General features: G+C 40.7%; 4 protein-coding genes and 1 pseudogene across 13 annotated transcripts; 2 read left to right on the plus strand and 3 right to left on the minus strand.

Annotated features, from left to right (window-relative positions):
• The first annotated feature begins 525 nt into the window (after window positions 1-525).
• GABRR1 (gamma-aminobutyric acid type A receptor subunit rho1) lies at window positions 526-35,818 on the plus strand. The gene is made up of 9 exons (XM_082406051.1): window positions 526-3,974; window positions 19,936-20,042; window positions 21,507-21,574; window positions 22,641-22,864; window positions 26,849-26,931; window positions 29,240-29,380; window positions 31,358-31,510; window positions 34,082-34,278; window positions 35,432-35,818. The coding sequence occupies exons 1-9, from the start codon at window positions 3,853-3,855 to the stop codon at window positions 35,723-35,725; spliced, it is 1,389 nt and encodes a 462-aa protein (XP_082262177.1). The 5' UTR covers window positions 526-3,852; the 3' UTR covers window positions 35,726-35,818.
• Window positions 35,819-39,319: 3,501 nt separating this feature from the next.
• Window positions 39,320-61,144, minus strand: PM20D2 (peptidase M20 domain containing 2). The gene is made up of 7 exons (XM_082405990.1): window positions 60,552-61,144; window positions 58,308-58,456; window positions 55,158-55,300; window positions 53,664-53,818; window positions 46,622-46,757; window positions 45,467-45,574; window positions 39,320-45,231 (listed from the first exon to the last, which is right to left on the minus strand). The coding sequence occupies exons 1-7, from the start codon at window positions 61,005-61,007 to the stop codon at window positions 45,077-45,079; spliced, it is 1,302 nt and encodes a 433-aa protein (XP_082262116.1). The 5' UTR covers window positions 61,008-61,144; the 3' UTR covers window positions 39,320-45,076.
• A 56-nt stretch (window positions 61,145-61,200) lies between these two features.
• SRSF12 (serine and arginine rich splicing factor 12) lies at window positions 61,201-102,962 on the plus strand. Of its 9 annotated transcripts, none has more exons than XM_082406018.1 (6): window positions 61,201-61,292; window positions 62,607-62,712; window positions 94,522-94,626; window positions 95,942-96,045; window positions 96,221-96,362; window positions 102,159-102,962. In XM_082406018.1, the coding sequence occupies exons 2-6, from the start codon at window positions 62,651-62,653 to the stop codon at window positions 102,526-102,528; spliced, it is 783 nt and encodes a 260-aa protein (XP_082262144.1). In that variant the 5' UTR covers window positions 61,201-61,292; window positions 62,607-62,650; the 3' UTR covers window positions 102,529-102,962. The 9 variants fall into 9 exon arrangements, with proteins under 9 accessions (XP_082262144.1, XP_082262142.1, XP_082262143.1 ...); XM_082406016.1 differs by lacking the exons at window positions 61,201-61,292; window positions 62,607-62,712 and adding exons at window positions 86,240-86,441; window positions 88,073-88,105; XM_082406017.1 differs by lacking the exons at window positions 61,201-61,292; window positions 62,607-62,712 and adding an exon at window positions 86,240-86,441.
• On the minus strand, window positions 68,958-86,139 carry LOC309635130 (high mobility group protein B3 pseudogene; annotated as a pseudogene). The gene has a single exon. The product of its transcript is annotated as a high mobility group protein B3 pseudogene (transcript).
• A 13,116-nt stretch (window positions 102,963-116,078) lies between the features above and the next one.
• Window positions 116,079-119,982, minus strand: PNRC1 (proline rich nuclear receptor coactivator 1). Its single transcript, XM_082406014.1, has 2 exons — window positions 119,281-119,982; window positions 116,079-117,161 (listed from the first exon to the last, which is right to left on the minus strand). Exons 1-2 carry the CDS (start codon window positions 119,821-119,823, stop codon window positions 116,718-116,720), a joined length of 987 nt encoding a protein of 328 aa, XP_082262140.1. The 5' UTR covers window positions 119,824-119,982; the 3' UTR covers window positions 116,079-116,717.
• Window positions 119,983-144,179: the final 24,197 nt, after the last annotated feature.

Raw genomic sequence — 144,179 nt, forward strand, 5'->3', positions numbered from 1 at the left:
GACAAATATCATATGATATCACTTACATGTGGAATCTAAAAAAATGGTAAATGAACTTATTTACAAAACAGAAATTAGACTAACAGACTTAGAAAACAAACTTATGGTTACCAAAGTGGAAAGGCAAGGTGGGGAGGGATAAATTAGGAGTTTGGGATTAACATATACACACTACTACACATAAAATAGATAATCCACAAGGACCTACTGTATAGCACAGGGAACTCTTACTCAATACTCTGTAATAACTTATATGGGAAAAGAATATGAAAAAGAATAGATATATGTATATGTTTAACTAAGTCACTTTGCTGTACACCTGAAACTAACACAACATTGTAAATCAAATATACTCCAATATAAAAAATAAAGAAAAAATACAAAAAAAGAACATGTTTACCACTCTCCACATCAAAACAAAACAAAACAAAAACAAAGATAATCCAAACCACATCCCTAGAGGATCAGAAAATCCCTGGAGGGTCCACTGGACAAGGCTTAGCCTTCTGTTGAAAGGACCCCCAGTAATCTCTTTGCCCACTTCAAAGTTTGACAGCTTTTCCTGACAGTCTTCCTTCCCCTGTGATCATACATAATTTCAAAGAAAGATTATTCTTGATCCACAAGATTATTCTTGATTACTGAACTAGGTGCGTCAAGAGTGTTAATTCACCAAAGAGGCCTCCTTCAGCCTGCTTTGCAAAAATCTAGAGTCATAGAGTATTGAATGATTCCAAATTAACTTCAGCCTGGAAATTATAAGGAATCTTGGATTGAACTTTTAAAAGCAACTTTTATTTGCTGTAATAGGGGAGCAAAACTTGCCACCACAAAATGTCTCTCTTTGGCATGTGGATTATTTTGAGCTGAAAACCATCAAGGCCTGAAGGACTCAGGAAGAACTCTTGACCTTCCCCCTAACTGCCTAAAAGAATGAAGATAGAGGACCTGTTCCGGGAAGGGAGCCATCACCATAGATCACTGTAGTATGAATTAGGTGTATGGACAGGAAGGGTCCTAGCAAAATCTGTTAAAATTCCTCTCTGTGTCCCATTGTCTCTATAGGACCCAGCAAACATTTGTTTACCAACATTTGCTTTGTCATCTCCAAGTGAATTGCCTTCCTCCCCTTTGAGGTCCCAAATGAGCTCCCTGCAACATCCTCTTTCATCTTTAGCTGAAGATGGTATTTAAGGTGAGGGTTTAAGTCATTTTGGTGAGTAACTCAGTTTTCCTGGGTCTCTCCCATGTATACATGTTATTAAACTTTTGTTTGATTTTTTCCTGTTAATCTGTCTCATGCCAATTTAATTCTTAAACACTTCTATGTTCTTCTGGCTGGTTTAAGGTAGGTACCTGCAGTACCTATACATTTGGGTGAATTTCTCTTTCCCTGAGGTTTCAAAAACTACTCCAAAGGCCTGCCTGGAAGTGACCTTCCTTGCTACCTGTGATGCTGGATCCTATAAACTAGTCCCAGGCCAGTTTTCTTGGGAGGACTTTGTAGCCATTGGCTTCATAAGTACAGCCAAACTTTGTTCTTTAAAATGGCTTGTCACCCCTAGTTAACGGAACATCATTCTCAACTACACCATTCCAGGCAAGGCCTTGATTGTATAATTGATTCTTCCAATTATATTCTGGTAAAAAGGAAGACATAGTCTTTTTTTTAAAAAATGTTTTTTTGTTTTTTAATTTTGAATTAAAAAATTTTAATACAATTTTAAAGGTTATATTCCATTTACAGTTATTACAAAATATCGGCTATATTCGCCATGTTATACAATACATCCTTGAGCCTATCTTATACCCAATAGTTTGTACCTCCCAGTCCCCCCCATTTTGCCCCTCTCCCCGCCACCGGTAACCTCTTGTTTGTTCTCTATATCTGTGAAGGGAAGATACACGTGTGTGTGTGTGAGTGTGTTTGCACATATATATATATATATATATATGTATATATACTTTTTTTTTTTGGCCGTGCTGTGTGGCTTGCAGGATCTCAGTTTCCTGACCAGGGACTGAACCTGGGGAACAGCAGTGAAAGCCCGTAATTCTAACCACTAGGCCACCAGGGAGCTCCCCGGGAAGACATATTGTTAATGAACCTATGCCACTATATTGCCATGGGAAGTAAGGAAATTGTGTAAGACTTTCTGAATTCAGAGGAGGGGAGTTGTGTCAGTGAGACTCATATATCATTTTTAAGTGTCTCATTTTGGTTTACAACAGCAGAATTTACAAAATTATTGTGAATAATAATATTATTATTGTATTGTAATAATACAATATTATATTATTGTATTATTGTACAATACAATATTGTATTGTATTGTATTGTACTATTGTAATTATTGTGAATTACAGATAGCATAAGAAGAAGAAGAAAGGGCTTCCTTACATATCCAGGAAGTAGAACATTAAAACAAATCAACAATATTCCAAATAACTTCAATAACATTTCCCCCATCAATTCGTTCCATTCTGTGTAATGAATTCTTGTTCTGTTAGATCTTGGTTTAGCAGTTTGATGAAAACTTTTTGCTTTTCAACTATAAAGAATCCTAGAAATCCTGACTCCATCTACCAATATGCTCTGAAAGTTGCTGTCCTTTTCCACGAGGCTCTGTGACTATCCTTCCTGGTTGAAGACACAAACTCTGGCTTGTAGATTATAGCAGAGTCTTTGATCAAGCATCAAAGGAAAAGAAAAACTATCTACAGTGTTAAAAAAACAAAATTCAAATAAGTAACTTTTGAAGCTCTTATTGACTTTTCAATTCATGAACCAGGCAACATTCAGTCTAGCAGATAGAAAGGAGCTCCAAGAAGTTGTACAAAATAAAAGACTGTTACAGGCAGAAGGGAGTGGGAACACTAGGTAAAAAAGCGGGTTGGTTATTGCAAGATTACTTTCCTTTAGGGGACAGCAGGCGTCAACCAGGCAGATTAGCTAACTAGCGCTTATCAAGTGACACCTCATTGACTGGTTTAAGATTCCATTTCTGGGAGAGCTAAAACTAATGAAGTTGTCTCCTTTTGGTGATGTGGAGCTTAGCGTAAGCAACTCCATTTTGGACCTCTTGTCTTGTTTTTAACAATAGATAACTCAGACTTAATCGCTATTGTTAATTTATTACTGATATTTTCCAAACGTGAAAAGTCTGATGAAGGCTCACAATATGAATAGTACAACTGACAAGAGAATTTCACTCTTACTGTGCAAAAAACAAAGACCAAAAAAAGCGCCTCCTTCCCCCTAGCCCTCCCAACCTCAGCCAGATAGATAACGGCACAGGTGCAGAGCCCTGAGTTTCCACAGATTCAACCACAGGAAGGAGTGAGGGTGGGGAACCATCCAAATCCAGCCCTCAGCTAAAGCAAATAATAATAATGGCGAAAAGCTTAAAATAGATCCAGGGAGGAGCTCATTTTCGGGGCATAAGAAGTAGTGCAGCACCTCAGGCATTTCTTGTTTTGGAAATTGCTTTGGTTTGTTTTTACTTCCTTCTATTCTGTTGGAACAGAAAATACAGACCTTTTACGAACGTATTCACGTCTGATGATGAACTCATTTAGGCCAGCCAAAATAATTGTCCGACAGGGACACAGGACTTCAACCTCAGTTCAGAAAATCCCTGACATCTGACGTAGGAGGATTTATAGGTTTAGTGGAAATTGCTTTTTCTCCTGCCCTCCAGATTACAGACTGTGGGTTGATTTTTTTTTTTTTTTTTGCATGAGTAAACATCTTTCTAATAATGAACAGAACAATAATGTGTTAAGAGAGAAAAAGAACATCCTTTTCCTTTTTTGCTGTTTCTTGAGAGAACTGTTTGGATTTGGAAACGCATGTTGGCTCTCCAGAACATGAAAGTTGGCCTTTTCCTTTTGTGGTGGCCATGGGCTTGGGCTACTGAAAGCACAGTGCGCTGGAGAAAAAGAGACGTACAGGAGATGTCGAAGAAAGGCAGGTGAGTGGACTTCTCCTGATCGAGGATTTAGGGGAAAAGGGTATGTAAAGCAAGCTTCTGGTTTTGTTGTGGAATCGTTTACAATATATGGTGTTTCCCGTGGATGCCTTTTGCCTTTTTACTCCTTTTCCCTTTGTTTTCCTGCTTCCGCCTACTCCCCCTATTAGGAAGTTAGAATTATGTTTTCTTTTTAAATGATGCTAGATTTGATACAGTGCTATCATCGCATATTCTTCAATCTCTTAGGAATTGTCCTGGGTAAAAGTAGATACTGGATAAAAGAATATATGCACATTAAAAAAAATAAGGGCAATTATTTGATGTTTGCATCCTAGGTTGGAGCAAATCTGGGAATTCTCAAATAACCCATGGGACCTCTAATTAGTGAGAATGATTCTGTGAGTTCTAATTATTTCTGCTAGATGTGTAAGTCCCTTTTAAAATCTTTTAAAAGAGAAGAAAGCAGCTGTCTTCAAGCTGTACGGCTAGGAGGATCATTAGGTGTCCCCACCAGTAGTAAATCGGGAGGATGCAGGGATGGACCTGCCTGAGGACCAGCCGCTGCTGGTTACCAACACGGTACACGCCACCCTGGCCATACCAGCCTGCGGAGGGAGCTTAGAGAGAGCCAGACCGATCCTTCAGCATCGGTCTCACCTGGGCAGCTCTGTGACAGAGCTGGTAATGGAATACCTGCATACCTGCTTGTCCGATATGCATCAATAAAATAGGACATTTGGAGATCCCCCTAATCCAACTCTCTCTCTTTTACTGAGGAAGAGATGGAGGCAGGAAGGGCACTGATTCTTGGTTCTTTATCAGCCTGAGTCCAAATTGAGCTTCAGCTTTCTTCATCTCTGAATGTAATTACGATTAGAGGTCATAAAAAAGCAATTAGTATGGAAGGAAGTCCAGCTTTCTGGAGTTTGGGGCTAGTGGTTGGGCTGGGCGTCTGGTTCCTTAGCGCCCAGCTCTGTGTTTGAGAGAGCCCTCCACACATGGGATCCGGAACAGCCAGCTCTGGCTCACAGCGCTTGTTTCGAGCTGTTTTAGCAACATCACAAAGCTAGGAGCTGAAATATCCAGTGGTCATGGTGAGCCCTGGACACAGACAGAGACTGCTGTGCACGAGCCATATGTCCTGTTACAGTCAAGAGTCAGAAGCTGCTGGGCAAACGGTGGAATCAGTGGAGCGGTGCTGCCATGGAGATGATCTGAACCAAATGTGCTCTCGAGGATTAAAAACGACGACAGCAACAAATCCTATGGGTTGTCGCCAAAAACTTCTCAGCCTCTCTCCCAAGTCCGAGCTGGAGGAGCGACCTATTAGTAAATACCATTGAGGAAGAGAAGTCTAGAGACTGAAATAGATTTTCTTTTAAAAATTACTTAAGGGCTTCCCTGGTGGCGCAGTGGTTAAGAATCCGCCTGCCAATGCAGGGGACACGGGTTCGAGCCCTGGTCCGGGAAGATCCCACATGCCGCGGAGCAGCTGGGCCCGTGAGCCACAACTACTGAGCCTGCGCGTCTGGAGCCCGTGCTCCGCAACAAGAGAGGCCGCGATAGTGAGAGGCCCGCGCACTGCGATGAAGAGTGGCCCCCACTTGCCACAACTGGAGAGAGCCCTCGCACAGAAACGAAGACCCAACACAGCCATAAATAAATAAATAAATAAATAATTAAAAAAAAAAATTACTTAAAAGAACTTTCACTTTTTTAAAATTATGAAAGCCGTATATGACCATTATTTTAAAAACCATAAGAACAAAAATTTTTTCAACACACAGAAATCACCCATAATCCCCAAACCTAGAAGTAACCTTGTTAACATTTTTGTGTATTTTCTTCCAGTCTTTTTTTCTCTAAGCATGTATTGAATATTTACTAGTCTGGGGTTATTCTATGCATATAGTTTTGTAACCTCATTGTATTTAATACAATGATTTTGTTTGCTTATTTACTTATTTGAAGTCTATAGAATTATCATTTGAATGGCCACACTATAATGCATAATAGTATATAATTACCACCATTTAAGCATCTTCCTCTATTTGTGGACATTTAATTGCTTCCCCTTTGTTATTATAAATATTCTGTATGAATATCTTTGTACATAAGGGTAGTTGTCCACATACACGATTATTTAATTAAGATAGACTCCTGGAAGTGTACTGGGTCAAATGGCAGAAGAACATTGAAAGCTCCAATATAACTGGCAGAATTGCTTTCCAGAATGGTGAACCCAGCCAGGTTTTTGTTTTTACGTAGCCTCAACTTTTAAAGGCTCGCTTAATTTCAGCCAGACTCTAAACTCATAAGCTGCTGGTAATTTGTATCCAGGCTTCGTTTCATGGGTCATAATAACAACATAGGAAGCAAGGTGAACTCATGCACACGATGGGGGTGAGGCAAGTAAGGAGGCTACGATGCAAAATGTAAGGAGGCCCTTGCACGACCTGAGAGGAAGTGCCTCCTTACATTTTGTGCCTTACTTGACTGACTCTCGGTAAAGATCAGAATGCCAGGGCAATGTTTCTAGAATGAATCAATACTTATGGTCTCTCCCTCCTCCCTGGAAGAATGAAGATCTAGGGACTTCCCTGGCGGTCCAGTGGTTAAGACTCCGTGCTCCCAATGTAGGGGGGCACAGGTTTGATCCCTGGTTGGGGAACTAAGATCCTGCAGGCCACACTGTGTGGCCAGAAAAAAAAAAAAAGAATAAAGATCTAGCCTGTCTATACCACAGGCCCCTGGACAAATGCTGGCTCAAGCTCTAGGAGGGTAAACTGATCCCATCAGAAACAAAGTACCATTATCATATTGCTTTGTCTTGCTAAAGAATTCAAATTTACTCTGAAGGTAGAGAGGATCTAATAGTTTCAGCTGATTTCCATTTTGGAGAGATGACACTGGTGGCAGGATGGCAGGAGGATGGGAAGGGTGCTACGGGGGGACAGAGAAAGGCATCCAGAGTGTCTGCTTTAGACCAGATGAGAGACGGTGAGAGCCGGAACTAGGATAATGTGAGTAGGATGAAATGAACAGATGGGGAAGATGGACGAGAGCTTTAAGGAGGTAGAATTGTCAGAATTAGATTGGGTGAAAGTCTAGCAGGTATTTGGATGGTATAACTGGGTAGAGGGCGGTACCAGGGAAGGAAGAGCAGGAAGAGAAGCACGTTTGGGGGAAAAGATGATGAGTTCAGCACGAGCATGTGGACCTGGATGTGCCTGCAAGATACCAGGAGATGGTTGTCCAGTTGACAGGAAAGTCCTACAGGTCCGCATCTCGGGAGGGAATTCGGGCCTGGAGATGTAGTTGTAAAGAGAGTCCTCCTAGGTAGTGGTGGATGAGGTGACCCAAAGACAGTGTGTAGCATAAAATAAGAGCAGGACAAAGGACAGAGCCTTGGGGACGAACAACATTTAAGGGGAGGATGGAGGAAGAGGACTCGGTGAAGGAAGCTGAAAATGAGGGACCAGAGAAATAGATGTAGCACTGGAATAGAGAGGTATCAAGGAGGCGAAGGGAGCATCTTTGGGACAGTTATCAGTTGCTCGTTACAGGGCAGGCACTGCCCTGGGCAATGGGTGCCTCGTCAATGACTGAATCAGATGGAGGCTCTGCCCGCAAGAGGCTTACAGACCAGAGAAGTGTTCCAGTGCTGTGTCAAAGGTTTCCAGAAGGAGGGAGCGATCAACAGGGTCAGATCCCACCAGAGTCAAAAATCAGTTAGGTAGAGGGCCAAGATGTGAGCGGGCCAAGAGATACGGTGCGAAGAGCCATTAACAACCTCAGCGAGAAGAGACGGGTGGTGGTGTGTTGAGAAGAGAAAACGGAGTGAGTGTGGTTCACTCTTAACAAGAAACCTGGCTGTGAACTGGGAGACTGAGACTAGAGAAGGTGAGAGGGAGAGACAGGCAAGAGCTTCCAGGCGAGGGGAGACGAGCGGGTTCAGGTGATGAAGGGCAGAGGCCAGGAGGGAGGCAGTGATCACGCACAAGGCACTGCTGTCACATCCTGTCCTGACAAAGCACAAGCCTCTGGCTTATGGACAGCGTCTCTCTGATTGCCCTAAACACCGTGGAATGTGATTTTCTCTTAAGTTACTAGTGTTCTCTCTTCATCACATCCCTTCATTCTCCAGAGAGTTTGCTGGAACTTTGAGTCTCCACTTTGTGCTTCTCTCTCATCTGGTATGAGCTGCCCCTCATACTGATGGCTTCCTGAGCCTCTGCTGGGCTGCTCCCATGCTCATGACACCCGTCTCTTCCCACTTCCTCTGGCTCAAGTCCTTTCCTCCTCTAATATTTAGCACAGATGTCACCTTCTCTGAGCAGCCTTCCTTGGCCCTCCCCTACCCCTGCCTCTCAAGTCTCAGGTAACTTTCTTCCCAAATTCCACGGCCCCTGATGGGTCCTATCTCAGAGGACTAATCATTCAGCATTATCACTTTTCTTCATCTGTCTCAGCTTCTAGACTGTGAGCCCCTTGCGGGCTGTCTGCTCAGGCAGCCATAACAAAACACCACAGCCTGGGTGGCTTAAACAACAGACATTCATTTTCTCATAGTCCTGCAGGCTAGAAGGCCATGATCAAGATGCTGGCAAATTCAATTTCTGGTAGGGACTCTCTTCCTGCCTTGTAGATGCCTCCTTCTCACATGGCATTTTCTCTGTGCTCGCCAATGGGGAGTGGGGTAGGCGGGAGGTTCCAGGTGTCTCTTCCTCTCCTTATGAGGACACCAGTCCTACTGGGTCTGGGGCCCACCCTCATGATCTCATTTAACCTCAAGTACCTCCCTAAAGGCCCTATCTCCAAATACAGTCACACGAAGGGCTAGGGGACTCTATGAATTGGGGAGGGGCACAATTCAGTTCAGAACAAGGGCTCAACCAGCACATTTATTCTTTTCTCCCCAGGTTCAAGTACAATATCTGGTAGATAGTAGATGCTCAAGAAATGTTGGGCATGAATAAATGAGTGACTCCTAACCCTTGCTATTCCTGTACTTCACTCACTCATTCCCTCAGTCATTCATTCATTCAACAAATAGGTATTGACCACACTGCCCCAGGCGCTGGAGGCAATGGTGAGGAAAGTGGACCTCACTCCTTCCCGTGACGTGCTGACAGTTTAGTGGGGGTGACAGACCTTAATCCAATAATTTTTACGGAACGTCAGAATATCAAAGACTTTAGAAATCCCTTCCTTTTAAAGATGAGGCGAGAAAGACCCAGAAAGGTATGGAACTCATGCCACCCCACGTACCCTCAGAGTTCCACGTCCCCTGTTTCTCTACTTCCTGTGCCCTCCTCTGACCACCATAAAATGAGAACAGGAAGTTCTATTCATGGATGTGAAAGTCGGGTTGAACCATATGAGAATGTTTTGATACTTCAAAAACAGTGGAATATCAGCCATTCCACGTGGTTCTAGCTAACATTTTCTTGTTTAATCCTTACAGCGATCCCTTAAGGTTAGTATTATTCCCCCATTTTATGGGAAACTGGGAAACAGAAAGATCGAGTAACCCACCCAAGGTTAACAGCTAATTGGTGGCCACCCTGGGATTCAAACTGAAGTCTGAATGGTGCCAAATCAGTGGCCCTTCCAATACCACGAGCAGCCTCGTTAAAGAAATCTAACTTCCAACAGGTGATTGTAACTTGTGATTTCTGTGACATTGGGATCTGTGACCCCCTGTTCTAGGCCTGGTCTCCTCCCCATTCCTCGGGTGAGAGGGCAGGAGGTCACTAGGCTGAGAAGTCACCCAGCAACTTCTCATTCCCAAATGCATCGCAGGCTCCTTGATGTACATACGCTTTGTTTTGTTTTGTTTAACGGCTGGTGTATTTAATTAGTGATGGGAATTCCACTCATAAGACATTTATTGTGAGTCTAAAATGTTCAAAGCCATATAGGTACGTTGTGAATAGGATATGATCACTAAACAAAGGTTGCTCATAAAGCAGGTGGTGTTGGTATTAGGGACAGATATTGATCTGCAAGTTAGAAAGTAGAATGTTCTATAACGTATGGGAAAAATACAGCCTGAGAATTCTGATAAAGAGAATAGGTGGGGAAAATTCAGAGCTTTAAACTAAAAAAAAAAAAGTAACGCAGTGTCTTCGAATGGGAAGGCATAGAGAATTTATGTTCAGACATACGTACAAGGAAAAAGGGATGCTCTAGGTCGAGATTTTACCTGAAAAGCAGGTGGACAAACATGCTCCTGCTGTGCCCTCTTGTGTCCCTGGGAGGGCCATAGCAGGCCAGGTCTGCGAGTTGAGGACCCATCAGGTCGGTGGGAACCTGGGTCTGTCATGGTGGCAAGAAGAAGGCTTGATCAGAGGAACCCAAGATAACACAGAGGCCACATCCAAGCTGGGCTGGTCCCACCCACACCAGACACAGCCTTCTGGGTCCAGGTGACTCAGGTCTCCCACGGGTATGCAGACTTCAGGTGTCAAGGAATAGTCACACTCTGGATTAGTGAGGGTTCTCCAGAGAAGTAGAACCAATAGGATATATGTAATACCTATTTATCTCTCTCTCTCTACCTTACCCCCACATATGTGTATTGTGTAACATATATAGTGTAATATGTGTGTGTATGTGTGTGTGTGTGTGTGTGTGTGTGTGTGTGTGTGTATATGGATGAGTTCCATACCTTTCACCTTCTCCTAAGGTCTTCAGTTGATTAGATGAGACCTACCCACATTATGAAGGGTAGTCTGCTTTATTTAAAGGCTACTGATTTAAATGTTAATCACATCTTAAGAATAGCTTCATAGCAACATCTAGGCTGGCATTTAACTAAAAACTGGTACCATAGCCTAACCAAGTTGACACCTAAAATTACCTATCACACCTTCTAAGAGGCAGTGTTTTGAAACAGAGATTATTGGTTACCCCAAAATCCACTTAGTGAGGAATCAAAGGAAATAAACTATTTATACTTGAGGGAAAATACACAATACTGACTCATGATGTGGACGAATGCACAGCCTCTATAGCAATTCCAGAAATGCAATGTAAATAACATTATGATAACATAAATAAATACAATAAATAAAAATTAAATGCACACACGCACACCCCATGCTGGCGGGTCCGGGGGAACACAAAACCGTCTTTGTGGGGCTCTGACAGTGGACTGACCCTTTCCACATCGCCGTCTGCCAATAGGACTAGAGCTGTAAAGTACCTCTAATGTCTGAGGGATGATGCTTCTGGAATAGACTTGAAAGGTCTCAAAGCTGCCCTGTGGCCCAATCCCTTATTTCATGGCAGAGGGAACAGACTTGGAGAGAGGAGGAACGTGACATGTTCTCTCATCAGTCAGAAAAGCCGGGGCTCCCGGCAGTGTGCCAGCCCCCTAACTGCCCAGTGCCCTCCCTGCCGTGACAGGTCACTGCCTCAAAGACCTGTGCAGAAGAGCAGGGCGTGCAAACGTCACAGAAGCATCACTTGGTTGGAAAACCAAGACACTAGCCCATGTTCAACCTTAGCTCAGTGGCAGAGGGAGCGCAGCTGGTCTGGCGTGGGTCTCCTCTCCCTTCTGCTGTCCAACCAGCTCGGCCACGCTGAGCAAGTCCCGTCTCATGGCCTTTGTCCCTGCTGTGCCTCTGCCTGGACCACTCTTTTCCAGAATCAGCAGGTCGTTCTCTCACCTCCCTCAGGCCTCTGCTAGGTTGTCACCCTCTCAGGGATGTGTTTCCTGGCCACCAAAATAAAACAACCCCCACAGTGGCCCATTCCCTAACCCCTAACCCTGCTTACCATCATAGCCCCGAATTTTGTTCCCATAAGGTAAGATGGAGCCCACACGGTTCCACGGATGTGTGTCCGTGAGGATTTCCTTCAAAGTTTTGGCTTGGGCACGAACAGTTACGGGCAACCCCAAGAATCCATCACCAAAGCTCCCAAGCCAGAGGGACCCTGGTGGGAAGTCAGGCTCAAACTGTAAGAGTGCCTGGCTTTGGGACCTGCCACTGCCACATTCTCACACCGTGACTTTGGACAAGTCGCTGGATATCTTCAAGTCTGCCCCTTCTGTAGAGTGGAGTCAATTATGTCTATCACTTCAGGGTTATTGTAAGGATCGTGTGGGCCAATGCATGTCAAAGAACTTTAACGGTAAAGCTCGAAAACCCATAAAGATGCTGGGCCTCATTTATGCCATCCTGTGGTGGATGCAGATCAGAAACGCCAGTGCAGACCCTCATCCACCAGGAGCCCCGCAGAGCTCGTCTTTGCTTTGAGGACAGTCATACTCTACACATCACCCAGTGATGTTCCCTGATTTGCCAACATGGAGGCCCTGCCCAGGGAAAGGAGACCACTTTAGGGTGTCCTGCCCTGTCTGAACTCACACTGAACTCGCATGCTATTGACATGATGGGACCCAATCATGTTCCTAAGTCGTCTTTGTAATCAAAGTTCTAGAACATGGCCAGGAATCAATCTGGAGCTTAACCTCAGCAGTTTCCACGATACCCTTTTTTTCTTCTTTGTGAATCTCAAGAAAGCGTCCTTCCATCTCCAGTTTTCTGGCTTCTCTCCTATTTTCCAGGTTTTCTCTGCTGCAGGATCCTTAAGTTTCTTGAGCTGTAATTCATCTGGGTCTGCAGGCTTGAGTTCCATTAAAAAAGCTAGAGCAGTTGTTCTCTATGTTGGCTGAGGAGGTCTGAAAGCTGTTGATGGCTGGGTCCCACCCTTGGTCTGGGGTGTGGCCTGGGAGTTTTTAAGTCTCTCAAGTGAACCCAATGTGTGATCAAGGCTGAGAAACACTGAGTGAGATTATCTCAGGGTATCATTTTCACCACGCTGGTCAGCAACTAATTCTTTTCACTCTTCCCTTCCTAATTTGAAGACCATTCTCTTTGATGGAGAATATCAAAGTAAAATTGGATTCTGTTAGCAGAATTACTGCCTTATTGTAATTGTTCACATTGTTCCAGCTTCCCCAAGCAGTACTTCCTTCTACTGACTGTCCTGGTTCAGAATCCAACTTTAAAGAATTCTGCTTGTCTTTAGCGCCTTTTTTGAGCCTTGCCTCATTTACACCTTGGTCTTCTTGGCACATTGCTTATGGACCCATTCATCTCTTTGGAATACACCTGTGGGTTTGTGTTTCTCTTTCCATATTTTGTACATATCTTAGTAAAGTCTGAGCTCTGCAAACCGTTAGGAGCTGGGGCCACAGAGATGTATGAGATAGAGTCCCTCCGACATAGAGTGCACAGGGAAGTGGGTGGGATGATCAGAAAGCCCCCGCTGTGCAGGATGGAGCACATTCTAATGAAGGTATTGACTTCAGTGGGAAGGAGGGAAGCCCAGGAATTCTTCCCGGAGGAGGTGATATTGATCTGTGTGTGCAAGGCATCATCTGGGTAAGAAAGGGTACGAAGACTAGTGGAAAGGACCTTCCAGATAGATGGGACAGCAGGAGCAAAGGCATGGGGGGTATAACTGGCAGCTGCAAGAAGAGGGGGGCAGAATGGGAGCTGGGGCAGGAGAGGTGGGCAGGAGGCTTATTATGGGCCTTGTATGCCTAAGTTCTATAGATTTCACTTTGAGGGTGAAGGATTTTAAGAGGGGAAGTGGCATGATTGTGATTTCCATACCATGCTGTCGGTGTGATGGTTGGATTAGAGTAGGGTGAGACCAGAGACGAGGAAGTCTGCTGCCTCCCATGGGAGAGATGACGGGCAGAGGGAGTGGGAATGGAGAGGCCAGGATGCTGAGAGAGACTGTGAGGAGGAGGTTCAGCCAGGACTGGCTGAGTGCCTGGGACGGGCAAGGCTGGCCTGTCCAGGAGGGCAGCCCTGTGGACAGATACACCTCCCAGCAGTGCAGCTAGGGCTGCACAGGCCCCACTGCTCTCCATGGCCCTGGATGGGGGTGTGAAGGAGGATGACATCCAGGTGATTTGGACCACATTCAGGATTTCTCTCCTTGGCTATTCATATGCCAAGAAAGCAAGAACATTTCATTAGCAAGTTCTTTCTTTCTTCTTTTTTTTGTGTCTGGATTTTTAAAAATTGAAGTGTAGTTGAGGTACAATATTAAATAAGTTACAGGTGTACAATATAGTGGTTCACAATTTTTAAAGGTTATACCCAATTTATAGTTATTGTAAAATATTGGCTATAGTCCCTGTGTTATACAATACATCCTTGTAGCTTATTTATTTTATACGTAGTAGTTTGTACATCTTAATCCCCTACCCCTATCTTGCCCCTCCTCCCTTCCCTCTCCTCCCTGGTAACCACTAATTTGTTCTCTATATCTGTGAGTCTGTTTCTTTTTTGTTATATTTACTAGTTTGTTTTATTTTTTAGATTCCACATATAAGCGATATACAGTATTTTTCTTTCTCTGTCTGACTTATTTTACTAAGTATAATGCCCTCCAAGTCCATCCATGTCACTGCAAATGGCATTATTTCATTCTTTTTTTATGGCTGAGTAATAATATTCTGTTGTATATATAGACCACATCTTCTTTATCCATTCATCTGTTGATAGACACTTAGGTTGCTTCCATATCTTGGCAATTGTAAATAATGCTGCTATGAACAATGGGGTGCATGTATCTTTTTGAATTAATTTTTTTTGTTTTTTTGGATATATGCCCAGGGGTGGAATTGCTGGGTCATATGGTTCATTAGCTAGTTCTTGCTTCCTTGTCAAACTTAAGTTCTCTACCTTCTCAAAGGTGAAATAATCAGCAAAGTGAAGTATAAGTTATCAAGTGCTCTGCTATTGGCTGAATGAGACTTCCGGCAGATCCCTTGCTTCTCACAGTCTCCCATCCTTGTTTTATCTAACCTCTGGGAGGTGTTTTGAGAAAACATCATCCACATACAAACTGATGAGGAACTACAGCAAGGAAACATCAAGAAGAAGAACCATAGGTCAGAACTTTTCCTTCTCTCCAAGAGGATAGAAAAAAAGATATCAATAGATGTTCAAAAAACGTACACCTGCTGTTCATTCTAAAAAGCTGTCTCAAATGTCATCCTGTATCATCGTAACTTGGGACATGTCAATTCCTCCTTCATAACTTTCCAGGGACTCATTCAGTAAATGCACTCGTTTAATCAGTGAGTGGCCACCAGTTTTCTGCAAGGTCCATGCTGGCTTCTCTTTGAGGGGAAAGGTAAGCTTGGGTGTTCCACATCTAACCCAAATTCCAGGCAATGGGAGCCGGGTCTTCCATCGAGACACTGTAGCCAAATTTGCCTCTCACCCTCGGAACCAGAGCCTCTGGATTTGACTTCTGGCTCCTTCACTTTTACAAGTTATTCAAACCCTCTGTGTCTTAGTTTCCTCGTGTATAAAATGGGGACAGTGGCAAAGCATACCTCACAGGGTTGTTCTGAACACTAACCCAAGTTAATACATGTGATATAGTTAGCATGATAACTGGCAGAGCGTTCAGGCAGTGTTAGTTATTCCCATTATTTGATGTGTGTCACACTTCATTTCAAGGTTAATAATCATACCTTGGCTGGTAAAAAGATGCTGATGACATGAAAAATATTTCAAGATGTATTGTAACTTGAGTTAGAAGCAAGTTACAATATTTCTCTCTCTCTCTCAGGAGTGTAAGGATATACTCAGGATGGCACAGGTTATTTCTCAGTGGTTTTCATCCTCTCCTTTACGCTTAAATCTATTTTTCAAAAAGTTTTAACATGGGCATGTAAACAGAAAAAAAGTTATTTTAAAATATTAAACAACAACACTAAAAAAAAGACTTTAAGGGAGTTCCCTGGAGGTCAAGTGGTTAGGACTTGGGACTTTCACTGCCGTGGCCCGGGGTTCAATCCCTGGTCTGGGAACTAAGATCCTGCAAGCCGTGTGGTGAGGCCAAAAAAAAAAAGACTTTAAGCATCCTATTTCTCAGTTTTTTCTGAGCTAGAATCTAAGCTTCATGACGGCAAAGGCAGTGACATCTCAGAATTTGACAAACCTCCCTTTAGTCAGTGCCCAGTTCTGTTTCAGGCTGGGCCAAAGCCACAGTAAGACCAGGGCCAAACCTGATTTTCATTCCTACCCCCTCTTTTGGTCCCTCCTGGCTCTCTTTTCTGGTGCCCGTCCAAGGGGGCTGATCCCTTCCTTCATTCACGAACATGTGTTGGGAGTCCACGGGGGCCCAGCACTGTGCAAAGTGCTGAAGACGAAGAGGACGCTGCCCTCGGTGGCCTGTGGTCTCATCCTGCCCCTCCTGACCATCTGCCCGTAGCCCAACAGGCCGCCCTGCCTCTAATCTTAGCCCTTCCCCGCCCCCTGGGACCTGCTCCCGCACACCTGCCCCTGCTCCACTTTGCCACGGATGACATAATCCCCATGCATCAGCCCTGACGTGTCCCTGGGCATCAGTCCGGTCCTGACAGAAAACAGCACCGCACTCAAAAGGGCTTAACCAATAATTGAATAAAGGGACGGCTCGCAGAGCTGTGCGAAGGGTTCAGGGAAGCAGCCGGGCAGGTGGATGCCCCCCAAGCACTGGGAACAGGAGGAAGCCATAGGCCTGAAGGGTAAATTGTGTTGTCGGGGCTTATCGACGATACTGCGATTGCCTGTAATCACAGAGCAACACAGACATTGCTAGTCCCTGGCAGCAAAGCAGAGAGGGAAGGAGGAATAAACACCCTGTGTTTCATCTCCTGCCGGTGCCCATTTGGCTGCATCCCTAAGCCCGGCGGCAAGGATGCCCAAGAGATACAGTCCACCTGGCAACGTGTTCCTCTCTGTACTGACAGCTTCACGGTAGATCCAGGTTAAGAATGCCATCAATTTCAGCGGGGGAGATAGTTTAGGTCAGACCTTTTCAAATCAGGCCTTCTGAGTAATTAATCCTCCAGTTCCTGTTCCTGTGGGTCCTGCGAAAATGCTCATCAAAAAGCTAAATTAATGCATTGCAGCTTCATAGTTGTTTTTTTTTTTCTTTCACATTTTATCCTGGTTAGATTTGAAGCAAATCTGGAGGGTGAGGGATTCTTTGTTGATTTGAGTACCTAGACTCTCTAGAACACCTTTAATTTATTATTATTTTTTTAATATATATATATTTTTATTAATTAATTAATTAATTATTTTTTGGCTGTGTTGGGTCTTCGGTTCTGTGCAAGGGCTTTCTCTAGTTGCGGCAAGTGGGGGCCACTCTTCATCGCGGTGCGCGGGCCTCTCACTATCGCGGCCTCTCTTGTTGCGGAGCACAGGCTCCAGACGTGCAGGCTCAGTAGTTGTGGCTCTCAGGCTCTAGAGCGTAGGCTCACTAGTTGTGGCTCACGGGCCTAGTTGCTCTGCGGCATGTGGGATCTTCCTAGACCAGGGCTCGAACCTGTGTCCCCTGCAATGGCAGGCAGATTCTCAACCACTGCGCCACCAGGGAAGCCCCAGAACACCTTTATTTTTAATTTTCATGGTAAGCCTCAAAGACAGAGACCAGGAGCACACAAAGATGCCCTCAGGTAAGGCAGACACTGGCCAGAGGTGCACACACACCATCCTGAGGGAGTCTCTTCCCCGCACCTCGGCTGCAGTGATTTTCAGCAGCACCCCAACCACTGGCCAAGGGGCAGGAAGCAGAGGGTGGGACAAGAGGAAGGGGGAGCTGAAAAGGAGGAGAGGGGAGGGGGCTCCCGGCTCCAGTGGGAGAGAGAGAGGAGGTGGGCGGCAATGGGGACCCCAGCTTCCTCCATTCCATCCACCAGCAGTGTAGCTCCGTCCTGATTCACTAGTTCCAGTTCTTCCCCTGGGCCGCTGCCTTTGCTGCCAGCACAATGATTTCCTTCCTTTAGGAGGAATCTTCCTTGTTGGCTCAGAAACGACAATGGCTCCTCCCATTTGCGTTCCACCTTAGAGTTTGAGAAGCACATGCACACGCGTGATCTCATTGGCCCCTCACACCCCTGGTCAGGTCACAGAGCTTCACCTTTAATCAGGCGAGAAAACCGAGTCTCAGGGAAATAAGATGCCCATAGGCACAGAGCAGGCAGGTCAGTGGAGGGCAGAGCTCTGTTTTTCTGTCTCCCAGACATATTTCCCCCCCACCCCAAAGGATAAGGAATTTCTTCAGGAAAGCAGATAGCAAAGGACTTTAAAGGTGGACGGAGCCAGTTATAACGAAGGAAACTGCGTGTTGAGGATGAATGCATCAGGGCCGTGGTTCTCAAAGTACTGTCTGCTGACCACCGGTAGCAGCAGCAACTGGGAACTCATCAGAGATGCAAATTCTTAGACCTCAGCCCAGACCTACTAAATCAGAAGCTATGGGGCAAAGAGAGGTCCAGGAACCTAGGTTTGAACCAGCCCTCTAGGAGATGCTGATGCAGGCCAAAGTGTGGGAAATGTGCATCGAAAGGAAGAAGTGTGTGTGTGTGTGTTACCCGGGAGAGCACACACACTGGTGTTGGGACAAGGAGGAACTAGGAGAGCAGTTCACTGTTTCTGTGGGTTTTAGAGATGGTGATGATGGGTAAAGGAAGGCCGTGCACTGATTGTAACAGCAAAAGACTGGCAGCAACTCACGCGTCCACCAATAGAGGACTGAGCGCGTGAGCGATGGTGCAATGGAACACTGTGCAGTGCGAAACAGAATACGAGGCTTAGGATACTTTGCTATGGGAAAAAAATCCAAGTCATGTATAAAGAAAGAAAGAAAGAAAAAGTATAAGAGTTTATATAATACGTAAACTTTGTGCATAAAAATAGGAGACCCTTTGTGACAACGTGGATGACAAATACTGTGTGATCTCACTTCTACATGGGATCCGAAAAAACGAACTTGTAGACACAAGAGAATAGACAGGTGGTTGCCACAGGTGGGGATGGGAGGTGGGTGAAATGGGTGAAGGGGATCAAAAGGTACAAGCTTCCAGTTGCAAGATAAATAAGTCCTGAGGATGTAATGTACCGCATGGTGACGTAGTCAGCAATACTGTATTGTATATTTGAAAGCTGCTAAGAGAGTAGCTCAAAGTTTCTCATCACAAGGAAAAAACAAATCTGTGACTATGCAAGGTGATGATGTTCACTAGATTTATTGCAGTGATAATTTTACCGCAAAATATGCATGTCTCAAATCATCATGTTGTACGCCTAAAACTAAGACAATGTTATGTGTTAATTATATTTCAGTGAAACTGGAAAAAAGTAGGAGATCTAAGAATATATATTTGTATTTACTTGTACCTACAAGATACTCTGGACAGATAGACCAGAAACCAGTAAGAGAGGTACCAGAGGATGGGGGAATGGGATGGGTGGAGGCACAGGTAAAAGGCCAACTTTTCACTGTATTTCCTTTTTAAAAAATTGTCAAACCCTGCAAATATAATGCCTATTTAGAAAAAGTGAAAATAAATTAAAATGGCCCTAGATGCGATTCAGAAGCAGAAGCACAAGAAACTGCCTCCCAGGGAGCCAGGATGATTGGCATTTGACCCAAGGGCAAGTCCATGCTCCCTCCACACAATGGGCCAGCAGAGGCCAAGGGAGCTGGGCTCAGCCCACACCCGCCGCCTCTCCCCTCCAGCTCCAACCTGCCCAAAATGGCTGAGGAGCTTTGGGTGAGTTAGACTTATTAGTAAGCCCAGGACCAGCAGTTCTCAGCCTTGGTTACACATTAAAATCATCTGGGAAGCTTTTAAAAACACCAATGTCCCGGCCCCATTCCCAGACCACCCAAATCAGCACCTCTAAGATGGGGCCTGGATGTTGGTATTTTTAAAGCTCCTCGTTCACACTCCTAAACCCCTGTCTTGGACCTTCTGGGTCAGTTCATTTATCCAGAAAGCTGGAGAAAGGAAGAGAGGATTTCCAGCAGCTTTAAAGAAGAAATAACACATCCCATTAAACTTGTCAAGATCAAGCCTGAATGCAAATGGGTTTTATCTGGCTTAATTAGGTTATGTGATCAACCTGTTTTCTCCCCCCTGCAGCCCAATTCTTAAACGCAGCCCTGATATTACCAAATCGCCACTGACAAAGTCAGAACAGCTCCTGAGGATAGATGACCACGATTTCAGCATGAGGCCTGGCTTTGGAGGTATGAAACATGCAGTCTGGGGGCTTGTCTTCTTTCTACAGGTCCTTCTGTCTGTCTGTGGGCAGAAATCAAGCCAAGGGTCCACTCAGCGTTGCTCCCCACAGTCAGGTCTGCCTTGGTTGTGCTTGGTGGACAAGGCCCCTGAGCGCCCAGCATCATCTCAGAACCTCCCCTGGCCGGCCTGCCCTGGGCTCTGCTGAACGCATTCTTGGGAGGCGGCTGCTGGTTGGTGGCCAGGCCAGCCCAGCCGAGCTGTCCTCGGGCCACTGCTGACAAGGATGGCTCAGCATCGGGGAGCCCAGCAGCTGGCTGTGAGGACGGCAACGGGAAGACAGGGCAGCTGCAGCCCAAAGCTGCCTCCTGAAAATGCTCCGAAAGAACGATCTTGGACTAAATTTGTTCTCGTCTGGGAGCTGGCAGACAGAACTCTGCGTCCACATCCAAGGGCAGAGTGTGGTCTGCTGGGTTTAATGAAATGAAAACAGTTAGAGAAAATAATGATTTAGTGCTGAGGGATGCCAAAGCCCTCTGAAGCTTAGCCTGCAGCTGCCAGATTTCAGCTTTCTTAGTGTCAAATAGGGTTTTCATCCTTACGGGTTTTTTCCCTGGAAAAAAAAAGTATTTATTTCAGAAATCATTCTCATGCCTTTTATTTCTTCCAGTCACCTTTGCCTAAAGAATAAACAGGTTCTAGAAGGGAGTCTCTGTCCAGTCCATAATCAACTGCTGTTGGATCCAAACCCACCTTTTTACTCTGTGATGATCTAAGTCTGTTCCATGCCTGCCCTACACGACTGAAAGCAGGGAGGAAAAGAGGCAGCAATTTACTTCCCTTATAATATTTTCTTTCTCTTTCTGAATATTGTGTTTATGGCCTAGAAACACCCCCCCCCCAAATCTAATGTTTTCATATCCATCCCAGCGTATCACGTCCCCCATGGAAGCTACTCCATCATGCAGCAAAGACGCAGATCTGTGGGCTCGGCTAATGTTTTGAATATGACTTTGGGCACTGATTTACCAAGCAATGTCTTTCTTACGGCCAGAGACGTTGGCTTCCGAGATGAAAGAGGGTACAAAACCAGGAGGTAAATATAAAAAAATAAAATGTGTGACCTCACGCTGAGGAGTAACTCCTTAGATGGGACCTGACTTTGATCTAGGTCTTCCTCGTCCCCTTAGATGAGCATGTGGAACCAAAGACAGATGCTTTATATTAACCTAATTGTTTCAGAATCACCTGGAAGATTCAGACCAAAAACATTTTTTTTCACCTTAGTTGGAATATTCGAGGGAGCCAGCCCATGACTCCACCCTTTTATCTCTGGTTATCCTGGCATGTGGGACACCAAACCTTCAAATCTGACAAGACGCGGAGGTTCCAGGGGAAATGCTCCTTACGCCTGTCTCATTCACAAAGTTCAAGTGAAAAGAATAAATGCTCTTGCTGTGCCCTGTCCCCAGGCCCGGCCATTCCTGTTGGCGTGGATGTGCAGGTGGAGAGTTTGGACAGCATCTCAGAGGTCGACATGGTAAGTGCTTCTCTAACCAGAGCTGCAGACAGGGAGATTCCCACAGGGCCTATGCTGGGCCAGGAGCTCCACACACCAGAATGCACCAGGCTCATAACTCCCCAGGTGGTGGGAATTCCCACACTCGTTTTAAAGAAGTTCAGGGAGGTTGAGACACTTGCTCAAAGCTACGCAATAGGTATGAAACAGAGCCAGATGACAAATGTGATCTTCCCTGCCCCAGTGTCCAGGGTCTTGCCACTGGGATTGTTCTCCGGGCAAAGGCTCTCCAACATAAACAGCAGGGTCCAAGGAGCCAGATATATGCTACTGCTGTGGCTTCTGTGTCTGGCTGTGAAAATGCAGAAAAAGCAAGTTTCCTTTGTTTTTCCCTTTTAGTGGGCTTAGATAAAAAATAGAACATTCCACAACTCCTTGACTTACAGGACTTTTTAGGGCCTTATCTTAGTTTGGGTTCCCCGAGAAGCAGACCTGAGACAAGCATTCCAGCACAAGCAGTTTATTGCAGGCGATCCCAGGAAACACAAGAAGAGGCTGGGGACAGGGGAAGGGAAGGAAGCAGAAAGGGCCATGCCATCCAACCAGGTCTATGTGAGACTCGGTCCCTCGGGGCTACTCCGAGTCAGCAAAGAACTCACCTCAGGGTTGTCCCAGCTGAGGGGCCGGGAGCTGGGTTACTTATCCGTCTCCCAACCCTTCCCCCAACCCCACTCCCTGGCTGAGGGCTGCTTCCAGAGGCTTGAACTGTCTGGCACTTAGGGCTGGCCCTGTGCGTGGGCTGGGAGCCCTCAGGCTGAGGGTCTCATTGCCGGCGGTAGCAGCCTTCGCCGAGCGGAGGCGAGTGTCACAGGATGGAGTGGGGCTCAGGTCCCCCCTCTGTAGAGCCTCTTGCTGAGTCCCCCCGTCCCAAGCAGGGTTCGAGAGCCTCCTGCGGCAGCAAACCCCAGGGACCAGAAGCAAGGCCTTCCCGGGCTCAGTTCCCTCCCCAGCCTGGGGTACAGGGGGTCCTGCCATCGCCCAGCTGTTCAGTGTGGGGGGGGTCGCCCTCTCTGCCCTCGGCCTCCAGGACTTCACGATGACCCTCTACCTGCGGCACTACTGGAAGGACGAGCGGCTGTCCTTCCCGAGCACCAAAAACCTCAGCATGACGTTTGACGGCCGGCTGGTGAAGAAGATCTGGGTCCCCGACATGTTTTTCGTGCACTCCAAGCGCTCCTTCATCCACGACACCACCACGGACAACGTGATGCTGAGGGTCCAGCCCGACGGCAAAGTGCTCTACAGCCTCAGGTGAGCCCTTCCTCGCCTCCTTCTGGGCCTCTTTCCCTCGGAGTCCTCTTACTCCTGAAGCTGGGAGGAAGGGAAAACTTTTGTCAACCAAGAACCACTGGTCCCACCACAGCAGTTTTGCTTTTACCTTTTTTTTTTTTGGCCAAGCCACGTGGCTTGTGGGATTTTAGTTCCCGACCAGGGAGAGAACGGGTGGCCCCTGCAGTCGAAGCGGAGTCCTAACCATGGACCGCCAGGGTATTCTGCTTTTTGGCTTTGAACAGCTTAGCTTCTAACTTTCCAGGAGCTGCCGACTTTTCAACATCAAGAAAACCAAACTCTACACATGAGTAAACATTTATTTATCTATCTATCTATCTATCTATCTATCTTTGGCTGCGTTGGGTCTTCGTTGCTGTGCATGGGCTCTCTAGCTGTGGTGAAGGGGGGCTACTCTTCATTGGGCTCAGTAGTTGTAGCACGCAGGCTCAGTAATCGTGGCGCACGGGCTTAGTTGCTTCGCGGCATGTGGGATCTTCCCGGCGCAGGGCGCGAACCCGTGTCCCCTGCATTAGCAGGCGGATTCTTAACCACTGCGCCAACAGGGAAGCCCTCGAGTAAATATTTTAAAGAATTGTTTCGTCTTGCAAATACACTTGGGGAAATTTCTCAGGCTGATGCTTATGATTTATGCCCTATTCAAGTTCAATTTCAAACGTTTAATGAAAGTTTTATTTCTCTAGTACGGGTCAGAGAAGTAGCTAACGTATTCTTCTCAAAGACCTGCCTCCTTCAACTTCTCCGATTCCCAATTTCCAATTTGGAATTTTGGTTTAGAAAAAAATTTGTTTACCTTGCCTGGCCAGCACAGGCTTGTTTTTTGTCCCTTCTCCCTGGTGTTCTCCTTGAGAAACTATGGGGACCCAGGGCCGCTTGATGATTTAAAATGGTATTTTGAGCATCACTTTGAAAACATAAAGAATAAAAATCTTCTCTTCTCACAAGCTTAGATACCTTAGAAATGTTTCTTTTATTTATTTATTTATTAAAGTATAGCTGATTTACAATATTACATTAGTTTCAGGTGTACAACATAGTGATTCAATATTTTGATAGCCTATACTCCATTTACAGTTATTAGAAAATATTGGCTCTATTCCCTGTGCTGTGCAGTAGCCTTAGAAATGTTTAATTGCTCATCAAGCGCTGACCTGGGGAAGCTTTCCTTAAGCACAGACATGCAGTGGGGCTTTCCCTGTACGCCCACTTAAGAAACTTGTGGTGCCCGCCTCCCCCTGGGAGGGCGTGTGGAGGTGAGCTGCAGGCCTTCACAGAGAAGCGACTCAGCTACTGGCTGAGATTTACTGCTTCTGTGCTGTGCTGATGGTGCATTTCAGTTTCACAGGCTTGGTTTTGGTAAAGCTGAGTCCACACACCAGTGTGTACCTAGGGGGTGTCTGCGTGGATACAGTGTATCTTTAGAGTCAGAGATGGCAGTGTCGAAGCTGAATTTCCACCCCCATCTCCCAAAGGAATATTTAAAATAATCCTTCATTACTCATGCTGGCTTGGAATCTAAGCAGTTAGATACCAGACTCAGAGCAGGGTTATGGGGTATCCCTCTGCAGGGCCTGAAATACCTCCTCTCACAGGAGTACCCAGGTGGCTCAAGGGTGTGCAACCCCTTCCCCAAGCCATGTTGGGTTGATTCTCCCGGGAGTCCTCACATTTGAGGCAGCTGCCAAGGCATCTTCAGCTCAACAACCACCAACAAAATAACACGATCTGACATCACCACCAGGGATTCAGAGGACCAGACCCAAACACTAGGTAGCTTGAAAAAAACCAATTCCATGGCTCTTGAATTCCCAGTCAACTTCAAGATATGAGAGTCAGTGATTGTGAGAGGAAGAGATGTTTTGGGGGAGAGCTGGGGGCACTCCATGAGCGGGCCTGCAATGGGACCACGGGGACCACTTGGAGAGCTTGGAGCATGTGTGCCTACAGTTGGGGGACACTGCAGTTAGTGGGCGAGAGAAGAGCTATCTAACCACCTAGGGGCAGAGCCAGGTGGGTTCAGTCTGCACTCCCAGGGTTGTTGGGAGTAGTTCAGTGTGTGTGGGATGGACAGTGGGTGAGCCGAGAGCTGGTATGGGAGATGCGGCTGAAGGATGCAGGTGTCCAGGGGTGGGAATGAAGGACACAGGAAAGAAAGTCTCCGCTTCAACTGCGTAGCAGGCCCAGAGAGCTTGAAGCCACCTCACCAGAGAACCGTCCTGCCCTCCCCCCGCCCTCACTTCCACCCATGTAGGTAGGAGGTGACCAGAGATGGGCAGACACTGACCACTGAAATGCCAGCTCTGCCTTAGCTGGGAAGGGGGAGCAGAAGTCTCAATGTGAATGAAATTTGAAGTGTTGGTTAATATCTCGGACCAAAATTCTTTTAATTTCAGAAGTGAGATGTGTTTTGTTACTTCTGAGGGTTTGGACTGCCTGTCACATGAGAGTAAGCAGGAGAATCACAGGACCTGGCAAGTTTTCCTCCAAGACAAGGGACGATCCTCCCACTGGAACAATTGAAAGGGACTTGGGGGAAGCATAATAATAAACACGGGTGAGATCCCACCACACACTGTGCTTGTTCCGTGTGTGGGCTACAAGTGGAAAAGCATCAAGTCAGGGGGCCAAGAACCAGTCTGATGATGTCTGTGGTTCTAAAAACATCTGTTCCTTTACCTACTGATACAGAGAGAAGAACTATTTAATCCTTCTGTTCACAGCAAAAGCTGCCTGCATTTGACATTTCATGTCCCCAAAGTGTGCCACAAGTGTCTCCAAGCTTAGTTCCTAGTTTCTTTCTTGCTGGTGATGCCATCAAGTGTGGTTATGCTGGTGAAGTGCCCAGAGAAATGGGAGGCTGGCTACCCACTAGGTGTCCAAGTCAGGGGCCAGCCTGACAACCCCCCAAAAATATCCTGTGTATCAGTATTTCTAGGGGAGATAAGATGACCCAGCTGTTAACAATACAGAAACCCTCCCAGAACACAACCATTCCAACACTCAAATGGAACGAGGAAAATAAGGTGAATATATGGATAATTAATTTCTTCAAGAAAGCTCTTTTCCTTGAAATTTCCATTTACAAGTGAATTTTTTTCCTTTTTGGCCGTGAATTATCCAGATAATTTTTACAACTTATACATAACCAATTTTCTGTGGTTGAAGGAAAAATAGTATGTTCACTAGCCAATGACTGTTAATCATATCCTGCCATGGGATTCCACACTGGGTGGGAGATCTTTCTTCCATGACTAACAATCTGTATTTGCTTCTTCTTTGATGCAGAATCTTACTTTCCTGTGTAAACTCTGAAACAAAACCATTAGATGCCAACAAGTGCTTGCATGTTGATACCGTAAGATCTTCCAGTGTTTCTCCATTACTGTGATCTCCATGGAATTACCCATTAAAAACACCTGCGTCCACTAGTAGACGTTATTATCAATATAGAAATACCAACATTGTAAAAAAAAAAGTGCCGAATTCAGCAACTGGCATAAGTACTTCATGAATATTATTTCTAAGACATTGGACACAAATATTGACTATCGATAAAGTCAATAAAAGAAGAATTTGAATGATCTGAAACAGGAGAGCAATATATGCTCCTATGGTTTAAGAAACCATATCAGATGAGTTGTGATTTCACATTGTTTTATGGAATGAGACCGTTGCTTCGCTACAATGCTTGCATGTGATGGGAGTTTAGTGCAGTCATTGTTTGCCCCACACCGACCCTGGGGTTAAACATAAGCACCCAAGAGTACTCCAGTGTGGGTATCACACATAAGATGCCTGGTTCTCTAAATCCTGGCACACTGCTTATGACTTACAAGAAGGAGGCAGTTATATTGGGAGGAAGCGGAGGGCTTTCTGCTTCTTTTATCATTTTGTGCTTGTACTTTGCAGCCTCTGCACACTTGGATTTTGTCTTTTTGTTTCTAGGGTTACGGTGACCGCCATGTGCAACATGGACTTCAGCCGGTTTCCCCTGGACACGCAAACATGCTCGCTCGAAATTGAGAGCTGTGAGTAGGCTTGTCCCCAGATATCCACACACACATCCTAAGTTACTCTAAATACCTCTGACTCTCAGGAGCAGGATGTGTTCCTAATCTGTGACGATGCTTCTAAAATGACTTTTTAGATAGAAGCGAAGTCTCGGGTAAGTTTGAAAATCAGGAACATATTTGGGACTAAAACCTTCTATTCCCCTAACTGACCCTTTTAATGCCCATGGCAATGGCTTTGAACTTTGGTGCTGTGGACCCTGGACGTTTCCCAGTTCGCCAGGGCAAGAGCTTGGGGAGGGACAGCAGAGGGCTCAGCAAATGTGGGTCTCCTTTCAAGCCCCCCAGCCCAGCACTCACACACGCAGCCCACCAGAAAGTTCCTTTTGGATCTGTTTTATTGCTCTTCTGAATAAGATTTCCACTGAGGAAAGAATTTCCTGGCAAAAACAAGTTTGGCAGCAATTGCCCCAGGGGACAGCCATTGTGAGTGCAGGTGGTGATTGAGATGCTCAGGTACAACTAAGGGACCTCGGGAAACTTTCACACACACACACACACACACACACACACACGCTCTGGAAAGTTAAACACCAGCCCCAGGAAGAGCAAGGCTGCGGCAGCATCCAGGACTAGCCGCTGGCATCTCTAGCTCTCTGCGAACCTGCCCCCGTGCTCCAATCTCTGCCAAAACATTTCCACTGATGGGCGCAGTCTGGACCCTTCCATGACTCCCACTCCTATACTCCTCCCGAACCAACACACACCCACTGGCACGTCTCAGCCTGTATCAAAGTCCCGTAAGGAGTCATGTTGGCCCAGGGCACCTTGGTAAGCCTCCCCGGGCGGTGGTGGTGTAGCAGGGCTCCCCTGGCCCCAGTCATCCAGGGCCGAGGCGCGCAGGGATGTGGACCCCCATGTAGCAGGGGCCGCATGGACAGCTCCGCAGGGCGCTCAGTGTGGGATCAGGGGGAATAAACCCCAGGACCACGGGGGTGACTGCCTCCTGCACCGTGGCTTTCCGCCTGCTCTGTCCTTGAATCCTCCCAAGCTCCCTGTGAGAAGGTTACTGTGATCTCCATTACACAGAGGAGGGGCGTAACAGAGCGAAGGACTAATCGTCGGCTCCAGAACCTTGCTTTCCCCACAATACCCAGGCAGCGGCATCTGTCAGGGTTCCACCAGAGAAGCAGAACTGTAGGAGATACACAGGGAGAGAGTTAGTACGGGGGACCAGGGCTTAGGGCTCCGCGAGCACCTGCAAGGCAGGCCGTGGGGAAGGTCAGGCTGGGGACTCTCTCGGACTGGAGCCCACCCTGTTGCCCACAGGTGGAATGTCTTTTTCCTCGGGGAAACCTCAGGTCCACTCTTAAGGCCTTTCAACTGATTGGATCAGGCCCACCCAGATTAATCTGGATCCTCGCCTTTACTTCACACGAACTGGTTGTAGATGTCACAACTACAAAAAGCATCTTCCCAGCAGCACCTGGATTAGCGTCGGATTGAATCACTGGGTTCTTACTATAGCCTGGCCAAGGGGACACGTGAAAGCAGCCATCACACAGGTCAAGCGTTAGAGGCAGAATAAAAGAGGAATAAAATAGAGCCTCAGGGAGCCCCAGAAAGAACTGTTTACACACGAGCAGACTGGACCGGCAACCCCTGAGGGTTTTATCCCAGTTCTGCCCAGGCAGCAGGTAGGTCTGCCTGGCTGGGGTAGGTGGTGTGCTCAGCTAAGTGGGCAAGGTGGGGAAGTGTAGCGCCAGAGGGGAAGCAATCCTCGGGGGAATCGCTTTGATTCTACCCTGGGCAGGAGCAACTGGAAGCCTGCAGAGAAGGGACTTGTTCTGCTGCATCTCTTTATGTGTCCTTTCTTGCTAGAATGCAGCCCTTATTACCTGAGAGAGTGTTTACAGGAACTTGCCATCAATAATGCATCGTCACCCTTTGAAAAAAGAAAGGTCTAAATCACCCATGGTTTAGAAAGCTGAACCATATGAAATGTTGCCGCTATTTAACCTGCAAAAAAAATTTTTTTAAAAGAGCAAATTGTAGTTTCTGGTCTACAAATATAGCAATTTCATCTGGTTTAAGGCTGAATTGAGGGGTGAGCACTTTTGCAGCAATGATGAGCATTTAGGCCTGAGAGCTTTTCCCTGATGACTTCTGGAAGGCTGAGGAGAATTAGATTTGTCTTTTTGGATTTACTTTTGCTTCATTTACACTGCGGTTCGTTTATTCAGACGATCTTATCCCAATCCCCACAGAGCCTCACAGACAGGCTTGTGGTCTTTCCTGGCATCTGACGCTCTCTCTGTCTTTTCAGATGCCTACACGGAAGACGACCTCATGCTGTACTGGAAGAAAGGCAATGACTCTTTAAAGACAGATGAGCGGATCTCACTCTCCCAGTTCCTCATCCAGGAGTTCCACACCACCACCAAACTGGCCTTCTACAGCAGCACAGGTGGGGGCGGGGCTAAGAGAGGGGGCGGGGCTAAGAGGGGGCGGGCATCCTTCATCTCAGGAAGCCTGTGAATTTGTTGTCAAGTGAGCAGAGCCTGTGCCACTTGGATTTGAAACCAAGGATCTGGACTTCTAGATCAGGTCTAGAGGGTGGTGAGCATTGGGTGGGGGTGATTTTTTGATACCTCCAAAGCATCAGAAGTGATAACCTAGAAAATGCTGGTAAGGGCTCCAACATAAGGGCTCCGTGGGAAGGTCTATTTGAGACGACAGCATCGCCAGTTTAGCAGCGGGAATCTCACCCTGATATAACTCCCAGAGCGCCCTCTCCTACAGGCAAGAAATAGTCCAATTTCAGGTTTATTGTTTTCCGTTCACGTTCTCTTGGCTTCAGCCCCTTTGAGTGCTTCTCTCTTAACCAATCCCCTCCTACCATACTGCTTGCACGGGCCCTCTTATGACCCTCTTGTGAGCCACAGTGCAGGAACTACTGGTCATTGGTCATTCTCTGTGGGCAGTGTTGTTGCTTTCTGAACAAGGGCCTGGGCAAGCTTGCCAACCCTCCCCTGCACCGACGTTGCCTGAGGGCAGGCGCTGTGGTCTTCCTCTTGGCAGCTGAGGTTACAGCTGAGCTTCACTCTCTCCAACCCTTGCCTCTTTCTTGACAAATTACCTTTCAGGCTGATTTTGCTCTAATCTTTATGCAGTTTCTCTTGCTAAAACATCGCATGGTTGACTACCCAGAGAAGTGCCACCGTTTGAGTCTCTCTGATCTGTAACAGAGGGCACTGCTCCCTTCCAACACGTGGCGATCCCGCGTCTCTTATCTTTTGCATACATCACCCACCAGTCTTGGTCCTTTGGGGGATCCCCCATTCCTTTGACTCTTAGCATTTTGACCTTCCTCCTTGCGTGAGTCCATTTCAGGCTGCTATAACAAAGTACCATAGACTAGGTAGCTTCCAAACAACAGAAATTTATTTCGCACAGTTCTGGAGGCTGGGAAGTCCAAAATCAAGGTCCCGGCAGATTCAGTGTCTGATGAGAGCCCGCTCTCTAGTTCAGAGACTCACTGTGTCCTCACATGGGGGAGGAGGCGAGGGAGCTCTCCGAGACACATGTTATAAGGGCACCAATCCCATTCATGATGTAATCACCTCCCAAAGGCCCCACCTCCAAATACCATCACATAGAGGATTAGGTTTCAACACATGACTTTGAGAAGGACACAGGCATTCAGTCTGTGAGCACCTCCACAGTCACTTCTTAGAGCTGTTATAATTATAACCGTTGCACAAAAATTGTCCTGGATGCCAAGTTTTCTAGTTCATGTTGCCAAGTCCCCATTTTATTTTCAGCCCTCATCATGTCAAGTTTATCCTGCATTTTCCTCTCCTTCCACCATTCTCCTGTTCCTTTCAACTCCTCCCTGTAAGTTTTCCTTGTAGAGAACAACAGGGTGGAGCTAAAGCATAGCCTAAATGCATCGTTGTACTTAGCGTGGTATTTTAACTTCAAACATATTTTCCCCCATAAGAAATCCAATGGGCGTTGTTAAATCCATACATCTCAAGCTTTAATGTGTATAGGAATCACGTGGGGAGGAGTGTTAAAAGGAGGTCTGAGTCAGTAGGATCTGGGGCGGGGCCCGAGAGTCTGCATTTCCAACAAGCAACCAAGTGATGGCGGTACTGCCAGGCCCTGTGCCGTAGTTTGAGTAACAAGAGTCTTCAATGGCCTGGTTCCCTTTACGTACAGAATGAGGGCCAAAATTCCTTGAGATGGACTCACTCACCCATGCGGTATGAGTTATCGTATAATCACCCTGTTCCATGGTTTTTCTCACTTCCCCTTTATAAAGGTAGGGTAAGTTTCCAGGGAAGCGTCTAAGGCATTTATGATTCTCTGAATAAAGTTTGTCCTATGAAGGAGCTGAGTGGCTCTGCTGTGTGTTCTCTTTTCTTCCTGTGTCCCCCAGGCTGGTACAACCGTCTCTACATTAACTTCACGTTGCGTCGCCACATCTTCTTCTTCTTGCTGCAAACCTACTTTCCCGCCACCTTGATGGTCATGCTGTCCTGGGTGTCCTTCTGGATCGACCGCAGAGCTGTGCCCGCCAGAGTCCCTTTAGGTAAGAAACCTCTCAAGTGCACATTCCAGATATCTGAAAACACAAGTAATTCCTTCCAGATAAAACCATTCTTTCCAAATTGGCCCTGAACCCCTGTTGGTATTATAACTTGGAAAAACTTTGTTATTCATTCACAGGTAAAATGCCACTATTAAGAATCTACGTAGCAGGAATTCCCTGGTGGTCCAATGGCTAGGACTCTGCACTTTCATGGCTGAGGGCCTGGCTTCCATCCCTGGTCTGGGAACTAAGATCCCAAAAGCATTGAGGCCAAAAAAGAAAAGAGAAAAAATCTATGCAGCAAAGCTGTTTCTAGGTCCCCATAGGTTCCCATGTAAACAACTCATCTTTAATCTTGTTAGAGCTGAGTTCTGGGGTGGCTGGTCCTGGTCTGTGGTGCTTCCTCTGCCCACCTGCCTAAGAAAGTCACATTCTGTTATGGGGTTTCTCCAAAGGTGGCCCAAGGGATCTTTGTGACAATCTCTGGGGGAAATTGTTTAAAATGAAGAATCCGGGGTCCCATCTACATGTATAGGATCAGAAGCTCTGAGAGAGGACCAGGAATTTGCATTTTGAACAAGCTCCCCCAGTAATTTTTTTTTTCTGTAAATGTTTTATATCTTGATTTGTATGGTAGTTATAGAAATATATAAATTCATTGAGCTCAATATTTAGGATTTGTGCACTTTATTGTAAGCAAATTATTCTTCAATTTATCTCTCCTTTTTTAAAAATTTATTTTATTTATTTTCTTTTGGCTGCGTTGGGTCTTCATTGCTGCGTGCGGCGTTCTCTAGTTGCGGCGAGCGGGGGCTACTCTTTGTTGTGGTGCGCGGGTTTCCCATCGCGGTGGCTTCTCTTGTTGCGGAGCTTGGGCTCTAGGCGCTCAGGCTTCAGTAGTTGTGGCATGTGGGCTCAGTAGTTGTGGCTCGCGGGCTCCAGAGCGCAGGCTCAGTAGTTGTGGCACACGGGCTTAGTTGCTCCACGGCATGTGGGATCTTCCCAGACCAGGGCTCGAACCCGTGTCCCCTGCATTGGCAGGTGGATTCTTAAACACTGTGCCACCAGGGATGTCCCGCATTCTTCAATTTAAAGTCAGAAAACTAACCAGATTTAAGGAAGTCTCGCTTTTTAAAATTGCTTGTCCAAATTTTTTTTTTATTATTATTTTTCCACTTTCTTGCACATCTATTACCTTTTCCTGTCTTGACTGGTTTCCTCTACTTACTCATTGATCTGTTGATCAAGTCTTCGTGATCTTTTGCCTTGGTTCACAAAGATAAAAACACCTTATCATTGGTGTCTGTCACTGCTTTCAGTCCATAAGGTAACACAGTAACAGCTAATACTAATTGTGAAGTATTGGGCTGTTTTACATACATTATCCCACTTAATTCGCATAAAAAAAGCTCACGAACTAGCTATTATTATCATTGTTTTACTGCCCACCCCCCCTACCCCGCCCCCGTGATTCCTATACATACTCAAGTCTGAGAATCCCTACTCTACAAGCCTTCCATCAACAGCTATTTGCTATCAACTCTCTTCCCCGCTTTAAATATCGCACCCACTCCACACACGGCACTATTGCTAATACGTCCAGGAGCTTCAAAGGAGAGATGACCCACCAGGTTTTAGTGAAATAGGATTGGCGCTGGCCCTTAAGATGACCCCAATCCGCTGTGATTTGGTGTTTGCCAAGCAAATGTTCTGAGCTTAATTTGAAATCTTGGGGAAATTTCCACTGACAGATGCCCTGGCCTTTAACGGTTGTTCTGTAGCTTGAACAGTTACTGTGCTCAATAAATAAACATTCTAGTTTAAAAAATTTGTTTCCCATAAATGAGGTTAACATCATTCTTGGTAAAATTGACTGAGTCCTCAAGTCAACAGGGCAGAATGCGCAGCCAGGTGCAGCATGGTGGGATGGGGCTCTGCCAGAGGTGCCCTGACAGCTGGTAATATAGGCCCAGGACTGCAAGATTCTACACCAGCAACAAGGGCACAAAGATTAAAACAAAACTTGTGTACCTTTTTTCCCTTTTCTGGAGAAGGAGTTACAAGAAATATACATACTTGCTCGTATATGCAATCTTTGTTTTTTTATTCATTTATTTTTATTTTATTTATTTATTTTTTGGCCGTGCCCTGCGACTTGCGGGATCTCAGTTCCCCGACCAGGGATTGAATCCGGGTCAGGGCAGTGATAGCCCGGAATCCTTACCATTAGGCCACCAGGGAACGCCCCTGCAATCTTTGCTTTGTGCAATTGAATGGAAAGACCCTGCCAACCTGTCAGGGGCTCTCTGCCGAAGAACAGAGTGATGCAAAGGCTGTGATGAAGATGCAGGGATACAGAGCCGGGAAAGGGTGAGCATGGGGGTTGGAGGAACAGGAGAAGCTTCGTAAAAGCTAAAACTGAGAAGGTGAGCAGGTGTTTGCTAGACAGAGGGGGCAGGGATGGAGACATTCTAGGCTAGAGGAGCAGCTGGGAGAAAGAACAGAGGCACGAAGCCATCCGGTGGGTTTGGTGAAAGACACACCCATGCTTCTTTCTCACGGTGTCTGCAGGGATCACCACGGTGCTGACCATGTCCACCATCATCACGGGTGTGAACGCCTCCATGCCCCGCGTGTCCTACATCAAGGCTGTGGACATCTACCTCTGGGTCAGCTTCGTGTTCGTGTTCCTCTCGGTGCTGGAGTACGCGGCCGTCAACTACCTGACCACCGTGCAGGAGCGAAAAGAGCGGAAGCTGCAGGAGAAGGTGACTTTACCATGAGCCGGAGTGTCTGCCCTGGAACGGGGGCCTGGACTAGCTCTGCACCCTGGGCAGGTCCAACCTCCTCTGTCAAATGGGACGATGACACCCCCTCCTCCACCTACTTCATGGGTTGGTGTGAAGAGCAAACAAAAACGGTGTGAAATTTACTCCGGGCTACTTCTTTCATTCATTCAAATATTTATTTGGCACCTACCATATACCAGGAGCTGCTAAGCCAAGTTAGCTAAGACGTGGTCCCTTTAATCTTGGTGGTGTTGGTAGTTTAGTGATAAAAATAAATGGCAGTTCAACACGGTGGAACAAATGATTTATGAACATAGAGGTATCATAAACGAAGCTTCCAGGAATTTCTTTTTCCAAGGCATTCTTTTTAATAGTGGTATAATAATAAATGGCTTGGATGTAACATGATTTATTCCCCTATTAATGGGCAGTATATTGTTTCCATTTTTTGCCACTATAATAAATGCTTCAATACATTATATATATAAATATATATACATATATATTTATATATATATACACATACATATATATATATTATACATATATATTTATATATATATAAAAGCTTCCAGGGAAACATATCCTCCATTCTAGGAAATTTTCCTCCACATGTGACCTCATACATCTCCCATCACTTCCCAGATCATCTTCCCTCCTACCTGGTTTCCCTTTCATCCTCCTGTCTGCAATTCAATGGTTATCTCCTCCAGAAAACTCTAGCTACATAGGAGGAACTATCCCCACAATGCCACACCTTTCAAATTCCCCCCCCCCCCCACCGCCGCTCTCTCTCTCTCTCTCTCTCACACACACACACACACACACACACACGCACGCAATAATTGTAAACATTTTTATCAGGGCTCATATCAGTTTATGATCTCATGGAGAACATGCCGACTATCTGATCATGAACCTTCTTGTGGGTCTCTGATATGACGTGATGTTTCCTAACAGTTGATGGGTTACCTGCTGTTTTAGAATGTTTACTGTGCCACCACCATTATTCCCCCAACCCCATAACAGAAACTAGAAAAAGGCAATGCTCTCCACTAGGCAGCTTCTTTGGAAGGGCTTCTGAGAGAGGATGCTGAGCTCGCATCCCAACGTGCGTTTGCTGTGTCCGCAGCTTCCCTGCACCTGCGGGTTGCCTCAGCCACGCGCAGTCCTGCTGGACGGCAGCTACAGTGACGGGGAGGTGAACGACCTGGGCAACTACACGGCCGACAACGGAGACAAGCCAGACAGGATGATGGTGCAGCTGACGCTGGCCTCGGAGAGGAGCTCCCCGCAGAGGAAAAGCCAGAGGAGCAGCTACGTGAGCATGAAGATTGACACTCATGCCATTGATAAATACTCCAGAATCATTTTTCCAGCTGCATACATCTTATTCAATTTAATATACTGGTCGATTTTCTCATAAATGCCTGTAATTCTATAAATTTCACATTCTTCTATATATACTACAGAAATACCTGAATGATGAAAAATAATTTAAGGTTATGATGAAAAGAAAGTTCACAGTACCCACCCTTCTCCATCTTTCCAAAACTACACTGACAAGACACTTACTGGTTTAATTTGCACTTACCACCTATTGTGTACACAGCATTATACTCAGTGCTGCAGGTATAGACACCCATAGCAACTGATGATAGTTGTTACTGAGATCCCCTAGAAAAGCACGCTGCCAGTGAGGTGGGCACACTGTGGTTCAACCTCTTTTAGACCCTAAATGCTTATTCATATGAACCATGTCCCTTACGTGTCATTCTATTCTCTGGACCAAGTGGAACTGGGAAGCACCTAAAGTTCATTTACATGGAACATACATGCACCTAAACCCCACTTTGATCAAAATTCATACTTCAGTTTATAGCCTCTTATTTTATATGCATCTCCTCCTGTTGATTTCAATACAAGGCAATAATAATATTTCTTTTATTTACATCTTGTGGTTCCTGAGGTTTTACCTCTTCACCAGAAAAGCTCTTTTGATTGGGTGCAATGGCTTCTGATTTGGGTAGGAAATTTCCATGGTAGGGAAACTTTGAAGAAGAGGGTATATGCATGCATTTTGTCAGTCTTGTCATAGAGGTAACTAGCCTAGAAAACTTGTGTGTTTAAGTGGTCCCTGTTTAATAGTTACTGCTTCATGGATCTCCACCTTGGAGCATGTCCAAGTTCAAAGTGAAGTCAGTAATGTGATATCTTCACTGAGGAACTTGGGAATAGACTGATTTTTTTCTGCATAAACTTTTCAAGGAAATGCATAATTTGGGACTACCTGTAACTCTTTAGGATGAGAAATACATGGTTTCTGAATTTTAAAAAAAGAAATGGGAGCACATCACTGGACATCTCCATTTATACTCAGTGAATACCAGCATTTTCTGTGAACCAGAAAACAATGGCCACTGATGTAAGAGCATGGGATAAAGGAGAGTGTTCTAATCTGATGTATTATTTAAAAAACGAATAGCTATTCATACCATATATCTACAGGATCAACCCCTACCAAACTTATCCTGACAGCATTTGTTTGAAACTCAACTAAATTCTGTACACAGTAATGCCATTTTTATACCAAAGTTAATTTGACTGATCCCTATACTAAATAATATCATGTTATTTCTTAATGAGGGCTATACTTTATTCTAATCTTTAAAAAAACCCAAATTTGCAGAAAGCCTAATTACAAGGCAATCTCCCATTTCTTCCAATAAAAGCTCATCAAAAAAAAACCCCAAAGTTTTTAAAGCAAACTCTAGTAGAAAAACGTAAAGGAATATAGATGAAATAGTTGAACGTCAACTTTTTTTTAAAATTAATTAATTAAATTTATTTTTGGCTGTGTTGGGTCTTCGTTTCTGTGTGAGGGCTGTCTCTAGTTGCGGCAAGCGGGGGCCACTCTTCATCGTGGTGCGTGGGCCTCTCACTATTGCGGCCTCTCTTGTTGCGGAGCACAGGTTCCAGACACGCAGGCTCAGTAGTTGTGGCTCACGGGCCTAGTCGCTCCGTGGCATGTGGGATCTTCCCAGACCAGGGCTCGAACCCGTGTCCCCTGCATTGGCAGGCAGATTCTCAACCACTGTGCCACCAGGGAAGCCCCTGAACGTCAACTTTTAATATTAAAAATATTTTTAGAACATTACCTTTTTCATGCTTATTTTATGAAACAATTTCAATCAAACTTCACAAACATCTTTGCCACTTGCTTTGTCCTCATGAGCAAGGCCACTCTAAACCATCTGGCAGGTTTCTGGGGCACGTAATCTGAACTTCCATCTATCCCATTTGGGAAACTCCACCATTCGAATCAACATATAGGATGCTGTATTAGTCTGCTCAGGCCACCAGAGCAAAGTACCGTTGACTGGGTGGCTTAAACAACAGAAATTTATTTTCTTTCAGTTCTGGAGGCTGGAAGTCTGAGATCAAGGTGTCAGCAGGTTTGGTTTCTCCTGAGGCCTCTTACCTTGGCTGGCAGATGGCCGCCTTCTTGCTGTGTCTTCACATGGCTTTTTTCTCTGAATACATGCATCCCTGGTGTCTCTTCCTTTTCTTTTAGGGACAGTAGTCATGCTGGATTAGAGCCCAGCCCTTATGATCTCATTTAACCTAAATTACCTCTTTAAAGGCCCTATCTTTAAATAAGTCACACTGGGAGGTGAGGGCTTCAACATACGAATTTGGGGAGGACACAATTCAGCCCATAACAGATGCCCATGGGAATTATTCAGCTGCATAATAGTATATCCAGTGCATCTTACAAGTATTTATTCTTGATCTTTGCAACATAATCACATATTGTTTTTTAAACATCTTTAAAAGGCTGGTTTACATTGATATCTATACTAGTGATTATGAAGAATAAGTTATTAAATTCATGTTGTTTCTTTGCTATCTTTTCTAGCAATTCTCTCAGGTGACCTCTACAAGCATTTAAAAGTAGCATCGACTGAGGTGATTTCCATGGTAATGTTTTCCCAAGACAGTACTTTGCTCTCAAAGCTATGTAACTGAGAGAGAACTCTGTAATTTGACTTTGTAAAGACCCAAATACAAAGCATTACTCTCTTTTCTGATAACTTTGGAGAAAACCTTGCCTTATATGTGGGCATCTATAGTACTTAAAAAACTTTTGCTGGCATGACTGGAGAGTAGGAAGATTTGGTTAATAATATTGTCTGGTTAATATGCAGGTACCATATGGCCATATTGGATAATTAATTTTTAAAGAGTTAAAATACTGTAAAATACACTTGACTAAAACTATATCAAAAATAATTTATTCTCTGTTGGGTAGTTCAAAAGGCACTCCAGGAGTCTGAGGGTTTCTTATTATTGTTGTGATACAATGTGGACATCACAAAGATGTGCAGAGTGTTAGCACTGGGGCTAGTCAGACCAGCTTTTATTTCACAGCAATATTCTCTTCCTGTGTTTTATGTTCCTGACCAATATTCTTTAGTTTTTTCATAATTCATATTGCATAGAGAAGTGTGATGCCAGGTTTTAGAGAGAATAAAAAATGGAAACAACCTAAGTGTCCATTGACAGATGAATGGATAAAGATGTGGTATATGTATTACACAATGGAATACTACTCAGCCATAAAAAATAACAAAGTCTTGCCATTTGCAACAACATGGGTGGGCCTAGAGGGAATTATGCTAAGCGAAATAAGTCAGACAGGGAAAGACAAATACCATATGATCTCACATATATGTGGAATCTAAAAACAAAAAAAACCAAAAACACACAAAAAATGAACAAGCAAAATAAAACGGAACCAAACTGATAAGATACAGAGATCAGATTAGTGGTTACCAGAGGGGAAGGGGTTGGGAGGGTGGGAGAAATGGGTGAAGGGGCTCAAGCATATGGTGATGGATGGTAACTAGACTTGTGGTGGTGATCACTTTACAGTGTATACTGATGTCGAATTATAATGCTGTACACCTGAAACTTAAAGAAAAAAAAAAAGGTTTGTTAATAACAATGAAACCTCACATTTGTAAAACCCAGTTTTATTAAAAAAGGAAAAAGTACTTTCACATTTGCTGTTTCATTTGAAGCTGAATGAGGAAATTTTAAAGGCAGAGAAAGACTGACTGGCATGTATTGATTAAATGGCTAACAGGTAAAAGACTCCTAACCCAGTTCTCGTTCACCTTATTACAGATAATGGATGAATACTGAACAAGTAAACAAAATGTCACGCACAATACATAAACGTTAGTATGAGGAAATATTTTTTTTTACCAGTGGCATCTTTTTATTTATTCATTCATTCAGCAAGTAATTCTGAGCACCTACTATGTAGCATGTAAAGTTCAAGACCAGTGCTTCTCAAACCATCTGTGGTGAAGGACCAGTTTGTTAATTATTTTATATTTCCAATCCAGTGGAGAATTCCACTTGGGCTTCAGTTGCTGCATTTGAGTTATTACTTCAATACTTTGTATTGAAGTTGAAAAAAAATTTGAAAGAAAATTTTTTAAAGAAAATTCAATACTGTAATTATGTACCTACTTCTTACCATGTAAAACTTGCATTGGCATTTTTCAGCATCTGAGACTAGTAAAACATTTATTTTTAAACAAAAGAACTTAATTGTTCTTTTAAAATTCTCATATAAATAATACGACGTTCAAAGTTTAAAAGCAAATCAACATCTGTAATACTGATGCATAAGAGAATATAATACATCACATTGTATTTGGGTAACTGTTCTTTATCTTCATATATTTTTAAAACTCCCTAATTATGTTGAAAAAAACCCCAAGACCATTGCTATTTGATAAACGTATTTATTAACATTTTAGATTTTTTCATACATACTTTAATATGTATGTATTAACATATTTTAAAAATGACTATGATCTGATGGTAGTAGAGACTGATTGCTTACTTGAAAAAATTATTTCATACATGTCAAAATGCACTATCCTCAACTATTTAATTGGTTTGTAAAATGCCTGAAGTATGTAAAAAAAATAAAGATGTAGTTTTTCATACCTTACAGTCTTATAATGAGTTGCTAGCTGGCACAAAGACAATTAATTCATTTTACAATGAAAATTTACTTTGATAGTTTGAAGGCTAGTGCTATGTAGGACATTTTCCAGAAGACCAGAGATACTTCAGATAAAAAGAAATGTATAAAACACAGCTATCAGAAATGGTTTTTTAAAAAGAATATATTATAAAATAAGACAATCACTTTTTAAGAAAAGACTTTTCATATCGATTTCTTCTATTCAAACAGACTGACATGACTCAGGTATTTTTAAGTGTTTTAGAAACACTTCCTCAAAAATTTCCAAGACAGCAGCCTTCAGATGCTCCCTCAATCCCAGTGTTGCTCAGATGAAGCAAATCTTATGAGAACTTACCACCAACCACAAGTTTTTTTGGGGCATGGACCGTATCTTACTCTTTGTCTTATCCCCAGTGCTTAGAAGTAGGCTCTCCTCGACAAATGTTCACTGAACTCCATTGCTGAAATTATAACAGCAAAAATATCAACACAACTCATCAATAAATAAACAGTCCTTTGGAGGATTGTGGGAAATCAAAACACTTTCAGTTTATACAAGTATCCATAAACACATGAAAATGTTCTAGTTTATCCTAAATGCCCCAGCCCTTATGAGTACTACAGGAAGAAGTAATTAAAAGGGAAAATTTTCCTGAGTAGTTCATAAACTGTGGGTAGTTTTTAAAACTGAATAGCAGTCTGAGAATTTTAAGAGGCAAGCTAAATATTAGATATACTCAGTCTTATTATATAGTATATAGCAACTTAGTAATTAGTAGTACCACATAATTGTTTTATACAGGTCCCACATTCAGTCAGGCCTGCTTTTAAAATTAAGTCACAAAAGAGAAAACATTTTCAATCTGTAATTAAATTTAAACCATTAATTTGAATTATACTTTTAAGGTCTATTAATTTAACAAAGATAGCCAAAAGTTGCTATTTGAGGAAAAGGCCTTCCATTCAGGCTGTGAACAGTGAAAGTTATTAAAAAAAAAAAAAAAAAGCATGCAATAAAAGCATTTTCCATAAAAACAAAGATACCTCAAGCAGGTCCACCTATATCTCTAGTTTAGGTCAGAAACTAATTCAATATATTAAAAATTATATTATTTTAAACTTTACATGAACTCAGCTTCTTGGCCTGTTTTTTTCCAGATGAGTCAGGTTTTAGTGTACTTGAAGGAAATTAAGCATATTGAGAAGACAATGGCTTCAAAGAACATACAATCTAGTGGAGGAATAACGCACAGTCACTGAATCCAAGTGACAGTAAAGTGTCATCATTCAAATTAATTCTGGGAGAAAAACTTAGCTGCCCCCTTCCTCAAAATCAAGACACAAAATTCTGAAAAAGTCCTATTCATGTGTCAACCTCCTAAAAATAAATTTTTGTCTTTTAAATATAAAGAGCTATATATAACCCTTTTTATCTAAAAGTGACACTGTTCTCCTGTAATCGAGTGCTTCCCCATTTATCTTCCAAAATCTTTGGAGACTTAATCCAAAATATGAGGACTAATCAATAATGATAATTTAAGCTAAGTATAAAAGTTTATGAAAATTTAGCACATTCCAAACATGCCATTGAAGTATGAGGATAAAGAAAGAACTTAGTTCCAAAAGGAAAAACTACCATTACAAATGAAGTAGTCTCCCGAATTCAAATGGCATAGTGAAGATTAGCTACCGTTGTTCCTCTGGACAGATTTTTGACTCAGCAGTTATTTATGTTATTTATTTACACTCTTTAGTGTAATATGGCTCAGTTAATTCACTGATATATAAAAAGTAAAAAGGGATTTAAAAAGTCTGAATTATATTAAATAACTTAAAGTAAAATAATGTAAAATGTCAAGGTGAGATCTGGGGGAAAAAATATATACTTCTAGATAGACTCTGGAGCATCTCAACCTCTTTTCTGACATGATAAATCCAGGATATATTCCAATGGGTAATCCCATATGTTGACCAAGTTTTTTAAATGTTGAAAGGGAAACAAAATCTTACAGAAACTCAGAAGGGACACAAATCTTAGCGGTATGTCAACATTACCTCCTCCGACTGGGTTGTGGCGGATAGCGCTGGTACAGGCTGTACCTCTCCCCTGCACATCAGCAGCAACTCGACACCTTGCTCTCTCATGCAGGATGCTTATCAGAACACAAGTGAATTGGCAACAACAGAATTCTAACCTGACATTTTCTCTAATTCGTTTTTAAAAAGTAAATTCATCACAAATACTTCGTATGAGTGACAGTTAACTTGTGACAGTTCACGAAAGACAGGAGAATATCAGTGGGTCAGGACACCAGTTAACAATCACTGTTCTAGAATTTTAGCGAGGCTTTAGAAAATAAAACCACATTCCTTAGAGTGCAGGATTTATATAAGGAATTTGAAGCTTGTAGTTGAGAAATGTATTAAATTGATAATTAGGAAACTAATTCTGTTTTTATAAACCAGAGGTCTTGGACATATCCAATTCTCAGCGTGAAGCCTTTGTTGATCCCTCTTCTGTTTGCAAAATACATACCAACCATGCCTCTTTGAGGTTATAAATAATCAAAGAGTGTCATGGAGGATCATGTTCTAAAAGCTGATGTGAAGGGTTAGAAGAGCGGCTTGCACAGAGGACAGCCTTAAGGCAGCAGGGTAGCTGTATCCAAGAACAAAGTAAATGCGAAAAGCAAGCAAACTTCGAAAGAGCCAGAACCCTCAATGAGGAGAAACCACTGATGCATTATGATGGTCAACACAGAGCACTGCTGTCTACGTCCCTTTCTTAATGTTTTCAATTCAGAGGCTTCAAGTTTTCTTCTAGGAGAAGATCTGATTATATGATGTAGTCAAAGAGAAACAGTTTTTATTTTACTGTTACATAGGATGGGCTGGCAAACTTTATCTTACAAAGGGCCAGATTGTAAATATTTTAGGTTTTGCAGGTCACACGATCTGGTCGCTGATGCTTTATGTTTTTCTACAACCCTTTCAAAATGTACAGACCATTTCCAGCATGCTAGCCATACAGAATCAGGCTGCTTGCCAAATCAGGCCGCAGTCTGCAGACCTCTGATATGGAAGAAAAGCAATTCTCAACTACTAACTCTCCACCCAAATTCCCTTCTCCTTGTTTCAACTTTAAATAATTTCAGATAGAATAGGAATTAGAGGTTTAAAGGACTGTAAGGATGAGGGATCTAATCTAACTTTCCAAATGAGGAGCCTAAGGCAGAGAGCACCCAAGTGACTTGCTTACAGCAGAGAGGCCAAATGCTCACTTTTCCCTCCTTCCCCTTCCATCTCTGCAATGCTTACACTCAAACTTGAGGACTCCCTTTAAAATAAAGTCTACTGGACCTTTACTATACTCACAGCTTAAAATATTTGTTTGGGCTTCCCTGGTGGCGCAGCGGTTGAGAGTCTGCCTGCCAATGCAGGGGACACAGGTTCGAGCCCTGATCTGGGAAGATCCCACATGCCGCGGAGCAACTGGGCCCGTGAGCCACAATAACTGAGCCTGCGCGTCTGGAGCCTGTGCTCCACAACAAGAGAGGCCGCGATAGTGAGAGGCCCGTGCACCGCGATGAAGAGTGGCCCCCGCTCGCCGCAACTAGAGAAAGCCCTCGTACAAAAACGAAGACCCAACACAGCCATAAATTAAAAGGAAAAAAAAAAAAAATCATTGGCCTTTAAAAAAAAAAAAAAAAATTTGTTTTACCTGATACTTGTTTCACATTCTTTTATCATGTTCGAGAAAGTCACACCAGGAAAAACTTACAATACTTTTTAGTTTATATTGAGCTAGCATGGGGCTTAAGGAGGCTTAGAAGTCTGTCCCCTAAATTTAATAAACTACTGAGTTTACTCAAGCTGGACAGGCTAGCTTCTGAGAAGAAACCTGAATAGGGCTGCTAGGTAGAGGGGATCAGTTATATGGCATTAACATTCAAGATAAGCAGACATCACTCCTCTAGTTAAATTCCTCTGGAACACGTGGGGCTACCAAGCAAACACCTTACAGGAAGAGTCTAATCCTATCCATTTACCATTTTTTCTATTACTGAAATATGGAATGAGGAATAGCACTTTAATGCCACCTCTCAGAGTAAATTATATATAAAAAAGAACATTTTCATTTTCCTTCAAATGGTAAAACTAAAGCTTATTCTTTGTACCTGAGTTTCTAGTTGTTTCCCCATAGCATTTCTGATAAAAAGCGTACTTTTATTGTCAGTGAAGAAATTCTCTAAACCAAAACAGATATAGTCAGATATTCCAGATGAACCTTCCCTAAATTTAGAACTTGAATTTTAAAACAACTTTATAGAACAATGTTACCACCCTATATCAAAAAAAATCTTTCATGTGGCAATTCTGGATATAAGGCTTGAAATCTCTTGGATCTTTCAAATACACTCACACAACATACGGATTTATAAAATGTTATCACTGATAAACCATGTGTCATCCAGGTTGTTTATGAAATGCCATTACATACCAGCCCTGAAATGTCACAATTCCATCATATACAGAGTTGTGAAATTTTCACTCTAGATATGAGGCAATGTGTTTTCTCCACATCATGTCCTCACTTTTCAGGTAAGAGGAATTTGACTCCCTTAAGAATGAAAAACAAGCCATGCCCTCCTCCCTCATTAAAAAAGATTAAAGAAGAAAATCATCACTTCTTCTTCATGATCCGTGAGTGGCTCCTAAATCTTCCTTTTATTCTACTGTATTTAAAAACTCTTCTTCTTGAAGTTTCAATTTAAAGTCCTCTCTGATTCTTTCTAGCAGCTCTGGTTTAAAAATAACATCCAATGCAGTCATTGCCAGAGCTTTGGCCGTTCGCAAAGTGTAGAACTGAGCTTCTTGTGATCCTAAAAGGTAGATAAAATGAATAAAGATAACCTCATATGTATTACAAATTACTTTATTAGTTTTCTGGTTAGCTCTCAATATCTAAATTGCCTCTCCAACTGCCCACCACAATATAGTATTTCCTGAGGTGTTGTTAGGTAAAGAAGTAATAATAGGCTAAACTAAACAGTTAGAAAGGCAACTACTACTACAAAAAGAGTAAATGCCAAGACATTCACTTGTAATAACACTTACCTGCAGCTTCAGTATATTGTTCTGTATGATTCAAGGCATTAGATCCAATGTAAAAATATGGATGAATCCCAGGAACCACAAAAGTAACATTTCCAAAATCAGTAGATCCTTGGAAAGGTAAGACAAACCATGAATTTCTAATTGCTAGTCCAATGGACACTAAAGCACATTTATCTTAATCTCTATAGCACCTGACATGATTTACTACTCCTTCCTTTCCAGAAATTCTCTGCTCTTTTGGTTTCCATGACTCCACTCTCCTAACTGTCTGGCTTTCTCTGTCTCCCTCTCTAGTCACTTTCCTTCACCTGTCACCTGAGTACTGGTGATCCCTAGGGTTTCATCTCTGGGCGACTCCTCCTCCTGTGTACCTGGGCAACCTCATCAACATTGAAACCTATGGTTTCAATCACCTCTCATGTATTGACAACCCCTAAGTCTCCACCCAAACAACTTTTGGAACAGGCTACCGGACAGCTTTCCTTAGAAGTCCTGTGAACACCTCAAATTTAACAAACTAATAATTAATACCAACCCACCATACTCCAGCCTGCTCTTTCTCTTGAACTCTTATCTCACTGAATGACATCAACACCCTGTTTTTATCTCCAAGTCCCTCTGAGTCTATTTCATCAACATTTATTATTATATTTTAAAAGAGGCTTTTCTAACATGCAAACGTATTAGTAATAATGCTCTTAAAAGGAAAAAAACCTAAAATAACCTGATATGCTTATGATTATTTAAATTCTAACAATTGTTTGTTACTCCTCAGAAACTGAAAATGCCCCCATATAACTAAGTCCTTAGTAACCTGCTTACTGATGACTGGAAATGAATTAAAATTCTATTTCCCCTTTAAGTAGCTTACTTAAAAATTAGAACTAAGCAAATTTAAACACTAGAAATATTGAGAATATAAAGCAAAGAGTATGTTGGCTATTTCTAAAAACAAATCTGTTCACTTGACATTCTACATTCACTGAAGAGTGCATCAGTGTCTTTCCCCTACCCATTAAGTTTGTGAAAAATCTCATTAAAAATCACGAGCAATACCTCCCCCAACCTCCAAAGCTGTTAAACAATACCATTTAACCATGGATGGTACTTCCCTTCCTCAAATAGCATATGATATGTTTGAAAGAACTTAATCACCTGAAGGGACATTCAACATTGCATCTTCTGAAATGAAGTCTATTCCCAGCTTTTTTCCATTTTCAATGTAAGCTTTCCACAGGCTCTTATTGGGAAGAACATTGTAATAATCATGTGCTCCACCTTTAATTTCTACCTAATAAAAAAATTATAAAACAAATTTTGAATTAAGAAACTCAAATTCACTATCTAATTTTCAAACTAGCAATAGTTCTCTAACAGAAAGAGGCTTAAGAGGAGGCACCTCCCCTTCAGGATATAAACTCTCTCAAATCTTTTACCTTAAAAAAGTATGTTTTTCTATAACGGGAGTTCCTAGGACCCTATCTCCTTTACATTATATATGCACCAAAGCACACGAGGTCACCTAGTCAGTGAGTCTCAACTTCAGTCCCTAAACAGGGTGTGGGAGAGGCCAGGAGTCTCCATTTTAGACAGCACGCCCAAGTAATTTTGATGAATGTGGTCCCAAAACCACATACTTAAGAAACACTGCTGTAGGCTATAGCCTCTAAAAGAAAGAAATCAAGATTTACCGATTTTCAATATACAAACTGACACTGACACTGACACCACTGCCTGGTCTGAAAGGTATAACATACCCTGAGCAAGACAGAAGATTCACAATGCGGAAGGGTTGACTATGGTCCTCATTTATTAATTTCAGTGCATGAAGATACAGAAGCAGTTTATATGTGCCCAGTTAAGAGGATTTACAGATTTAGATTTGACTAAATCAAAAATGGGCAATACTCCCACAAACTAAAGATAATCCCAATAGCATTAGCAAAAACCAATTATAAAATGGCAAAGGTAATATTCTACTTTTAGCAACATCTAAGTTAGAAACAATGACAACCTAAGTAGATACTACAAGTCAGCCAAAACATAAAAAATTATTAAAAGACTATTTAAAATATAGGAGAAGAGGAGATAAGCAATCTATCTGATAAGATGTTTAAGGTAACAATCATAAAGATGCTCAGAGAACTCAGAAGAATGGATGAACAGAGTGAGGAGTCAGAAGTTTTTAACAAAGAGTTAGAAAATATAAAAAAGAACCAGAGCTAAAGAATACAATAACTGAAATAATAAATACACTAGAAGGAATCAATAGTAGATAGACGATACAGACGAATGGACCAGCAAACTGGAAGACAGAGTAGTGAAAATCACTCAAGCTGAACAGAAAAAAGAAAAATGAATTTTTAAAAATGAAGACAGTTTAAGAGTCCTCTGGGACAACATCAAGAGTACTAACATTCGTATTATCAGGATCCCAGAAGGAGAAGAGAGAGAAAAAGGAGCAGAGAACATATTTGAAGACATAATAACTGAAAACTTCCCTAACCTGGGAAAGGAAACAGACATCTAGTCCAGGAAACACAGAGAATCCCAAATAGGATCAACCCAAAGAGGATCATGCTGTCCTTAAATGGCAAAAATTAAAGATAAAGAGAGAGGGGCTTCCCTGGTGGCACAGTGGTTAAGAATCCGCCTGCCAAGGCAGGGGACATGGGTTCGAACCCTGGTCTGGGAAGATCCCACATGCCGCAGAGCAACTCAGCCCATGCGCCACAACTACTGAGCCTGTGCTCTAGAGCCCATGAGCCACAACTACTGAGCCCACATGCCACAAATACTGAGCCCATGCACCACAACTACTGAAGTCCGCGTGTCTAGAGCCCGTGCTCCGCAACGACAGAAGCCACCGCAATGAGAAGCCCACACACCATGGCCAAGAGTGGCTCCCGCTCACCGCAACTGGAGAAGGCCCGCACGCAGCAACGAAGAATTAAATAAATAAATTAAAACAAACAAACAAACAAAAACCTCTCCACAAAGGAGGTGTAGAGGGAACATACCTCAATAACAAAAGTCAAAAAGAAATATAGATCAATGAACAGGATAGAGAGCCCAGAGATAAACCCACGCACCTAATTATGGTCACCTAATCTATGAGAAAGGAAGCAAAAATATACAATGGAGAAAAGACAGTCTTTCAATAAATGGTGCTGGGAAAACTGGACAGCTACATGTAAAAGACTGAAATTAGAACACTCCGTAACACCATACACAAAAATAAACTCAAAATGGATTAAAGACCTAAATGTAAGGCCAGACACTCTTAGAGGAAACATAGGCAGAACACTCTTTGACATAAATTGCAGCAAAGTCTTTTTTGACCCACCTCCTACAGTAACGAAAATAAAACCAAAAATAAACAAACGGGACCTAATTAAACTTAAAAGCTTTTGCAAAGCAAAGGAAACCACAAACAAAATGAAAACCATAAACACTCAGACTGGGAGAAAATATTTGCAAATGAAGTAACCGACAAGAGATTAATCTCCAAAATATACAAACAGTTCATGCAGCTCAATATCAAAAAAAAAAAAAACAATCAAAAAATGGGTGGAAGACCTAAATAGACATTTCTCCAAAGAAGACATATAGATGGCCAAGAAATACATGAAAACATGCTCAACATCACTAATTATTAGAGAAATACATATCAAAACTACAGTGAGGTATCACCTCACACCAGTCAGAATGGCCATCATCAAAAAATCTACAAACAATAAATGCTGGAGAGGGTGTGGAGAGAAGGGAACCCTCTTACACTGTTGGTGGGAATGTAAACTGGTACAGCCACTGTGGAGAACAGTATGGAGGTCCCTCAAAATACTAAAAACAGAACTACCATATGACCCAGCAACCCCACTCCTGGGCATATGCCTAGAGAAAACTGTAACTCAAAAAGACAGCTGCACCCCTATGTTCACTGCAGCACAATTTAGAGCAGCCAGGATGTGGAAGCCACCTAAATGTCCATCAACAGAGGAATGGATAAAGAAGATGTGACACATATATACAATGGAATATTACTCAGCCATAAAAAGAAATGAAATTGTGCCATTTGCAGAGACATAGATGGCCCTAGAGACTGTCATACAGAGTGAAGTAAGTCAGAAAGAGAAAAACAAATATCATGTAATATTGCTTATATGTGGAATCTAGAAAAATGATACAGATGAACTTATTTGCAAAGCAGAAATAGAGACACACAAGTAGAGAACAAATGTATGGATACCAAGGGGGGAAGGGGGAGGTGGGATGAACTGGGAGATTGGGATTGACTTACATACACTACTATGCATAAAATAGATAACTAATGAGAACCTACTGTATAGCACAAGGAACTCTACTCAATGCTCTGTTGTGACCTAAGTGGGAAGGAACTCTAAAAAAGAGGGGATATATGTATACGTATAACTGATTCACTTTGCTGTACAGCAGAAACTAACATAACATTGTAAAGCAACTATACTCCAATAAAAATTAGTAATTAAAAAGAAGTCATATATGACAAGCCCACAGCCAACATCATAATCAACAGTAAAAAGCTGAAAGCATTTCCTCTAAGATCAGGAACAAGACAGGGATGCCCACTCCACCCACTTCTATTCAACTTAGTATTGGAAGTCCTAGCCACAGCAATCAGACAAAAAATAGAAATAAAAGGCATCCAAATTGGAAAGGAAGAAGTAAAACTGTCAACTGTTTGCAGATGACATGATGCTATACATAGAAAACCCTAAAGATGCCACCAAAAAACTACTAGAACTCATCAATGAATATCGTAAAGTTGCAGGATACAAAATTAATATAGAGAAATCTGTTGCATTTCTATACACTAGCAATGAACTATCAGAAGAGAAATTAAGAAAACAATCCCATTCATGATCTCATCAAAAAGAATAAGATAACCTAGGAATAAATCTAATTAATGAAGTAAAAGACCTGTACCTGGAAAACTATAAGACACCGATGAAAGCAAATGAAGATGAGACAAACAGATGAAAAGATATACCATGTTCAAGGTTTGGAAGAATTAATATTGTTAAAATGACCATACTACCCAAGGCAATTTACAGATTCACTGCAATCCCTATAAAAATACCAATGGCATTTTTCACAGAACTAGAACAAATAATTCTAAAACTTGTAAAGAAACACAAAAGACCCTGAATAGCCAAAACAGTCTTAAGAAAGAAAAACAAAAGGAGGTCTCATGCGCCCTGATTTCAAACTATACTACAAAGCTACGGTAATCAAAACAGTATGGTACTGGCACAAAAACAGATACATAGAGCAATGGAACAGAACAGACAGCCCAGAAATAAACCCATGCACCATCGGTCAATTAATCTACAAAAAAGGAAGCAAGAATATACAATGAAGAAAAGACAGTCTTTCCATAAGTGGTGTTTGGAAAACTGAACAGCCACACGCAAAAGAATTAAACTGGACTACTTTCTCACACCATATACAAAAATAAACTCAAAATGGATTAAAGATTTAAATGTAAGACCCCAAACCATAAAACTCCTAGAAGAAAACATAGGCAGTACGCTCTTTGACATCAGACTTAGCAATTTGTTTTTTGGATATGCCTCTTCAGGCAAGGGGAAAAAAAGTAAAAATAAATGAATGGGACTACATCAAACTAAAAGGCTTTTGAACAGTGAAGGTTACCATCAACAAAATAAGAAGGCCACCACTGAATGGGAGAAGATATTTGCAAACAACAGATCCAACAGGGGTTAATATCCAATATATACAAAGAACTCATACAACTCAATAGCAAAAAACCAAACAGCTTCATTAAAAAATGGGCAGAGAACCTGAATAGACATTTTTCTACAGAAGACATACAGACGGGAACAGGCACATGAGAAGATGCTCGACATCACTAATCATTAGGGAAATGCAAGTCAAAACCACAATGAAATAGCACCTCACATCTGTCAGAATGGCTATTATCGAAAAAGACAACGAATACATGTTGGTGAGGATGTGGAGAGAAGGGAACCCTTGTGCACTACTGGTGGGAATCTACATTGGTACAACCACAATGGAAAACAGTATGGGGATTCCTCAAAAAATTAAAAATAGAACTATCATACTCTCCAGCAATTCCACTTCTGGGTATGTGAAGAAAATAAAAACGCTAATTCGAAAAGATATATGCACCCCTATGTTCACTGCAGCACTATCTACAATAGCCAAGATATGGAAGCAGTCTAAGTGTCCATCAACAGATGGAATGTAAAAACAATAGCTAAAGGTATACATATATACAATGGAATATTAAGCAGCTGTATTAATCAGCTGTATAAAAAGAATGAAACATTGCCATTTGCGACAACATGGATGGACCTAGAGGGTATTATGTTAAGTGAAATAAGTCAGACAAAGAAAGACAAATACTGTATGATTTCACTTACATGTGGAATCTAAAAAACAAAACAAATGGACAACTATAACTAAACAGAAACAGGGTCATAAGGAGAACAAACAGGTTGTTGCCAGAGGGAAGGGGGTTTGGGAGAAAAGAGTAGTAGGTGAGGGAGATTACAAACATTCAGTACAAAATAAATGAGCCATAGGTATGAAATGTACAGTGTGGGGAATACAGTCAATAATTCTGTAATATCTTTGTATGGTGACAGATGACAACTAGACTTATCATGGTGGTCATTTTGAAATGAACAGAACTATCAAATCATTATGTTGTATACCAGGAGCTAACATAGTGTTGTAGGTCAATTATACTTCAAAAACAAGCAAACTCATAGAAAAAGAGATCAGATTTATGGCTTCCAGAGTCGGGTGCTGGCGGGAGGGGGAATTAGGCAAAAGTAGGCAAAAGGTACAAGCTGCCAGTTATAAGGTAAATAAGTACTAGGGATATAAGTACAACATGATAAAGATAATTAACACTGCTGTACATTATCCATGAAAGTTAGGGTAAATCCTAAGAGTTCTCATCATAAAGGAAAAAAATTTCTTTTCCATTTCTTTAATGTTGTACCTATGTGACATGATGGCTGTTCACCAAACTTATTGTGATAATCCATTTCATGATGTATGTAAGTCAGATCATTATGTTGTATACCTTAAACCTATACAGTGCTGTATGTCAATTTTATCTCAATAAAACTGAGGGAAAAAAGACTTATAGAATCAAATCTAATAACAATGAATCTTATTATAAGGGAATATTATACCTTGGGATATTAGCTAGTGATAATAGTTCATGTATTTATGTTATAAATATTTTAAATATCTATATTTATAATTATAAATAAATAAGGGATGAATGCTTAATTTTTTACTCTTTGGACACTTAACATATACTGTCTTAGAATCACTCTTACTATCTGAATAAATCATACATCTCCAATCTACTGAGGGCAGAAAAAAATAAGGTATGAAGTGTTGGCCCTAACTCTTCACAAACATTATGCCATTATAATTCTCATAAGAACCCTAAGATAGATTATATCATTATCTCCATTTTTCAAGAGAAAATGGAGGCCCAGAGATATTAAATAACATTTCCAAAAGTTACAGAATCAGTGAGGCTGAGAGGCACAAATCCAGATCTTATCTCTCTCCAACCAGACTACAGGCTTGCCCCAGGGCAAGATTTATGCATTCTGGAGCTTCTCATCCCACTGTACGCCCTACATGATTGGTACATACATGCTGCCGACTTTAGGAGTCAAATAAACAAAACCTCTTGACTACTGTGTCTATTTTAACTTTCATTCCAGCAAGCCATAAGTATATATATCACTACTATACATACCTGTCACTTCACCAAAAATAGGTTTGGCTGATTTTGCCATAAAGTTCCCTTTACAGGAACTATATACAGCAATTCCAAAAGCATAACTGCCAATAAGGAAAAATATAACTTGCAAAAAGGCAGGGAGTCTAGCTCAGCAATATCAGTTATTCTAAGTCCTGTGTAATAAGACGACTACAGTCTTCCCTATGCAGACACTGAGCAAAATAAATAAGAATGAAAGATTTTCACATCAACTATTCAGTCAACTGGTTTCGCATATTCAAGGCATTGATTGCCAAATAAAAGGGAGGCAAATTAGGTTCTAAATGTAACAATATAAACAACCCCAGCCCACATATATACTTCTGATTATAACTTAGATTAACTCTTAAAAGTTCTTACTGTGCACCCAGTAGCCAAAGCTGCAGCTCTGAAGCAATCTTCTGCCTTTTTGGTCAAAACTGGAAGTTCTTTCATTGAGGGTGCACGGAAGTAATAGATTAGTTCAGAATAAGAGGGAATGATATTGGGTATTACACCACCATTTTTTATTATACCTATAAAAAGAACCAAATTACTGGAATTGAGCTTGGAGCTTGGAGATCATTTCTTTAAGCTTAAATACACCCATAAAGTTTTTCAGCCAATATATACATAAAGAAAAATAATTTAAACTTATTAGCATCACCAACCAAAGATTTTGATGTTATACAACAAGTTTCTATGCACAGTGTGATACTTTCTCACTAATAGGAAAAAAAATAACTGTCTATATGTACTTTAGTCTGAGGAATTTATACGATGTTAAGAAATTATGATTCCTGACTATAGAGAAACTGTTAGAAATTTTTACAACTATCTTAAGCCTTCTGGGAGACTTTTATTTCAGTGCGTTTTATTACAGTTGTACATTTTGATAAACTTTGACATAAGGAAAAAAACCAATGGTATGAGCTTCTATAATTACCCTCATACCTCAGGAATCCCATTTTAAATAGCATTTGGCTCTGGGAAAATAATTTTCATGCCAACAAGAAACCAATGCAAGTCAAAGATGACAAAGTATACTACCAACTGTCAAAACAAATGCATTTATTTGGAACTAGACTGAGAAGGAAGATGTATCCATTCAAAATAATAATGAAAATAAGTATGCAAAACCTATTTTATATGACCTGTTTTAAAAAGAAATATTTTTTACATATTCCTGTTTATTCTTTTTAAAGAAACTAAGGTAGAAAATTGGTAAAAGTGCAGTTACAAACTAATTTCAGACTATAGCAAAATCAGGCAAAGAACAGATCTTAAAGTATAATAATTTCTTAAATCATAAGGAATTAAACTAAAAAATAAATCTGTACCTTCAAGACAGTACTTTATTACTGTATATATATTAAGGTGATACACATAATTTAAAAAGATGTTACTTAGGATTAACAGCACTTGAGTACATAAAACCAGTAACCACCACTTTTTTTTTAAATGAGAAAATGATGAAATTTTGTTATTAAGAGACAGTGAAGATAACTGAAAAAATCCAATTCTAACTTTCAAATACCCACAGAATATTGAGACAGTGAGGATAACTGAAAAATCAAGTTCTAACTTTCAAATATCCACAGAAAGAACATAGATCCTTACATAAAAACATTATTTCTAATACTCAAAATGACCATTCTATTTATGTACAAATAATCTTAACTATCTTCTTACCCACATATAAATGAACATCTAGTATCCTGTCCCAGGAATTTCTGAAAATGTTAAAAATTTTTGAAATATTCATAAAGTACATAAAATGTTCCCAAATGTTTTTTTAAATCAAATATTAAGGAATTATACTGCACTGAAATATATTAAGCGCCACCTATTACCCAAAGCATTTGACATTCGTACCATGAACTCTCCAGGTCGGTTTCATTTGTTGTCTTAACACAGACAGATTGTTGTAGGCGAGGACAGCAGCATCTAATGCATTTAGTCCTTCCCAGGGATAAGCAGCAGCATGAGATGCTTTTCCATAGTACTTCACAATCACACTAGGAAATAAAACATCATTCGGAATTACTTTTTTCAATATCATCAAAGTAAGAAAATCCAAGTAATTAGAACTACTCGACTATTATTCAAAATTAATTCACACTGATGAATTAATTTGTAGCAATAATGTAGCAATTTACATACCTTAGTTCTAGTTTATTATTATGTAATACAGTGACTAACACAAAGAAGGCATTCCAAAAAACCAGAGAAAAAGAACTTTGCTCAATGGAGCTCCTGTACAAATTAGATCTGTACACAATTCAATTTAAACAAACAATGCAATACTGTATTAAGTGCTGGAATTACAAGAGATGGCTCCTGTCTCCTTCTACACTGTACTGTGAGAGTTCTATATCAAAGGTCTGCAAAAACTCAAATAATTCTTTCTGTCTTAAGGGTGGGGAAAGGTCAAGGAAAGACAGAAAGGAGGTGACATTTGAAATGGGTTAAGACAACCTCTAAAAATCAGATTATATTCACAGTATTATAAAATATTCTAGTGTTAAGTCAGTTGTTCCTGACCAATATTTTATTAATGTTCCAGAATACCTGTATCACTAATACCTTAAAAGATTTTTAAGAATTAATTAATTAATTAATTTTATTTTTGGCTGGGTTGGGTCTTTGTTGCTGCACGCGTGCTTCTCTAGTTGCGGCGAGCGGGGGCTACTCTTTGTTGCAGTGCGCGGGCTTCTCATTGTGGTGGCTTCTCGTTGCAGAGCATGGGCTCTAGGCGTGCGGGCTTCAGTAGTTGTGGCACTCAGGCTCAGTAGTTGTGGCGCACGGGCTTAGTTGCTCTGTGGCATGTGGGATCTTCCCAGACCAGGGCTCGAACCCGTGTCCCCTGCATTGGCAGGAGGATTCTTAACCACTGCACCACCAGGGACATCCCCCTTAAAATTTTATAAATTGTTTTTCCACTTCCCAATAGTTCTCGTACCAGTCTACTCAGATACAATAAAAAACAATAAGGTTTAGAGAAAGGATTGTATATTAAATAGTTATTTATAAAGATGACTTGCCTCCATTTGTTTTTTTAACTCTTTGAATACATGACTCATGGCCTTGTCTGATAACCCCCCCAAAAAAATAATAATAATGGTGACTTGTTTGGATAACACTTTTTAAGCCTGATTAATAGTACCCACATTTAAATTATTAAAAAGTCACTCTAGACTTATTTTTTTTTTAATGAGCTAGATTCAGGAGGCTCATGGCATTTCTTTACTGATTCCAAACATTCTATTAAAAAAACAAAAACAAGTAAAAGCATCCAAATATATATTTTAAATTTTAGGATACTTGTTATTTCCTCAATCTATATCTTATCACCATCTCCCAGAAACTGGAATTTTAACAAAACTGGTGATAAATATTAAAAAATGGAAAAAGATGTCCTTTATGAAAATGGCTCTAGCACCATTTCTTCTAGGGTTCAAATCTATGTACAATTAAAGCACAATAAACTACAGGAAAAGAAATGTTAATGCCTGTTTTATATCAGCATTAGTATTTTAGGCTTAAAAAGCACACTTAAAAAAAACTGACATGGAATGATATTCAAGACACATTGTTTAATTTTAAAAAGCAAGAGCCAGATCAACAATATATTTAGCAGACTATTTCAGAGGGGGGAAAAAATCCTCCTTTAAAATTTAATTTATACATGTACCTATTTTATGTCTATAAATATACCCCCAAAGTCCTGGAAGAATATATATCTCTAGAAAAGGGACTGTATGTGAAAAAGGTGATTAATAGGGACATAGTGCTTTATCTTATTTATTGTTACAGATTTTTAGCATGAATAGATTAGTAATTTTTTAAATTAAATTTTTGTTCTTGCTCTCTTTTCCATCTTAAAAGTTGGCCAGTGAAAAACCTAAGAAGCCAGATACTAAGAAAAGGCCTGAGGCCCAATGGACTGACTTCAGAATCAAGGCCAAGAAGCGTACCTAACCCTAAATCCTAGAAGGCTAATGGACTGGGAAGCCTGCCTGCAGCCACTGGTCCCTTCCAGCCAGAGACATTGGCAGAGATTTCTAACCTCTAAGGTTTTCCAGAGGTGTACTACTGTACAGCATCCCTGAAACGGAAGTTGAAAGACTCTTCCTACTGTCACAATACCAATTATTCCTGGTGATAAGACCAAAAATACCAGGACAGTTAAAATACTCATCCTCTGAAAACAAGGGATGCAGAGAAATGCAGGATAACTGAACACACAATCTAGAAGCACTGCTGGGGTGGTTCTGCGATTACTCCCTGGCTACTGCAGAGGAGAACATGGGGTTTTCCTGAAGCAGCTGAGCCATGGCTCCTTGGGACCAGACCCCTAACTGGACCATTAACTATTATGGTTGAAATTTCTGATGTAAAAAATTTAAACCACTTAAATGATGCATGCTCCTAGGTACCAAAAAAAAGTGAGCTTTTCAACATAGAGAAAGATAAAAAAGAAAAAAAAAAGTTTCAGCACCAGACAAATCAGAAAAGGATATATTGGCAAATTCCAATCAAATCCACAGCTAGTCAGTTTCTGTATTTTTTCGTCAGGAACATAATTTATCCTTTTTGCAAAGAACTCAAAATAAGTAAACTAGAGAAGTGTGTTTTCTTCCCAAGTCTAACAAAGCTGTCTCTTGCAGATCTATTCAGCTGCAAATGCAACTCCATATCAAAGGACAGACATTGTCCAGAAACCAGATTCCTCTCAATTCAAAATAGAACATAAGTGTCAACATATTGTTTGCTATTCTTACGCTTTTTAGGCAGTATTTTAACAGTTCAATTATGAACACCATATTAAATCTCAATTAGAAGGGGCCTACCAAATGTCGTTCAATGGAAATCAAATATCACACCATTATCTTTCAATTTACTGTTTTTTTTCAATTTACTTTTTAAATGCAGAAGTACGGAGTTTTAGCCTCCGGTTAAGTCACTAAAGTATTCTAATAGCCTGTTTTCCACTACGAAGTTTATTTCAACTTGATTACTCACTCATGTTCAGCCATATCAGGTAGATAAGCAGCATTCTCTTGAGATGGATGGGCCATAAAAACAACATCAAGATTTTTAAAAGCCCCTGCTTCGATTAAATCAACTTTGCCACCACCATCTTCTTCTGCAGGGGTTCCCAGAACAATTACCTAGAAAGAAATACCTGTGTCAGAGCAACAAAAAATCCTAGCAGGCGATATCACTCAGGTTCCCTTGCATATGTATTCACAATCTAAATCAAACTATGAAGAGAGGTTTTGTTCTCTGACTCAAGTAAGGCAGTGGGCATAAATCTACCGTGCTAAATTCACCACAAACTTGCAATTGACATTATTATACCAATTTGGCTCAAAGTATGCACTAAAGTCTCTATAGGAAACTTTCCCCAATCTTATAACACAATTTTATAGAACTAATGTCAAAGATGAAAAGAGATAAGTACTATATACTAAGTTCCTCAAAATTATTTAGGACTTACTTCTTAAAGCTTATTTTTGACTGTCTTTTAGTATATATGTATATAATTATTCATAAGCATTTTACTAGTAAGGAACTTTCTAGTTACTTATTAGTTATCCTCACAACAACCCTGTGAGGTAGGTGAGCGATCTGTATCATCATTTTAGGAAGGGTGGTTTTGAGGCATGGAGTGAAATGTCTTGCCCCAGATCACAGAGCAAGGCTTAAAGCTGAGCTGGGATTAGATACCCTGACCTTCAGGCCTGAACTCTGTTTCTTTACCAAACTACCTCTTTAAAAGGTCTTAACGCATTAATCCTTTATGAAAAGCATTGAATAAATCTTAATACCACGGTTAGAAACGGCCAACTATTACACAAACTTACTAATTCGATTCCACCAGCTCAACCAGGCAGATTTATTGGTCACCAAACACCTAATTAAACAAAAGAGAACTTTACAGAATAAACATTTTACTTTGATATTTAAACTTAACTTCTTCAAACAATTTTTAAAAGCAAAGAAAAATTATCTATAAACAACTAATATACTTTCAAGGTCACGTATAAGAACACAATGAAACAAGTTGGAAAAGTTCTTGGCTTGAAAAGAGAATCAACATAAATTCCATTTTCAGATAAGACAGATAACCTTACTAAAACTGAGTATTACCATTCAAAATCAGAAGTGTGTGTATTTCCCAAAGTCTTGCTTTATTCAGAAGTTATAAAGCACCCAAACTCTTAAATTAAGTTGCTTTTTACTCTTAACCCTTGACTCATTAAATCTGATGACTTTTCAGGTTAAATCTTGCTGACTTCTCTGAACCTTTCATAAACCTGGTTAAAGCTAAATCTCTCCAGTGCTTCATGCAATGGCAAAGGACACCTCCTCCCCCAAACAAAACAAAAACCTAGCCAGATGAAAAACAAGGCCCAGAGGCAGAAAAGAGAAGGCGGCTAAAGAGAAAAAGCCACAAAAGATGGAACTGTAAGGATAAAAGAGAAAGGTACTGACACTGGAAAAAATGGGCTAAAGAATATTAAAATATAACATCAGTCTTCCCCTTAACCTGAGCAGTGGTGATTGAATCTTAGCCCACAGAAAGAATATACCATCTGGAAAAACAGAGTAACACAAGGTTAAACTTGCCCTGTGGCTAACATAAATATTTCCCCGTTTAAAGGATCGAGCTATTTCTTAAAATCGCGAAATAAACTTTAAGACTTAAGGATCATGTAGTTAATGTTCACTCTCTTCCCATTTTTTGTATACTTCTAGAGGTTTTGTAGTTCTAACGACTGAACATTTCCTATCCAAATTCCAATGATTCGAATCACAACAGCTCCTAGGACTGCCACAAACAAAAGATTTTTTGGAGGCTAACGAATAGGGTCTGCAGGTTTCCCTATAATAACTACCTCCTCCCAGAGATTGCACAACCTTGTCAGCAAATTGCGATTGCCCCTGTTACCAAAAATAAGCCATCACGAAATGGTTCTACGTTCCTTCCTAAGGGAGAGAGTCCACTCAACTGTTTACAACTACGCAGGAGTGAAAAAGCAAAAATCTGCAAAATGTCGCTAGGTCGGCAACTCATGAACTACTGACTTTGATCCAGGGGTTCTGCCTACTAGCAAAAGCCAGGACGTCGAGTGCTGTCCCCTACACCTGCCCCGGAGTGGGAAGGGACGGAAGCGCACAGGAAGCGCCGGCTCCCGCCCTTCTCAGGTCGGTCCCGGCCTGGGCTGGCGATGGGAGTCCCAAGCCCGGGCCCCACCTCACCTTCACCGGCAGAGGCAGCCTGGGGAGGCTCTCCAGGGCCCCCTTGACGCCCAGCGCGGCCGCCGCCCCGACCTCGGCGATCAGGTTGTGGCCGCAGGCGTGCCCGATGCCTGGCAGCGCGTCGTACTCGCAGAGGAAGCCCAGGTGCAGCGGGCGCGGCGCCGCCCAGCCCCCCGGCGGCCCCCACTCGGCACGGAAGGCCGTGACCAGCTGGTAGTGCGGCTGCACCACCCACGAGGCGGCCGGGCGCTCGCTCTCGAAGAAGCGCGTCAGCACGCCGTGGGCATGGTGCTCCTCGTAGGACAGCTCGGGCTCGCTCCAGATCTCGCGGCTCAGGGCCCCCAGGCGCTCGGCCGCCTCGTCGATGCACTCCGCCGCGCGCAGCTTCAGCAGCTCCACCTCGAAGACGGCGGCGCAGGCGCCCCCCTCCACCGGCCTCTCCTCTCCGGGTCTCATCGTGCCCACAGCCCGTGACCGCTCAGCGCTCTTCTCGACCGCCCGCTAGATCGCTCCCTCCTAGAGGCCCACTGAGCCTGCGCACACGCCCGACGTTCGCGGCGCAGGCTGTCTCCGCAGCTCCCGGGAGACCCACCCCCGAGCCCCCGAGCCCCGCCTCCAGCGCCACGCCGGAAATGTGCTCCGCCCCTTCTGAAGCCGGTCGCTGGGAGGAACCCGAGTCCTGGGGCTCGTTGTCTCTCCTCCGTCCCCTTGGCTGTCCTGACAACTTATTTATGGTCTAAGGTCATTACTCCTTTTCGTTGTTGCTTATGTCCCAGAGCAGCAGAATAGAACGGTTTTATTGGTTAATAGGCCTCAGAGACAGACCAAGTGGAGTATAGTCCCCTGAAAAACGGCACTCTCCTTTCTAGAATAGTAATACAAATTTATACAAGGGTTTTAGTTCCTAAAACTGGGTGTCGATATAAATGCTTTACAAAAAACACTGGTCTATAGACTACGTGGTTAAGTTTTCGGTACGCCCTCACTTTCTTCTCCTTGAGGTTACTGTATTACATAAAAGCTGAAACTGCTGTATGTGGCTTTCTTATTAGAATCAGAACTTACTAGTAACTCGAACAGCACCTGGAATGTAAATAGTAAGCACTAGATATGTATTCGCTATTATAGTCTACTTGAGTAGAGTAGAATTAGAATTAAGTATTTAAAATGAGGTTTTTTAAAAAGCCCAAAACAAAGAGTTAATAAAAACATTTATGGTCATATATATTCATACTATTTTGTTGATTTGAATGTGTTTTGTTAAATAGTAACAGCTTTGAGAGAGAGCATATTTTCTATTTTCGTTTACAACTTTGATGCTGAACTCACGTAACATGTGTGCAGTTGTCCACATTATAACTCGGTTTTAAATTACCCAGTGAAGAAATTCAAGATGCCGTACTCTTTTCTCCGGAGTGAAGCACAAAGTCTGAAAAAATGTTGTTGATGATATAACTATTAATAGCACTGTAGAAATTTATATTCTAAGGTGTTCCACATGGTAAAAGCTTCCATCAACATTTCATACTCTATCACCTCTTTCCTTAATTTGTTACCATTCGGTTAAATGGGACACAATATATTCATATAATAAGACAAATGAATTTTTTCAAAATAAGTCTAAAGGAAGCTAACATACATGAAGACTATCTACTACTATTTTTAACTACTACACATATTAACAATATCAGAGTAAATGTCACATTCTAAATCAGAAAACACTGTCATTCTCAGGCAACACCCTAACTGAAACGCAGCTCTAAAGACAACAAATGTGGTATTAAATTCCTGGACCCCCTTGTCTACGCTTAACAAACCTTACTGGGATACACTTCCGTGAAAATCCCCTCTGCATCTATGAGATTCAGTATTATTGTGTTCAAATAGTTGGCTAAAAAATGGCCTTGTTTGAGCAAATACAATAGTGACATTTGTAGAGCACTTACTCTGTGGCAGGAGCTTAACATGAGCTAAGTGCTTTACGAGTATTAACTAATTTAATTCTCATAATAACCTATGAGGTTGTTAATGTGATTGTTTATCTTCACTTTACAGATGCACTGTCTGAGATTACACAGCTAGTAAGTAGTGGATCCAGGATGGAACAGAGGCCAGTCTGGCTCCAGTGGGCTACTTTCAGCCACCGTGCTCTATTGCTTATGTAAGTAGACATCCAAATTCTTAAATGCATCTACAGCTTGTCCATTTACATGAGAACCCATAAATATCACTCGTTTTGAATAAATTTACTGCAGCAACCCTGCCTGTTGCCATCAGTAGTACCCATGTATGCTTGCTCTTATCAGGCAGCTATAAACAACAACAGAAAAGGGGTACATATAAATTCTATATAGAAGCTGCTATTTATATTGCTTGTTATGAATTAATAAAGCTGTCACTTGAAGTAGAGAAAAGATAGATTCATTTCAAGCTCTGTTCTGTGTGTATGCACATGCAGGCATGTATGTGTTGGTTTTCCATTGTTGGCAGCCTATATTTCTTACTTATTGTATCCTTAAATTAATTTATTTAATAAATTGTGATAATTTGTTCAATATGTATCTTCCCCTCCAGTCTTCAAACTCTTTTGCTTTCTCACTGTGTTCCCCAGCACCTAACATGGTGTGGTGGTGATACAGCCCTTCCTCGTCAATAAATGTTTGTTGGTTGATTATTCTTGAATCTAATAAGCTAATTGAGTAATGGTAGCAATTAACCACTCAACTATGCCGACTGCCTGCAGATACTGTGTGTATCAATGTGATGCTTCTCCCCAGACTTCTCAGTCCTTTACCTCTGGGAGTTCAGAGGCAGGAAGAATGGCTTCTGGAAGTTGATAGAGTAGGACATATGGCCTTCTTGAATCTGATCAACTCAGTAATTCTTACTATCACTTTCATTTATATCCGTAATGTTCATACAACTGTCTACCTCTATGTGCTGCTACTAAGGAGCCTGTAATTCTTTTTACCAGAAACATTAAAAAAATGGAGAATACTTCTCTTCCTTTAGTAGGTGCTATATCTGAAAAAAATAATAAAATACCCAGGGTTTAGTATTAAGGTGTTAATTTTGACCTTTGCTTTGGAGGGAAGGTGGGTAGAAAGAGTTCTCATCAAAGAACTGGTTTTTCAAGTAGAAAGATACCTCTTCTCTCACTGCTCAGAAAACCAGCTGCCATGACACCCAACTCCATAACTTTCAGGACATCAAATTCATGACAAATGAGTGCTTTGGTGGGGATAGTAGGTCAAATATTTCCTTTACCTTGGGAAAGCAACGTTGTCCATGGCTGAAATACTAGCCAAATTGTACAAGACTAGACTGGATATTATTCTGGACTTCAGATTCAGAACTCTTTTTGGCAAGACAACAGACTTGGATATGGTTGATATTATTTTAATTAGAATAAAATAAGATAATAAAATAAAATCCTCAACATAGTCTTGCAAAGCATGACCTAAATGAGAAGAAAAAAATATGTTGAGAACCCAGAAAAAGAAATGGAACGAAAAACTAGATAGCACATTAAGAAACCACATTAAGAAACTAGATAGCACATTAAGAAACCACTTCTGGGACTTCCTTGGTGGCACAGTGCTAAGAATCTGCCTGCCAATGCAGGGGACACAGGTTCGGGCCCTGGTCCGGGAAGATCCCACATGCTGCGGAGCAGCTAAGCCCATGCGCCACAACTACAGAGCCTACGCTCTAGAGCCCGTGAGCCACAACTACTGAAGCCCGCACGCCTAGAGCCCGTGCTCCGCAACAAGAGAAGCCACCGCAGTGAGAAGCCCTCGCACCGCAACGAAGAGTAGCCCCCTCTCGCCACAACTAGAGAAAGCCCACGTGCAGCAATGCAGGTACCCAGGTTCAATCCCTGGTCAGGGAACTAGATCCTGCATGCCGCAACTAAAAGATCCCACGTGCCGCAAGGAAGATCCCACGTGCTGCAACTAAGATCCGATGCAGCCAAATAAATAAATATTTAAAAAAGAAAAAAAAAAAGAAACACTTCTGGGCTAAGGTGTTGGGAAAGCTGGCTGTCATTTGGCAGAAAGCAGTGAACCAAGAGAACAGGTAGGGAGAAAGGTGAATTTTGATTGGCGGGGGGAAGGGACATAGAGGAATTGTGTATACATTGTTAAAGAGAGAAAACTCTATCCAGACAGTGGATAACTATCAGATGTTATTAAGCAGGAGAAAAGTAAAACCAGATTTTTGTTCTGGAAGAATAATTGATGACAATGTGGAAGATAAATGGAAACAGAGAGACTTTGAGCTGAGACAAGCTAAAAGCTTCCTGCAAAGTCCCTGGAATCCAGAAACATTCCACAGACAGAAGTGGCCAAACCTGATGTCTGATGGAATGTGTTTGGAGGAAGGGGACATGATGGAGAAAAGGGGGCAGGATGACTGAGTTTTCTAGTGTGAACGGCTGGGTGGATGGTAAAATCATTCAACCACATAGGGGCAATGGGAGCGTAAGGGGCCAGTGGATGGCTGTGTGATAGAGGAGGTGGATGCCACCATCCAAAAGACTAGCAGTGGCCCTAAGGAAAATGGAGGAGCTAAGGAAAGTGCATGTCTATGCATCTACTATGCATAATGGTTATACCCAGAAGAGAATTAAACCATCCAGGGAGTGAGTGAGTAGGCAGGAAAAAAATTTAAGGTGAGGAAGAAACTCTGGAAAATAAAAGCAAACGGAATGAGCAAAAATGTCTGGCGGGACCTTGCTTCTGTTGGGTAAGGTTCTATTACAGCTTGTTTTCAAATTCTATATAGATTTCTTCAAATGGCCCATGAGGTAAAGGCAGCTATTTTAAAGCCTGGAATGTCCTGGTACTAAGTTACTTGAGGCTCCCTTTGACTTCCCTCCCTCTTGGCAGTGAGATTAGCTGCTCTGCTGAACATAACCGTTCCTGAAATGAGGACAGTTAGGTTCTCTCAGAGGAAAGGCTTCTCCTCTGACTGATTTCCTAAGGCTGGTAGACTACAACACTGTGAAGACACAGCCCGGCTTGTGCTGGATGAGAACATTTCTCTCCTAAGGTTATGGTTTGGGAAAATGGAGAGAACTTTTTCGGCTCCCCTGCCCTTCTTTTTTTTTTTTTTTTTTTTTTTAATTTCCCCCCTCCTTTCCTTTTTTTAATTAATTAATTAATTTATTTTTGGGTGTGTTGGGTCTTCGTTTCTGTGCGAGGGCTTTCTGCAGTTCCAGCGAGCGGGGGCCACTCTTCATCGCGGTGCGCGGGCCTCTCACTGTCGCGGCCTCTCTTGTTGCGGAGCACAGGCTCCAGACGCGCAGGCTCAGTAGTCGTGGCTCACGGGCCCAGTTGCTCCGCGGCATGTGGGATCTTCCCAGACCAGGGCTCGAACCCATGTCCCCTGCATTGGCAGGCAGACTGTCAACCACTGCGCCACCAGGGAAGCCCTCCCCTGCCCTTCTTGATACAACATTTAGAACTTGGACCCAATGCAGTGCTTGAGGGTCCTTCAAGAGATTCCTCTCTTAAGCAATGTGTACATTTTGACCATGTGCGTATCTACTAAGGATTCACCTCTCAAACTTCTCGGTTATTTTGGTGCTACTTATTTTAAGTTGCTAGCAGGAATGGAACAACTTGGATGGTCACAGGGTGCTTAAAATACTCAAGATGTTTTATAAAAGATGTGGTAATGAAGAGCCGTTAAGTAAATTTTAAAATGTGTGGTCTAAAAATTAATAAACATCTAACAATTAGAGGTATGATGGAACATGAAATAGGAAGCAGACTAGAAATATCCAATAAAACTGATTAGGAAAAATGCAATTACAATGTTCCCAAAGGTCTTCTGCATAAAGTGCTTCCTCTTCTGTTTTGCTACAAAGTGTGAGACCAAAATAAGGAAAGAGGAGACACTGGTGGAAACTTATAGCAGTCCAGAAAAGATACAAAAGCCAAGTTAAGTCTTTTTACTAGATAACATTTAAAATATTTACTGTTTGTTAATATGACACAAAATAAGCTTCTGGCACTTGGTTAAATTGGAACCGGAGCAAAGCTAGAAGGTTCAGTGGCTGGAGAGAAGTGGTCAAAGGGTACAAAGTTTCAGTTATGCAAGATGAAAAAGTCCTTTTCTATTGAACAGCATAGTGCCTGTGCTGACAATATTAAGAATTGGCTAAGAGAGTAGATCTTATGTCAAGTGTCATTATCACAAAAAATAATAATAAAGAAGGCAGGAGGAAACTTTTGAAGGTGACAGATATGTTTATGGCATAGACTGTGGTGATGGTTTCACTGGTATATACTTATAGCCAAAATCATCAAGTCATATACATTAAATATGTATAGCTCTTTATATGTCATTCATACCACAATAAAGTGGCTTATTGAAAAAGAAGTGTCTGCGAGAACCTCAAAGCCTTTCCAGGTGTTGTAGATATTTCTCCCATAGCATGGTGATTTCCAAGTTAAAAGGTTTTAGGGGACTCTGCTCAACTCTAGGGATAGTTCCTAGCTTAGCTTAAGAAATAGCTGAGAACATTTGGATGAGAACATTTCTCTCCTAAGAGAGAAATGGTTATGTGGTTATGGTAACAAATTATAGTTGAGTTCGCATTTTTAAAACATGCCTCTGAATTGTGTAGCCTCTGTTTATATAACAACAGGAGACAGGGATCTCATCCGGGTCCTTGACACTTTACCCGTGTCTCCTTGGGTCCTTCAGGTTCTCACCTGTAAAATGAGGAGATTAGACTCAGTTATGAGTAAGACCCATTCTAGGGTAAAGATACTCCCCTAGGATCCCATTCTTTAATCATGCTGCTTATCTGCTTCAACAAAATATTTTCTTTTTTAAAGCACAATTTACTAGCAAGACATGCTTTTCACTGTGATTTAGTTGATCATGGGTGGGGAGAAAAAAGGACCTAGCACAACCTAGATTCTGATTGTTTCCTCCCATCCCCACTCTCCCTTTTGCTCTCTTATTTTCTTTTTAAATATAATTTTCCTTATTTCTGATTTTTATTTATTATTATTATTATTATTTTTTGGCTGCGTTGGGTCTTCGTTGCTGCGAGCAGGCTTTCTCTCTAGTTGTGGCGAGCGGGGGCTATTCTTCATTGTAGTGCGCACGCGGGCTTCTCATTGCGATGGCTTCTCTTGTTGCAGAGCACGGGCTCTAGGCATGCAGGGTTCAGTAGTTGCAGCACATGGGCTCAGTAGTTGCAGCACGCAGGCCCTAGAGTATGTGGGCTTCAGTAGTTGTGGCGCACGGGCTTAGTTGCTCCGCGGCATGTGGGATCTTCCCGGACCAGGGATCGAACCCGTGTCCCCTGCATTGGCAGGTGGCTTCTTTACCACTGCACCACCAGGGAAGTCCCTCTGATCTTTAAATGTAATACATCGTAAACGTTTCCTTATCTGTAAAATGGAAGTAACGGTCCCTATATAGCAATCTCACAGGTAGGTTGTTATCTGAATTAAACAAAGTCAGTTTATGTAAACACTTGGAACAGGGCCTGGCATGTAATCACGTAAGCACTCAAAAATGTTAATTATAAGAGTATCAAGCCCTTGCCTTGCATCTCTCCATTTGCAAAAGTCCAGGCATCCAAAGTGCTTTGAAAGAAAATAATAGAATTTCTACAATAATAGAAATATCAACAATAATAGAAATTGCAAGTCCCCAGTCTCTTCGGCAGTTCTTGAAATACTGTTAGCATCTGTAATTTAGTGACCAGCTGAATGAAGTCGATGCATCACCACCATCAAATTACTTATGTTGTAATGTTTTAACTGGAAATATCACCTCTGTTCAAAAGTGGTATTTTGATGCTTTCCAGGGTGAATCTGGTGCTGCCATCTCCACACTGTGCATCACATCAGACCTTGCCAATCTGCAGATTCAGAATTTTATAAAATGTACAGCCCTTTTATGTCTGTATTGTGCCTTTATCTACTATATTAGTCTGCCCAGGCTGCCGTAACAAAATACCGGAGCCTAGGTAGCTTGAACAACAGAAATTTATTTACTCAGCGCTCTGGAGGTTAGAAGTCCAAGATCAAGTTGCTGTCAGGATTGGTATTTGGTGAGGCCTCTCTTCCTGGCTTGCAGACAGCCATTTTCTCACTTTGTCCTCAAATGACCTTCCATCTATGCTGGGGAGGAAGAGGGGCAGTAGGGTGGAGAAAGAGAAAAAGAGAGGTATCTGGTGTCTTTTCCTCTACTTATAAGGACACCAATCCTATTAGATAAGGAGTCCATCCTTATGACCTCATTTAACCTTTATTACTTCCCTAAAGGTCCTATCTCCAAAGACAATCACTCTGGGGGTCAGGGTTTCAACCTATGAATTTGGGGGAACACAGTTCAGTCCATAACACATACCAAACATCAGCAGTCCAAGCTAACTACACATTTCATTATAGGCTATAATAATAAGTATTTCTAAAAAGAGACACGTATGGTAAACACCCAACAGAATTAGATAAATTTTTCATAAGGGCTTCTCGAGTATTTTTCTTGAGAAATTAAAAATTCATAATATACATTTATGATAACATTAGAATTGAAAATGTTCATTTCCTTTCAAGAGATCATTCCTTGAAATTTTATGTTTTTTCATAGTGATAAATATGAATCAGATTAAAGGGTTCCTCAAAAGCTGCATTTCACAGTCCTATTTGCTCTAATACATTTTATGTCAACTAACAAAATTTAATTATTGTTATTATTATAAGCTACTCAGCTTCACTAAAACTAGCTTCCTTTGTTATAAATTAATATGGCTTAGGAGAAAAATTTATTCAAGCTGAATTATGGGAGAAGAGATATTTCATTCAATATTTTAATTTTTTCAGGCAAATATGATAGCTGGCCAATTTTTTAAAATCTAGAATTCTATTATCATTTCACAAAAACAAATATTTTATCATTGTCTAATTCATACCAAATGGCAGCAACTGATGCTCTTGTTTTTTTTCTTGTCCAAAATTAGTTTATAATTTGACCCAAGAGTTGTTGTTGCCAAGAGGTCAGTTTCTTTCTCCAGGAACACTTGACCATGCAGAGATCTGCAATCGTGAGGACATGTAATATGGATCTATCATGTTGCTTTGAAAGCTTTGAAGCCCAGATTTGACCATAACATTTAATACCAGAGTTTAGCACAGAACAAAGTTAATTGTGGAACAGTGTATACCACTGAATGGAAGTGAACCAAAATTATATTTGAAGTGGGAATAGAAGGCCTGAAGTCAAAGTTACTACACTGAAATGTCCAAGGTTTATATTCATCATTAAAAGAGACAGACCTTATACCACATAATTTTAGAATACTAGAGAAACTATTAAGAGAAACCAACAATGCAATGTGTATGAAGGGGAGACAGAGAAAAAGAGGGGGAATAAGGAGACATTTTGCAGCTGTGAAATGTTACTACTGCTGTAGTCTTATCTAAATAGTTTTATTTTTTAAAATTAAGTCTGCAATAAATACAGTTAAACACACAAACAAATATGCATCTTTTTTTAACCCAGGAATACACAATGAAGGTGAAGTTGAAGAAAACAAACTAGGCTAAATTAAATACGTAAAAAGGCCAAAATTGCCAATCCATGACCAGCCTATTTTGTCTATTTTCAATTAATGGCTAAGTGAGTTTTATGTGAGATCATATTAAACCTGAGTTTCTACATTGCACAATAGGATGATCCATCATAGCTGCTAAGCCAAGAGAATTTGACCTTCAAATACTAACACTGTGAAATAAACAAACTCCTCAAACCTTAACCTAGAATCTAGTTTCAAATTCCTAAATTCTTTCTATAAAGTGCTTCTTATGTCCCTTTTGGACAGTACTAATATTTCCATTAGCTTTATTGTATATTTTTAAATCAATATAGAATCTCAGCAAGTGTTTGTTAGTTAACTTTGGTTGACTTGTTTTCTGAAACAGCAATTATTAGCAGTTATTCTCTACAGAGAATCAGCTAAACCAACCCACGATTCTGATAGTACAGCAAGCCTGTGGAAGTTGAAAAACCTAAAAAGCTGACAGAACAATCCGGAGGAAAAAATCTTATGAAAAATTTCGATCGCTCTGTAAGGTGAAAGTACTGTAGTAATGGTTCTACTTTTAGCCTCTGCTACTCATACCAGAGGAATTATCCACCATCCCATTGCTACACTGCCATTTTCTTTAACTTATAATGAAGTGTAGAATTGATCAAAAGAAGAATATATTCTGAGGAAATTTATAAAATTAATAAGTATATAAAACATGGAACTTTTCTGAGTATAAAATTATGCATGATATATCTGGATAGAAGTTATATAAAGGATTAAAGCATCATGTGGATATATGTGTTTGAAAACTACTTTGTGTATTAATAAGTTAGAAATAAATTGTACTGAATTAGTAGATTTAGGTAAACATGACTCATTTGCTAAGAATGTGTCTTGGTCAGCAAGATAATTGGAAATAGGTGCAACAAAGAGGATGAGACCTCACAGTTTGACGTTCCTGCAACCACAAAAAAAAAAAGGAGGAGAAACAGAAGTGAAATTCGGGAGGAATTTATGCAGAAGCCAGTGATTAAGACCACAGAGAAGTGTTGGGTTTGTGAATAAAAGAATGTCCCTGAGTCCCATTCAACACAAGAAATTTTGGGCATAGTGACTGTTGTTTCTCCTGGTACCGTGGTTGCAACAGCATAAATAAACTAAGTGTTCCTGTTTGATAAATGTTATTCCACCTGTCCTACCCAAGGCAAATATACTGTGAAGCTAATGGAGCTTAAGCTTCAGGGTCCCTCACTTACACAGACTCCTTCCAAGACCATTAAGGGCCTAGAAATGATCTCATGTGGTCATAGGTTTGAGTAAAATTCGTCGAAGATATTTCCATCACGATCAGTTAAGACCGCTCTTTCCTTCCATTCTGATGTTCCTTCTGATAGACTTCCCTTAGTCATGTCACATTGGAATGGCCACAGTGTGGCCAGTTAATGGGATCCAGTTAATGGGAAGTTGAACTGAGCATACATTGGTTTGGGTTTCGTGGAATGTGATTATGTGTGGTGCAGTATTTCTGTGTAGAGGTTAAGTATTGCTAGCCATCCAGGAATAGAAATGGCTCCCAGGAATATTCCTACTGCCCTCTGTGCCAACTCACCTGGGATCCTGTCATGTAAAGGTGCAGGGCCAGAGGTCACATTGCAATGTGACCTTATCCTGCAGTGGATGGCACCATATATACAAAGATTAAAAGGAAAGGAGGTATGAGTCAGTCTATTGGAAATTCTTCCAATCACTAGATATGTAAAATTGTTAGGGAGAGAGAAGTCTATTTTTATCCTCCTGGTCAAAAAGGAAGTTCTGTCCTGTCGGCCACATACTCAGTAATGCAATGTACACAATTATCAATGTATCATAGTCTTTTCCCCTCTTTTGAAGGAAATTGTACATGACAGAATTTATCAGAATTACTGTTAGTGTAAAAGAAGTCCGCCGTTAGTCTGGGGTAACTCCATAGCCACCAGGGACCAAGGCTCCTATATTTCTGCTCTGTCATCCTCAGTATGTGGCTTCCTTCCTCAAGGTTCCCTCATGAGTTCAGGATAATTGCTGGCGTTCTAGCTATCACGTCCACATTCCAGGCAGTAGGAAGAAGGGAGAAGAGAAGGATAAAAGGATGTGCTCCACAGCCAAGTCAAATCCCGTTAAGGGGCCATTCCTGATGTTTCTCATAGCATTTCCCCTTTGGCCAGAACTAGATGCAAAGGAGGCTGAGATAGGTAGTCTTTTCAGATAGGTGATTTGCTGCTAGAATACAACTTGGAAAATGACAAGCAGGTGGACAAGTGGAAACTTAAAAAAGCAGAGAAAGCTGAAATTTAAGCATCTGCAGTCGGAGAAGCCATAAAGCAAGACAAGAACGGCTGCAGAATTGGAGGCACCTGTCACTTTGAATGGGGTGTGGATTAAAAACAAGATTAGTTGAAAGTCTAATAAAAAGCAGCTAGCTCTCTAGATGCCAGCCCTTACATTGCATAGCCAGGCACCTAAACCTTCTCCACCCCAACAGAAGAAGACATTCCAGGTATTCTCACTGGAAAACTCGAAACAGAGCTCTAGCCTCAGGAATATTTCAGGGAAGTAAGACAAAAGGTAAAATAGGGAGGTAAAGTTAAATTTTACATACTGAGTTGTAGAACTTTAGTCCCTGCCCTTACTCAACTTCTAGAATAATAACAGCCAGGCTTACACTCTCTCCTGAAATACAGAACAATAACAACAGCACAAACAAACAGAAAACTAGCCCAAGAGAAAAAAACCCTACAGACGCTAACATCTGGGCATCTACAAAGTAAGGCCTGAGTACAGGTCTACAGTAAACTGTACAGTGAAGCCACTAGTTAACACATCCTGGCCAAGCTTCCAAGCCATTTTTGGTGTTTCTCTCTTAAATAAGAAAAGAGAGCCAAAAATCACTAGACTTTTAAGAATGTCTCTGCAAGATCGCCTTTATTGGCAATCTAAAGGCCTGTGAGCATAAGTCCCAGAGATGCTTGCAACTAACATTTATGCTACTTCCGAAGCTCTCAGTTCAAAGAAGCATATGTTGGCCTGAACGGCTGCAGGTGATTAAAAAATAAATAAATAAATAAAAGACAGTGTTCATGCTTGGTATTCTATGCTGTACTCTGTCTTGTTGTTTATTGCACCACAAGATTGATGGGGTGCAATAAATGCTCTAATGAGATGGTCTCTGACGTATATCAGGATTGGCCTAAGTGTAGAACTCCAGGCTCTTGGCCCCTAAAACTACCCAATGTAGCTGCTTGCTACTTCTCTACTGAAAACGAATTACTAGCCTGCCAGACACTGGTTGAGATGGCACCACAGTTGAGGGACAGCTAAGACCAAAGGTCCCAGTAATTTCCTGGGTAATGTCAGAGAAACAGTGGAACAAGGAAGGAGCAGCTCAGTTAGTCTCATTGATTTAATGTGACCGATACATTCAGGAACGTGTGAAAGGGGGCAGGATGGGAGGGGTCTAGAGAATTCATGGACCGGAGGCATCCACTGCCTGGAGATGACACTGTCCCCATTACATGCTGTCTTTCTAACAACGGGGACTACAGTTCAGAAAGGTGTGACTAAGCTCCGTTTATTGATGACAGTGTCCACACCCCTTGTAGTAGAAGGCAAGGGAAAGTCAGCCCGAAGGGCCTAGTTATATATTATGTGGCTGGCTGTACATTCCAATGTCCGTCTTAGCTTAGTTTCCCCTGAAAGGCAAGGAGAGAAAGCCAATAAAATGTGTGTCATTGAATGGTTACCACCCTGTACAGCTCGGGCTCAATCCTGCTTGGGACCCTCTAAAGAACTATAGAATCCTCTTGGAATTTTATGCTATTGATAAACTGCACGTATAATTAAATAAAACATAATATTTATATTATGTATAGAGAAAAATTAAGTAAAAATTTAATTATAACATTTATATAAAAATAATTTTACAAACCCTATTCTGAGAACTAAAGTTCTATTGATTGTTATTATGAGCACAAGTATGGCCCTTTAAGTTTTTAAAATGCTAACAAATGAGATTAAAATTCATTTTGAAGAGACCTGATTTTAAAAGTCTCTAGTTTCTTGACGTTGGTTCCAATAGTCGGTTCATTTGAAGTTTGGACTAACTTCAAAGGAACTCACTTCTGTTTTTAGGATTTGAGGGTAGAGGAGAAACTCCAGCCCAAGAAGGGGGCTCTATAAGCGCTTCCCAGAGGAGGATGAGAAGGAAAAGGAGGTCTCTACAGGAACTGCTTGCATCTGGAGTGACGATAACGTCATATTGGAGGGAGGTGGGTGAATGTGGCCTGGCAGCACAGGAGGCCTCTGCTTTCAGACCAAGGCCCACCATCTGGAGGGACAACAGGGAGTTATTGTTTGGAAAATTTATTGAGATGTGGTGACTCCTAGTTCAGTGACCAGATCATTCTTGCAACTTCAGCCATCAGCTCCTTTTTTCTTGAGTGTCTGGATCTTTCATCTACTTCTTTTTATTAGGGAAGTATTATTTTATTATTTCCTCCTTCAGGATAGAGTTGGTACTCGTCAGCATTCCATAGGTGACCGCCAGGCTCTGAGTTTTTGTTGACTCTTTCTCTAGGCTAATATCCTCCAAAGATGACTCAGTTGCTACAGTCCCCCTTTGAACAGTGCCATCCTTGCCAAGGAGTTGACACTTCTCTTGAATTTGTGCTGCCAATGTTTGTGAAATTTCAGCCAGCATTGCGAAAGCAGCATTTCCCATTTCACATGACGCCAGCTTCCAGACAACTAGACAAGTCTAAACAAATATGAGACCCACTAAAAAGCCGATGACAGGCGCACACACCATGGACTCTGGCTGGAGGCTGCAGAGGGCAGGGCCCAGGTTCCCGTCATCCAGCCATGGCTCCACCACCACTGCTTGTGGCTTTCCAAGGATGCCTGAAGCCAAGCTCTGTGGTGGCTTGAAGCCCTTCCGTGGCACTGAAGCCCACCACAGAGTTCTGTGGAGTAATCACACCTCTACCAGCTCACAAAAACTTCTGAGATCCCTCTAGTTACCCCTGCAACATCCCACACTGGCAACCTAAGCAGGCCACCAGTGGAGCTGGCCCAGAGAATGGATAGATCAACTTTAAAAAGTTTCTCAAAATTACTGTCCACTACCCCTCTTCTCTTCTTAATTAAGAAAAAATTATGAAACTTTTTGTTTTTCAGCTGCATTGCACAGCATGCGGGATCTTAATTCCCTGACCAGGGATGGAACCCATGCCCCCCACAGTGGAAGCTCAGAGTCTTAACCACTGGACCGCCAGGGAAGTCCTAAAACATTTTTATTAAGGTAAAATATAGGGGACTTCCCTGGTGGCACAGTGGTTGAGAATCCGCCTGCCAAGCCAGGGGACATGGGTTGGATCCCTGGTCCGGGAGGATCCCACATGCCACAGAGTGGCTAAGTCCGAGCGCCACAACTACTGAGCCTGTGCTCTAGAGCCCACGAGCCACAACTACTGAGGCCCACGTGCCTAGAGCCTGTGCTCCACAACAAGAGAAGCCACTGCAATGAGAAGCCTGCGCACCGCAGTGAAGAGTAGCCCCTGCTCACCGCAACTAGAGAAAGCTTCTGCGCGCAGCAACGAAGACCCAATGCAGCCAAAAAATAAATAAAAATTAAAAAAAAAAATATATATATATACATTCTGTGATGTACCCATATTGTAAATGTATATGCTTTGATGACTTTTGACAACTATATACACCTGTATAACCAATATGCCAATGTAGATATGGAACACTTTCATTACCTTCAGAAAGTTCCCTCATTCCCCCTTCCAGGAGTCCCTACTCCCTAAAGGCAACCATCTCTTTGATTTTTATCGACATATATTAATTTGGATTCTTTTTGAACTTCATATAAATGGCATCATGCAGAATGTACTCTTTTGTATCTGGCTTCTTTTGCTTAACATCATGTGTTTGGGGTTCATCCATGTTGGTCCACCCCTTCCTTCATTCTGAGTCGAATGCCACTGTACAAGCACACATGATTGGACATCAGCCCACCCCCCTTGCTCCCCATTCACTCCGCCTCCTCCCATCCCCCTCCTTTATTTTACTGACTGAAATACTTTGGGAAAGAAAACTTCCCTCATCAACCATTTGGGTTTCCCTGAGGTATAAATTTGTACAGAAAAGTTAGGCTTAAAAGGTGATCAATTAGACTGCTTTTTAGTGTAAGTATGACCTTGCACTCTTACAGATATTTGATATGTTTTAATTCATTGCACTTACTATTATTATCAATACTCAAATTATCCCTTCTTTAGCTAGTATTGTCTTTTGAATCCTTTTGACAGGACCCCAGAAGCCTTTGATGGCTTTTTTCCTTCTGATGTGACAAGTTATTCCGGGTTTATCTTGTACATTTCCTGCCCCAGACCTGACATTAGCCACTCTTTCAAAGTCATGGCTCCTTTGAGGAGAAAATGATATTTAGAGACTATAGTCTGTGCTCGGGGTGCTGAGTGCTACTGGACTGGTCATTGTTTCTAAGCCTTTTCAGTGAACAAAGCTAAGAAATATTATTTAAATTGAGATATATTTGACATATAACACTATATTAGTTTTAGGCATATAACATAATGATTTGATGTACATATATATTGTGAAATGATTACCACAAAAAGTATAGTTAACATGCATTACCACACGTAGATACAAATTTTTGTTTTCTTATGATGAGAACTTTTAAGATCTACTCTTCCAACAACTTTCAAATATATAATACAGTATTGTGAACTATAGTCACCATGCTGCACATTACATCCCCAGGATTTATTTTCTTATAACTTGAGATTTGTACCTTTTGGTCACCTTCACTCATTTTGTTGAGTGAAAATGGTAACCACCAATCTGTTCTCTGAATCTGTGAGCTCCATTTTTTAAGAACCCATACATAAGTGAGATCATATACTATTTGTCTTTCTCTATCTGACTTAAGAAATTTTTTTTTTTTAAAGAGAAAACATATCAGGACTTCCCTGGGGGCGCAGTGGTTAAGAATCCGTCTGCCAATGCAGAGGACATGGGTTCGATCCCTGGTACAGGAAGATCCCACATGCCACGGAGCACCTAAGCCCGTGCGCCACAACTACTGAGCCTGCTCTCTAGAGCCCACGAGCCACAACTACTGAGCCCATGTGCCACAACTACTGAAGCCCGCGTGCCTAAACCCTGAGCTCCGCAACAAGAGAAACCACTGCAATGAGAAGCCCGCGCACCGCAACAAAGAGTAGCCCCCGCTCGATGCAACTAGAGAAAGACTGCGTGCAGCAACAAAGACCCAATGCCACTAAATACATAAATAAATAAACAAACAAATAAATAAATAAATAAAAGAATGTACTCCCAGACATATGGAAAAAAAAAAAAAGAGAGAGAGAAAACATATCACATGCAAGAACCTTTTAACTGATCTGCTTATACCAGTTTCTACTTCACTACTCCTTCCAACTCATGCTCTGCATTTCTGTCAGAATCATCCTTATAAAACACAGATCTGATCTTCATAATCCCCTGCTTAAAAACTTGTGATGGAGTCCCATTGCCAAAAGGATTAAGCCAAAGCTCCTTGGCATGGTATACATACAGATCCTCTAAAAATTTGTCTCCTAGTTTCCATTCCAACCTCTTTAACATTCATTCTTCCCTCTCCTATAGTTCAGCACACCATACTGCTCCCACCACACTGTGCCTTTTCTCATCTGGTTCACTTTCTCTGAAACGCCCTGATTTTTCTATTTCTTGGTAAATTTGTGTTCATCCTTCAATAAATATTTCAAACATCAATTTTCTCTAAAATAAATTGCAGTCTCCTTTCCCTACAGAGGACTAATCTGTTTCCATCATATCCTACACAGTATTCCAAATGTCTTTACGTAGCACTAATGAAACTATATAATAATGATTTGTTTACATGCATCTCTCTCTAGCTAGAATGTCCCCCAAAATGTTGGACACTTACCATTAGTGGTACTGTAGATGGTTTTATGTGTTACACTGATATGACGTTAAATATTGAATTGCATAGTGTGAGAGTTATTCCCCTTTTAATACTTTAGGGAGAAAGTTTTAGTTTTGTGCTTATGGCTTTAACATCTCTATTATTGTGTGATTAATTTCCCTTTTTTAAGAGAGAGCAGGCCTCAGGCTTAAAACTTTGTAGATAACAATAATTGGCTAGAATTTATATATTTCTTCATGATATTTTCTGATGATTACTTTCTGTCTATGAAACTTTAAAAATGAATATTGATGAGTGACTTCCCTGGTGGTCCAGTGGGTAAGACTCTGTGCTCCCAATGCAGGGGGCCTGGGTTCATTCCCTGGTCGGGGAACTAGATCCCACATGCATGCCGCAACTAAGAAGTCCGCATGCCGCAACTAAGAAGTCCACATGCCACAACTAAGAAGCCTGCATGCCGCAACTAAAAGATCCCGCGTGCCACAACGAAGACCTGGCGCAGCCAAAATAAATAAATAAAATAAATATTAAAAAAAGATAACAAGGTCAACACATAAAATCAATTGTATTTCTAAGAAAAGTTAATATTGATGATAGATTTTTCTTTTAAAATAAAAGTGAGATGAAGAAAAATAGTAAGCATATAATGGTAACAAAGTGCATCATTATGGAAAAATTCTTGTAGGCTATGTGAAAATGACTTAACTCTGGGAAACACTGGGCTAGGTCCTTCACAAGCAGGAGGCATAACTTCTATTTTCATCCCCAGTTCCTAGTACTATGTTTAATATACAGTAGATCATCACTAAACATTTGTCAAATTAAGTTAGGAAGAAACACCCACCTCCAACATTTTCAAGATTCAATGTCATTTTGGGGGATACATACCTAAAGTGACAGGCCTTCTGTAATCTGACTTTTCTGAAAAAGTTAAATAATATCCATTGTTATCATATAAATGACCTTTAAAATGATTTCCTATAGCTACCATGGAAGAAATCAAATTCACAAGAGGATACGACCATAGATTCTCCAACTGGGTTGTGTGGAATGAGGTCTTAAAAGCCAAAGTTCAGGGGCAATAGAAGAAGGTTAACAATATATTCTATTCAAATCACCACATCAGTTTTCACCATCAAGGTCATGGTACATTTTAAGGGAGGGTAGACCAGAAGAGCTCTCACTAGAGGTGAGCTAGCACCATCTGTTGGGGAGTGAGTTCACAGCATAAGATGATATCAGCTGACTTCATTACTCCGGAATTTATTTCTCCAAAGTACTTTCTTTTCATCATACAGATTTCAAGACACTCCTGCATACCTAAGTACAATTTAATTTTCAGTCAGGTCTAGTTCTCTACTATGATAGTCAAAAACAAAACTCTTTAATTAATCTGATTATAGTGTACTAGTTTTTCATGATTTGACTCTTTAATTACAGACCTGATAATTAGACTACTTTGACCCACTTAAGAAATGGAAAAAAGGTTAGTAAGATTATACAGCCATGTGGATTATAGGTTTGCTGTAGAATAACAAATATGTGTTGCACAAAACAAAAACAGACTCATAGATACAGAGAACAAGCGGGTGGCTGCCAGAGGGTGGTGGAGGGGTGGGCAAAACAGGTGAAGGAGGTTAAGAGGTACAGACCTCCAGTTATAAAATAAATAAGCAACGGGGATGTAATATACAGCATAAGGATATGGTCAATAATACTGTAATAACTGTGTGGGGATAGATGATTATTAGACTTATTGTGGTGATCATTTCATAATGTATGTAAATGTGAAATCACTATGTAGTACACCTGAAACTAACATAATGTACGTCAACTAAACTTTAAATAAATAAATAAATATATATATATATATATATATATATATATATATATATAAAGCAAAAAACAAAAATACATTGTTTGTTCTTATAAACCAGCCTTGGTATCTCTTGATTATCTGTGGTTATTAGAAATAGAGGTAGCCTTAAATTTTAAACTTTACAAATAAGCTAGAAACAGTCATTTTCTCCTGTCACACTCCTTCCCAAAAAATCTATAGATGAAATTGAGAGGGTAGTGTTTCTCTTGTTTACCATTTGGAATAGATGCTCCAAGTGACAAAAAGGGAAGAGATAGCCAGCTGAGTGTGTGAAGGTAGGTGGAAAATGAGGGGGAAATCATAAGCGCTTAGATTCTAAATGACAACAAGTGTGTTACCAGCAGTTTGCCCAGAGACAGGGCTTAGGAGTAAAGTTTCAAACATTAGAAATAAATTCGTATGTGTCTCTATTTTAAACATAACTTACAGATGACCGATCTTAAAGATTTGTCCACTAAGACAAGTTTTAACAAGTTGAAAAAAGATTTTGAATTTTTTCTTGCTATATGCTTTATGGAACTGTGATTTCAATGGAGAGGTTTACAATCTGTTTACTTTTGAAAAGTGAGCTAAAGTAATGACATTATTTAAATGAGAAATAACCTTATCTGTTTTCCTAAAGTATTTTCCAATCGAAGTCTCTCTCTTACAGGGAAAAACCAAGAAGCATTAGATTGTAACATTTAATTATTTATTTTTATGGAGCTTTAACTGATATAACATTGTGTACATTTAAGGTGTACAACATATTGATTTGATACATTTATATATTGCAACATGATTACAATTTGCTAACACTTCTATCACATCACATAATTATTATTTCTTTTTTGTGGTGAGGATAAAGTGTAATTTTGAAACTGTATTATTATTATTATTTTATTTATTTATTTTTGGCCTCACCCCACGGCTTGCAGGATGTTAGTTCCCTGACCGGGGATTGAACCCTAGCCCTTGGCAGTGAAAGCGCGGGGTCCCAGCCACTGGACTGCCAGGGAAGTCCCATTAAAACTGTATTAAATGGAAAGGACGTAGTAGTTGCTGCAAAGAACAATACATTCAACTCTGCTGTACAACAGGGGCTATAGTTATTAAATAATGATCAGGTTTTGCCAGTGGTATACTCCTTGGGAATTCTCTGGCAATTTAGAGAGAACGTTAACTCTCCCAAGCCTGTAGGGTACCATTTAATGCCTTAAAGCAATGATTCTTAAAGTGATACTTTTACTAAATGCACCTAGCTAAATTCTAGGACTTAGGGTAAATATTAATATGTTTGTGAACCTGGTGACAGGCAGGGTAATTAGTCTTGACCTAAGCCTTTTTCCCCTGCATCTTTAAGAGTACCCCAAAACGCCAAGGGAAGGGTAAAGCACAGCTGCATCGGTCACTCATGTCAACTGGTTTAAGGACCTGGTCAAGACGCTGGCACAGCCTAGCCCTGTGTAACATTCTTCAGTTGTCCATGCCTGATAACGGCCATCCTCCAGCCTTCCAACTAGAAAGCAGTTTACTTATGCTTCTTTACACTCCGTTGCCTCGAATCAGACTTGGAAATAGGAAGGGCGTACATGTCATGCAATATAAAGAATTAGGGACTTCCCTGGTGGCGCAGTGGATGAGACTCTGTGCTCCCAATGCAGGGAGCCAGGGTTCGATCCCTGGTCAGGGAACTAGATCCCACATGTGTGCCGCAGCTAAGAGTTTGCATGCTGCAACTAAGGAGCCCGCCTGCCGCAACTAAGACCTGGCACAGCCAAATAAAGAATTAAGGTTCCATAACGTATTTATTTATTATTTTAAATTAAAATTGTATACATCTAAGGTGTACAACATGATAATTTGATATACACACATAGTGAAATGATTCCCACAGTCAAGCTAATTAATATATCTATCTCCTCACATAGTTACCATGTCCATAACTTATTTTATTTATTTTAAATGTAATACTGTTTATTTAACTTCAAAAACATTTCAGAATTCTAAACATACAAAAAAAAGTAACAGAATGTTGCAGATCGTGTTTAGTACAGAAGGTTCTTGAACTTTCATCAATGCAGTGGCTCTTGGCTTTGCTGACAATGAAGAGTTCTATGGTTTGTGTAAAAAACAAACAGTTTAAAACTACCGCACTTCAACTAAAAGGGATCCAAAACACTTCTCATGCCAGCTGACCCCCCAGCCTTTTCCGGCGAGCTAAGAATGGCAGCGGGATACTATGTCTCTATATACAGAAACAAGACAACCTGAAGCTAAATGGATGCCCACTGCAGTGTCCACAGGTCCAGCCCCACAGTGCACACCCTGAGCTACAGCCCCTCCAGAAGGCATCGCTCCTACAGCCTCCACGCCAGCAAGGAGCGTCAAGAGTGTGTCTCAGTTGCTTTGTTCTTTTTACAAACTATAGATATGTACAGTTGAGAACTCGTGATTCCTAGCCAATGACCATAGAGTTAACACAGCACCTCACAAATTAAAAAAAAAAAAGAAAATGCCAGAAACATCTTTAAATGCCTTGTCACACTAACAGCAAGGTGCACAGAGTGAGAAGAACACGAGAGTCTTTTCATTTTAAAAATGTTTGGAAATATGTACAACTTTGATACAGTTTCCAGGTGCTCCAGACACCCATGGCCACTTCATGTAAACCACTGACAATTGCTAGAGCACTTTGAGAGACTACGATATGATCATGATCCAATTGGGTAATTCAATCTAATGAGGGCAACAGACACATCTCGGGGCGAGAGGTGTGTCAATCACGGCGGTCCCTACTCTAAGGTATTCACAAGGAGACAGGTCAACAGTTTTTTTTAATTCATCCTCCTCCTCCTCCCCCTCCCCCTCCCCCTCCTCTTCCACCTTTTTCCGGGCAACTTTAGCAGGACCCTTGGCGCCATCAAACTTCCCTTTAGACTTACAGTCGGCGACATCCTTCTCGTATTTCTCCTTCAGCTTCGCTGCCTTGTTGATATATGGCTGCTTCTCGCTGTCACTTATGTTATTACACATCTCGCCCAGCTTCTTTGCCACATCTCCTATAGAGATGCCAGGGTTTGTAGATTTGACCTTGGGGCGGAATTCGGAACAGAACAGGAAAAATCCAGACGGTGGCCTGTTGGGGGCATTCGGGTCCTTCTTCTTCTTGCCTCCCTTAGCTGGTCCATAATCCTTCATTTCCCGATCATAGCGCACGTTATCTGCCTTTGCCATTTCATCAAATTTAGACTTCTCTTTCCCAGACATTGTCTTCTACCTCTCAGAGCACTTCTTGGAAAATTCTGCAAAATTGACAGGGACCTCGGGGTTTTTCTTCTTAGGTTCCTCTGTGCACATCTGCACAAAGAAGGCATAAGCAGACATCTTGCCCTTTGGTTTCTTGGGTCACCTTTAGCCATCTTGACTGTATTGTTCGCTAGTCTGGGCAGCACAGGGCATGACGCGTGGCTCAGCGCTCCACAGCTGTGTGCTCCATAACTTATTTTAAATCAATTCCAGCTACCTTTAAAGTTCAAGTTTCTAATTGAACCTCCTTCTACAGTTTAAGTCCCTTTCCTCAAATACTTCTATCAATAGGAACAGGAAAAAAAACCTCCTACCTAGTCACTAAGTCTTTTCAGATATGCCAATAAAAGCTTTTTTCAAACTGTAAAGAGCTTTGTAGGGTTTTTCCAATTATAAAAAGTATTTTAAAAATAATCTGACGGGCTTCCCTGGTGGCACAGTGGTTAAGAATCTGCCTGCCAATGCAGGGGTTCGATCCCTGGTCCCGGAAGATCCCACATGCCACGGAGTAAATAAGCCCATGCTCCACAACTACTGAACCTGCTCTCTAGAGCCTGCGAGCCACAACTACTGAGCCCTCGTGCCTAGAGCCCATGCTCCACAACAAGAGAAGCCACTGCAATGAGAAGCCTGCACACCGCAACGAAGAGTAACCCCCCTCTCACCGCAACTAGAGAAAGCCCGAATGCAGCAACGAAAACCCAATGCAGCCAAAAATAAATAAATTAATTAAAATAAATTAATCTGACATACCAAAGGTAAGAAGAAGAAAGTGAAAATCAGAATGTAATGCCTCCACCTAGAAACAATTCTATTTATAAATGCACATACCAATACGCATATTTTTAACTAAATAGGTTCATGGTTTACATAGAGTCTACTGAATTTTTACCCCACTTAATATGTCAGGGGGGAGGTTTATTAATAACTCTCACCTCCTCCCAAGTCTCTTTACTCTGCAAGGTCAGTGTAGTGGGTTGAATGGTGGCCCCAGAAAAGACATGACCAAGTCCTGATCTTATTTAGAAAAAGGGTCTTTTCAGATACAATTAAGTTAAGGATCTTGAGATGAGATCATCTTGGATTACCTGGGTGGGCCTTAAATCCAATGATAAGTGTCCTGGGACTTCCCTGGCAGTCCAGTGGTTAAGACTCCACACTACCACTGCAGGGGGCTCGGGTTTGAGCCCTGGTGGGGGAACTAAGATCCCGCATGCCACGTGGCACAGCCAAAAAACACAAAAAAATTACAAGTGTCCTCGTAAGACAAAGAGGAGAAAGCCGCATGAAGACGGAAGCAGAGATCGGAGGCACCAGGGACCAGAAGAAGCAAGGAAGGATCCCCCCGAGTGCCTTTGGAGGGAGTGTGGCCCTGCCAACACCTTGACTTCAGACTTCTGGCCCCCTGAACTGTGAGAGAATACATTTCTGTCAGTTTAAACTACTGAGTTTGTGGTAATTTGTTCCAACAGCCCTAGCAAACCCATATAGTCAGCATTCCAAACTTTCCTATCATACACCCAGCCTGCTCTGCAGCCTCATTTTCCTGTTCTTCTCCAGCTTGACGCTCCTGTTTGCCTCCTTTCATTTCCTGTATTGCCTCAAAGCCTTTGCACATGCTGTTCGAGTGCATGGATTGCTCCTCTTCATTCTTCAAATATTTCTCCAAGACTCCTCAGGGAAAAGTTCAGTGACCCTCTAGGCCTGCTCACCAAGCCCCATAAGGTACCCTTCTAGCAGCACGTAGCTCTTTTCATAGCCCTTAGCCTAGTTTGTGTGTTTATTAGTGCCATAATTCGAGTCTGCCTCCTCTGCTGAACTGTAAGCTTCCTGAGAATGGGGGCCCTCCCCCACCCCTTATATTCCCAGGCCAGGCCTGAGCTTGCTGTGCCATAGGAATCACTTTTTGAATGAATGGCCACTATTCCAGAAGCATTTGCCGACCTTGGTAAACTCTCACAGCCTTTGAGACCGCCGTGGGCTAGGTAGGGTGACCATATTATTTACCCTCCAAAAGTGACCACTTCTGAGAATGAAAAGGGGTGCTACTAACAATTACAAGTCACCTGGCTACAGTCCTGGTAACAGGCTGTACTGACCACAGGGGCAAATGTGAAGGCAGGAGGATAACCAGAAGGGGATGGATATGACATTTTGGAGAGACGGGGAGAGGATTATTTAAATTTGCTTAATTGCCTCTGCATTTTCATTGATTTCTTCTACACCATGTATGCATTTGTTCATTCTTTTATTGTCTGGTCTTCACTCAAGGATGTAAGCTCTATGAGGACTGGGACTTGGCCTCTTTTGTTTGTTGCTCTATAACGCACCTAAAATAGTTCCTGGTGCATAGCAGGTGCTCAATAAACACTTGAGTGAATGTACTCAGAGCTGAACGGCGTACCCTAAATGAATAATGGATGAAGAATCAAAACACATAGAAAACAATCCTCCCAGTTTGAAAGCCTAAAGAGTCTCAACACTAAAGGGGACAGGAGGCGGAACAATTGCCAAGGTCTTGGGCGGAGGATGCAAGAATGAAGGCCCCAGCGGCCAAGCGGCTGTTGCGCGGTTGAACTCAGCCTTCATCCCGCCCCCCCCCCCCCCATCGTGACACCCTCTCTCCGGAAGCTCTCTAGCCCCCGGCTCATCCGCTTCAGCCCCTATGACCGCTCTGGTCCCTGCCCTCCTGTTACACTCTGACCCCAGTCGTCTCCTCCCCGAATCCCATTTGACTCCGGGACCCCCACGCGACTCCCTCTCCTGATCCCCTCAACCCCTGGCCTCCTGCACCGCCGCCTTCTCAAACGCCCTGGAATCCCGGCACCCCGCGTCGCCCCCTCCCCGCACCCCGCTCGGCGTCGGCACCGCCCCCGCCCCCGCAAGGTCCGCACGGACTGACTCGCGCCGCACAGCGCTTCCCCCGCGCCCGCCTCTGCGGCTGCGCGCTGGCGGGGCCGAGGCGGAGGGGAGGGGGTCGCGCCGGGGGCCGGCGGAGCTGCTTTGGCTGCGGCGGCAGCAGGAGACGGAGCGAGCCCGGCGGCCACGGGCAGACCCGGAGGGAACGGAGGAAGCGGTCATGTCTCGCTACACGAGGCCCCCCAACACCTCCCTGTTCGTCAGGAACGTCGCGGACGCCACCAGGTGAGCGGCGGTGCCGCCGCAGGTTGGGGCGCGGGGGAGGGGCGGGTAACGGCCGCGGGGCGGAGCCCGGCGGCGGCCCGCGGGTCTGCCTAGCACCTCCCCGCCGGCCGGGCCGGGGCGCTCCGCGGAGGAGCCCTTCCCGGGGCCGGCGGTAACCCTCGGGCTACTCGGGGCCTGGGCGGGACTTGCGCCTACGCCCTCCCGGCCGGCGTTCCGCCCCGCCGCGGCCCCGCTTCCGGGCCCCGTCGCGCTTCACTGCCCCCGGCACCTGGGCGGCGGGCCGGTACCCATCCCCACCGCGAGAACCGGCGGAGCGCCGGCTAACCCTTGCCCGGGAGCCGGTCCCTCCCCGCCTCTGGCCCTGAGTGTTCCTTGGGTGGGTGCCTGCGTCTCGCCCCTTTGTCGCCGTATCGGGATAAAGCCGCGCATCTTACCTCCTAAATGGGAAGGAATTGGGGATGGTGAGAACGCGTTACGGAATAATGCGTACCTTGGGCCTTACGATTACCTTTGCCTGTAGTCGGTAGTCTGGTCTACTTACAGGTGGTGCTGGTTAAATTTTATTCGTTGCACAGTTTTATACTATATACAAAGGATAACTTCAGTGAATGAGATTTCTGTGTTTTTCTTTAAAGTTCTGAGTGCAATATAAACACCCATCATAACGGTTTGGATAGACTTCCCTGGTCGGTTCTGATGCACTCAAACCACCCCGCCCCTCTTTGGAGAATTCTGTCTACATAGTACCTGAACATAGATGTTAAGGAATGACTTCTTCTTATAACAGTGTCTTTCTCCCTTAATAGGGGCCAGAAGGAATGCCGGGGCGGGTGGACATTTTAATAAATGTCTAAAATAATATACATTTTCGTATCACTGGGCTTGCTTAATTTACTCTCCAGCCCCCCATCCCAAACTTTATAGGTATGCAGGATTATCTTATTGTACATAAGGGAAAGCTGCAAGTCAGCATGTTAATGACTTACCTGGGGCTTCATAGCTGGAAACATTGGAGCGCTTGACTCCAGAGCCATCAGGAGTAATCATCATAATTTACCTTTGAGAAGTAAATGTTAAGTCTTTTTAAAAAATTTGATCCCTGCTATTATATATATATGTCACAACTGTAAACTGTGAGTTAATATACTTTAACATCCTAAAGATGCCTGTGTTTACATTTCTTCTCTCAACCTGTTTAATCAATATATTACATAGAAAATTTATAACTTGGGTAAGGTTAAAACAATTCCCACAGTTAAACAGACCACTTGAATACTGAATAAGATCAAGCCTCTCCAGTGTGCCTACAAAAAAATGAAAGGTTTCCAATTCTAATGGCCACAGGGGCCAGCCAGGGTAATAAGAGTGAAGGTGTCACGTTAAGGGACAGTAGGATGGTATGGACCCTGGCAAATGAAAAAGAACATGTGCCATCTCAAGGGGGCAGTGACTGATACCAAGCTTCAGCTGATAACTGCTGTATAGACATTTGGACTTGTTTTAAATGTTTAAACATTGTGTAGGCCAAGTAAAACATATACACATGTGACACATGACCTCTGATCTAGATAATCAAGACTGATAATTGAGATTTATTGATTTCCTTTTCCATTTTTTTCACGACTTTCTAGCACTGCCACTGGGGGACAATCAAAATCTAGGAGGTTTGTATTAATGAAATTATAATAATCGCTAACATTTGTTGAGTACTCACTGTATACCAGACACTGTACTAAAAACTGTACTATGTTATCTTATTAAATTTTCAGTAACCTTATATAACAGTTAAGAATCTGAGATTTAGAGACACTAAGGATCGTTCCTAAAACTGCACAGCTGTTGAGTAATGTTATGAAAGTAGAATCATCACATGTAACCTTAATTAATAGCATTTTTGTACAAGGTGGCATATAGTGTAAGTTAACTAGCAATATGACACCCAGACACATTTATTTAGTTATTTATAATTAATTAATTTTATTTTTGGCTGTGTTGGGTCTTTGTTGCTGCACGTGGGCTTTCTCTAGTTGTGGCGAGCAGGAGCTACTCTTTGTTGCTGTGCACGGGCCTCTCATTGCAGTGGCTTCTCTTGTTGCGGAGCACAGGCTCTAGGCACATGGGCTTCAGTAGTTGTGGCACGTGGGCTTCAGTAGTTGTGGCTCACGGGCTCTAGAGCGCAGGCTCAGTAGTTGTGGCGCATGGGCTTAGCTGCTCTGCGGCATGTGGGATCTTCCCGGACCAGGGTTCAAACCCGTGTCCCCTGTATTGGCAGGCGGATTCTTAACCACTGCACCACCAGGGAAGTCCCCTAGACACGTTTTAAATTAGCTTTAACATTTGGTATGCTTATAAAGAAAATCATTGGGATATATGTTAAAACAAACGGTATAAAATTATAAATACAGTATGATTTCAATTACATAAAAAATGAAGGGGAAATCTATATATATATTACAGAAAATGATTCTGGAAAGAAATCCCTTTGAGTGGTTTTCTTTATCTTGTTTTCATATTTTATTTAATGTTAGTTTTATAACAAAGCCAAATTTTATTTTAAATGTTTCTTTGAAGTGGCCATTTTAATACATATGATAAAGCACAGGACATTAAAACACATTATAGGTTAGCATTAAATTTGTTAGGAATGAAATTGAGCATAAGAACTAAAGAAAGATTTTTTAATTTTATAATTTTATAATTTGTGTTATGTTTCTTTTCACTGGTGAAGTAAGATGTGGACCAGGAAGAATATTAATTTTAAATCTTGGCATTTTGTGTACAGTAATCTTTTTAATGTCAGATATAGTTTTCTATTGGAACAAAGTAATGTGGAAATCTCAAAACATTCCCATTTTGATGCTTATCATCATGTTAAGTTGGGGAGCACCCATTAAGTACTTCTCTTGGATATACTTAGTAGCCTATGGTTACAGTGTGTATGAGGCTACATTAATACTGATATCAGTGGTCATGTAGAAAAAGCATTAAACAAAATCCAGCAAGATTCATGATAAAAAGTCTCAGCAAACTAGGAAGAGAAGGGAACTTCCTCAGCTTAATAAAGGGCATCTGTGAAAAACCTATAGCTAATAACATACTTAATGATGAAACTGAATGCTTTCCTCTTAAAAGACAAGGACGTCCACTCTCACAATCTCTATTCAGCATTTTATTGCAGGTCCTAAGCAATGCAACAAGGCAAGAAAAAAAGACATAAAAATTATAAATGTAAAAGTAAAACCTGTCCCTATTCTTAGGTGACGTATTTGTTTACATAAAGCTGTAGTAACCAGTAATGAGTTTCAGTGAGTTATTAGGATATGAGGTAAACTTAGTGAAAATTCTATTTCTGTATACTAACAGCAAACAAATAATGAAAAAATTTTTTAAATTCCATTTATCTTAGTATTAAAAAACATACTTAGGTGGGACTTCCCTGGTGGCGCAGTGGTTGGGAGTCTGCCCGCCAGTGCAGGGGACACGGGTTTGATCCCAGGTCTGGGGGGATCCCACATGCCGCGGAGCAACTGGGCCCCTGCGCCACAACTGCTGAGCCTGCACTCTAGAGCCCACGAGCTATGGTTGCTGAGCCCACGTGCCACAACTACTGAAGCCCGTGCGCCTAGAGCAATGACAAGCCACTGTGATGAGAGGCCCGCGCACTGCAGCAAGGAGTGGCCCCTGCTCGCCGCAACTAGAGGGCCTGCATGCAGCAACGAAGACCCAATGATGAAGACCCAACACAGCCATAAATAAATAAATAAATTTATTTTAAAAAAAAAACCACATAAAAACATAGGAATAAGTTTCACAAAAAAACATGTAAAAACCTTTGCATTGAAGAAGACTATAACATGTTGCCAAGAGAGATCAAAGCCCAAAATAAATTGATAGATATACTTTGTTCTTAGATTGGAAGATGCAATTTTATTAAGTTATCAATTCAGTCCCAATTGATTATATTATAGATTCAAGGCACTCCTGACCAAATGCTTTTTAAAAAATAGAAACTAACAAGTTAATTCTAAAATATATTAATATGCAAAGGATCTAGAATAGCCAAAATAATTTGGAAAAAGGTCACTGAAGCTGGAAGATTTATACTACCTGACTTAAAGATTTACTAAAAAGTTACGGTACTCAAAACAGTTTGATATTGGCCTAAGGATAGACAAATATATCAGTAGAACAGAAGAGAGGGTCCATAAATAATCCATACATATAGAGTCATTTGATTTTTGACAAAGGCACTAAAGCCATTAGAGAAAGGAAAGTCTTTTCAACAAATGGTGCTGTAACAACTGGATGTATGTACTAATTATATGAAAAAAATGTGCTGCAGCCTCTACCTCACGTAATTTGAACTGGATCATCAATTGAAATGTAAAAGATGAAACTGTAAAGCTTGTAGAAGAAAGCATAGGAGAATATCTTCATGACTTGGGGATAGCCAGAGATTTCTTATAGGACAAAGAAAGTAATTACCGTAAAAAATAATGATAAATTAGATTTCTCCAAAATGAAAATTTCTGTTCATTAAAAAATAGCATTAAGAAAGTAAATAGGCAAGCCAAAGACTGGGAGAAAATATTCACAGAACATATATCTCACAAAGGACTTTTTCTCAGAATAATAATGAACTTTTACAACTCAATAATAAAAAGACAAATGTTATTATTAAAAATGGGCCAAAAACTCAGACACTTTCAAGAGAAAAATATCCGAATGTCCAATTAGCACATGAAAAAGTGCTCAGTGTCATTTGTTGTTGGGGAAATGCAAATTAAAACCACAGTGAGATTCCACTTAACACCCAGTTGAATGGCTAAAATTAAAAAGACTGACAATACCAAGTGTTGACAAAGATTGGTACAACTGAAACTTACATGTTGGTGGTGGCAGTATAAAATGGTGCAACCACTTTGCAGAACTGTTTGGCTCTTTCATAGAAATTAAATATATACATCCTCTTTAAAAACCCAGAAATTCTGCCCCTAGAATAAATGACCCATAAGCATGTAAAGATGTTGCACCTCACTGGTGTTTAGGTAAATTAAAATTAAAATAATGAGATACACATTCACTTTATATCCTTCAGAATGGCAAGGAGTAAAAGATGTTAGTGAGGAGTTGGATCCTTAGAAATTCTGATGCATGTCTTGGGGAGTTTAAGTTGATTTGGCTACTTTGGAGAACATGTAATGAAGCTGAAGATATTTGTACTCTCCAACCCATCAGTTGCATAGCTAGTGGTACATCCCAGAGAACTCTGAAGAGCTTTAGGAAGCACATGCATCATAATGTGCACTCTAGCACAGTTTGCAGTTTAAAAAAGAAGCATTTTAAAATGTTCATCCACAGAAAGATGTATGAATAAATTGTGGTTTATTCATAACCATACCAATGCAGAGTTAAAATGAGTGAACTAGAGCTACATGGAGAAATCTCAAGGGAGGAGAAGGAAAGGTGCAGAATTTTACAAATAGTCTGATACCATTTATGTGCATTTGCAGTAGAAATACAAAGTTATGCAGAGGAATGAGGAACACCAACGATTGTTTCTTAGGTAGGAGGATGTAATATTTCTTAAAAAATACTAAAAATTACAGCAAATAGGGCAAGTGTTGAGATATAATAAATGTTGTTGGTAGATACATGGGTGTTTCTTTTATTATCTCTATACATTTCTGAATGTCAAAATAGATCACACCAAAAATGCAAAAATAAATGAAAACAAAACAACAGCTCACAGGTGAGGGAGTGGAGACAATGAAAGGGAACCAACTCTTTTGAGATTTGTTCCTTAAGACTTCTGGGATTCTAAGCCCCTGTGACACACACACTGCTCCAGCCTCTTTTATATTATCTAGGGTCCTCTTCTGTCAGCCACTCACATTTGGTTAATGGAATTGGTTGCCTCCTAAGACATTTATTTGAATACTAGCTTTGCTACTGGCTGTGTGTACCTCTGGGCAAGGTAACTGCTCTCACTCTGTCTCCTTGACTATTACATGGTAACAATGTGTCCTTTGCTCATTAATACAGCAAATGTATACTGAGCGCCTACTGTGTGCCAAGCAGCTATGCTAGGTTCTGAGATACACTAGTGAAGACACCTGCTTTAGAAGCGATTCTCAATCCTGAGCCTCAGAATTGCCTATGAAACCTTTAAAAACTTTAAACATAACTGGGGCTCACCATGGGAAGCACGTATTAGGTCAAGGATTAATGCATCAGGCTGGAATGCCTGTTTCTATAATATCTCCTTCACAGATGATTGCAATATTCAGGAATGGTTGAGAATCTTTACCCTGTAGTCTATGTTTTATGGGAGCAGGAATTGTGTTTTTCTTGTACTCTTCATATTCCTAGAGCCTGGCCCATAGTACATATTCAATAAGTATTTGTTGAATGAATAAACAAAAGAAAAAAGACATTGTCACTGTCCTCTAAATCTAAAGTTAATAGTCTCTCAGGGAAGGCAGACAATTAAACATGTTATAGTGAGTATTAAATGAAATAAATATAATAAATAATAAAAATGTAATAAAGTTTGTCATAATATTGCCGGCACTGCCTGGTATATAGTGGCTACTTAGTCAGTGTTAGTTGAATCTTTATGTACTAACTCCTAAATCCAATCTCTAGCATTAATCACTGACTTCTAGTCTTGAAAAGAAAATAACCAATATAATTCGTATAATCACCGTTTTCAGTTGCTTACAGAATTCTTATGGATGTTCCAAATTTGGCATTTCCAAACCTGAAAGTTTCTTCTTTTGCCTCTCCTCCCTCTTCTATTGAACTGTCTTTTCCAGCTATCTAGTTTTTATCATGGACACCATCTTTCTTCCATTTGCCCGAGTTAGAAGCTTTGCAGTCATCTTAGGGTCTTTTTTCCACACAATATGTTTTGACATACTCTGATATCTTCTGAGCCGTGTTTTGTGCTCATAGCTTGATTTTGAATCCCTAAGATCTCCACGAGGCAGCAGGGTAGAGTGGTTACGAACCCAGATTAGTGTCAGACTGTGGGAGTTTGCTTCCAGCTCTGTCGCTTGCTGGCTCCGTGACCTTAGGTGAGTTCACTTGTCTGTGCCCTCATCTGTAAACATCTGTAAACATCTGTTGTTATGGGAATTTATAAATGCATTATAACTGTCAGCTATTAATGCTAAGTATTTTATCTCTTCAGTTAAATTGTAGCTCCATGAAGACAAATACTATGCGATGTATTTCTTTGGTGTCCCCTCTTTAGTACCTATCACAGTAGAAAGCATATAAGTGACTCAAAAATACTTGTCAAATTTGAGACTATGGTAGTTATTTTTGCTTTATGTTTACTAGTAAAACAACCATTTTTCTTTAAAGCCTGAGAAATAATTTTAGGACTTCTTCAGAATCTAATTCTTGCTATCTGAAAACAATGAACATAAATGTGAAATTATAGTGAGATGAATGTGTTCTTAATGAAAGAGTTAATAGAACTTTCTATAGATTGACAATTGAAAAGTCTTGTAATAGGAGTAACTTTCAGAAGAGGATATGCTATATATAAAATAGGTAACCAACAAGGACCTATTGTATAGCACAGGGAACTGTACTCAATATTTTGTAATAACCTATAAGGGAAAAGAATCTGAAAAGGAATGTATATATATACACACACACATATATATATACACACTCTGAATCACTGTGCTATATACACCTGAAACTAACACAATATTGTAAATCAACTATACTTCAATTAAAAAAAAAAGCAAAAAAAAAAAGTGGATGTCCTGGGTTAGTGTTTCCTCAACCTGACTAAGCATAAAAGCCCACCTAGACTGCTTGTAAAAATACAGATTTCCAGATGTCATGAATCAGAATCTCCAAAAATGAGACCTGAGAACTTGTTGTTTTCTTTATTTTTTCCTTCTTTGCTAAACCCTGGGTAATTCCTGTGAGAGACAATTTTAGATAATGCTAGTCCAGATAATATACTTTCTTTTGAAGGTTTCAACTGGATTTCTGTAGGCAAAATATTTTAATCCAGCTATTCATATTTCTTTACCTTATTTCTAAAACACTTCAGGCCTGAGGACTTGCGCCGTGAGTTTGGTCGATATGGCCCTATAGTAGACGTTTACATTCCGCTTGACTTCTACACCCGCCGCCCGAGAGGATTTGCTTATGTTCAATATCCTTTATTTTACTGTGTGCATGTGAATAGACTACATACATGTGCATATACATATATGTACTCAGGAGTATATTTTATGAGATTAATATTGCCTAATTAAATGTGTTTATTTCTTTATCTCAGAAAATCTAAAGCAGTCCACAGTAGCTGGCAAGCGCCCCTCAGTTTGAACCAACCTGTTAGCTAGAATCCAAGCATAAACCGAGCAGGCGAGACAAAAGGCACCTAAAGTTCAAGCATCAAGGAGTAAAGAGGGAGGGTGGACACAGATATAAAGACCTGGAAGAGGGGAAGTCTTTATCAAGCAAAAGACAAAGCCAACACCAGGTTGAGACTTCGGCTTTCCTACATTTACTCAGAGTTCCAGAATCAAAGCCAAGTCTGATGTTGGTTCTGCGTCTCTTATAAAGTCCATCTTGCAAGCCCTAAAGAATAAAGGTCAAGGTTCAAGATCAAGTGACATTGAGGTAATTGCCAAAGTCTCATTTTGTATTGCATTACTTGAGCTTTTTCTGTTTTCTATTTTTAAAAAAGTTAAACCAGCAACAACCTCCTGAAATACAGCTATTTAGTCGTTTTATATAATTTGTTTCCATTTATTTAGGTTTAATATATAATTTATATAGATAAGGGAGTTTAGTGGGGTATTAGGAATCAATATATGTAATTCCAGATGTTTGCAGATTGTTTATATATTTCTTTTATAATCATATCCCAAATAATAAAAACATAAAGATATTTTAAAGCAGTAGGTTCAAAGTTAAATATCATTTTTAAAGAACCAAATCAGTTTTGAATATATGTTTTAGTTCACTTATATGTGTGCACTTTTGTTTATAAGTAATTTCTCCTAAATTAATTTTAAAAGCCTTTTAATGAAAGAGTAATTTTAATTTCAGAATAAAGATTTCTGCATGCTGATTATTTTTCAGTGAAAAACCTGATAAATCTTTTACCTAAGAGAAAGGAGTGAGTCCTAAACAGTTTATTTGATAATACTAACCAATGTTGGACTTATCTTTTTCTCATAGTTTCTAATTATACATGCATACTACAGCTACACTGATGTATACATTAAAAATATAGAGATTTGTTTCTGTTTTTTTATTTTTAGATTCACTCTTCTGAATCATAATGGGGCATTTGTTTTGATAATAAGTGACATTTTTTTCTGATTATTCATATTAGAGATGTGAGCTTAATGACTTGAGCTTGTTTTTCCTAATAATTTCATGTCACATGTAAATAATTCTTTAAAAATAATATTTTTATTTGATATCTGATGTTCAAAGTGTCCTTAACAGCTAGTCATATTTGAAGATGTTCGTGATGCTGAAGATGCTCTTTATAACCTCAATAGAAAGTGGGTATGTGGCCGTCAGATTGAAATACAGTTTGCACAAGGTGATCGCAAAAGTAAGTGTGACTAAATAGTGGATCTTGTTTATTTAGCAGAATGAGTTTCAGCAATGACAGATTTTTTTAATTTAAAATTCTTTCAGAATATACTATTCGAGTGGTTTATTTATTGAGTGGTTATTTATTGAGGTTTTCAGGTAATGAATTATAAATCTTGAATTTCATATTCTAGCACCAGGCCAAATGAAATCAAAAGAACGTCACCCTTGTTCTCCAAGTGATCATAGGAGATCAAGAAGCCCCAGCCAAAGGAGAACTCGAAGTAGAAGTTCTTCATGGGGAAGAAATAGGCGGCGGTCTGATAGCCTTAAAGAGTGAGTACAAAATACAAGGGGATTGAAAACTTAATTTTCTTAATTTTAAAATGGAAAACATTTTAAAGAGTTTGCAAAAACAGGCCACCAGAATCATTTTATTTAATATACATAAAGAATCAACTTTTGTAGAAGGATATGCTCTTCTCTATTTGTCATATATTGTTATTTTAACTTGGGTTTATTAGATACCTTCCAGTGTTTTCATTTCATGACAGACTTAACTTTAACCTTTTTAGTAGAAAGATAATATATACTGAGGAAAAAACAAAAAATTAAAAAGTGTATACTTGACAAATAAAATGAGGATTTTAAAAAAATAAAATTTTCCTAAATGAACCCCCAGATTAAGAATCTTGAAGTCTTATGATTAAAAACTCATAAGAAATACAGTGTAATCACTGTGAAAGGAAGTTGACTAAAGTTAATGTAAATCAATATATTTATAAAAGGCAAATTATTTTCAAGAATAAAGTCCAAGTACGGTAGTATTGTAGGAAGAAGACATAAAAGTGGTAGATTTTTCAGAAAAAGATACTTGCAAGTTATCTATTTTGCCTGCTAGGAGTTTGTTTCTGTTAGAATAATAGTAAATCACAATGGAAATTAATTACTTGGTGAAGCTATTTAAGTAATAACTGAAATTGTACTAGCATGCCTAAATTCCTAAACACTTAGGCACTATTTATCTTGAGTTTTAATGCTGTGATTTTTTTCATAGGCATGTAGAATTTTAAGGTGAATTCTGCCCTTGAAGAATGATCAGCGTTTACACTAGCATCCTCTTTCTATGAGTAATAAGAGTTGGCTCTCCTGGGGATTTCCCTGGTGGTCCAGTGGTTAAGACTCTGCGCTTCCACTGCAGGGGGCGAGGATTTGATCCCTGGTTGGGGAACTAAGATCCCACATGCTGAGCTGTGCAGCCAAAAAAAAAAAAAGAAAGAAAGAAAAAGAGTTGGCTTTCCTGGGCCATATGTCGTACCCCTATGCTGTCCCATGACGACATAGCCTCAAATCAAAAATGATCTGCAGAACTGCTCGCTTTCACTCCAGTCCTTCCATTCCTCAACTCCAAGAGCCTAGACAAGGAAAAGCCCAACATAGGGTATATGTACCAGAGCTAGACAGAGAGTCTTTGCCCCAAGTCCCTAGTTCTAAAAACAAGACTGTGAAGTGGCCTGGCTCCAGTCCCTCCAGCCAAGTGGAAAGAAAAGATAGGGAGAGAGAAATACCCAAGAATCTTGATTACTAGAAAATGTGGCCTCTTCAGAGCCCTAGAATCTTACATGTCAGCTCAGTCCCTCTCCTTGGGTATGAATCAAATGCTTTGATCTTGGCTCATTCTGAGGGAGGCATGCAAGTAGGAGGAAGCCTTAAGCTCCTTTAATAAGCCAGAAGAACCCAGGTCAGGATTGAGCCATCACCAAGATTGGTAAAGAAATATTTAGGAACAGTCATACTGTGTTCTGGAATTTGATTCTTTTTATCATACTTTGATAGTGTAAGAATATAAACCTCCCTTGTGTCTGTGGAGAATAATCCATTTTGTTCCATGGCCAAGGGAGAGCCATTTTCCTACTGATTGATTATTTGAGATTTTGACACTGATATACTCAAATACAAGTTATATTTATAGAACCTAAAATGTGGGAACAAATTAAGAAATTTTACATGCCATGTGTATAGGAAAGTCACACCAGTACCAATGGTACTGCTTCTGGCTTCATGAAAGACATGAATAGTAAGAAAGTGATGTTCAACAGTTCACGTTACTATAAATTAATGAATGGTTAATAAACCAAAAATCAAAGTAGATGTAATATTGTACCTAAAGCAGCACTGCCCTAATTTATTGAATAATATCTACTGGCCTTGGTGAAAAAGACTTAGTTTGTAAAAGAAAAGGAAAAAATTGCCCATCTAATTCATTAAGAATATAAGCGGTTTCCAAATGCGATAGAGCCTTGATTAACCAGAACATTCACAGCATTTTCTGCCTTCTAGTGGCAGTAAAGTATACTACTTGGCTGGAGGAAAAACAAACAAAAAAGAAGTCTGTCAGTTATCCCAGTCATCATGGAGTATCAGGAATAGAAAGAACGGGGACTCCCTGGTGGTACAGTGGTTAAGACTCCACACTTCCCCTGTAGGGGGCCTTGGGTTTGATCCCTGGTCAGGGAGATAAGATCCTGCATGCAGAGCGTCCAAAAAAAATAAATAAATAAATAGAAAAAAACCACATTTTCTTGCAAGACAATGCTGTTCTTCTCTGTTCTAGTTATAAGACCGTTGCTTAACCTCTCTGACCTCAGTGTTTTTTATTTGTAAAGTTGTATTATAGAGAATGCAAATGTTACCCAGCTCTTAAGTTTCATAAGGATCAGATTGTGTGTGTGTGTGTATGTGTATGGGTCAGCATATAGATAAGTCTAACATGTACTATAAATATATTCAGTGTATGTGGCGTATTACCGTAGATAAAAAGAGGTCACTGCTTTTGCCTTTAGTGGATGTGGGAAAAAACTAGTTTGCTGCTATCATTAGACTGTGAACTCTTTGTGGAGCAAGGACTTTTGTCTTAATGCTTAATATCCCTAGCATTTATCAGTAGTCCCTTACTCAGATATTCCATAAATCTTTGTTAAATTTGTGTCAGTGAATGTGTATATACTCCTAAATATTCCTGAAGAATGTTAAAATTGCCCCTAGTCCAAATATAGCATCCTTTTTTTTTTTTAAGTTTTATTGAAGTGTAGTTGATTTACAGTGTTCTGTTAGTTTCAGGTGTACAGCACAGTGATTCATTTATATATATATATTCTTTTTCAGATTCTTTTCCCTTATAGGTTATTACAGAATACTGAGTGTAGTTCCCTGTGCTATACAGTAGGTCCTTGTTGGTTATCTATTTTATATGTAGTAGTGTTTATATGCATCCTGTTTTTTTTCTTATGTTAGAATTTTTTTTCCCAAGGACAATTTTCCCATTTTGTTTTCTACACTGTCTACAACAGGAATGAAACAATAATTTCTAAAAAACTGTGCTTTAAAAAAAATAAAAATAAAAGACTGTGCTTTTATTCTAAAATATATTCTACATCAATATGTTTATACTTTCCAGTGCTCTTTGTTCCTTCCTGTAGTTCCATGCTTCTACCTGGGATTATTTTCCTTCATCTTGAAGCATTTTTACCGTTTCTTAGAGTACAAGTCTAATGGCAGTGAATTCTCTCAGTTTGTCTGAAAACATCTTCATTTTATATTCATTTTTGAAAGATATTTTTGCTGAAGATAGAGTTATAAGTTGGCAGGAAGTTTTTTTCTTTCTTTAATAATGTCATTCCATTGTTCTGATATCCACAGTCAGTCTTAATGTTGCTCCTTTGAAGGTAATGTGTCTACTGTTCTCTAGCAGATTTTCAGATTTTTCTCTTACTTTGGTTTTCAGCAATTTCACTGTGACATGCCCAGCATAGGTTTCTTTGTATTTATTCTACCTGAGGTTTACTGAGTTCCTTGAAATTGTGTTATTATGCCTTTCATTAGTTTTGGAAAATTCTAGGCCATCATCTCTTCAAACATCGCTTGTACCTTATTCAATTTTTCCCTTAGGCCACGTGAGTATGTACCAAATAACTCTTATGCTCTGTTCTGGGATTTCTTAAAATTTCTTTTCTCATTGTGTTTCACTATAATATTTTTCTAATGACCAGTTTGCTATTTCTTACTTCTGCTGTATCTAGACTGCTATTAAATCCATCTAATGACTTTTTTTTCTTTTTTTTTTTTAATGAAACTCTCTAGGAGTTAAGCCAGCATTTTATTTATTTATTTTTATTTTTGGCTGTGTTGGGTCTTTGTTTCTGTGCGAGGGCTTTCTCTAGTTGCGGCAAGCAGGGCCACTCTTCATCGCGGTGCGCGGGCCTTTCACCGTCGCGGCCTCTCTTGTTGTGGGGCACAGGCTCCAGACGCACAGGCTCAGTAGTTGTGGCTCACGGGCCCAGTTGCTCCGCAGCATATGGGATCCTCCCAGGCCTGGGCGCGAACCCACGTCCCCTGCATTGACAGGCAGACTCTCAACCACTGCGCCACCAGGGAAGCCCCATCTAATGACTTTTTAAGTTCGAATATCATGTTGTTGGTTCTAAAATGTCCATTTGATTCTTTTTATAGATTCCAGTATTGTTTAAATTCCCCATCTTTTTTTATTTATTTGTCTTTTCCTCTTCTTTTCTTTATTTTTGTATTTTTTTGGCTGTGCCCCGTGGCTTGTGGGATCTTAGTTCCTTGACCAGGGATCAAACCTGGGCCCCCTGAAGTGGAAGCTCAGAGTCCTAACCACTGGAATGCCAGGGAATTCCCTTATTTTCTTGAACATGTTAATCATAGTAATTAAAAAAATTATTTTGTGAATAATGCCAATATCCAAATTATTTTGGGTCTCATTCTTTTGTCTTTTATTTTCCTTAGCTTTTAGTCATTTTTGTCTGTTTTTCACATACCTCATAATTTTTTATTGGATGTTAGACATTACTGTTGAAAGATTATAGAGGTTTTGGATGATACGATTCTCCAAAGAAAGCTGTTTTCTTCTAGCGGGCAGAGCATTGGCAGATCACCTTGATCCTGTCAAGGCTTGGTTTGAGGCACTGTTAAGGCTGATCCATTTCAGCTTTACACTTACTCCTAGGGCATGACCCTTAACCTGGAGGATGAGGCCCTTCTGGCTTCTTAATTGAAAGCCTGCGTTGTCACTCAAGGCTCCTTGACCTTTTGGGGGGCTTGAATTCCAGCCTCTCTCACCAGCAACTCTGTATCTGAGAAAATTTCAGCTAAGTTTTTTTTTTTTTTTTTAACATCTTTATTGGAGTATAATTGCTTTACAATGGTGTGTTAGTTTCTGCTTTATAACAAAGTGAATCAGCTATGCATATACATATATCCCCATATCCCCTCCCTCTTGCTCAGCTAAGTTCTTAAATCTTCCAGCTGCTGTTTTCTGCTGACCTCTTAGAGTCTAATCCTGTGCATGTGCAACTTGGAAGACAGCCAGCGACTGAGGAGAACTTGTAGGCAGATCTTAGGGGGTGGGGGTTGCCTGTGGTGTCCTTACCTCTGGGATTTTCGTCTCTCCAGTCCTAGCCATTTTCATGGCCCTGAATTCTAACTTCTGTCTCTGCAGCTTAGTCCAATAGCTGTTTTCTAGTTGGGCTCAAGTCTCCCATGCTGGCATTTGGAAAATGGTCTTAGGAAAAGAGCTATGGCTTGTAACCCCTCGAATTCTGCTTGTGTTGGTAATTCTCCAATGCCTTTTAACAGTTGTTTTATAAATGTTGTCTAGCTTTTTATATAGCTCTTTTCTATGGGAAGATTAGTCTAGAACAAGCTACTCTGTCATGGCAAGATTCAGAAGTCCTCCATCTAGGTTTTTGTCTTTGTAAACATTTGATAAGCTTTAAATATTTTCTTTCTTTCTTTTTTTTCCCTTCAGATTTTCTAACCTCTTAGGATTATGTAACCCAGACTAAATATGCAAAATAAATATATTTTTCAGAACTGGCTCATAAGATATATTGATATCTAGCAAAGTCAAAATCTTTTGGTCAGATATTACAAACTTGTACTTATGTTTGAACCAGAAGCATGCATGATAAAATTAGAGTTGTTTCTTTTAGCTTATCCAATAAAAACATAACTAATGTTATGTAAAGTATATAAGTTCCTTAAAGTGTTGTTTCCTAACCTATTAACTATTTTTGTGTGAAATATATACTCTGATATTATGGATGTTTGCAGGTCCCGACACAGGCGATTTTCTTACAGCCAGTCTAAATCTCGCTCCAAATCACTACCAAGGCGATCTACCTCAGCAAGGCAGTCAAGAACCCCAAGAAGGAATTCTGGTTCTAGAGGACGGTCAAGGTCCAAGTCCTTGCAAAAAAGGTCCAAGTCGATAGGAAAATCACAATCAAGCTCACCTCAAAAGCAGACCAGCTCAGGAACAAAATCAAGATCACATGGAAGACATTCTGACTCCATAGCAAGATCCCCATGTAAATCTCCCAGAGGGTTTACCAATTCTGAAACTAAAGCACAAACAGCAAAACACTCTCATTTTCGATCACATTCCAGATCTCGGAGTTATCGTCATAAAAACAGTTGGTGAACAGCAACAGAAGAGTGCTACGTAGTATTTAATATGTTATTAAACCTCTCATTATGTTAAATAAAAATTCTTCAAGGCTTACAGAAAAAGTGAGTTGATATTAGTTACTTTGGGCATGTGCAAGAGATAAAATCTCTCTAGCTTGGGTTAATGAAAATTTGGTCTCGATTTAAGGGCCCATACCACAAATTATGATGTGAGTAATGTCCCATTTTATGGACCATTTTTTTGTTTACATTGTGGCAGAAGTGTACTTTTCAAAGGAAATGGATAAAATGGAACTAATTTGGGAAATTGGACTTGGATGTTAAGTATTAATAATACTAATAACTTTTACAAAAGTTTTTTTTACTTTAAAGCACTTTCCTTTCATGTAAAAAGTAATTATGACTGTATAATCGCATAGGGCAAACTTAAGACTATTTGACATCTTACGTCTCCTTTTTGTTTTCTCTTTAAACTTGGGCCAATTCCTGATGGGTATTAATTCATATTACAAAATTCTGACATTTCTAAAAGTAGAGTTTATAGAGAGATCAAGCATTCAAAAGATACATTCTTTCCTAAGCTCAGAAAAGGTTTATTTTTACTGGGTGGAACAGTATAGATAAGTAGACATTAACTTGCATCCTATACCATATTTATTCACTTCAGAAATATCGAAACGTTATAAAAATTCTGAGTTTTGAATGGTTTGAGACTACTCTAAAAATGATGTGCAACACTCATAGTCCAAAAAATTCATATCAAGCCTTACACATTTGAAGAGTGGTACATTTTGTATAAAAATTATACTTTATACCATTAATTCTGCATACCTACTTTTCATCTATTGCTTAATTTTTCTTTTTAGAGCTCTAGCTGACGACTTTAAATTGTATAGAATAAGTCTTATTTATTTTTGGAAATGTTTAGTACCTTGCATTAAGAAACTCAAGACTGCCTCCTGAAAAAACAACTTTGCAGTATTGGGATTTACATTACACTGCCCTTCATTTTTTTAAGCCAAATAGCTTTATTGATATTCATTGCTTTTGTAGTTGTTAAAACTAAGAATTTCTTTAAAAATGTGTTTGTAGATTATGTTTTTCAGAGGGTTTTGGTAGTATTTGTGATAAAATGGTTTTGCATATGGTTACTATAGGGGATATATTTATAGAGCTCTACTTGTGTACCTTGTTGAATTACATTGAAATTAAAAGTTCTCAGCCCATACAGTTAATATTTGTATCTAGAGTGTTTTAGAAAAAAAATATGTCTTATATTTTTAGCATATAGGAGCCAATATTGCTTCTATTCTGAATACAAATTCCATTTTTTTTTTTTTGCATTTTACATCCTGTGTAAGAAATAACTTTACAAAATAATTTATATGCTGGTAATATTTGGACAGGTACCGTAAATTCATGTATACTGTACTTTCTGAGTAGATTTTCTCTATCATAGCAAAATTTATAGCTCTTTGAAGTGTTCAAATATAATAAAAATTTAGTTATAAAATTATGTGGCAGTATTGAAAATTGAGAGGACAGTCTGAAGAAAGAGCAAGACAAATACTAATTTTTTGAATCTTCTAAATAAATGTTTGGGTTTACATACACATATATGTAGTTATTCCAGATACTAACCAGGAGTTGATTGTAGTGTCTTTACATTTAATCATTATATCTTAGTAAAAAGTTAATAAGGCAGTGTTTCTGAACATGCTTAATCCTTCGATTTACCTCTGATTTGGTTTTCCACTGTAATCCCTGGGCTGCTTAGGAGGGTTCTGTTTGGTTTGATGGAAAAACTGGAATGATAATAGTTTAAACTTTCTGATCATTTACTATGTGCTTGGCACTGCTCTGTAAGTTTTACATTACTCACTCATCACAACAGCTTTATGAGGTCAGTACCACTGCAGATAACGTAAGTGAGACGCAGAGAGGTTAAATGACATGCACAAGGTCACACAACCATTACACTTTGGAGCTGGGTGGTGGCTGGGCTGCATACGGCCCCCCCTGATCACCGTGCTTGTCTTTTTGGAAGAGAAAAGTCTTTGACAGATACATGCTAAACTAAGATAATATTGAGAGGAAAAGGAGAGAATAGAATTTGGAAAGGAAATGATTATAGGGTTCAGTGAAAATGGGTTCTGTGACTGAGTGGAAATTGATTGGCAGTTGTGCTGATACCCTGGAAAATTGTCCTCTGGGTACATCTATTCTAGGGTTCACTTCTGCTGTAGAATTGTTTCTTGGACCTTTTAAGAGAGGATACTTAGGGTAGGATTGTTAAATAAAGCAAATGTATCACACATCTCAGGTACTTCCTATGTTTAGTGTAGGGGCACTACCTACCTCCATTTGTTCAAGATTCATAGAGGATAAGTTAATGTCAAAGAAGATAAAGGTGGCCACCATGACTGCTTGGTTTCTTCTCCCCATGAATAATATACAATTTCTGTATAGCAGCTGGTATTTTGTAGCTGCAAATGTAATGGGGGAATATGCCAAATTTTTTATCTGGAGTCGGGGGTTTAATCTTGTGCCACTGGGCTGTTTATTTTTAAATGTAAAATATTAACTAATTTCAGGACTTTATATGTTATCTGAGATACGACTATTCTAAGACATGCTGTTGTATTCAAATAAATACGAATTTCTGCCTTTATTCCAATTCCATTGCATGAAGCAAAATTAGTCGAAGTTTAAAGGAAGAAGCGTTTAGAAATACTTCTATAATTCTTCTATACTACATTAAAATTGTAATTTCTTATTTAGAGTTAAAAATTAAATTTGTTTTCCAAACAGTGTGGTAGACTATTTGGGGTATCTGTATAAATAAATACATGCTACTTATGCAGAAGATCTTAATCTGGTATCATGAAACCGAAGCTTCAGATCTAGGTCCTGTAGGTATTCAAACAAGTCCGTGACTCTCGGTATTTTAAGGACCAGTGGTTCAGTGAGACATACGGATGTTAGTCTCAAAACTCATATATTTGATTAGAAAAATTTAAGTATTAAATGAAGATTACAAACTTAGCATCTAAATTACTCCCTTGATGAAACTAGGGTATTTAGGATCATAACATTAGCTCTGGCATTGATCTAACCATGTCAGTTTAGGCCCTCTGGAAATTTTATATCATGTACCTTTAAAAAGATGCTCTTAAAATTAAGCAAATTAACCACAGCTTTGTGCATCCCAGACAAGGCCCCATTGCCTCACATAGACAGCCTTGGGGGAGTAAGCACTTCACTCCTGACTGGGCTAGGGCCTGGCCCCACTGCTTAGAGAATGCCCCTAATGCACTGATCCCATCCCAGGAACACAGTAGAGCTGGGACAGCCCACAGAGAAGGTGAATGGACTGTAATTGATGGATTGACTGTGATTATGGAATTAAATTGGGTACATCTTTTGAAAAGAAGCAAATAAAGCGTAAAGATATTATAGTCAAAAACCTATTTAGAAATATAATATTCCCTTATAGAAGTGTTAGATATTCCAGGTTGATTCAACTTCATTCAAGTTAAAACAGTACTTTACAATAATGACAAATACCATTTTTTATTTAAAGGAATCATGTGAGGAAAGACTGAATTTAAAAATATACATAGGATACTATACCACATCAGTAGTATTTTCCCAAAAAAAAAGGTATACTGTTTTTATTTTGGGGAAAGGGTTATATGATCAGTCTTTCTTGAATTTTATGTTCTAGGAATGTACCACAATTTTGAATTTATGAAAAGAAATAGTATCAACTTGTGGAGATAGATGGATGCTAAGTGGGTTAATGGTTACTGTTTTTTAAATGTATTATGTGATTTTAAGCATATGTTTGGTTCACACGTTTCAAAACACCATATTCAACCTACCTGTAAGTTTATGAACTAGTAAGGTTACAAATTAAAATCAGGAATATCTTAGGGTATGTCAGGTTTCAGGTTCTTTCAGAATGCAGATAGAAAATTTAAAGGGTCAGTCTCTCCAGATGAGAGAATATCTAGCCAGTTATCAGTGCTTTGTGCTAGAAATGGATTGATTGCATGTTCATTACTGTTTGATCTTACGTATTGCAGCTTGTGTAGGATGAGCAGTTTCTCAGAAAAAGTGTAATTGAAACAAGAAGCAAAATTACCGCTTTTCTAATTTAGGAGTATAATTCTGTGAACTAAATGCCTAAGAACTATATGCTTTTTAGAAATGGGTCCATAGACATAGATTGAGGAAAACCACATTCTAGTTTTCTTGGCTTACTCCTTATAGTATAGACTTAAAATGCTGTTAAATGGACTAATTTCAACAGAAATCTCAATATAAAATAGTCTTCCAGGCTCAAGTGATAGCCTATTTTTTTTTTTCAGTAAGAAAAATTCAATGGATTTTTTTGTGGGGGAAGTTAAGAGCCATTCCTATGACATTTGTGAGGCGGTGTCTGCTTTGTGGGAATACTACTTTACACCTTGAGAAAAATTACTCTGTTGAAGACCTTTTTTCAAAATCGACATAAGCTGTATAACTGGTCTGACTCTTCAGGGCATTCTTACATTTTAAAAATGAGATGGAATGTTACTTAAATTTATTTTAACACGTTGTAAAATATTTATATAATTTCGTAAGAACCTTAAGGAAAAGCATTAACATTCACATTGTCGGTAAACCTTAAAATTTTGGCCTTAAAATGTTAAATGTAGCTGAATTAGGAAAACTAATGCTGTAGTTTTGTTAGGATAGTCATTATAATTTTTAATGTGTATATAAAGTCTAACCATTTTTGGTGTTTTTTGTACTTTATAATTCCCTACTCTTGCCATATAATCTGTGTGGGATTTTTTTAAAAATACCACTTAAAAACATGGATAAAAAATTTTTATTCTAAAATATCTCATATTATTTGTAGTGAGGTGGATGGACCTAGAGTCTGTCATACAGAGTGAAGTAAATCAGAAAGAGAAAAACAAATACTGTATTCTAACGCATATATATGGAATAAAAAAAAATGGTACTGATGAACCTAGATGCAGGGCAGGAATAAAGATGTAGACATGGAGAATGGACTTGAGGACACAGGGTGGGAGTGGGAAGCTGGGGCGAAGTGAGAGTAGCATCGACATGTATACACTACCAAATGTCCAATAGCTAGTGGGAAGCAGCAGCATATAGCACAGGGAGATCAGCTCGGTACTTTGTGACGACCTAGAGGGGTGGGATAGGGAGGGTGGGAGGGAGACGCAAGAGGGAGGGGATATGGGGACATATGTATGCATATGGCTGATTTACTTTGGTGTACAACAGAAACTTAACAGTATTGTGAAGCAATTATAGTCAAAGATCTATTAAAAAATAAAAATAAAATATACGTGAAAAGCACTTGTATGAGGTGCTCTTAGCTGCCTGTCCATAGTCAAATATAACTGATACTGTAAGAGGTTTTGGTGACTGCACTTTTGTCCACCTTTTATCTACCTTGACTAAAAGGTGGTGTTTTTACATGAATATCTATCATGGAAAGTGGAACTACACTTAAGGAATAATTTTAAATGCTTTTAACTTTCCATTAACTCCACTGATATTAATTCAACATTAAAGGCTTTGAAGAGTAGGAGCCAGCCAAGTGTTAAGAGTTGCACCCTGCTTTACCCTTCTACCTCCTGGTCACCTCAGTGCTAACCAGCCCTTCAGCCATCCCCTTTCTTCTTCGGGAATCTCATACAGACACACTTCCTTACGCTACTTGAAGTTCAAGTTATTCCACTTCAGATAATTCTTTAACTTTCCCCTCAAACCAAGGGCAGTTATTATAAATGCCCCTCAGAATCTTTATAGTCTCCACCTACCTCTTTATCCTCTCCTAATTAAAGTTTCTTCAGGCTTTAACATTTATTTCAACATTAACATTAAATGTCAACTGTCACATTTCCCAAATAAGACAATGCTTAAATACAGTATCCTTTCTCTAATCTTTCAGTTCTTATTTACAGTGGCTTTGGTATTTCAGTCATTGACTAGAGTTGTTCTATTATTTTAGAAGTGTTATAACCAACTAACCAGCCTAGTTGAAAGTGCAAAGAAAAAACATTTAGGAGACTCAAAGTTTACATCAAAAGATTGACTTATTTGTGCTTAATGTAAGTGAGCTTTTGGAATTACTGGCAGATACTCAACTTCTGTGTAATGTTGGAGTGAACTAGTAAAGCAGCGTTAACTTTCCCGAATTCTGTTAACATTTTGTTGTAAAACTCTTTACTAAGAAAGTAATCTTACAATGAACACCCATATACCCACTACGTAGATTCTACAGTTAAAAATTTTGCTTGTTTTAATCACATATATTTCCATCCATCTTTTCCTCAATTATTTTGAATTTAACATATAGTAAATTTTTGAAAATTGGAATGTTCATAAGTGGGCTGTTCCAAGTAGCTAAAGAGTGATCAAAAATCTTGGTTGAATATCTTTTGTAAACATAATTCTGTTTTCTTAGTTTTGAAATTCAGGATCTGGCTTCAAACATTAGATGATTTACAGTAACCTAAGAAACAGACACAAATGGTTAAGGAGACTGGACTGAATGCAGTGACTAGGACCCTTGGAAGGCTGATGGAAAAGGGTAATCCAATCTTTGATGTTAATCCTTTTGTTTTAAAATTTAAGAGCCCTTAGTGTCTGATCACTTGAAAAGAGTAAGGGCAATTTCAGCGTTGGAAGGGACGGTTGAGAGCCCTTATTATAGCAAGAAGATCCCCCAAATTGTAGATCTCTCCAAGGTTTTGGTAGGAAGAACCAAAGCCCTCTGATTCCATGTTGCCAAATAGAGTGAAATAATAAAGATCTTCCTGTTTTTAAAGGTCTTAACTGTTAGGAGGCAGTTTTGAGTTCAGTTAAATCAAACATTTCCATGTTGGAAATAAAAGTCATCAAAATGTCTTCTACCTGCCATCCCCTCCTCAAGATTCTAGACTCTTAAGAACACATTTGTAATTCCGTTTTGACAACTAATCAGGTTAATCTCTAATCTTAGAACAATGGAACTATCTGTAATAATTTAGGAGTAGCTATATATATATATGGCCAGTTTTGGAGGAGTCTGATTAGTATCTATTATCTTTACAATCATATATAAAATACCACATTTTCCTGCCACTTTATGTAGTAGACTGGGAAAAATTACTTAACTTTCCTGGATCCTTTCTTACACATGCATAAAAGTTATCATTGTATGAATGACTAGAGAAATGAAGTGTTTTCAATGTTATTGTTTAAGAATGTCATTTTGTCTTTTAAGCTATTATACATTCAAGATACATGATCTCTTCTAATTAAATAGAGCTTGAATAGAACCTGTAGCCTCCTTTGACAAATGTGCATCTGATTTTCCATGACTATCCATGTAGGTTGCTTTCTGCCAATTCTCCCGTTTTTCCCCTTCCTACCATTACTTAATTCAGAGACTGTAATTAATGCCACATCATCTATGATAAACTATTCCTCTAACAGAGGGAACTTTAAATTTGTGTCACCAGTTCTACACTAAGGAAACATTACTCTAAACCCTGCTTTAGAAAATGAATTCTAAGATCTTGACAGTGAACCCACAGTAAATGTAACACCTTCTATAAGTCTTAAATTGTAATTCACAAGTTTAAGTTTGGCAAATACAATTCCTGGGTGTTAGGAATATTACTCATACATTTTAGCATATTTAATTTAGAACTCCAAGAGAATTGCAAAGGATATGAAAAGTAACTTAATCCGAAAACTGTCAGATTAATTCAAGACAATCTAATCCAAGAGACATAAAGAAAAAGGGTTTAGTTCAACCATAAAATAGATCATCCCTAATCTTAGAACTTTATCCACCCCACCCCTTCAGAGAATCGTATCTAAAATTTTCAAGAAAGTTTCTTTCAAAGATTAATTTTTATGAGTTTTTATAAATAGCACTGCATAAAATGTACTCTCAAATTTCCTTTCAGATACAAAAACAAGTAGCTCCTGAACTACACGATTTGTGCCTACAACAATCCTGCTTCCTACACCATCTCATCTCAGCACAGACACACTTTTTCCCATTTGGAGACTTGTATCTGGGAGTCTTTGAAAGATTTATGGATAGCTCAGGGCTGAAAGAACAGGCTTGTGATTTTTAAGTGTTTTCATTCTGCAATGTCCTTCAGAATTTTAAGTATATAGAGGAAGATGATGAGACTCTCAGCCTTTCATACCCAAGTGTAAGTACATATGTTTGATTCCCTCAACCTGAAGCAGACATCAACTGCATCGAGTGCATGGGATTTGGGGGCCTTGCCTTCTCTAAATAAAGGATAATGTATTCAGCAATATGATGGGATGGTCATTAGAAGGGGGGAGATTTACAAAAAGATATAGAATGTTAAAAGATCAGTTTTACCCAGTGTCAAAACTTGGACTAAGGGAAGGAAACTTTTGTTCCTCCTTTTCAGCAGCTGGGCCCCTGCTGTCTGAATCCAGAACATTAGAACCGTCCACTAACACAGACTTTTACAGGTCAGTAATAACTAACCACCATTTAACACTTTGAGAGGAAATACTTTCAGTTCAACAACTAATTTACTATCACAGATGAAGTTGAGGGTCCACAGGAGGCAGAAAGGATGAGGTCAAGAGTACTGGTAAAGGTGTTAAACCCAGTGAGGGAAAAAAGAATATAGGAAGACAGAAGAATATTTCAGTTCCACATTCATGTTGTAATTAGTGCTTCCGTGCACTATTACCAAAGCTGTACCTCTCGGCCTGACCTATCTTCTACTTGCTGTGTGTTTCCACGTGGATATCCTACACGCATCTTGAAGTTCAACATGCAAATCAAAATTATCTTCCTCTATAATTTCAACCCCCTCCAGAGTTCTCTAATTGCTGGTTTTATCTTCCTGATTGTTCAGTTTAAAATTTCTTTTCTTACCCTTCATTCAGTTGCTGAATTCTGAATTCTACCTCCAAAATATTTCCCAAGTAAGTCCATACCCCTGTATACCCTCTGATAATGTCCTTTAAGGCTCTTTTTTAAACCACTGAAATATCCTCAAGTGGCTTTCATGTCTCAAGCTTTCCCCTTCCAAACTGTTCTATTTCCACCAGTTTTCTTTTTGAAGCAGGAATCTCATTACCTTGCTCATAAGCCTTTGGTGACTCTGCTGTGCTTTAGAATAAAGTTGAAACTCTTCAGCATGACATTCAAAACCCTTCATGTTACTACCCCAATACACCATTCAAGACAGTGAATCTTCCTTCCCTGCACTTCTCTTAAGCTACTGGGTATTCCACATCTTTTCATAACACTGCTAAAACTTTTATCTCTGACAATGTATTCAATTCTTCTTTGCATGTCAGATACAACTGAATATTTTAAGGCCCCACTCAATGCTACTTCTAATAGGTGTCCCGATTCCCAACTATACAATCCCTCCTCACCAGCATTAGTTGCCACCTGCTGGAAGAGACAATGACTTGACTTTTGTTTTTACCTCCTCTAAAAACGTTTTCTTGTAGGGTAAGCTTGTATTTCAGTTATGGCCATCATTTCTTCCTCACCCACCTATGCTGTTAACTTTTAGCTCTGCCAATTATCCTTGTACAGCTGACCCCTGAACAACTCAGGGGTTGGGTGCACCAACCCCTTGTGGTTGAAAATATGCATATAAATTATAGTCTGACCTCTGTGTCCGTGATTCCTCCCTATCCAAGTTTTCACATCCTCCGATTCAACCAACTGTGGATCATGTAGTATTGTAGTATTTACTATTTTTTAAAAATCTGTGTGTAAGTGGACCTGCTCAGTTTGAACCTGTGTTGTTCAGGGGTCAACTATCTCCTGAACATACTTCACACTTAATCCCCCGCCACACTAAATTGTAGACATGCTGCTCAAAAATGACACAAAAGAACAGATATTTCAAACAAGGAGGGGAGGGGTGGTTGAGGCAGTTTTATCCAAGACAGGGACTCTATATTAGTTTCATTGTTAGGATTTTTATAATATGCAGAAATGTGTTATCAAACGTGCATAAATGAGCCGTTTGCTGGAATCATAAGACTGACTTGGGAGATGTCAGAACTCACCTAGGCCAACCCATTAGTAGTAATATTTACAACACGTTATTTAAAAAAGCTAAAATCGGGCTTCCCTGGTGGCGCAGTGGTTAAGAATCCGCCTGCCAATGCAGGGGACACGGGTTCGAGCCCTGGTCGGGGAAGATCCCACATGCCACGGAGCAACTAAGCCCGTGCACCACAACTACAGAGCCTGCGCTCTAGAGCCTGTCACAACTACTGAGCCCACGTGCCACAACTACGGAAGCCCGCGTGCCTAGAGCCCGTGCTCCACAACAAGAGAAGCCACCGCAATGAGAAGCCAGCGCACTGCAACGAAGAGTAGCCCCCGCTCACCACAACTAGAGAAAGCCCGCATGCAGCAACGAAGACCCAACACAGCCAAAAAATAAAAATATATAAAATAAATTTATGAAAAAAAAAAAAAGCTAAAATTGGTGACTACCAATTGGGGGAATTTTGAACTATGGCCTTAACTCCTAAAATGAGATTTCCCATCTATTTGTAAGGAAGATATTTGCATTTATGTGAGCCAGAATGAAGACTCATACAAAATGCCAGTATCAAATAGAAGTTCCTTTGCATCCTCAAACCCTTTCCCTTCTTTTCTATAACTGATTGCTTAATATCCCCACTCAAAATTTAGCTGCCTTTCATTATACCACCTCTTGAAGTCCTCCTTAATCACAAAACCAGTCTCCCACACACAAACACATGCCCTGCGTTTTTTGGTAATCTCAAACCATTTAATAATTATGGTTCTCTCCCCAAGCACCGTTTCTGGAAGAAACCAGGAATAGGGCAGAAGTCGGTGGCTTTGAGCTAGGACAGCCCTCACCTTCCCCTGACGTCTAAATGCTTTTACTTGAGGACATGCTGGGAGGTGAGGGACAAGGCACTGGAGTCTAGCTTACCCACCACACCCACAGCTCCTCATAATCCTAACTTCTCTGGCTTGGGTGGGTGCCCACCATGCCCTCCTTCCCAGGTCCATCCTGGGCCCTAGTGCTGAGGGGCAGAAGTATGGGCCTGGGGCCTGGGTTTTGTTCCTTCTCAACACCGAAAAGTTGAGTCAGGGCTTTTAAAGAAGGCAGATAAAGACAAAAGCAAATACTGTGGGAGTTTTGAGATAGTTTAAAATCATGTACTACGCAAAAGAAATGCAAATGGTTTTCCCCAAGTGTAGCGTGACTGGATCCCATTCAAGTCCCACATTCGTACTAGCTTTGTATTAAAATCTGTGAAGGGAAGGGGTAATTACATAGTACTGCCTAAAAACCTGAATGCTTGTCCTGGTAAAGTGTAGATTACTTGCCTAACACATTCTAGTCTTTAAATTCAGAAACCACCCTAAAATTTGTATTTTAACTTATAAACCACCTTTAAGTTTGAACAGAATTGCTCCTGTCAATCTGTTAATATTGTAATTTGGTCTTTTATTACCTTCCTTTCCCTTTATCTTCCTACAAGGACACTAATTACTTAGCACCAAGATTAATGCAAATAAAAGCAGCTTTCTAGTCTCACTACGTCAGTGGTACGAGCTGAATAAACTCAGTATCAAATTCTACAAATTCACCTAAAAGCAACTTCAGTATAAAATACTAAACCACATACTGGTATTTGTTTTATAGGGAAGTGCCACTGCATGGAACAATTTTTTCCACTCACACACCACAGTTACAAACCTTTCACCCCTTTGCAATGGTAATTTTTTAACCAGACCGTTAGTTAAAGTTTAGTCCTGGAGCTGGTAACTGCCAACACAAAGTGTGCTCTATACACCCACAAAACAACACAAATTACAGGAACATTGGAGATGTTTCAAGACACTCCAATAGGAGAAAAATAATGGCTGAATAATTGGGCTGCACTATGATCTGAATTCCTATGTTGAAACCCAACCCCCGAGGTGACAGTACTAGGAGGTAGAGACTTGGGGAAGTGACTAGGACATGAGGGCAGGAACCCTTATAAAAGGAGCCCCAGAAAGCTCCCTCACCCCTTCTGCCATGTGCGTACACAGCAAAAGGACACCATCTATGAACCTCTAAAAGTGGGATCTCACTAGACACCAAATCCACTGATGCCTTGATCTTGGACTTCCCAGCCTACAGAACTGAGAAATAAATTTGTTTATAAGCTACTTAGTGTCTAGTATTTTGTTATAGCAGCCCAAAGGGACTAAGACATGCTGCTAAATGTTTTACTTTAACACCAAAACTATTCAACTTTTAAATTTAACACCTTCTCACTAAATATCATCTGTAGTCTCTTTCAACCACTCTTCAAACTATAAAATTTATTACTTTATAATACTACCTATTTCCTTACATCATCCTTTAAAAAATTTAACCATCCTCTTTACCAGTGTGTTAACACTTCTCTTAGCTAAAAAAAAGTCTTATCTTCTACAAGGTCGAGAGTGCACTTGTATCTTAGTTTCTCTAAGTGCTTTTTTAAAATCCATCTATATATACCTATATGTAAATGAAGTTAACTTTCTCTAAATTCATTTAAGAACAAAGCATGTTACAGTCAGTGCCAAGAAAAATGATTGGTTGGGGTGTTGACAAGCTGTATAGTGACCACATCTATTAGAAATTCTCAGATTCTGAGGTGGCTATAACAAGTCATCATGCCATCCTGGCATTGCTTATTAAGTCAATAGTGATTCTAAGTAAGGTTAGGTAAGTGTCCTCCCTTCTTGTGTGAACCAAAAGATACAAGAAGTTGAGACTTAAGGCTCATTTATTTCTTCCTCAGGATGGTAGCACCTTTCTTATCTATACTACCTTATAGGATCATATATAGCCTCTGAACACCTTTACTTTTTCACATGTCTAAACATTGACCAATTACTCATTACCAATTACTTTTTCCTTTGTATTATTTGGCATAAACTTTGGCCTTGTATAATATAATGAAAAACTATATGGGGAAAATTGTGTTCTAGAATTTCTTACTGGAATAGACTTTATAGATACACTATTGAGTAGAAGTTTGAATTTTAAAGTAAAAATACATATGCTGCCATAACTTCAAGCAAGCTTGAGATTCCAAAGTCTCCATATAATATTTTAACATCAATTATATTTGCTTTGACTCAAGTATCCCATTCAGTATCAGTATAAATTTTGCAAATCAAACAAGTGCCATTTTCTTTCATTGTAAATATGTGGTAAGTCAAATGGTATTTTATGAAACAGCTCAAAAAATAAACGCATATTCTAAGCTATAAGCTAATCAGCTTTACTTTTGCCCACAACCATTTCCATTCATGAGATGGGGAATTCCTCCCCTTAGAGGTAGTAGTGTTAAATTACTGGACTCTCCAGCTTTCAGAGGGAGGATGTACAATTAGTATAGACATTTAGCCAGTAAAATGGAAAGTTAAAATCCATCTCCTAGTTACACATTCAAACATGAAAAAACAACCACACACAAAGAGACAAGACTAGTTGAAAAGGGGGGGGCCAAATTATTATTATTTTAAAATTTGATTACAACCGATTTTGTTGGCATTAAAATTTTAAATATGAATGGATATAAACCAAAACCCAGAAATTAAGTTTGGTAAAAATGGGAATAGGAGTTTTCCGGTAATTACAGATTAGAAGGCAGAAATCAATTTAGAGAAACATAGACAAACCCCATGTTTACAATGATTGTGCCACAGATTTAAACTTCAGTAGTGCATTAGTAAACTGTTCACATTGAGATCTTCACCTTGAGATTTGACAGCTGTTTCTTGAAAAAAATCTCAGTACCTTGTGCAAATAAATCGGTCTTTCAGGTGCCTTAGCACACTTAAAATTTCTCCATTGTATATATACAAAACACCTACCATTTGGGCAGGGCAAAATACATACTTTCATAACAAAACTATAATGTACCTCTCAAGTATGAACAATATACACATAATACATGGTATACAGTATTTACAAAATATAAAATATAATACAAGCTGTTTGTAAATTTTTAAACTCATCTTTTGCCCTTGTATATTGCAACAAGGTAATTTTCCATTTCTGTACCACTGCTTTTCAAGAGTCCAGGGATTTTGGAAAAGCTATGTTTTACATACATACTGAAATCTGAGATCTAAGTTTGAACTTTTAGGAGCGTTTTTAAGTGTACTGCTATCAACTCCCTATTTTGGTTGGAATTTTCAATGGTGCTTCCCATCCAGTGACTAGGAGGCTTTGGAAGAACACTAGGAGAAGGTGGATCACTAAACTTTGCCCCAGCATAATTCTCCTTTTGGCTCACTTCAGTTAGAAATGATGATTTCTTCAAATGCTTATTTTTAATATTCTCAGTATTTTTAAAAGGCTTTTTTTCCTGCTTCTGAATTATATCAGATGAAACAGAATTCTGCCAAAAGTTATTTTCATTTCTTTTTGCAGAGGTGATCTTGGTTAGTGGTAAGTTATATTTGCTTTTCTGTCTGTTTATCTTTGGTTGTTCACACAAGTGTATACCATGAACAAGCTGGCCGTGGGGAATGGCAATTTTCTCCGATTTTCCCATCTTTGATTTTAAAACCTATAAAGACAAGGAACATAAAAGTGAATACAGTCTCATGATAAAAATCAGTCATGAACCTCACCATATATCTAACATTTTTTCTTTTAAAAAGTTCCCCTGGACTTTAGTTCACTGTCTTGATTAAATGCTTGCTGCACTTATCCCTGGAAGTCCAAATACGCACACATCTAATTTTACCACTAAAAATAGTGAGTCATCACTGTTACCAGTGCTGATTCTAACAAGTCAAAGAACCCAAGGTAACCAAGTCCACCTTTCTATAAAGAGTAATGAGCTATATTCCAAACATGTATGACAACCTCTTCCTAACAAAGGTCAGCGTTTTTACAGTAGGATATTTCCAAGAGAAATTTTCAAGTGCTTTGGTTGATTAGAAAGAAAAACTATGTTAATAGATACACTATTTACCTTTTAGGACAGGTACTTTAAAAATTATGTCAGAATAGAAATTTGATTAGCAGGAGATTGATTTTAAGTGAGGAAGTGTTTTGATAATGGTTACTAAGTACACACATTAAAAATTATCCCCCTAGCTTGTGAAAACAAAATTTCAGAAATTTAAATACTAAAATACTTACCACTTTCTATCATCTCGTCCAGTTACACATATAATACATAGTCAGAAGAAAATGCTTTCTGCCTGCCCCCTACTTTGTTTTAAAAACTGCTTCAAGAACTTTACTGCCTTAATTCCAGTCACTTTCCTAACTCAGGTTATCCTTATAGGAAGCCATGAGATGGAAAGACAGGGTTATCTATTCGATCACTGCCCTTTCAACACTTGTAATACGGTAGGGAAGCCAGAATACAAATAGAAAGCCGGAGCACAAGGTAACATAATCCATGTCAAAAAGGGTAACTGACAACAGAGCTCCCCGGTTTTAATACCGTTCTAGAAAATAAAGGAATCTTACTAGGAAACAAGTACAAAAACTCGCTTTTACAGTATCATTAATATTACAGAAGAGCCGTGGAATTGAAAGGAACGTATACAAAATTTAAGTAATCACGGTGGACAAATTTAAGTTTTTGCAAGAGCACAGCTAGATAAACTGCAAATCTCTCAAACCAATATTCTTTCAACAAATGTCAGTAACTTATTTTTATGATTATTATGAAGGTTTTTGAAATTCAAATCAAAATGTTTTATTTTGATACAAAGTTTACTTTAAGTTATATAGCCACTTAATACCGTTTAAGTTTTAATCAATTTTATCCTAGTCCAATAGCAACTGGGCAGCATATCGTCAATTCAACTGGGAACTCTTCTTTCGGAAACTTCATCATTCTGGACACAAGCAATAAAAACTACCTTCCTCTAAGAAAGCCTGGCACAGTACACCGTGGGGATGCGCAGTAAATTCCGTTCATCTGATAGACTAGCCCAGAGAACTTATCGCTTCAAAGAGGCAACAGCTCTGCCGTCGCTCCTGCCAACTTTCTAAGTTGAAAAGCACAGCTAAGTAGGTCTGCCCCGCGAGGAGCAGCGCCCCAGGTGGCCCGGCGCCCCACACCGGGCACCTCACAACTCAGCAAAAAGCCAACCGGAAGCGGGCGGCTGCCACCCCATGGCAAACCCCACACCGGCTGGCGAGAGACCGTACGCGCGTCCCGACGAGTCTTGGCGCTGCCAACGGCTGGGAAGCCGCCAGCGGGCCCGCGCCCTCGCGCTCCCAACCCCCGCCCGGCTCGCCTCCTTCATGGGCGCCGAAGCGCTCCGCACGTAGCGCGCGCTGACGTCAGCCTCCAGCGGGTCGCTTCCTTCTCCCGCTCCCCCCCACCCCCACCCCGCGCCCAGAACGCCGAAACCCCCTGGAACGCCGCCAGCCTTCTAAATCCGGGCTGTTGCTGGGGCGCAGCCGCTCCTCTCATTGGCCGGCTCCCCGGAGCCAATCAGCAGCGCCAGCGCTGGCCTCCCCTCCCCTCCCCCCCCACCAGCAAGAACAGAGCGGGCGTCACGGAAACTTCCCTCCCGAGTAAACAACCGCCCCTCAACCCTCAACCCGGCCCCTCCCTTCCCGACCCCAGAGCGCAGGGCCCCAAACCTCGCGGCCGGGCTGTGGCCGTCTAGGGGCCGGCACGCCAGCGGTCCCCCCGTCCCACTTGCGGCCCTTACCTCTCTACTGAACGAGGGTTGGCCGGGCGCCGCGGGCGGCAACGAGCCAGGGAAAGGGCTCGCTTCCTCAGTTCGAGCTGCGGTCGCAGGAGCCGGGGCCCAGGCGGCGGCCTGGGCCTGGTCCGGGACTTGCTGCGCTCCGCCGTGGCCCGTCGCGGGGCTCCGCCCGCCCTCCAGGCTCGGCCGGTGCTGCTGGTACTGGTGGAAGCGGCTGGGAAGCTGCCCCGACGGGCTGGCCCGCACCTTCTTCTTTCGCCGCTTCTTTGGTGCTGCCCGAGGGGTGCCCCCCGCCGTGGCGAGGCTGCAGTTGGGCAGAGGTGCCGGGGCGCGAGGATGAGGGGTCAGACAGGGACCGTCTCCCCCTAAGAAGTGAGGGAGGAAGAGAGTGGGGGGCAGCCCCCGTGGGTCCGGGATCCGGGGCAAAAGCGGTGGAGCAGTAACCATCGGGAGGGCCCCGAAGTAACCGCGGGCGGAAAAACCCACGGGCGCAAGGCGGCCGCCCAGAACAAGCGGCTCCCGCTGTGGGACAGAAACGACGGTCATAGCACTACGAGGAAAAGTGGCTCAGCAAGAGTAGAAGGAGGAGGTAAGGCCAGAAATCACAGGGCGGCGGCGGCGGCTGCTGCTAACAGAGCCCGAGAAAAGAACATACCATGGGTCGGGCGGTGGCGGCGCAGCAACAAATAGCCTGAGCCTCCGCTCCGAGTGTTGTTATCGGAAGCTCCGCCCTACCCCGCCCGCCTCTCTGAGAAAGCCCAATCAGAATGCGACAGGGAGGCCACGCCCCTCCGGCTCCGCCTCCACCGCCTGGAAGAGGCACACACAAACAACCCGCTTGCTGCAGCCCGGCACAAAGAGCGCGCACTGCGCAGGCGCTGCCATCGGGCTATTTCGGGAAGAGTCAGTCCCGCGAACAATGAAGTTCCGTTTCAGTTCCACCTGCCCCACCCCCCTACCCACTCTTCTTCCTCACCCCCGCACCTCACCCTGAAGGCGGTGGTGTGATGGCTAGATCTGGGCTGAATCTTGGGGATGGGGATGGGGATGGGGATGGGGGCGGGAACCAGGGAGAAAGAATCGGGAAGCATCAAGGCCACTGACACCTACTCCCTCGGCCACTGACCTTGGGGAAGTACTTATTTCAAGCCCAACATAATAGCATTATTATTGTTTTTTTTTTTTAATTTTAAGATTTCAGAGTGCACGGTAGGGGTTACATTCGTCGCAGTCGGAAAGAAAACCAGTCCACAAATTACATTTGATGAAGTGTTGCTCACGTTTTTTTTCATTAACTCGGGTGAGAAACGCTGCTCATTAGCCATGGTAATCGGAGTAAAAGTTAAGGGAGTGACTTACTGAAATTGGCCTCGTAACGTATAAAAAGTTGTACATAAATCCGTAATTGCACATTGGAAATGTTACTGATTTCATACTGTGGGACTTTGGGATCACGAAACAGTGCCTGATACCGAGAAGAAAGCAAAAGAGGAGGCTTGCGTCTCAAAGGGAGAAAGTGAAACAGCTCTGCAACATACAGTGTATTTTGCTAGGTCTGTGTTGATAGAAATTCCTCATCTCCCCGCACTGCGCTCACACACAGAAAGAATTGTGGCTATTTATCAAGTACATATGTGCCACGAACTGTTCTTCACGTGAATTATCTCGTTTGAACCTCGAAACAACTCTAAGGAATAGGTACTATATTTTATCCCCAGTTTACAGGAGAGAAAACGGGCTTAGGCAAAAAGTACTTGTCAAATGTCATACAGTAAGCTAGTAGCAGAATTTGAACTCCAGATCTGGCAAGACTAAAATTTTAACACCATCCGTACTACCTGCCACACTAGATTATAGGTTTTTAGAACACCACAATAATCTTAAACTTCTTTGTATCCTACCAGCCTTTAACCAATATTCTTCAGCTTTGTGGTGCTTGATAAGTGTTTTGTGATAACAGAGTTGGACAGAGGCAATATCCAGAATAATGCTTCCCAATAACTTTATATAAACTGTTAATACTACATTCCATCATTATTGATTGCTGGACTTTATCATTTTTGCTGGATTTTACTCATTTTTGTGTTTACAACACTTAATACATAGTAAGTGCTCATGATCATTGGATGAATGGGAATCATATACTTCCGACTCTGTAAAAGCTCCTCAGGCTGTAACTGAAATTGTCAGGTCTGTTAGTTGGGTTTAAGATCCATCTGAAGAGAATAGCCTGGCAAGAGTTGGTGGATGGACTTCCCTGGTGGCGCAGTAGTTAAGAATCCGCCTGCCAATGCAGGGGACACAAGTTCAAGCCCTGGTCTGGGAAGATCCCACATGCTGCGGAGCAACTAAGCCCGTGCGCCACAACTACTGAGCCTGCACTCTAGAGCCTGAGAGCCACAACTACTGAGCCCGCATGCCACAACTGAAGCCTACACGCCTAGAGCCCGTGCTCCACAACAAGCGAAGCCACCGCAGTGAGAAGCCCGCTCTCCACAAGTAGAGAAAAGCCCGCGCGCAGCAACGAAGACCCAACGCGGCCAAAAAAAAAAAAAAGTGGGTGGAGAAGAGCAGGCAAAGATTATGGAACCTCTGGAATGAGGTAATTTGTTCTTTTGTTTTTGTAAGAGTTTCTACTTTTTCAAAGGACTTTTTCATCTGTTACCTCATTTTATTCTTACTCCAATCCTTTAAAGTAAATAGCAACATGTAAATAATATAAATAAAGCCTCTAAAGGTAAAGTAACTTGCCTAAGGGCCACAGTCCCTTAGGTCCGAGTTAGGGACTAAATCACTTGAACTCCTAATGCAGTGCTCTTTTCACCAGATCCCAAGGCCTAAGATCTGACTTTACTAGGGGCTACTATCAAACTGTCCTGAAGAATAATTTACCCTTCAGGGGGCTGCTAATTTGTAGTCAGTTCAGTGGGGCCCTTGATCAAGGACACCTATTGTTGTCTATGTGTGTGTCTTGGGTGGGTGTTGGGATTATTATGTGGTATGTAGTTTATCCTTTTGAGACCTGAAGTGTAGGCCTTGCGTAAAACCCTGGATTCTGTACTTTAAGAAAGGTAGCCTTGCAGCTGTGGCCACCTGGGTGGTAGGTGCTAAGATGGTGCCCACCACCAAGAGACTGGGAGCTGGAATGGACACTGGAAGAGAGTAATTTGGGTTTTATAAACCATATTATTGGATTTCATTTTTACCCTTTGTGTATAGTTCCCATAGACTCCTAGTCTTTAGTAGAGTCTGATTTTAATATTCAAACCTGGTTTCATCTGTGCTATACGATATAAAGGAAAAGATCAGATACGCTTGTCTGGGCCAATCATGGAGGTAGCAAGACATTCCAAGGGTAAAGTAAATCTTGAGAGGACTTTAGGGTTCTTGAAGATTTTTGTTCCATTGCATGTCTTGGTTTTATTTTTGTTAAGTCAACAGTTTATTTAGAGGAGGTGTTTTCTTTGTTTGTTTTTTTAAATAAACAATTGAAATGTAAGTCAGGTATTAAAGCCCACTTGTGTTTCTTTTTCTTTTTTTTTTTTGGCTGCTCCCGAGGCATGCAGGATCTTAGTTCCCTAACCGGGGATGGAACCTGTCCCACCTGCAGTGGAAGTGCAGTCTTAACCACTGGGCTGCCAGGGAAGTCCCCCCATTTGTGAAATAAGCAGTTTACCTGCATTGACATTCCAGAGCCCTCTGAATTCCTCTGCCCTCTCTTCTGTCTACGTTTGTCTCTCTCATATTTTACTTCTGCCCTCATCCTCTCCCTCTCTCTACCTTGAATATCATCTTTCTCTCCTGCTCTGAATGTCCTTCCCCCTTCACTGTTACTTTGTTTCCATTTCCTCTGCCTATTGTTGCTTAGATCTTGAACATCTAAGCTCTAAAGGACACCTATATGAAAAGAGGAACACTTACTCCAATTTATACTTTGCTTAATTCTCAAATTATTACTCTTTCAAATCTATGAAATAATATTCCTCTAAACATTGAACATAACCATGAAATCACAATGTTTACACTTAATGAACAAAAATTTCCCTGACATTTAAGCCTTGATCACAAACCTTATTTTATCAACATACCCTGAAAAGTTTATTTGAAATTTAAGGTTTACATTTACTTTTCAAAATATTTATTTATTTATTTATTTGGCTGCGCCGGGTCTTCGTTGCTGCGTGCAGGCTCTTAGTTGCGGCGTGCAGGCTCTTAGTTGCGGCATGTGAGATCTAGTTCCCTGACCAGGAACTAGAACCTGGGCCCCCTGCATTGGGAGCGAGGAGTCTTAACCACTGGACCACCAGGGAAGTCCCAAGGCTTATATTTAAAAGCAAACAAAATATGCCCAAATTTTCACAATAATGACAAAATTTATACTGACACTTAAATTGCTTGTGAAGTATTATTACTGTAGGTCGAAATTATTGTCTTCATTATCCTTATCCTCCTTCATTATACCTTTCTGGGGTTGCAGTAATTTTACCACGTGTTTATTTCTTAAACCTTCCTAAGAAGGACAGCAAGCCTTTGCAGGCTGTGCTTTGCACAAGAGTGCCTGGCTGAAGGGTTGAGGGGGAGCTGAAATACAACTCTAAGTCTGCTCTTGAAAGCTGTTGCCCCGGGGGCTGGGGCCACCTGGGGGAAGGGATCTCTTTTTCTTATTGCTACAAAGGTTTCAGAAGAACTAGTGGCAGCCCTGGGGTACAATAATATTATGGATACTTGACACTATTTCATCCTAGATATGAAACCAAAGGAAAGAGCATGTTATTTAGACCAGCTGAGGTTTCAACCAATTGAATCTTAGTTGGGTCACAGGCCTGGTTGTGCCTTCTGGCTGGCTCTCCTTTTATACACTGATAAAACTTTAAAAATCCTTACCAATCACAGAATGCAACCTATTGCCTCTCCTGAAATGTTTTTTGTTTCACTTGGCCACCTTACAGAACCCAGTTTCTTAACATTATATATTGATTGATCTAGAGTGTTCATTTTTGGAAACTGATTTTGTCTCATTAATTAATTATGATAAATATGACCATTAAAAGGTTTCATCTTTCATGAGACAGGGATGGAATCTACATTATTAACTGTCTTCTGTTCTCGTCAGGACATTTGGCAAATCATCTTTTTTTTTTTTTTTGACAACTTTGGAAGACATTTCTTCTTAAAATCACAAGTCGGGAATTCCCTGATGGTCCAGTGGTTAGGACTCCGCGTTTTCACTGCCGTGAAACACACCACTGAATTCTCCATTTGGTCATTTTCCAACCAAAATGTTGGATCTCCTTTCTACCTGGTTGTTTTGTGTGGCAAATGATGTGAAGCAGTTCTTTCTGTTGTTGGTATAGTTAATAATTTTCTCCAGGGCTGCTTGGCTGATTCCCAATTCCTCCATTCATCCCTCTCTACTTTCACAATTAGAGAAAAGGCGTGTTTGTACTTTATAAGCTAATATATGGTTTCGATTTTTATAAAACCCCATACATACAATTCTCTGTACTTTAAAGAAATTAACATATCTATATTATCACATTCACTATGTTTTATAGCCAAACTACCTATTACTAAATTGCAAACTTTTTCCTTTGGAGAATCATTTTGAACTTTCATACATTAACATAGTTTTGATGATCTATAATTATTTTCCCTTTTTTGCTCAAATCTTTAGAGCTTGGCCAGTAAAACGCCTTTTAAGATGGTTCTATTGTCTCTTCAGCACTTCTCCCAAACATTTTTGAAAACATTCTTGCTTTGTATACACAAGATGTTCCAGATTATCCTCATCTTTCTCTGACCCAAAACGTGGAATGAGCCATTTTATAAGGAATCTTAGTTCCTTTAAATGAAGAAAAATATTAGAGGCAAAATCTGGGCATCAGGAATGAATATCAGATTGTTCTGCATGAGTACAGATTGGGATTATGATAGTATCACTGTTAGACCTTTTTTTTTTTTTTTTTTGACAACTTTGGAAGACATTTCTTTTCAAAGTCACAAGTTGGGAATTCCCTGGCGGTCCAGTGGTTAGGACTCTGCGTTTTCACTGCCGTGGCCTGGGTTCAATCCTGGTCAGGGAACTAAGATCCTGCAAACCACGCGACTCGGCCAAAAAAAAAATTAAAGTCACTAGTCTATGTTTTTTTTTTTTTAATTCTAATTTAATTCAAACACTACAGAATCATTTAACACGTTTATTCCATTGTAAAAAAATTTAGTTTTCTACCTAACATAATCTTAAATTTTTAATCCCTCACCCAAACTGCAATTGTGCTCTCATGTATAATCCTTAGGTGTCTCATCAGTCATCATTTCTGTAAACACTTCATTAACTTTGATGTCTTAGTCTGTCTGCTTTGTCTCTTATGATTCACTCCCCTTTTAATCTTTCTGTTTTTTTCTACTGTTCTCATCATCATCCTTATTTCATCTCCTTTCCCTTAAATACTCAAAGCATGGAAATAAAGCATAATTCCTGCTCTAGAATGTTTTGTAACTCTGGAGAGTTATTGCTGTCTCATGATTTAAGCTATTTGTAAAACTTGGGACATCCAGGCCCAGCCCTACTTGCAACTACTCCAGATCAAGTCATCAAAAATTTCATGCCACTTGTGTGTGTGTGACAGAATGCATTCTGGAATATTGGCACATTTTTATTGACTTATTGATATACTTCTACTTTATAACCAGTGTTCTTAATAAGCATTACAGAACAGTTTTAAACATCAAAACAAATAGAGGAGAAGGGCAGAGGATCACAGAAAAGAAGCAGTTAGGACAAGCATTTTGCAATTTATCAAGGTTTGCTAAAATTACCTCTTTTAAAAAAAAGACTTTGAATACACTGTTATGTTTTTTCATTGCAAGAATTCACTTAGATTACCTAAAGTAACGAGGTATCTGTTTTAATAATATGCACACACAGACGTAAGGGAGATAAGATGCACACACTAGGCCTCATAGGGTCCTAGGAAACCTTTATACCCAGAACTCATGAGAAGAACAGGAATTACCGTATAGTGCCTAACAGACCTGGAATAAAGAAACTCAAAATTTCTTCAGGATCCAGTGCAGCCCTAGTTAACTAGGTTTATTTTGTTACTCCTAAACAGAAGATGTTTGCTTGGTCTAATGTTCTGTCATTCCCGTGATTCAACCACTCTCTGTTTGTGCTTTTTTTGTGTATTTCTACCTCTACCATCACTACCAATTAAGTCACTGTTTATCTAAAGTTCAAATTCCAGAGAGGGGAACTGATTGGTCCAGTTTGGATTGGACCTCATTGGACAATTGGGTGATTCATCACATCATCCTGGTTCAACAGAACTTTCTTACTAGATCAGATCTCCTCTGGGCAGCTCCCGGCAAGGATGATGAACCCGGATGGCAAGGCACTTGGCTATAACAAACCACTTAGGACCAGTTCAGGAACTGTGGACATGACAAGTATTGAGACGCTTGGCCAGCCCAGTACATTGCATAACCTATCTTCCAGGCACAAAACATCCCTCTTCTTGGACGTACAATTCCCAGAAATCCAAGGGAAGTGAGAGAACTTATGGAAACTCTGGAAATCTCTGCTTCTTCGTGGAAAGTTGGATTTCTAGCAACATTGTCCCATCATCCTTGCCGAAGCAACAGTTGGCTGTCACTGAACAGAGGCTGCCCCTTAAAAGGGCTGCCTGTGCTCATCCAGATCATTTCACTCCTTTACTTCCCTGACTCTTTGGGCCCAAAATCTTGAAACTCCTCTAAAAATAGTTCGGAAACAATGAGGCAAACGGCAAAACTTAACTGTGAGGCACCTGAGAGCTCGGACTAAGATAGTTCAGAGGAAATGGAAAGATGGACAGGGGAAATAAAAGCCTGAGACCTGGTGACTGATGGGGGAGACCAGACTGGGTGGGGAGTATGAGGGTGAGGACAGGTAAGGAGAAGGGAGAATGAAAGTGGTGATTCCCAGACTTTCTAACCTGGTTGATTTGAGAGAAATAGTACTTGACAGGAATGTGAAAACGTAGAGGGGGCAATTTGGGGAGAAAATACAAACATCGGGGTTTAGTAAGGTTTTATTGTTGATGTTCTTCATTTTAAACCCAAATGAATTGAAATTTTTGTTTTGTTTCTCAAAAACAAAAGAACCCCAAAACAATTAAGTTGTTTTTTACTTACCTGTGATCCCCTGATAGAAAAAGCGTTCTTACTCTTTTTCAGTAAAAATTCATTTGTTTAATCCATCTGGTTATCTTTGGCTATTTCATTTGACATTTCCAGAAAATAGGAGTTAAACTACTTCCAGGAAATTTAAAATAAATTAAGGAAAATGAATTGAAATACACCCTGTCAAATCTCCTTTATTTTTCAGGTCCCAGAACAGTCAATTCAATCCTTTCCTTCTAGTCAGCTAAAATTCCACGAAGAAAAGAGCATATCTCATTTCTACAAAATAGTGCAATGCCCTGATTTTTATGGTATTTGAATTTAGGGTGATATGATAAAGTAGAATTTCAGACTCTAGGGCTCTTTCAACTATGTGATGGTAAAAGGTTCCAAAATGAATCTTTGTTTTAGAGAAATGCTTATGATTTTCAAGTCTAAGTGGAACTATGTAGAGTTTTTTTCTGTAGTTTGTAACCCCAGAACACAAAAAGAAAAATGAGGTTTGGCCAATGATTTTTCTATTAATTTTTCCTAAGAAAGAAGATTTTCCATGTCCTTATAATATCCATAAAGATTTAGGATTTGTCCAAAACAACCAAATCAACATTGCCTGAGTTATCTTTACTGTGTCCTATTTTATCCTTGGAAATTTAAGATTAGTATAAGAAGATGAAATTGACATTCCCTGAGTTATATCATTTTTTTTTAACATTCCTGAACACACAGAGAAAGACCAAAAGAATGTTTGGATTGCAGAGCCAAAGAAAAGCACAAAGAAGCTCAGAATGAAGCTGTCATGTTGATATTTTTCCAGGTTTTCTCTGAGATATTGATTATGACTCGCAGCCAAATATGACTCATTGCTATAATCTAACATGATGTCATTAGCTTTTTGAGTTGCAGGAGAGATGCGAGTGATATTTTGGCCTAATTAGTAAGTTAGCATATTACAGTCATTCTGCATGTACCACAAGTGCATATAATGTGATTAGCTTAAATATTGACATCAGGGATTCTTTAAGATATAGCCCAGCCAGATCATCCCATAGTGATGCCCAGTAGCCAATAATACATGCCATGCACACAGAGTTTACCATCAGCTTCTTATTTCTGTACCCTGAAGTGTAAGCAGTCAGGCAAGGATCACCAGACAAACAAACAGGAATAAAAGGAACTTGCAGGACACAGAGAGAGTAGGAGAAAGTTTTAAAAAGCCCCTCTAATTAGTAGCCTCAGAGTGTTAGGAGTATAGTACATCCATGAAACAAAAACAAGATGCTATAAAAAGGAAATAGAATTTTTAAAAAATAAATTTATTTATTTATTTTTGGCTGCGTTGGGTCTTCGTTGCTCTGCGTGGGCTTTCTCTATTTGCATCAGCAGGGGCTAGGTGCACACGCTTCTCATTGCCGTTGCTTCTCTTTGTTGTGGAGCACGGGATCTAGGCGCACGGGCTTCAGTAGTTGTGGCACGTGGGCTCAGTAGTTATGGCGCACGGGCTCTAGAGCACAGGCTCAGTAGTTGTGGTGCACAGGCTCTAGAGTGCAGGCTCAGTAGTTGTGGTGCATGAGCTTAGTTGCTCCACTGCATGTGGGATCTTCCCAGACGAGGGCTCGAACCCATGTCCCCTGCATTGGCAGGCGGATTCTTAACCACTGCAACACCAGGGAAGTCCCAAGGAAATAGAATTTTAAAAGAGCTATTGAAAGTGTAAAATACCATGGCAAAAATAAAAATTCCATTTGAAAAAAATAAAAGGTAAATTTAAGGCAATCTCCCAGAAAGTAAAATCTAAATTTGAAGAGTCTGATAAACAGAAAATAAAAGAGAGTTAGAGGCCAGTATTCCAGGAGGCCCAGTATTCCAAATAAGAATTCCAGAAAGATAAAACAAGGCAAATGGAGAGAAGGAAATTAACAAATAAACCACACAAATTTCTGAGAACTAGAGAACATGAGTGTGCAAGTTGAAATGGCCCACTGAGTGCTCAGTATAATGGATGAAAATAGGCCTACATGAAGAAAAAAAAAGGCATGATTATTAAATTCTTTCTAAGGGAAAAACAGGTCACATACAAAGCAACAAGATTAGAATAGTATCTGAAATATCAGCTTGAAGCTAGAAGACAATGGAACAGTGACTTCAATTCCAAGGGTAAATGAATTCCAACTCAGAAGTCTGTTTCCTCCTGTTTGTGTCCCTCCAAAATTCATATGTTAACACCCTACTTCCCTGATGATATTAAGAATTGGGGCCTTTGGGGGGGTGATTCAGTCATGAGCGTGGAGCTCTCATGAATGGGATTAGTGCCCTTGTAACAGTTCTGCGAGAGCTTGCTTCCTTCTCTTTGCTCTCTACCAGGTGAGGATACAATGAAAAGTCTGCAGTCTGTAACTCAGAAGAGGGCTTTCCCTAGAACCCAACCAGGCTGGCACCCTGATATTGGACTTCCAGCCTCCAGAACTGTTAGAAATAAACTTCTGTTATTTATAAGGCACCCAGTCTATGGTACTTGGTTATAGCAACCTGAACTAAGATACCTCTCAAACTATCAATCAAGCCTAAGGTCACAATAAAAATCTTTCAAATACAAAACAACTCATAAAATTTCTCCCGTGCATTTTTTCCCCCCTCAGGAAGCTACTAGAAGAGGCACTTCATTAAAGAGAGTAAACCAAGAAAGAGGAAGACTTGGGAACTAGGAAACATGAGAGCCCACAGGAGAGGAGTAGAAGGAATTTTCAGGATATGGGTGAAAGATGAGCTCAGAACAATAGCTGTACTGTGGCCTAGAGGGCAACCAGCTCGGCCTGCAGCAGGAAGATGGATGACTCTGGGGGGAGGGGAGGAGTTCCAAGAAAAAGATGAAATTGATAGAATCCTCAATACGTCTGAAGGAACTGAGAAGAGATGTACACTTTTGGCAGAGAGCTTGGGGACGAATGAATGCTGGGTAAATGGAAAATGAAGCAAGGAAAATAAAGTCAAGGAAAGAGCAAGGCAATTATTAATTCCAAAGAAGAGGAAAAAGCCCAAGAAAGAGAATATATTATAGTAAAACTGGCTACACGTCAACGCCTGTTAAAAAGAAACAACAGGCCGCAAACAGCAGTCACTGTACTAAGTCACACCAAGACTTAATACCTAACCTATTCAATAATTGCAGTTTTAGCCTCTCCTGGAAGGTTTTAAAACCATTAAGTCTGAAATTTCCTGGTTGGCACTAGTGAGGTAATCTGCCTAAAACCCCCTGCATCCCCTTAGGGAAGGTGACCTTCCCTGAAATAATCTGCTCTTGTAATTTCCTTGTCCCACCCTCTTTCTGCTATAGAAACCTTCCCTTTTGCACAACTCCTCTCTGCTTGCCAGATGAGACGCTGCCCGACTCATGAGTCATTTAATAAAGCCAATTAGACCTTCAGACTTATTCAGTTGACTTTTGTTTTTTAACACACCAAATAGCAATAGAATCCATAGTTATAACTATATGAGGAGGATGAGGAAGGAGAGTATATGTATATGCATAAGTGTATATGTATAGTTGGGATCTGGGTGATAACAGAGCGAAAACCTCTTCTTTGTAGTAGAAAGTCATCAGTTTATATTCAGCCAAAAAAACAAATATATCATTATTGGCATTTTATTTTAAAATATGAAGGTTAATACTAAAAGAACGAATAAGAGTGTTAGAAGGTTGGGGGGGAGGTGCCGGGAGGAAGCAAAGGGTGGGTAGAGTGAGGCTGATTTCATTTTAGGCCTTATCTTATTTTAAAGAAATAGCATTTTTTTTTTTTTAAAGTAAACCTACAGGATTTCGATATTAAAGCAAAGGCACAGAGGCATGAGTATGCAGGGCAAGCAAGGGTAGGAAACAAAGTAATCCAGAGAAATTGGAAATTTAGATGGAGGTCAACTGAAAGGGGCACTCAGGGCCCTGCTGAGGAATTCTGAATTCATTGTCTGTGCTGTGGGTACCCCTAGAAGGTGGGGGAGTAGAGATGCTACGTGTGGGAGAGTATATTTTGGAGGGGTTTGAGAGGGCCGAAAAAAAAAAAGAGCGCCAAGACACCCAAAACTGAAAAGCAAGAAGGCTACTTAGAAAATATTTTAATTGATAAATATTTTAATTGTATTATATTGCTATTTGGTGTTTTTTTTTAAATTTTTAAATTTTATTTATTTTTTTATACAGCAGGTTCTTATTAGTTATCCATTTTATACGTATTAGTGTATATATGTCAAGCCCAATCTCCCGCTCTTTGGTGTGTTAAAAAACAAAAATCAACTGAATAAATTTGAAGGTCTAATTGGCTTTATTAAATGACTCATGAGTCGGGCAGCATCTCATCTGGCTATTAAAATATCAGTTAAAGTATTTCCTTCAGTCTGAGGGAATTAAGGCACCTTGGGTGGGAGTAGAAGGGATTAGATATATGAGAAATACTCCAGGTGGAGTTGACAGGATTTGCGTTACTGATATGATATGGAGCAGGGAGAAAAGAAAGTTTAGAAGGACTTGGGTTTTTCCAAAATTTAGTTTGTACAATGTCAATTGTCCTTCTCATTCCCGCGTTTGCTTCAAAGTTTGATCTTTAAGAAAATAAGGCACTAAGTTTGGCCAGAAGCAAACAAAATGCTTCCACTGGTTGGATCTACCTACATTATTTCAGGGTCATTATGAGGTCCCAAGGATGTGAAAGTGCTTGTTACACTGTACAAATATTGGTGATTCTATCATAGCCATTATTATTTTCTAAAGAATCTGACTCAATTTCTAAGGGCAATGCCGAATGAAAAGTTCCAAAAAGCATTTTGAGCAATGTCAGGAATATTAAACACTGATACATATTGCCAACATGTATCAGCAGGCTTCAAAATGGGCATATCTTCCACTGTGACGTTATTTTATTATATATTACATTATATACGGGTGTAGTGGGTTGGATGATGCCCTCCCCAAAGATATGTCCATATCCTATTCCCTAGAACCTGTAAATGTTACCTTATATGGAATAAGGGTCTTTACAGATGTTATTAAGTTACAGATCTAGAGATGCAGACATCATCCTTGATTATCTGGGTGGGTCCTAAATCCAATGACAAATGTCCAAAGGGAGCATGACCCTGTCTTTTGGACTTCTGGCCTCCAGAACTCTGAGAGAATAAATTTCTGTTGATTTAAGCCACTAAATTTGTGATAATTTATTAGGGCAGAAATAGGAACCTAGTATAATTGGTAGTATTACATTACCTAAATGTCCTAAAATAGCTAACTACTAAATGTCTTATATATAGGATTAGATGTTTGGTTTCTTTCTTTCTTTCTTTTGTAAATAAATATATAAATAAATTTATTTATTTATTTTTGGCTACGTTGGGTATTCGTTGCTGCGTGGGCTTTCTCTAGTTGCGGTGATGAGCGGGGGCTATTCTTCTTTGTGGTTCTTGGACTTCTCATTGCGGTGGCTTCTCATGGCAGAGCACAGGCTCTAGGCGAGCAGGCTTCAGTAGTTGTGGCACACAGGCTCAGTAGTTGTGGCTCTCAGGCTCTAGAGCGCAGGCTCAGTAGTTGTGGCGCACGGGCTTAGTTGCTCCGCGGCATGTGGGATCTTCCCGGACCAGGGCTCGAACCCGTGTCCCCTGCATTGGCAGGGGGATTCCCAACGCTGCGCAACCAGGGAAGTCCCAGATGTTTGTTTTCAAGGAAACCATACAAGCTAACTCAAGCAAAACAGGATTACTCTAAGAATGCCAAGCTCAAGGAATCCATGGAAAACTAACCAAGCATCAACACAACCTAGTAACTCAGAGTGCTGCTTTCTTGTCCAGTGCCCAAGTCAGCCATGGGAATTCCTCTTCCAAATTCCCAAGAAAGGGCTCGGAGTGACCCAGCCTGCTGTATTTGCTATTCACTCTTGGCCCAATCAATTTTCTGGGGGTCTTCAAGCAATTTGTAATTTGTTTGTCCTTTCTACTAAATAGATTTCTGCTATGGCTTTTAAGTTTCAAAAGAATTAATATGCTTTTCCTTGAAAGTTTGCATTATTTTTTTAATTGTGGTAAAATATACATAACATAAAATTTACCACTTTAACCATTTTAAAGTATACAATTCAGTGACATTTATTGCAGTCACAGTGTTGTGCAACCATCACCATTATCTAGGTCCAGAACATTTTTATCACCTTGGAAGAAAGCTCCTTACCCATTAAGCAACCACTCTTCATTTCCCCCTCCCGTAGCCTCTGGTAATCACTGATCTGCTTTCTGCTTCTATGGACTTGCTTTTTCTGAACGTTTCATATAAATGCAATCATATAAATGTGGCCTTTTGTTTCTGCCTTTTTTTTCACTGAACATAATATTTTCAAGGTTTATCCATGTTGTAGCATCTATAAGTATTTTATCCCTTTTTAAGGCCAAATACTATTCCATTGTATGGATATACCACATCTTGTTTATCGAGCCATCAGTTGATGGACATCTGTGTTGTTTCCATCTTTTGGCTATTGTGAATAATGCTGCTATGAACATTTGTGTAAAAGTTTTTGTTTGAGCACCTGTTTTCAGTTCTTTGGGGTGTATACCCAGGAGTGGGTTTCCTGAGTTACATGGTAATCATACGTTTATTGGAGAACCACCAAACTGTTTGCCACAGGGGATGCACCATTTTACATTCCCACCATCAATGAAAGAGTCCTCCAATTTCTGTTTTCCATTTCCCAATTTCCATTTTCACCAGTACTTGTTTTCTGGGTTTTTGTTTGTTTATTTGTTTGTTTTTGTGATTATATCCTTCCTAGTGGGTGTGGTTTTGATTTGCATTTCCTAATGACTGATGATGTTGAGCATCTTTTCATGTGCTTATTAGTCATTTACATGTCTTTGGATGTCTATTTAAGTCCTTTGCCCAATTTTAAATAAGACTTTTTGTTGTTGAGTTGTAAGTATTCTTTTTTTTTTTTTTTTAATTTTATTTATTTTATTTATTTATTTTTGGCTGCGTTGGGTCTTTGTTGCTGCACACAGGCTTTCTCTAGTTGCAGTGAGCGGGGGCTACTCTTCGTTGCGTTGCGCGGGCTTCTCATTGCAGTGACTTCTCTTGTTGCAGAGCACGGGCTCTAGGCACCCGGGCTTCAGTAGTTGTGGCACATGGGCTCTAGAGCTCAGGCTCAGTAGTTGTGGTGCACGGGCTTCGTTGCTCCGCGGCATGTGGGATCTTCCCGGACCACGGCTCGAACCCGTGTCCCCTGCATTGGCAGGCGGATTCTTAACCACTGCGCCACCAGGGAAGCCCGTAAGTATTCTTTATATATTCAGATACTAGGCCCTTATCAGATATACATTATTGGTTTTTAAATATGACTGCAGAAGCAAACTCTCTTGCCATTTTTTGGTCAGGGTATTCTCAAACAGAAAAAAATCAAGGTCCTTGTTTGTGCACACTCACTGCAGGTTAAACCCATATTTTAATAAGCATCTAAGAATACCCTATGTTCCTTCCTAATGATTCAGTAGTTACAGCTGTACAAGTGCTGTTTGTCATCTACTTTCCTATCAAATTCATCTCGGGGTGCCCCGGGGACAAGAAATGACATGTCTATTTCAACCTTTTGTGATTTTAGGTTATTCTGATTCCCCCTGCCAATCCCCCTTTTTTTGGCCTTTTCTTCTTTTACCTGTTTTGAGATTATACTTCAAACTTTCTGTTTTTTTTTTTTTTTTTTTTAACAGGGAATGACATTTATATAACATTCTCAAGATGAGAAAATTAGAAATGGAAAACATTAGTGGTTGCCAGGGGTTAGGGATGGGGAGAGTGATATGACATACATGGGTAGAATAAGGGGGATCTTTGTGGTCATGGACTAGCCAAACTTTCTGTTTTTAACCACCTATCCATGTTTGGTTTAGAAAATTTAGTTTTTCAAAATTATTACACTATAAATAGGTAAGTCAAAAAATGACACCAGCAATCAAGAAAACCAGGATCTTTGATATTTTTGTGTTTTCAGGGAACTGTCCACAGTGAGAAGTGGAACTAAATACAATCTAGTAAATAAAATAAAATGAAAGTAAATTAAAAAAATGAAATAATGATAGCAGGACAATGACCTGTGATCAAAAGTTAAAAGTCATAAAATAAAGTTGTTTTTCAAAAAAAGCTTTTGGAGGCTTGCTGAGAATTCACATGGTCAGCTCCCAGGTTCCAATGGTCAGGCATAATTTATCTCTCCCAAGGCCACTCACCCTGATTACTTTGACACAACTGCAACACCATTGCCACCAGGTTCTCAAAAGTGTCAAAATTTTCATTTACTCAGCACATACAATTTTTCTCCTTTCCAGATTTTTATACTTGGAAAAACAAGATTCTGCTTATCCTAAATCTTTGGATAATTTTGACATTTTAGAAGATGAACCTCATGAATCCCTTGGTGTCTTACACTCCCTGGTCACTGGCATCTGGTGTATATGCACCCTCATTTGTAAATCCTGGAGTCTTTTGAACCCACTTACTTTCCATTTGAGGAAAGTGAAATAATTTGCCCAAAGTTTAGAATTAAGGATGGAACCCAATACACAAAATGGAACAAATTATTTGCTAATCATATATCTGATAACGGACTTGAATCCAGAATATATGAAGAACTCTTACAACTCAATAATAAAAAGACAAAAAACCCAGTTTTAAAATGGGCAAAGGATTTGAATAGGCATTTCTCCAAGGAAGATATACAAATGGGCAATAAGCTCGTGAAAAGATTCTCAACATCATTAATTATTAGTGAAATGAAAATAAAAAGGCACAAAGAGATACCACTCCACAACCCCCTAGGCTTGCTAGAATACAACAGAATGAAACATGCTGGTGAGGATGTGGAGAAATTAGAACTCTCATACATTGCTGGTAGGACTGTACAATGGTGCAGCTGCTCTGGAAAACAGTTTGTCAATTCCCAAAATGTTAAACATAGTTATTTATGACCGAGCAATTCCACTCTTAAGTATATACCCAAGAGAGTTGAAAAAATATATATATATATAAACATATATGTATACAAAACCTTGTACATAAATATGCATAGCAGCATTATGTATAATAGCCACAAAGTGGGAACAACCCAAATGTTTGCCAATTAATGGATATTTGTCGATTAAAAATGGACCACTAAGATGTGGTATATTCATACAATGGAATAGTATTTGGCCATAAAAAGGAAAGAAATACTGGTATATGCTACAACATGGATGAACCTTGAAAACATGTTCAGTAAAGGAAACCAGACACAAAAGGCCACATACTGTATGATTCGATTCCATTTATATGAAATGCCCAGAAAAGACAAATCTATAGAAATGGAAGTTGGTTAGGAGTTGACAAGGTCTAGGGGAATGACAGAATGGGGAGGGACTGCTAATAACTATGGGTTTTTTGGGGGGAAAAAAACCCAAAGTTTTTATTTTGATAAAAATGTTTTAAAATTAGATGGTGGTGATGGTTGCATAATTCTGTAAATACACTAAAATTCATTGAATTGTAAACTTTAAAAGTGTGAATTTTATGACATGCAAATTTATCTCAATAAAGCTGTTATATTAAAAAGCAGAAAACCCAATCCTAGTTTACACTTATTCATTGAGCTAATAGGTTAAGGAGTTCTTGGAGAGATACAGAAATCTTCTGTTTCCACGTGGGAAACCTCACTGTCTGGCCTCTCTTAATTTATCCATCTATAGAAATTTTGAATCACCATGTTGTACATCTGAAACTAATATTGTAAATCAACTATACTTCAATTTAAATTTTTTTAATTTAAAAAATTTCATCATGTTATTTTAATGTCTGTCAAGTTTTTCATCAGAATAACACATCTTCTTTCCCAGGCACCGCTGTCCTGATTTAGGTTAAAATCTATTTAATCCTTTCAATTTTAAACAGGTAAAAGTAGAGCTTCTCTGGTTGGATATGCTGTGGCGACCTGCTCTGTTAAACACGTGCTTTCATATGTCGTCTGATTTTGTTACATAATAGATAGTAAGACAAACCTTTTAGCTGGGACTTTTTCTGAATAATAGGGAATATCATTAGACCATACACTAATAACTGTCTCTACCTAAAACCACTAATGAGACTTAAAACAATAAGCGGGTCCTGCCCTGTAGCAAAATGATAAATTAATATAGCTTTTAACACTACAAAAGTCGATGTGTCTTTTAGAAGGATTCGTGGAGCACTCCCATAAGATAGGAGGATATAGGGTGCTGTGTAGAAGGTCTACAAACCCCACAAATAGACATTTCCCACTTTCAAAGAGCTTATACCTTTTTGGGAAGGTGAGGTTTACACGAACAGTTTAATTAAATGGCATAATGCCTGAAAAGCACACACTTTTGGTACACATTAAATAAGACCACCAGCATTCATTCACTTAACTTTCACTAAAAACGTTTTAAGTGCTTTCTAGGTACCAAACACTAAATGAGACTTGGGCATTACTGTGCTAAACAGGATAGCCCTGGTCCCAGACCACCTGGACGCAACGTAGCGCGATAAGGAAAAGGATGACGCAAGTCAGTATAGGCCTAAGTTTAGTAGAGATGGTGAATTTATTTCCGGGTACAAAGTTTGGGCTTGCTATCTGTTTGTTCAAATACTCCAGAGTGTGGCTCTTGCTTCTAGCTGCAGCAGAACACAGCCACTCACATGCACGTGTACACACACACACACACACACACACACGGACATTCTTCTGAGTAGAGCTGGACCACTTGTGATAGGTGGTACCTGGGGCCTGGCTAGGACCATTGACTGCTGCTGCCTGTGTCTTCCCTCCATAAAGCAGATAAGCAAGATACACAGTGAAGGTGTAGGTGGTAGTGCTGGCCCATGGGGAAGGGTTTATAAGCAGGTGTTTCCTGAAGCCTTCCCACCCATGGTAGCAAGGCCACTCCACTTGGTAGTCAGCTATATTTCCATCAGTTCCCCCAGCAAAGGGGAACCAGGCTGTGGCCCTGCCAGCCAGGCCCAAGAAGATACTAGAGAAGTAGAAAGACAATTAAAACACCAGCTCCTTCCCTTCTGAAAACCAGCTCCTTCCACATATGCCCAGCAGGTTGGGCTTCGTTATTTGTTTCCTTCTTTCAGCCCAGGCACTGAGTCATCTTTGTTCATAAATGTGCCTGAACTTCGTAACATCTTATACTTTCTCGCTGAAGACGGAAGGTATGTTTTCTTTCCCTCACCCCCTTCCTAGGATGTCTAGTCCACTCCCTTCTTCCAAGACCAGCACCCTCCCTCAGGAACTTACGTCTTAGCTAACTTTCCTGCTCCAGGCTGCCAGCTGTCTTATACATGACTGAAGAATTGTGTAATCCTGAGCCGAGAAATGGGAGGCAGGGAAGGTGAGAAATGGGGATTCTGTTCTTACAGCAGGATCTAGAGTTTCTGGAGGGCTGGGGCTCTGTGACAGAGATGGTCATTATTGCTGCAGCAACTGTCCCTTTAGGACAGCAGTTTTCAGAATGAGGTCAGAAACCCCTGAAGTCCCCAAGATCCTCCCTTTCCTAGCTACATGTCTGTGTGAGGCCAGATTTCAACCAAAACATATCGCAACAGATTGAACAGAGGAGCAGATAGGAGAATCCAGCTGCCTTCTATTAAGCCAGACACAGAGACTTGCAAAAAAAAGTAAATGCCACTCTTCTCGGTAACTTTTCTTTTGGAAATATAGCTGTGCTTTATACACACTACTGTATATAAAATAGATAATCAACAAGGACCTACCGTATAACACAGGGAACTATACTCAATATTTTACAATATCCTATAAGGGAAAAGAATCTATGTGTATATATATATATATATGTATATATATATATGAATCACTGTGCTGTACACCTGAAAGTAACACAATATTGTAAATCAACTATACTTCAACAAAAAAAGGAAAAAAAGAAAAAATAGCTGTTTTAAATAAAAATATTTATGCTAACATGGAATGTTTTCATTTTAAATAAATTAATAAATATTTCCAATTTTTTGTCTTAATTTTAATACAAGTAATATTGACATAACCCATGTAAGGAGAGCTCCTTGGAGTCCTCAACAATTTTTAAAAGTGTAAAGGGGTTCTGAGATTTAAAAGTTTGAGAACTGCTGCTCTAGGGCCCCTCTTGGCCCCCATGTGCACTCTTTTTTGCCCTTCCCGAGGAACCTCACCAAGACCCACTGCTTCAACTACCACCTCCAAGCTGGTGACCACCGTGGGCAGCACGCAAGCTCCTGTGTGCCACTCTGCAAAGACCCGGAGAGAAGGGAAGTAAGATTGCCCTGAGAGTTGGACTGAATAAATCCATACACAGAAGATGTGATGGACCATTCAGTCATTCAACAAATATTTATTGAGCACCTACCCTGTACCATGTGCTATTTTAGATGCTGCAGGTACAGTAGCAAGCAAAACGGAAAGTCCCTGAATGTTTTACTGAGGGTATATAGGGAGAACATAAAAAAGAGTGTAACGGGAAATCGAGCCATATGTAGAAATAATACTAGAAATTTTTTAAAATAGATATATATATATACTTTTTTTAAAAATTAATTAATTAATTAATTAATTTTTGGCTGTGTTGGGTCTTCGTTTCTGTGCGAGGGCTTTCTCTAGTTGCGGCAAGTGGGGGCCACTCTTCATCGCGGCGCGTGAGCCTCTCACTACAGTGGCCTCTCTTGCTGCGGAGCACAGGCTTCAGACGCGCAGGCTCAGTAATTGTGGCTCAGGGGCCTAGTTGCTCTGCAGCATGTGGGATCTTCCCAGACCAGGGCTCGAACCCGTGTTCCCTGCATTGGCAGGCAGATTCTCAACCACTGCGCCACCAGGGAAGCCCCTAGAAATTATTTGTAAGAGCTTGACTTCATGAAGTTTGGGGAATAATCCCAAATTCCAGGTTTCTTTCCCTACAAGATTCCCAAAGGTGATATTCAGACAACAGACGATGATAAAGGAAAGCAATGTGACAAAGATTATGTATGTGGGTGTATGTATGTGTTTTCTTCTATCCCATAAATTATGTTTCCCCAGGAGCCATTCTGCTAGTACAGTTCTGCGAAGTAGGTGTTTATAGATTTCATCTTGGTGAGGAGGCAGATACGATGCAAGAAAAGTTCCTGCCAGCCATGGGAGTGGGGGAAGGAGGAGAGCCAGGAGAGCAGACCTTAGGATTGGCAGCTCAAGGGCAAGACCAGACTAGCGTCCTTGCAACACAGGTTGGTGACAATCCAGAGGAGAAGAGCCATCATGGGGTGCCTGAATTTCGTAACATCTTCCCTCTAGACACCCTCTCCAGGAGGAACAGAAAAAAGGGAGAGAAACAGCTCTGATAGAGAGTTGTTACCTGGGATAATACTATCTTTAATTAGAAGAGTGAGATACTTTCATTGGTGATTTTAAGCTCCATCTCCAACATTTTCTTTGCATGTCTGAGATATGTGTGATCCAATTTCGATCTGGCTGTGTTAACCTTTTATTGTTGCTGGGCTCGTAAGTGAAATCCTGGGGCAGGGAACTCCTGCAATAGTGACCCCATTAGACCCTTCCTTCTCCTTAAGCCTGAACCCAGATGTAACGACCAGTTGGTCACATGGGAGACAGGAAGTTGAAGCGAAGAGATACCAGAAGGAAAAGAGAACAGGATGGACAGGTCTTTTCTCCAGAAGGAAATGGTTCCCATTTTCTCTGCCACTTAGGCCACCTGGAAGGAAAAAGCAGAGAGAGATCTGACCACTTACCACTTACAGCATGCACACAAGAAAGAGAAGAGAGGAGACTTCCCTGGTGGTCCAGTGGTTAAGAATCTGCCTTCCAATGCAGGGGACATGGGTTCGCTCCCTGGTCTGGCAACTAAGCTCGCGTGCTGTAACTACTGAGCCCACACATGCCACAACTAGAGAGAAGCCAGCGCGCCACAATGGAAGATCCTCAACTAAGACGTGACAGCCAAATAAATAAATATTTTTTACAAAATTTTTTTTAAAAACGAAAGAGAAGAGAGGGCTAAGAAAAACAATGTGTGTGTGTGTGTGTGTGTGTGTGTGTGTGTGTGTCAGGGGTGGGGTGGGGGGTCTCCTTCCATGCTGACCTTCAGACAAGATAAAGAAGAAAGGGAGAGAGCCCCTCTCTCCTGTGGTGCAATCCCTAACCCATCAGATTACGGTCTCCTCTTTGGAGGGGGAGCGAAAGCAAGGACCAAAGAAGAGCCTGAGTAGACTCCCTTCTCATGCCCAAACTATAGCATCCCTGAAAGTCAGGCATTTTAAATAGGCCTATTTGACCGAGACTCAAGAAAAGAAATTGAAGTCCTACGCTAAGCAAGGAGCAAAGTCAGGGTCTGAATCCAGGTTTGCCTATTTGCAGTTTCCAGTGAAACATGCTGCTGGCCCCCTAAGCTCCTCACCACCCCACCACAATCAGAACATGAGTGGTTAGTGTAGGTAGTCTTTCTTGTATTTGCTGTCCTGTGTCCTTCCCCGCCCTGGGATATTAGGTGAGATTACTGATTCAGAAGGACCACACCTATAGGCATTATTTATTCATCCAGCTAATGTTTATTGAGCTTGAGGCCCTTCCTCAGTTCTGAGGCCTGAAACCGCTTCTGTGATCCAGTTCCCTGAAATGTGATATGCAGTGGAATGGATCCAGCCACAGGAGGACAGCAGGCTGAAACGTCAGGAGGTGGAGGTTGAGAGGAGAAAGAAGCCCAACATTCGACAGCCCTGAAGGAGCTGCCATTCCTCGCTGTGAGCAGGACAAGGGACCGTGCTGTTTACAGGAAATGAGATTGTGGTGATGAGGCCTCCCTTTGCGGTGTGGTTTCTCCTTGACAGCTTTGCCGACTGTTTCTCCTTGACTGTTTGCTGTGCTGATGGAATCTTGTCCCATAGATAGATTGTGCCTTTTTTAAAATTTATTTTTTGGGAGTTCCCTAGTGGCCTAGTGGTTAGGATTCCGGGCTTTCACAGCTGAGGCCTGGGTGCAATCCATGGTTGGGGAACTCTGCCTGGCACAGCCAAAAAAAGAAAAGAAAAAAAAATATTTTAAAAAGCTGACTGGCAGCTCCTGTGTTCCCAAACTTTCCCCAAGCCATTTGAATCACCTTCCTTCAACTCTCTTTGAGGTGCCTACACAAAGTGACCCGGATGTCAGCTGTTAAAAGACAAACTGAGGCATATTAAACATTTTCAGAGTTTATTTGAGCAGAAACCAGTTGGAATCAGGCAGCGCCAAACTGGAAGTAGTTAGGAGCACTCCACCAATAGGAGCTAGGGAAAAGACTTACAGAGAGAAGGTGGATGCAAAGTAAGGAAATTATTTGATTGGCTATAGCTTAAGGGCTTGCCTTATGTGGGAAAACCTGCTTGGCTGTTTGTGATTGGCAGTCCTGAGTTTCGGCTTTCTTAACCGTGAAGTATTTACAGGCTCGGGTTTGGGTCTGTTTACACCTCTGAGGCATTAGGACCCCCTCAGTGTAACAGCCTCCTTGTTTAGTTGAACACTGCATAGACCAGTGCTTGTCTGTACAACTAACCCTAGCACAGAACTGGTTATCCACAGCGAAATTTATTTATTTATGTATTTATTATTTAAAGTTTATTTTAGAATATTTAGGAGGCAGTACAGCAGGGTGATAAAATGGCAGAGGCCCTGATGTTGGACCATCTAGGTGAAGTAAGTTCCAGTGACTGCATTTACCAGCTCTGTGACTTTAGAAGAGTTATTTGACCCCCTCTGCTTTGTTTTTCTTGTATGTAAAATGGGGATAATAATAGCTTTTTCAGAGTTGAGAGGAAGTAAATGAGCCAGTTACTACCCAGTAGATGATAAATGACACTCAGTAAATGTCAGTTTCCTCATTATTAGTTTTTAAGTTTCTTCCCTCTTCTTTCGTCCATGAGCACAGTTAAGCCATTTACTCCTTTTTTTTAAAAAAAATACCTATTCTGATTACAGAATTAATACATATTAGTAAAAGATTCAGAGAACACATAAAAAGATAAAAGAGGAAATAGAAATTACCCACTAATCCCAGGCCTAAGAGATATAACCACTTTGAAAATGACTCTCAAGAAATCTAGTTACTAGCATTTCTGAGAAATGCCTGAAATTTCCACTATTTGGTTTTATGGAAAGAAAAATCTCATTCATACCAAGGTGCTATTTCTCTTCCCTAGACTGCCTTAGTGTGAATCTGTACACGAGTAGGTGGACTTTTATTCACCATGTACAATTTTCTTCGCCAAAAGAAATCAATGAATTATCCTCAATATCCACTCTGTTCTCCTCTGACAGCCTCAGAGGAATCCGTCGCTATACTTTTCCCATCTCCATGTGTTAGTGTTGTCATCTGAGGAATAGGGACAGAGAGAACTTGACAGGGCTCCTGGCCCATGTGTTTCACTCGGGGACACTAGAGCCCTGGATGAACATGTGACACGCCAGAGGTCCCCTCTGGGGCTGGAATTAGAAGCTGGATTACCTGGTGTCCAGGCCGGTGCCCTTCCCACTACACTGTGCAGCTGTGCAAGGCTGGACTCAGAAAGTCTGCCCATGCGTGGGTGATTTCCCACCTCTGAAGTCACCGGGTATGTGTGGGAGAGGCTGTTTTTAAAAAATAAAGCACAGGGCTTCCCTGGTGGCGTAGTGGTTGAGAGTCTGCCTGCCAATGCAGGGGACAAGGGATTG

This window comes from Balaenoptera borealis, assembly GCF_965194805.1.
Source record: "Balaenoptera borealis genome assembly, chromosome: 9".
Taxonomy (NCBI): Eukaryota; Metazoa; Chordata; class Mammalia; order Artiodactyla; family Balaenopteridae; genus Balaenoptera; species Balaenoptera borealis.

What these genes read in the sequence shown, in the direction of transcription:
- PNRC1 (XM_082406014.1), bottom strand. Translation starts at nt 119,823, where the DNA reads ATGACCGTCGTTTCTGTCCCACAGCGGGAGCCGCTTGTTCTGGGCGGC. An exon ending in AACCCTCGTTCAGTAGAGAG is followed by an intron (nt 117,162 to 119,280) that starts GTAAGGGCCGCA and finishes TTGTCTTTATAG; the next exon opens with GTTTTAAAATCAAAGATGGG.
- SRSF12 (XM_082406016.1), top strand. Translation starts at nt 86,377, where the DNA reads ATGTCTCGCTACACGAGGCCCCCCAACACCTCCCTGTTCGTCAGGAAC. An exon ending in AACGTCGCGGACGCCACCAG is followed by an intron (nt 86,442 to 88,072) that starts GTGAGCGGCGGT and finishes ACGACTTTCTAG; the next exon opens with CACTGCCACTGGGGGACAAT. An exon ending in AGAGGATTTGCTTATGTTCA is followed by an intron (nt 94,627 to 95,941) that starts ATATCCTTTATT and finishes ACAGCTAGTCAT; the next exon opens with ATTTGAAGATGTTCGTGATG.
- GABRR1 (XM_082406051.1), top strand. Translation starts at nt 3,853, where the DNA reads ATGTTGGCTCTCCAGAACATGAAAGTTGGCCTTTTCCTTTTGTGGTGG. An exon ending in CTCGCTCGAAATTGAGAGCT is followed by an intron (nt 26,932 to 29,239) that starts GTGAGTAGGCTT and finishes CTGTCTTTTCAG; the next exon opens with ATGCCTACACGGAAGACGAC. An exon ending in AGCGGAAGCTGCAGGAGAAG is followed by an intron (nt 34,279 to 35,431) that starts GTGACTTTACCA and finishes CTGTGTCCGCAG; the next exon opens with CTTCCCTGCACCTGCGGGTT.
- PM20D2 (XM_082405990.1), bottom strand. Translation starts at nt 61,007, where the DNA reads ATGAGACCCGGAGAGGAGAGGCCGGTGGAGGGGGGCGCCTGCGCCGCC. An exon ending in CTTTGGCTACTGGGTGCACA is followed by an intron (nt 46,758 to 53,663) that starts GTAAGAACTTTT and finishes TTTTTTTATTAG; the next exon opens with GTAGAAATTAAAGGTGGAGC. An exon ending in AATGTTGAATGTCCCTTCAG is followed by an intron (nt 45,575 to 46,621) that starts GTGATTAAGTTC and finishes TACCTTTCCAAG; the next exon opens with GATCTACTGATTTTGGAAAT.